The sequence below is a fragment of the Mytilus trossulus genome, chromosome 3, assembly GCF_036588685.1.
Source record: "Mytilus trossulus isolate FHL-02 chromosome 3, PNRI_Mtr1.1.1.hap1, whole genome shotgun sequence".
Lineage (NCBI taxonomy): Eukaryota > Metazoa > Mollusca > Bivalvia > Mytilida > Mytilidae > Mytilus > Mytilus trossulus.
Genome location: NC_086375.1, coordinates 44,586,968 through 44,731,146, shown reverse-complemented (window position 1 = coordinate 44,731,146; position 144,179 = coordinate 44,586,968). Strand labels below are relative to the sequence as shown.

General features: G+C 30.8%; 9 protein-coding genes across 16 annotated transcripts in view; 6 read left to right on the top strand and 3 right to left on the bottom strand.

Annotated features, from left to right (window-relative positions):
- LOC134711588 (eukaryotic translation initiation factor 4E type 2-like) overlaps positions 1-12,494 on the bottom strand; it is a 15,494-nt gene extending 3,000 nt beyond the window's left edge. Inside the window, exons 1-5 of one of the 2 annotated variants that reach the window (XM_063572278.1) lie at positions 12,356-12,494; positions 8,746-8,839; positions 2,977-3,099; positions 1,622-1,726; positions 817-969 (exon numbers count right to left, since the gene is read on the bottom strand). In XM_063572278.1, coding sequence (XP_063428348.1) covers positions 817-969; positions 1,622-1,726; positions 2,977-3,099; positions 8,746-8,839; positions 12,356-12,375 — 495 coding nt within the window. In that variant the 5' untranslated portion in view covers positions 12,376-12,494. Of the gene's footprint in view, positions 1-816; positions 970-1,621; positions 1,727-2,976; positions 3,100-8,745; positions 8,840-12,148 lie in introns of both variants that reach the window. The other variant, XM_063572277.1, reaches the window with a different exon arrangement.
- Positions 12,436-19,230, top strand: LOC134711586 (mediator of RNA polymerase II transcription subunit 4-like). The gene is made up of 6 exons (XM_063572275.1): positions 12,436-12,570; positions 14,935-15,056; positions 15,711-15,826; positions 16,724-16,868; positions 17,507-17,662; positions 18,313-19,230. Exons 1-6 carry the CDS (start codon positions 12,503-12,505, stop codon positions 18,483-18,485), a joined length of 780 nt encoding a protein of 259 aa, XP_063428345.1. The 5' UTR covers positions 12,436-12,502; the 3' UTR covers positions 18,486-19,230.
- A 4,653-nt stretch (positions 19,231-23,883) lies between these two features.
- Positions 23,884-26,344, top strand: LOC134711584 (acanthoscurrin-1-like). Its single transcript, XM_063572272.1, has 4 exons — positions 23,884-24,051; positions 24,291-24,363; positions 25,159-25,659; positions 26,225-26,344. The coding sequence occupies exons 2-4, from the start codon at positions 24,303-24,305 to the stop codon at positions 26,233-26,235; spliced, it is 573 nt and encodes a 190-aa protein (XP_063428342.1). The 5' UTR covers positions 23,884-24,051; positions 24,291-24,302; the 3' UTR covers positions 26,236-26,344.
- Positions 26,345-29,887: 3,543 nt separating this feature from the next.
- Positions 29,888-32,189, top strand: LOC134709465 (uncharacterized). Its single transcript, XM_063569622.1, has 4 exons — positions 29,888-30,021; positions 30,144-30,252; positions 31,359-31,555; positions 32,071-32,189. The coding sequence occupies exons 2-4, from the start codon at positions 30,144-30,146 to the stop codon at positions 32,086-32,088; spliced, it is 324 nt and encodes a 107-aa protein (XP_063425692.1). The 5' UTR covers positions 29,888-30,021; the 3' UTR covers positions 32,089-32,189.
- A 10,736-nt stretch (positions 32,190-42,925) lies between these two features.
- LOC134709463 (eggshell protein-like) lies at positions 42,926-45,886 on the top strand. Its single transcript, XM_063569621.1, has 4 exons — positions 42,926-43,029; positions 43,250-43,322; positions 44,215-44,604; positions 45,683-45,886. The coding sequence occupies exons 2-4, from the start codon at positions 43,262-43,264 to the stop codon at positions 45,691-45,693; spliced, it is 462 nt and encodes a 153-aa protein (XP_063425691.1). The 5' UTR covers positions 42,926-43,029; positions 43,250-43,261; the 3' UTR covers positions 45,694-45,886.
- A 7,399-nt stretch (positions 45,887-53,285) lies between these two features.
- Positions 53,286-65,670, top strand: LOC134711583 (centrosomal protein of 290 kDa-like). Of its 2 annotated transcripts, none has more exons than XM_063572270.1 (4): positions 53,286-53,964; positions 62,032-62,170; positions 62,596-62,705; positions 63,823-65,670. In XM_063572270.1, exons 1-4 carry the CDS (start codon positions 53,830-53,832, stop codon positions 65,167-65,169), a joined length of 1,731 nt encoding a protein of 576 aa, XP_063428340.1. In that variant the 5' UTR covers positions 53,286-53,829; the 3' UTR covers positions 65,170-65,670. The 2 variants fall into 2 exon arrangements, with proteins under 2 accessions (XP_063428340.1, XP_063428341.1); XM_063572271.1 differs by lacking the exon at positions 53,286-53,964 and adding an exon at positions 61,271-61,293.
- Positions 65,671-68,039: 2,369 nt separating this feature from the next.
- LOC134709462 (uncharacterized) lies at positions 68,040-71,248 on the bottom strand. The gene is made up of 4 exons (XM_063569620.1): positions 71,111-71,248; positions 70,354-70,562; positions 69,415-69,526; positions 68,040-68,609 (listed from the first exon to the last, which is right to left on the bottom strand). The coding sequence occupies exons 1-4, from the start codon at positions 71,232-71,234 to the stop codon at positions 68,446-68,448; spliced, it is 609 nt and encodes a 202-aa protein (XP_063425690.1). The 5' UTR covers positions 71,235-71,248; the 3' UTR covers positions 68,040-68,445.
- A 7,333-nt stretch (positions 71,249-78,581) lies between these two features.
- On the bottom strand, positions 78,582-138,943 carry LOC134711581 (guanine nucleotide exchange factor DBS-like). 6 transcript variants are annotated; one of them, XM_063572264.1, is made up of 27 exons: positions 130,431-131,923; positions 122,596-122,679; positions 121,282-121,396; positions 119,615-119,705; positions 118,108-118,221; positions 117,689-117,805; positions 115,699-115,958; positions 115,268-115,382; positions 114,510-114,632; positions 95,748-95,939; positions 93,462-93,653; positions 91,716-91,895; positions 90,636-90,802; positions 89,494-89,560; positions 88,691-88,806; positions 88,148-88,217; positions 87,731-87,826; positions 87,440-87,532; positions 86,788-86,916; positions 86,133-86,342; positions 84,973-85,065; positions 84,328-84,406; positions 83,907-83,979; positions 82,664-82,865; positions 81,483-81,687; positions 81,026-81,063; positions 78,582-79,559 (listed from the first exon to the last, which is right to left on the bottom strand). In XM_063572264.1, exons 1-27 carry the CDS (start codon positions 130,876-130,878, stop codon positions 79,524-79,526), a joined length of 3,705 nt encoding a protein of 1,234 aa, XP_063428334.1. In that variant the 5' UTR covers positions 130,879-131,923; the 3' UTR covers positions 78,582-79,523. The 6 variants fall into 6 exon arrangements, with proteins under 6 accessions (XP_063428334.1, XP_063428337.1, XP_063428338.1 ...); XM_063572265.1 differs by having other exon boundaries at positions 79,440-79,559; positions 80,989-81,063; XM_063572267.1 differs by lacking the exons at positions 81,026-81,063; positions 130,431-131,923 and adding an exon at positions 138,896-138,943.
- A 9-nt stretch (positions 138,944-138,952) lies between these two features.
- On the top strand, positions 138,953-143,041 carry LOC134711582 (dynein light chain Tctex-type protein 2B-like). The gene is made up of 5 exons (XM_063572269.1): positions 138,953-139,140; positions 140,492-140,625; positions 141,274-141,343; positions 141,839-141,902; positions 142,744-143,041. Exons 1-5 carry the CDS (start codon positions 139,061-139,063, stop codon positions 142,789-142,791), a joined length of 396 nt encoding a protein of 131 aa, XP_063428339.1. The 5' UTR covers positions 138,953-139,060; the 3' UTR covers positions 142,792-143,041.
- The last annotated feature ends 1,138 nt before the right edge of the window (positions 143,042-144,179 follow it).

Here is a 144,179-nt window from a genome sequence, read left to right as displayed (position 1 = left end):
CAAAATTTTCATTGACTGACAATTTTCTTTTTCAGCACAGTAGAGTGATATAATAAATTATCACTAGAAACTAAGGGTGCACATGCAGTTGTCAAGGAACTTAACAATGTTGTCATGGGTAAAATGGCGATTTAAAAAAATTATCATTGGTCATCTCAACTAAATGCTTTTCCAACTTTCACCCATCTACGCTAGCCCAGGGTTACCATCCACTCCCGCTCTCTTCACCCTTGGCGGATTGAGATAAAATTTCAGAGACACAAGGTAAGAATTTTTATTGGTTGCAGTCAAAACTCACTGCATCCAATCAAAATGCCCCAATAACATGATCACGTGTAAATGTAGAAAGTGTTTGTAAACAATTGCCACGTGTTTTTTGTGCAACAAGTCTTTACATCCCTAAACATACGACTATATTTAGTGAAAACTTGAATGTTTTTTTCAACAAATAGCAGTTCCTGTGTTTATTTCATGCACAAATGCATGAATGTTGACCTATGTTTTCATTTCCGGCTTTACCAAGTGTGTAGAATCTAGACGCTACTGTGTTTTTACCTCCAAATTGAAGAGTTCAAGTGCTACCATTGATCAAAAATAATTTATTTAGAATTGGTGTGATTTGTATCTTCCGATAGATGGCGCAACACTGTTATCACAAATGTTGACTCAATCCGCCAAGGGTGAAGATAGCGGGAGTGGATCGTAACCCTTGGCTAGCGAAGATGACTTTCACCATACCAGATCACGCAAAAAAATCAATCTCTATAAGATGACCAAAGATATTCTATAATTATCTATATTCCAATTATAATTTACCTGATATCTAATTGAGATCACTGCACCACATATTTCTTCTCCAACCATAAATTGTTCTCCTAACATGGCAAGAATTAAATTCTCCCAACATCGGGATCCTAATCCTTTCTTTAATCGAACAATCCATTTTCCACCTTTATTATTTGCACTATCCTAAAAAATTATGATTTCAAAACATAAGCTATGTAAATGAGAAGGGCTTTTCAGCCTTAAAAAAAACGTTAGTACTACAAAACATGGTGATTTATGAATTTTCATTTTTTTTTTAATTCACCAATATTTTAACTGGTTTTGCTACAAAGTACTACAAAGTGTGGTGATTTATGAATTTTCATTTTTTTTTTTTTTTTTTATTAAATTCACCAATATTTTAACTGGTTTTGCTACAAAACAGGACAAAATCGTGTATTTTGACACAAATTTGTGAGTGGGATAAATGTATAATCAGTATATGCAAGTACCAAAATTTTTTTACATGCAAACAAACATCAAGGTAATTTATTTTGTACTTGCATGTTTTCTCTATTTGCAGGTCCTGAAACTAGTCGAAAATTTACAAAAATCATTTTTTTTTCACTACCGTATTTATCACAGTTTTTATATAAGCACCAAAATCAGCATATAAATTTGAATAATCTAAACAGATCACCTATGATCGATGACAAATTCTAGCTGTATGAGAAAGGTATATGTCTATCAAAAAAAATTAAACTAGTACATGTATATTAAATATTACTAGAATTTTAAAACTGTTTAAAATGTCAGCATACCTTTTTTCAAATTACCAGGTTATATAAATTCTTACCTCCCACATTGGCCTTATTCCTTCTTTAAAAAGATGATAATCACAATGACCTGTGAGATCACTGGGTCTGACAAGATGACTGTAAATACCCCAAAACTGTTCTACCTACAAACAATGACAGAGACAAAAAGGTTAAAACAATATATTTATATGCTCATTTTCTTTAGAGCTTGAAGCTTTAAAACACTGTAGTACTTTAATGAAATCATCATTATTGTATCTGAATCACTTTTCAATTATTGCTTATATGATGCTTTATGATGTACTGTATTAGTCCTATTCAAATCAGATACTCAAAAACTTAAGAATTTGGTTTTCATTAACCTAATTGTTTATGACTATGTACGGTAAACTTAAAAGTAATTCTTGGTGATGACTTTTTAAGAGTGTTTCTATTGTTCATGACCATTGTACATTATATATGCTGATTGTCATGACACAGGTTATGATCTTCTCATATATGTTATGATGGTATGTTACTAAACCCCTAATCATAATGGGAAGGATTGTGCCTGATATTCATATGATGAAATCATAATCTTTCAATCAGTTTAATTGAAGTCTGGAGCTGGCATGTCAGTTAACTGCTAGGAGTCTGTTGTTATTTATGTATAATTGTCATTTTGTTTATTTTCTTTGGTTACATCTTCTGACATCAGACTCGGACTTCTCTTGAATTGAATTTTAAATGTACGTATTGTTATGTGTTTACTTTTCTACATTGGCTAGAGGTATAGGGGAGGATTGAGATCTCATAAACATGTTTAACCCCCCACATTTTAGCGCATGTCCCAAGTCAGGAGCCTCTGGTCTTTGTTAGTCTTGTATTTTTTAATTTTAGTTTCTTGTGTACAATTTGGAAATTAGTTTAGTTTAATTAGTTTAAACATATTTATTTATAGTGGATTGGGAAACAAGTTTTGCGACTTATATTAATCCCTCTCCACTTTGCAGGTGCGAGTGCTGCCTTGTAGCGGCATTAGCCTACTCTTTTTAGAAATCTACAAGGGTGTCTTTAACGTTCAAGAGATATGGCTCTCTCTTAACACGGGTCAGCCATTTATCGTCCCCTTCCGACGGACTATCATCGTTTCCTCAAGACTATACTCGCAAATGGAAATTAGTATAGCGTTCATTATCACTGAACTAGTATACATTTATTAAGGGGCCAGCTGAAGGACGCTTCCAGGTGCGGGAATTTCTTGTTACATTGAAGACCTGTTGGTGACTTTCTGCTGTTTTTTTCTACTGTCGGGTTGTTGTCTCTTTGATACATTCCCCATTTCCATTCTCAATTTTATGATAACTTTATTATTAAATAATAGCGCTACACTGTTGTAAAGTTGTGATCTTACCGATGCAAATGTTCCCACTAATTTTAAATTTTGATCATAACTTGCAGAAGATTTTCCTTGAGATTTCCGTGAAAACCATATTGCGTAGTTGAACTGTAATGGATGTTCTCCAGGCCCTGGTCTCTGAAAGAAAATTGAACATTTATAGATATGGTGCTGTTATTTTATTTAACCAGTCTCCCATTCAAATTTAAATTATAAATGTCCAATCTATTTATCTAACAATATAACTAGAGGCTCTAAAAGAGCCTGTGTCGCTCACCTTGGTATATGTGAATTAAACAAAGGAAGCAGACAGTTCATGACAAAATTGTGTTAAGTGATTGTGATGTGTTTGTACATCTTACTTTACTGAACATTCTTGCTGCTTACAATTATCTCTATCTATAATGAACTTGTCCGTGTAGTTTCAGTGGAAAATGTTTTATGAAAATTGTTAAAAATTGATTATAGAGGACAATTACTTCTTAGGGGGTCAATTGACCATTTTGGTCATTTGACTTATTTTTGAGTCTTAAATTGCTGTACATTATTGCTGTTTACAGTTTATCTCCATCTATAATAATATTCAAGATAATAACCAAAAACAGTAAAATTTTCTTAAAATTCCCAATTTAGGGGCAGCAACCCAACAATGGGTTGTCTGATTCATCTGAAAATTTCAGGGCAGATAGATGTTGACCAGATTAACAATTTTACCCCATGTCAGATTTGCTCTAAATGCTTTGGTTTTTGAGTTATAAGCCAAAAACTGCATTTTACCCCTATGTTCTATTTTGAGCCATGGCGGCCATCTTGGTTGGTTGGCCGGGTAAAAAAACACAAACTTTAAACTAGATACATCAATGATGATTGTGGCCAAGTTTGGATTAATTTGGCCCGGTAGTTTCAGGTAGCAATACACAGTTAGAAGTTTAGTTTCGTATTATGGCCCCTGTGAATTTTTTAAATATGAAAGTTTTTGTACAATAAAATTGATTTTTAGGTAATTGAAGAATAATATAGCCTTCTTAGTGGGTTTATATGAACATTTAGATTGATTTTAACATGTTTTATAGGCCATTTCAATGATTGACAGTCCGTATTTTCCTATCCGTACCGTTCATAGGTCCATAAATTATTGTAGTGGTTATCAACAAAGATTTTGCGCTCGATCTTTTCAATTCAATTTTATGGAAAAACGAGCAGGAAGACATATGATTTTTTTTTGGACCACTTGATAGATATAAACCTATGGATTCAGGAAAGGTATCACTGTAATTCATTGAAATTTTCCTTTAGACCAAATTTTGGAGACTTTTGTGACATGTTCACCCCCCTTTTTTGCTATATTTTGTATCTAAGAAATGCAGATTGTTGCCATGGTTACACCCAAAAGGGATTATATTTCACCCTTATGACCATTAGAAATCAAATCTATGGAAGATTCTCTTTCTACAAGTATATACATGCATAACACACATATAAAGCCTTCTTTGTTAGACAGGAGGGGAAAGGGGGTGTTTAAAAATTATGAGTGTCAATTTTAAGTTTTTTTCCTAACTGTGTATTGCTACCTTATGGCATTTGACAAAGCAAATAATTGCCTTTTTTTCAGACAAACATACCACAAAACTATTGATATTTAGGTTATAGATACAATTCTAAGGAAGAAACAACCTTTAGTATGACAATGTATGTTAGTTTTGTTGTTTATTGTCCTTAGCAACCAATATAGACATTTTGACACATAGACTTGGTTCCGTTATTAATTGATACTTTATTGGCTACCCCTTGGAAAAGAAGATTGCGCGTTATGTAGAAACCTTAGAAGGGAACGCTTTATATTTTTTCATGCGACTAAATCAAATTTATTATTTTAGCAAGTATAAAGTCACAATTTAGCATGAATTAAGCCCAATTTTTTCCCCGCTGTTATAAATAAATTCAGTATTGACTAAATTTTAACCAAGGCCTTGGTATGGTAATACACAACAAAATTGACATTCTAGAGCTTTAAAATAGCTTTAACTTGTAAAAGTTGTCTACTGTAAAGGTTAAGTTAGGTTTTTAAACAAGGAAAGACAGGCTTAGAAGGTATAGTTTTAGAAAATTGACTAAAAAAGGAGAAAATGCACTTTGACATGGCATGTTTCATAAAATCACTTTTTTGTTGCATTTCAGTGTCAACTGCTAACCTTCATAAAATATTTATTTCTGAACCGATTTTCAAAACTAGCAGGCGAAAATGCTCGTTTTAACTAGTAGAAAACAGAAATCTATTTAAAGTGGAATTGGGAAAAAAAATGTTAATCCTTAAGGTAGCAATACACAGTTAGAAGTTTAGTTTCGCATTATGGCCCCTGTGAATTTTTTAAATATGAAAGTTTTTGTACAATTAAATTGATTTTTAGGTAATTGAAGAATAATATAGCCTTCTTAGTGGGTTTAAATGAACATTTAGATTGATTTTAACATGTTTTATAGGCCATTTCAATGATTGACAGTCCGTATTTTCCTATCCGTACCGTTCATAGGTCCATAAATTATTGTAGTGTTTATCAACAAAGATTTTGCGCTCGATCTTTTCAATTCAATTTTATGGAAAAACGAGCAGGAAGACATATGATTTTTTTTGGACCACTTGATAGATATAAACCTATGGATTCAGGAAAGGTATCACTGTAATTCATTGAAATTTTCCTTTAGACCAAATTTTGGAGACTTTTGTGACATGTTCACCCCCCTTTTTTGCTATATTTTGTATCTAAGAAATGCAGATTGTTGCCATGGTTACACCCAAAAGGGATTATATTTCACCCTTATGACCATTAGAAATCAAATCTATGGAAGATTCTCTTTCTACAAGTATATACATGCATAACACACATATAAAGCCTTCTTTGTTAGACAGGAGGGGAAAGGGGGTGTTTAAAAATTATGAGTGTCAATTTTAAGTTTTTTTCCTAACTGTGTATTGCTACCTCAGAGGAGAAAAAGATCATGGATATTTACGAAAAATGGTTAAAAATTGACTATAGAGGGCAAGTACTCCTAAAGGGGTCAACTGACCATTTTGGCCATGTTGACTTATTTGTAAATCTTACTTTGCTGAACATTATTGCTGTTTACAGTTTATCTCCATCTATAATAATATTCAAGATAATAACCAAAAACAGTAAAATTTTCTTAAAATTCCCAATTTAGGGGCAGCAACCCAACAATGGGTTGTCTGATTCATCTGAAAATTTCAGGGCAGATAGATGTTGACCAGATTAACAATTTTACCCCATGTCAGATTTGCTCTAAATGCTTTGGTTTTTGAGTTATAAGCCAAAAACTGCATTTTACCCCTATGTTCTATTTTTAGCCATGGCGGCCATCTTGGATGGTTGGCCATGTCAAACTAGAGGCTCTAAAGAGCCTGTGTCGCTCACCTTGGTCTATGTGCATATTAAACAAAGGACACAAATGGATTCATGACAAAATTGTATTTTGGTGATGGTGATGTGTTTGAAGTTCTTACTTTACTGAACGTTCTTGCTTCTTACAATTATATCTATAATGAACCTTGCCCATTAGTAACAGAGAAAAATATTTGGTAAAAATTTACATAAATTTACCGAATTAATGAAAATTGTTAAAAATTGACTATAAAGGGCAATAACTCCTTAAGGGGTCAATTGACCATTTAGGTCATGTTGACTTATTTGTAGATCTTACTTTGCTGAACATTATTGCTGTTTACAGTTTATCTCTATCTATAATAGTATTCAAGATAATAACCAAAAACGGCAAAATTTCTTTAAAAATTACCAATTGGAGGGCAGCAAGCCAACAACCGATTGTCCAATTGAATTCATCTCAAAATTTCAGGGCAGATAGATATTGACCTGATAAACATTTTTATCCCATGTCAAATTTCCTCAAAATGCTTTGGTTTTTGAGTTATAAGCCAAAAACTGCATTTTACCCCTATGTTCTAATTTTAGCCGTGGCGGCCATCTTGGTTGGTTGACCGGGTCACGCCACACATTTTTTAAACTAGATACCCCAAAGATGATTGTGGCCAAGTTTGGATTAATTTGGCTCAGTAGTTTCAGAGGAGAAGATTTTTGTAAAAGATTACTTAGAGTTATGAAAAATGGTTAAAAATTGACTATAAAGGGCAATAACTCCTAAAGGGGTCAACTGACCATTTCGGTCATGTTGACTTATTTGTAAATCTAACTTTGCTGAACATTATTACTGTTTACAGTTTATCTCTATCTATAATAATATTCAAAATAATAACCAAAAACAGCAAAATTTCCTCAAAATTACCAATTCAGGGGCAGCAACCCAACAACAGGTTAACCGATTCATCTGAAAATTTCAGGGCAGATAGATCTTGACCTGATAAACATTTTAACCCCATGTCAGATTTCCTCTAAATGCTTTGGTTTTTGAGTTATAAGCCAAAAACTGCATTTTACCCCTATGTTCTATTTTTAGCCGTGGCGGCCATCTTGGTTGGATGACCGGGTCACGCCACACATTTTTTAAACTAGATACACCAATGATGATTGTGGCCAAGTTTGGTTTGATTTGGCCCAGTAGTTTCAGAGGAGAAGATTTTTGTAAAAGCTAACGCCGGACGACGACGGACGCCGGACGACGGACGCCGGACGCCAAGTGATGAGAAAAGCTCACTTGGCCCTTTGGGCCAGGTGAGCTAAAAACACAATCTTTAAACTAGATACATCAATGATGATTGTGGCCAAGTTTGGATTAATTTGGCCCGGTAGTTTCAGAGGAGAAGATTTTTGTAAAAGTTAATGACGACGGACGACAGACGACGGACGCAAAGTGATGAGAAAAGCTAACTTGGCCTTTTAGGCCAGGTGAGCTAATATGGGTTCATCGATAATTGTAAACCATTTTTCAAAGTGTACAAAACGTAGACTTGGGGGGAGGGGGTTAAAAAATCAACCTTTTTACCGTACACTTTTTTTTTTAAATAAAAATAAAACAGTCAGATATGTTTTAGTTTATTTTCAATGCAAATTTTTGTATTAAACTTTACTATAATAGACAGGATCTTCTTTTTAATAAGAATGATTGATTCTCTTCCTGAAATCTGAAAATTGTTGATGTACACTTTTTGATGACAAGTGGGTCAGGAAAAGTATGTTTTGTACACTTTTGAAAATGGTTCGCAATCATGGATGACCCCTCAGTAAATTATACTGAAACTTAATCAAATAAAGCAAGATTGAATTGTGAAATGCTTGTTAAATTTTAATTGACTTACTTCATAATTAGAACTCTGAAACAACTTGTAAATACATGTATCACTCACACTATTATTTTCTTTGATAAGTGGACTGCCAAATTGGGGTCAAAACTCTAATTTGGCATTAAAATTAGAAAGAGAACAAATACATGTTTACTAAGTTTTATGTTGATTGGACATTTAAAAACTTCATCACAAAATAAAAATCGCTACCTACCTATAAAACGCTACAATTATATAATGGGTAGACAACACCAATCAAACAATTGTTTAAGGGTATTATCTGAGGAAGATTAACATTGTGCAAAAGTTTCAATTAGATCTGTTTGAAATAACTTCAGTTATGATCAATCCACCATACATTTGTTGCAAAAGCTCAGAAAAATAGATGGACAAGTTTTTTAGAAGAGACCACAATCCAATTTGTCTCTCTTGTTTTAAATACATGTATAAGTTTTATCAAATTTTCAAAATGTAACATTCCAATCTTCATAAACTATCTTTTAAAGACTTACTGGTGAAGGTCGAACTTTGAATGGAGAATCTGTTTCTTCTTGTTCATTTTTCTGTTCTGTTTGATCATCCTCACCACTATCCTCTTGTTTTAATCTACAATAAACAAATTAATTCAAATTGGAAAGCAATCACTCATGTATCATACTTTTACTATGTATTTCAAAATCAGTTTCTAAATACATAACTACAATACATCTCAATAAATGCCCTTGTTACAAAATTGGACATTATGTGCATTCACCTCAATGAATAAACCATTCTCTTGTTGATATATGTCTTCCAGGGATGGGCACGATTACTGACAAATGTAATCAATTACTAATCGAGTACATGAAGGATTTTTGTGCAATCGATTAATAATCGATTACTCAAATTTTGGTATGTAATCGATTACTGTCAATTATATGCTCAACATTTCACCAAAAAAATAGCATGAATAAACACAATTATATTGCTCAACATTTGTATAGTGGAAATTAAGAACTTTACCAAATGCATCATTTAAAGCATTGTTTCTAAATTATAAGTTAATAGCTGTTTTTTTTTAGATCAAATCTCTTGATGAACATTAGAAATATTTAAAAAATCTTGAAATTTATACTTTCAACATAAATGAAAGATGTCATCACATTGCAACAAACACTTATTCATAACTAATTGTTTTTAAAAAAATTTGCTTTCTTACTGACCTCAGTTAGCCTTTTTGTTTTCACTCTTTAAAAAAAAACATATTTTAGCATAGTTAATTATAATGTTTAAGGAAATATAAAAAAAAGTAGAATAATTAATTAGTTCAGCTAATTTTTAAGATCAAAATTTATTTTTATAATGACATGCATAATTTAAACCTTTTGTTTGGATAACCACCCTAATTACAGATTATTTAACTGCCATTTGGGTACAATTTATAACCTGGGACTGAATACTGTAAATTTCCTTCTTAACTAGACATAAGATAATTGAAATAAAAACAACCTATGTTTGTTGTTGATTAGAAGACTTTGATCATCATATTAGGAAAGGCAAGAATATTGTTAAGATTTGTTGACTTCTCCAATCAAATTATATACAAAATATATTTATAGTGTCATAGGGATACATGTATCTATTTCTAAAAAGAATTGCAATGTGTTGCCGTTGGTTCATTAATGTTAAAAGGATTTTTTATTCTTTTTTTAATTCAATTTATATACATGTATATCATAACATTTAAGAAATCAACTGATTATCTATTCTAAGCTTTAATTTCAACTCTGATTGAAAATGGTGTTTTCAGGAAATATAATTCAAATAAACTTACTACTTTTAAAAATGCAGTACAGAACTTAACGAAAGACAGAAACATTTCTTATTTAAGATCTATTTTATTATTTCAAATTTATTTTTATATTAAAGCTCTTGAATAATTGACAAGCTTATACATCCATTTGTTTTAAAAAGCTTGATATAAAGTAAATTTAGGTAGGGGATCTGGTTGCTCATAATGCAGCTTGAGACAATAGATAGAAATAAGGCAGTTGCTTAACTCTGAAGTATTGTTGATGCATAATATTTTATCTGTACTTTAAAGTGATAACATACATATTTTCCTCTGAAATAGGTTGTTTTTCATCAAACTATTTTACTAAAGTAATCGAAATGTAATCGAAAAGTAATCGATGATTACATCCAATTTTTTGCTGTAATCGATTAAATTACGATTACATGTAATCGAAAATGTCTTCGATTACAGATTACTGTCAATTACTTGAAAAAATGTAATCAATTACATTTCAATTACGATTAGAGATTACGATTACCCCATCCCTGATGTCTTCATTCTAGCTACATTAGTATTTGACCAGCTCTTTATAATGATAAATGTAGTTAATCAACAATAAATGCTCGAGCTGAAATTATTATATATATACAATTATGGCCTGTTGAAACAGTGAATATCCAATTTTGGATATTCATCTATTCTAAGGGGCCACAATTGTTTTATTATACCAAACTAACAGTGGAAGGGCATTTCAAACACTTACTATTATAGTGTCTATATTTTCAACATAACACACAGACTGACGTTTGAAAATACATTTGTGTTTGAATTTCTCGAATTTACAACAAATGTAGAATCTTTTTGTTAAATATTGATGGCCCTGTAAAATGGTAAAGGACTGCTTATAAGAGATATTATCGGCTGCTGGCACTCTCAGCTCTATTCATGTCCAATGCCATATTTCCTTGTCTCTCTGTGGGATTCCAGTGTAATGTGAACGTTGCTATTTTGTTTATTTAAGTCTTTGACATCATTTTCATGGGAGGTAACTTAAGTACAAATCAACAAACTCAAAAGGTTATTCACCGGTGAATAATAGGGTTATTCACCGCTGGTGTAATTTTGAGGGTTATTCGTCCTTCCTTGCAATTGAATAAAAATTAACTGAATTATTCCATGTCTCGTGATAACATTTCACCAATAGAATTGTTTGAAATAACAAAAGCATATAGTCATGATAGTTGAGAATGCGACTGTCCCATGTAATTTTTTTTTTCCTTTTATACATATATTTTAGCTATTTGTTTTTGATGGCATGTCTTTGATAGTTTCTTTTTATAAATTGATTCACAGCTTAAAATATAAAAACTTGGCATTTGGCTATTAATGCTATGGTTGATCACTGTACAGTAATTTCTAAGTCTGGATTTTTTTTTGTCGCTAGGTTGCTATTTAATTGCTATTTACTCATCATCTCCTCTCAATTATTAAATAAGTTAAATTTATTTCATTAACACTTTTGCTGCACAATCAATGTATCTTCTTATAGCTGTCCTTTGTCGAAAGACCATTCTAAAGACATATGTATGCATTATTTGTATATGAAAAAGAAAGTTTTCAAGCTAACAAAAGAATTATTTCAAACTTGTACTACTTGAATAATACTTATAGCAAACATATGTATAACTTCATGATAAATTATACATATGACATCCAAATACAAACGATGTGTTGTCATTATCACAGATATAACATCTCAAAAAATTCTTAAATGTTTTCTAAGAAATTTTGCATGAAATGAAACACACAACATTAATTCTGAAATGCACTTTATGGTGACACAGGCATACATGTAATTAATGATGATCAAAGCACTACATTTATCTCAGCTTGAGAGGCTTTTCTACTATTTCATTCATTGTAACAGTAATGTACATGTACAGTGCTAGGAAATCTGTTTTTATCATGATACTGCAAAGTCTAAGGTCTCTGAACAGCTGTTGGCACATATTTTTGATTCAAAGTTGAAATTTTGATACACACGAATAAACAAAAGTACCATGGTCGGATTTTATGATTAAGAAAACATTAAGAAAAATAATATTTGCAGTTTTCATTAGTTTTGCCCTAAAAAATGTAACCTGTTCATCTTGGTGACCGTTCTGCTTTGACTATTCATAAGTTGCACGTGTTTGGGCAAATTGATGACGTCAAAATTATGCCTTTTGCCGAACAAAAATTGACCCTACGGAAAAAATGTGTCAATGGATTTGCTAGGTGTCATGCGATTAACTAAAGGGTCTTTAAATATAATTGGTCAGTTAGGAATTTATGCATGTTTTACGTACGCATCAAATTTGTTGTTCATGATGAGTTTGTTTTGATTTTATTGACATTCACTTCCGGTTTCTTTTTCTTGTATGTGAAAGTGTATTCGATTGGTTCATAAATTTTTCCTTCTCTATCAGCATAATTTATTGGTCAAATAATTCAGCATGGCTTCTTCCATCAGCACCAAACAAAAACTTTTACAACAAATTGATGATGTTGAGCTGATATCTAAGTAATCTCACTGATAGTATTACTGTCGTTTCACATATTTGAAACACAAAATGAAATGCATGGTCTAGACCATATAAAAATGACAGCTTTAGGTTTTTTCCTACCAAATTTCAGAAACCTGGAAAACTGTCATGATTGTCTTTTCTGTCTGCACTGCACTTATTTGATAATTAAAACAATAAAAGTGGAGGGAAAAAGTGAAAGGGTTACCAATTAAAACAATAAAAGTGGAGGGAAAAAGTGAAAGGGTTACCAATTAAAACAATAAAAGTGGAGGGAAAAAGTGAAAGGGTTACCAATTTTAACAAGGATATTGCTGATCTTTATTATATAAATCCTTAATTTTACCATTTAATTATTTTATTTATCAATGATAGACTAAGAGTGGGTCTCAGGGGTCTAAGCGAGACGCGGGATTGCCAATTTTTTGTTAGCGGGACACTTAAAAGTCAAACTATTGTGTCGTGAAAATAGGCAATGAGGTCTAGCGGGACCCGCTAAATGACAAAAAAATGAGAATTGCTTACGTACATAGTGTAAGCAGGATTCAGGAATCTGACAAAACAGTAAGCGGGATCCAGGATCAGAACCCCGCCCAAGGAGACCCCCCTTAGACATGGGTCCTTGTTCTGTTGTTTGGCAAGATACATAAACATATACATATTTATAAATTGACATGATTTGACACTACCTTATTAAAACTGATTATACTGTCTTGTCTTAGTTAACAAATGACGTGTATGGAAATGGATGAAAATGAGTGTGTAGTATACATGTTACAAAAACAATGTACATGTACATACTCACATTCTATCATCTTGATCTTAATAATGTTTGATACTTTAAATAAAATGTCATTAAAACTAAGTATTCAGTGAATACAGTTTATTAAATTTGTGATCTTTCAATTCAAAGGAGTAGGTCCGGTAAAGACCGGTTTGGCCTCAAATTTCAGGTTCATCTTACATGTACGAAAGATTTTGACCACTATTTAAACACTTAAATGTCTATTTCATTTAAATTAGTATATGTAATAGATTTTAACTGATTTAGTTATTAAAAACGACCCGATTCAAGCTCAAATATGAAAAATCTACCAAATATGCCGAAAATTGTCACTTTTCAGATGTTATTTTGTCAAAAATGAAAGTGGCCACATCGGTGTTCATCCTCAACCTTTGTATATGTTATGTATCATCATAAAATACAACTTACATTTCAATATAAAGGATGAACAGGAATGCGGCCACTTTCCTTTCACACGAAAACCGTTTAAATTTTACTAAAATGATAGAATTGTGAAAATTTTAGTAATTTAGCATAACGTAATGGTACTAGTTCCTGATATATGTGCATTGAATTGTCAAAAACAGCCCATATTTATATGACAGAAGCATTCTACTGTCCAATAATAATTAAAAGTTTACATTTTAACAATTTTGTAAAACTGCCATGTTTTGGGGCCAAAAAGGGGTCTTACTGGACCTACTCCTTTGTCATAACTGCATTCATTCCATCACAGAAAGGTTCAAAATGCAAACAGGGTGATACTAAAATGGCGCTGATGCCATTCGAGTTACAATAACTTTCACAAACCATTATTAAATAGTTCACATCATGTAAATCATACTCAATGGCCGTTTTATATGACAAAATATATCTACTTACCACTAGCGCTTCAAATAATGTGCTGAATTTATTGTGCAGTTAACGTTCTGATAATTTTTCATATAGACCCTTCCAATACCTAGAAATTTTGCAGTCTCGTAATGTTCTGGATTATATCAACTTTTTACTTAAAAGTCTATCAGATTAATTTCCCGTTAGATGTACTATTCTTGTATTTTTATTTAAAAACAGCACTTGTTCATGCAATTAGAATATTTGTTAGATTTATATTCTGGCTCTGGAGAAAGGTTTAATTAAAGAATATTTGTTTCTAGATTATGTTGTACATATATGTAGCCCTTTCCAGAATCATTAATTTTATAATTTTATTCCAGACTTTATTTTCAAGAAGGTTTAAAGATAATATTTGCCTTAAGAATAAGAATAAGAATAAGAAATTTATTAGCCTTAAGTTGGTTTGTATAAAAATATATCAATTATCAATGTTTTTTTGTCTTTCAAAATTCTTGAAACTAAATTGTAAAGTTAGATATGTTTGTAAATTGCAAACATATCTAACTTTACAATATATTTAAAACATATCTGACCATCCTGTGTTTGCCATTTGGTGTACTGAGTATTACTTTAAAAAAAAGTATTGTGTTAAAAGTTTCTGGTATAGACAAGTCTTTTTTCCAGATTTGAAACTTCAGCAACTTTCTTTCAAATGTAATGAATGATTTTATTTATTTGACAGGGAATTATTTGAGATAATGAGCACACCTAAAGGACAGCAAAGACCTGATGCCCCAGATACAATGAATCTGATGGACCTGCTAGTCCATAAGGATAAAGAAATTAAAGAATCATTAAAAACAGGTAGGTGATGAGAAATTCTGTTGGTATGTAAAAAGTTATTATATTTATAATATCCATAAAGAGATGATTATTATTTTATAAATTATCAAGGGGTGGTATCATGGTATGCATAATCTCAGTTTGTCAAATTTTCCAAATATCTGATTTTAGCTAATATGACCTCAAGTTGAAAAAGGCAACTATGCCTGATGAGTGATAAGGTCTCACTGAAAAAAATCACCCCTCATTTTTGAAGATCATAGGAACAGAAGAAATGACTTTCTCCTGATATCCTCTAAAATAATAAGGGAAACAGATTCCATCATATTCTGTTGAATTGGATCTTTCTCTTCTTTCAAGAGCTAAATTTGAAATATGTATTCTAATAAAACCTGCAGCAAGACTCCCATTTCAATTTTATTTTAAAGTTGAAGTCTCAGGTGTGAAATATCTTCTCACACTGTATGTATTGGTAGAATCTTTATATATTGGCTGAAAACCACTTGAGTGTTTTCCATTAAAGTAAAAAATCTGTGATATTAAGATTTAAGAATAGCATTTAATTATTTTTTTAACTCACTGAAATTAAAACAAACAATTGAATATATATATATCAACGCAAGTTGATTAAAATAGTAAATACATTTTAGATAGATTGTGATTTTAATATTACAGCGGCAGAACAAGCCGAGATACAGAAAACAATAGATGAATTAAAAACAGAGGTAGATAAAAGAGATGCCAATATAAAACAGTTACAGACCAGTCTAAAGGAAGCTGAAACAATCCTGGTATGACAACAGTTCTTGTGTTTAAAGAAAAAAGCAATTTTTACAGAAATATTGCACATGCACCTGAATATAATATTCAACAAGTAACATGCTTTTTTCAAACCTTAAATAGACTTGGGTTTCATCAAATAAAAAGCAACTGACTTTTTCACAATGCTCTTACTGGATAGTGTGTCTTAAAAGCCCATTTATAAGGAAGGCTGAACTAATACATGTATGAATTAAAATTAAAACAAATGATATTCACCTAACTGGTTGCATGCCTGTCTTACATTGATTATGCTTTTAAGGTTTTAAAAATTGAAATCATCTATCATTGATCTTGAGTAGGATTTTACGATATACCATGCACAAAGGCAAATTAGAGAGAATAGTTTTTATCCTTACAAAATGTTGCATCTTCATAATTAATAGCCAGTAAATGAGTTTTTTGGCTGATAAAATTCTGTGCATGATTGCTAATTTTTTTTTTTTAATGAGAACAGAAATATGCATTTGGTTCGAAAATGCAGTTTATGAAAGCATTAAAACCCAACTTATTACTTGCATAGTACAGTCAGGGTTATACTTATACAAGTAATTTTTATTAACTGAAAGATGCTTATAATTGTAGACTTGTACATGTATATAAAATAAAATTTGTAACATTTATATTTTCTTTTCAAGGTTTGAATTATCTCCCCTTTATCTTTTCCAAAAATGTTCTCATACAATCGATTTGATTTCAACTTCTAAAACTACGAACAGTAAATGAAATACACTTTTATGAGTATTATCCCTGACTGTTGACACATAGTGGTATTGATGAAATAAAACCTTTAATACCTAGCAGTTTGCATAATCATTCAGATGACAAATTTCTAATTTCAAAATATTGAAGACTGATTTTTGTTGTAGTCAACAGCTATATATCAAGCCAAGAAAAAATTGAATGCTATCCAGCAGGCAAACAAGAAAAAGGTGTCATCTGAAGAGCTTATCAAGTTTGCTCATAGGATCAGTGCCAGTAATGCAGTTGCTTCACCTCCTACATGGGCCCCAGGTGAGAAAATAAATCTTCATCATATTGTAATCTGATGATAAAACTATCTAGTTTGTAGTATTAGAAAGTAATTTTTGAGGTGAAATATTGATTTATCACCCCTTTTTGTCCACATGGAAGTGACTTTTAATTTAATTGAAGTTTTAGCCTGTGTAATGTTTTTCACCTGCATTTTGATTTAAAGACTTATCTATACATTTTGTATGTGCATTGATTAGTTTTCAAAACTTTCAACATCCATTTAAACTTCTGGACAAATTGTTTGAAGTCATTAATTTAATATACCCTGGTAGCACTATTCCTTAGATGATTGAAAACCTTTCTTTTAATATCCAAAATAAAACCTTGGTTCCTTCATCTATGTCAATGACTTATTTTCAACCAAATGTTATAGTAAACCTTGTTAGTTTCTTACTTCTACATTGTACCAAAATTGTCAGATACTTGTTCACTTGTGTTAAAGCATATTGGTATAGTTATGTCTCAATATTTGATATACCAATATCCTTCGAAGCCTTTTCTAAAGAAATAATAATTATTCTCAATAAAGGTTGCATTTTAAGGCTCTGTACCTTTTCAGTAAGTGTAGCAAATTGAGCATCACATACATTTACCTTAAAAAATATGTTAATTTGCAGGTGATCCTAGAAGACCATATCCTACAGATTTTGAAATGCGATTAGGATTTTTAGGAAAGGGAAGTGATATCCCCGCTGGAGCCCAGATGTTACAGTCACAGGGTTCATATGGAGAACCAATGTCTAGTAATAGGTCATCAGCTAATACATCAATGGGTAGGTCATATGTTACAGTCATAGGGTTCTACGGAGAACCAATGTCTAGCAATTATATATGTAATAGGTCATCAGCTAATACACCAATGGGTAGGTCATCTTCAAGTCACAAGGGTCATATGGAGGAACATTTGGCAAATCAGTTTTCCACACTTTTTTCTTCATGCTTGAAGATATTTATTATATATTTGGCATATTGTTTTATCATGATAAGTTTCATTCAAATTCAAATGTTGTTCTGGTCTGATAATTTTGTGCAGAGTTATGGTCCATGGACTTAAAAAAATCACTTAGATAATCAGTTTTCAACCTTTTTTTCGTCATGCTTGAAGATATTGACATGAAATTTTTAAAATTGTTTACACCCCGACAAGTTATAGATCTGATAGAATTTTGTTCCAATACAATGAATTTTTAACGGGTAGTAATTCATATAAAATATTTCAAAATGACAGTTTGAATTATTGAGATTATAACCCTATCACATTTTTTGCAATAATTTCTTAATTTACAGTAAAGTATGCACCTGTTGCCATCCATTTTATTTTGACTTCTTTAAAATTAAATCATATCTAGATAGTTAATGATAGGTTTCATCGTTTGATATTTCAACAACTGTCATTTATGTTTTTTTCCCCCATTTCTTACAGATCATGGTCCTGGTTCACAGTCGACAACAACATGGCAGAACACATCAGAATTACATCACTCATTAAGTTCTTCATCAGGAATCTTATCAGAAATCAAGGGACATAACAAAGAAAATGAAGATGTTGGATTTATGTCAAGTGACTCGTCTAGTAGTAGTTCTAGTGATGAATGATATTGGAAGAACTTAAAATGTATTAAATATTAAGCCTTACAATGTGCAGTCAGAGTTCTGTGTAATTGTGCTTACATTGATGTTGTAGAGAGTAATGCCTTTTGAAAGCATTAATTATGCTCACTTTAATGTTGTAGAGAGAACTGCCCTTTAAAAAGCACTTTTATCTTATAAGTATGAGCAAGTCTAGGCTTTGTACTTGAAAAGTTCAGATAAGTGTGTGGAGGAGAATAGTAAATAGAAAGGCATCTGAACTTGATGAGTATGATGAATGAATGTATCAATGTTCCTAAGAGCAGCTTTTTTTGTTTGTGACATTGGATAAAACAGTTAAAGAGCAATGTGCATTATATGGTTTATACCTGTTGTAGTGTGAGAATGAAAGAATCATTATTGTATTACTAAAAAGAAACGGCAATGAATGTAATAATTTTTTCTTGAAAATTTGAAGAAAAATTGCAAAAACAAAAGAGTCAAGAAAAAACATGATTAGTAATTTCAAGTTAAAAAAAAAATATTACAGTAATTAAAGGTATCAACATTTATACTATTTTCGATGTTGACGCCTTATTTTTATAGGTTTACCTTCACAGTGCTTGTTTACATCACTCACTGCCTAAATGTATGCAGTCAATTTTATATAAAAACATCTTTCAGCATTGAACAATTCAAACCATAGAAGATACGTTAAAACAGTGTTTTAGAATATATTTTAGAGATGGTTGTTAAAAAAGAGTAAATATAATTATGTGCTAATACTAAATAATGAATAAATATATTAAAACCTGTTTAAATGTTTTGACATTTCTGTTTGTTGGAAGTTTATAATTTATTGCATTAAGGTATGAATAAATGAGTTTGTTTTCCCCTGAGAAATATAGAAAATTATGAAACACTGAAATGATGAAGATAGCTTAGACTTAAATGTTATCATGAAACAACTACAGAACTGCAGAAAACCTGTATATATTATAATTGTTCATCTTCAATTTTTGTTTAGAAACAAATTTTATGCAGATTTGTTTGTTTTTATAGTGATTAAGATTATAACTCAATGTTGACTGCTGTAAGTGAGTTGTTTAGCTAGCAATAAAACCAGATTTAAACCACCATTTTCTACATAAGGATATGCCTGTACCATGTCAGGAATATGACAGTTGTTTTCCATTTCTTTGATGTATTTGAGCTTTTGATATTGCCATTTGATAAGGGTCCCTTTTGAGTTTTCCCTGAAGTTATGTATTTTTTTATTATTTAAAATCGTCTTGTTTGTCTTAGATTCTTGTACTGAGATGATGGCTGATGTCAAATTCAAGATATAAGTCTAAAAATGAGGCAGAGGAAGCTGGGTCTATTGTTTCTTCAATTTCTAGTTCTGAAGGATATATTAAATTATTAAGTTAACCCAATCAGAAAAGTTTGAATTGTAAATGGATGGACAGCATCAATATATCTTAAAGGGAAATTAGGTGATCTGGCTTCTTTAGTCTTGTATTTGACAAGTGTCTGCACAAACTCTGACTCATAAGAAAAGGAGAAGAGGATGGTAATTAGAGGCACACAAATCATTCCCAAAGGAATGCCAACAATTTGTAGAAAAGTATTAACTTCAGAATTCAACAAATACGTGAAAGAAACTCTAGCAAACTGATTATTTGTTTCTGTGTTGCATGTTGTACCTTTTTTGTTCAATCTTAACAAAATATGCTGTTTGGTACCCCAAGTTGTACATTTATAGCGTATGCTACTATTTTATATTGACAATAAACTTATCATAGAGAAAAGCATTGTGGATAATTTCTTTTTGCTATTTTTTCTATTTCACATGGTGAATGGTAGTATACCGGGTTGAATTTCAGAGAAAGATGAGTTTCAAATTATCCAGAAGTTCTTAAAGAGTTTTTCAGAATGCACATATGGCTCATACGAATACGAGAGTAAACAGTTTCACACTATTTCTGTAGACCCTCTTTCGCAGCAGTCAGACTTTGTGTCAATCCAATTGATAACTATTTCGTAGAATATACTGATGAGCCAGCAATGTGCTGTTGTTTGTTCGGAATTTTGTGAATCTGAGGTTTCAAATACAAAAAAAGGTTTGTCCTCAGAATTGCTGTTCAATGTAATGTTCATTGAAACCATGAAGGACTTGTGTCGCCATTAAAGAGGGACGAAAGATACCAGAGGGACAGCCAAACTCATAAATCGAGAATAAACTGACAACGCCATGACTAAAAATTAATAGTACAAACAGACAAACAATAGTACAAATGACACAAACCATAAAACTAAAGAATAAACAACACGAACCCACCAAAAACAAGGGGTGATCACAGGTGCTCCGGAAGGGTAAGCAGATTCTGCTCCACATATGGCATCCGTCATGAACTTCTCCTCGTCAAATGATATGTTTTTGTGGGATAATCTGAGTGCTCATTCATTACAGATTCTTTTTTACAAGGCACTGCTAATAGCAAGATCAACATACAAAGACGATTTTATTTGAAGCTATGTCCGCATGAACAACAACATTTATCGCAAAGAGATGAGGGACATCTTACAGCTTCCTTGTCTTTTCTCGTTTAGCTCATGCTCCGTAGTAGTTCCCAATGGAATTCTTTTTTTTTTAAAGTTATTGTTCAAATTCATATGTTGGGGTTCTCTAAATTTAGGACCATGATATATCACCTTTCGGAGATGTTTGTGTTGAATTATGTTTAGATCTCCTATTATTACATAGCCAAAGGGGCTGTAATTATAAGGTGATTGGCAACAGTAACATGTTTTTAGGGTTTTTAGGTTTTAGAAATTGATCTAAATCAGGTCCTGCAATGCTTGTTTATACTTTAGGTGTAACGATACAATAGGCATTGCTTTTTTGAATCAAGGTTTTTAGTTGCGCTTCAGTGTTTCTGTTGTTTCGTTGTTTTCCTATTTAAGTTGACGTGTATCCCTCAGTTTTAGTTTCTAACCCGGATTAGTTTTCTCACAATCGATTAATGACTTTCAAACAGCGGTATGCTACTGTTGCCTTTTTTTTTTTAAACAAAATCTGTGGCATGGCCATTTACGGTTCCCTGGCCTTAAATATCATTATTTCATACCTGTCAACCTGTGATGATGGAAATGCAGGTCATGACCTGCATTGAAGAATTAAATCTCAGGTCATAACGCGTACGAACTTTTTCGAACAGAATTTCAGTATTGAGGGTACATTTTCTTAAAATGTAAATCAAAGATACCAAAACATCAATGCATGTTCACTTGGCTAAGTCATTTTAAATTCTATTAATTAATATTTTATTGCACATTTAATGATTTTTTTTTATAAATTTGAGTAACAGTCTTTTAAGTTGTTTGCTTTTTTGAGATTATGAAACATGATAATTTATTATTCAAATGTAATTTTAAAAGTTTTTTTTTTTTTTTTTTTTTTTTTTTTTTTTTTATCTTTATTCAATTCTTCAACATATATATACAACAGATATATTACATATTACACAAAAATATCACAAGGCAATGTTTTTAAGTATAATCACATGTATAATCAGCACAATAATTAGAAATTAAATGTTATGACACCTTCGGTTTCTTGTACCAGAATATTATTCTTTAAAAAGACATTTCTCATACATCTTGCATCACACAAATATTCACACAGGTAAGTTATATTATGTTTTACAGTGTATTTAAATAGTATAACAAGATCAACATTACTGTTACAATTTTTTTGTTAAGTAAATTCCTTCTTCTGCAGATACAATATCTCGCTACAGATAACATGAAATTGACAAAACTTACATTTACGCCTTTGATAGATCCAAATTAACCAAACATAAATACCTCTTCATACACTAAATTATCAATTTTGTCAGAATCAACATTATCAAATAAAACTGACAACTTTTGTTGCATAAACAGATGAAATTCTACTAATTCAGAACGTAATAAAAATAAATGAGTGATATTTTATACTTCCTTTTCACATACATCACAGACATTGTATTTTATAAGTTTCATAATTTTAAAAGGTTTGACATCAGTTGCCAAGAAGCTTTTAAGCAGACAACAAATGGAAGTTTTTAACGACCTTGACTGGCTAAAGCAGACCGAAAGGAAATTAGACTATGATAAAATATAGTAATACAGTTAAAGGACGTGTAAATGTAAAATATAATTTTTAACTATTTTTTTTAAAGTTGTATAAAGGTATAAAAATAATGATAAGTTATTTTTCAATATGTATTTGGATTTTCTAACTTGATTATTAAATCTTTTTCACCCATAAAACGTAAATATAAGGAATAATTTTGAATGGTGACAAATAAGGGGAAGTAAATCTTGGTTGAAATATTTTTGTAAATCAATAGTGCAATTTATTTACGACCTAAAGCTAAGGTAATTGGTGTTAATTAACAGCGTGTTTGACACAAAAGCTGTCAAGTGAAGCCATGCACTTAATAGGTCACTTAATTTGATAGTTTACATAGCTACATGAACTTTCTGTTCATGGAAGAATTACGAATTTGCCGGTATTTCAATTGAATATTACTTATATGAACTCAATCTGAAGGCTAAAAAATACGGGTGAAATCGGGTCATTTTCGGAATTCCCGGGTTATTTCAATGACCCGGTGGGTGATCCGGGTGATCCCTCAGAATTGTGAAAATCTCGGGTCACAAACGCAGAATACGGGTCAGTTGACAACTATGTTATTTCATGATTGAAAAACAAGATTCAGATTAAATTTTTCTATCTCAGAAAATCAGCAATGAGACAATCAAATAATTCACATATCTGGCTATGTCTAATACGGTATGAATATGACGGGATATCAGCACAGGCACTTGTTAGAATGTTTTTCCTATATACCTTTTTTCTGAGACAGGATCATCCTGTTAATATCAATCCAAATAGATGGGACATTTCTGACCAATATATTTTTAATACATTCAAGATTGATTTCGATTTATTACCAATTTATAATACATAGAGAAAAGGATCACATTCAATCAACATAACCATACATAAAACTTAAAATAGCATTTGTTTGATTTTCGTATATTTATGATATCTTGACATGTTGAATTACTGATCCAGTATTTCACAAGAGACATAGTGTATTATATGTATCTGAAGAAAATGTGCATGAATAATTGTGCAAATGTAATTGTTTAAATGAATTATAAAGATATCTCCGTATACATGTAAAAATGTATTTCCATAAATGACCACATTCACCGTTAAGACATTTATTATGTAATGAAACACATTAGTTGTCAATGGGTCAATGTCAACATTTACAATGCAAAGGTTTTATTAGTTGTAGTTTCCGATCGACATATATTTAACCGCAAGTTTTCATAGTGTTTTGGATCGTGAATACTAGAACAAAGGACTAGATTTAAGTACTGCATCCTTATTGCTTTCATACGACTGTTTATAGACAATGGGTGCTAACTCATATCTTTTTCAGCCACGATTAACTTTGTATAAAAGGAACGAGATGCTAATACACAAACCACAAGCTAATCCATACCATCTTGAATTGCCAAAAATCTAGCGGTAATGTATTTATATATATGTTTTCATGATATTGATAAAATATGTTTTCATGATATTGATAAAAAAAAAATGTCACAATTTTTTTTTAGATTGTTTGATAAGACAACTCAATTCTTTTTAAAACATTTGTCCAACTTTATATTAGTCTATACTTATACTAGGTTCTTCAAATATTTCTGAAATTACAAAGTGTAATTAATTCAGGTGATGCTAAATAAGACTGTCTTTTTCGCATTCAGATTCCTACGAAAATGATGAATTTGATTGTTGTCGCTGCCCTCTTGGCCTGTACATCTGCTACATTCTACAAAGGTAAGTTAAACGATTATGCGTTGTCAATATCGTAAGTAATTGATTTCAAGGAAGAAAAATAAATATTGGTGAATTATTTTGTACAAAAACATGCATTAAAGAGTAGAAAATGCCTCTATGCCGATTTGATTTAACTATAATTCTTATTAGTAGAAACAAACAATGCTATGAACACAAAAATTAAGCAATTAAGGTCATATCAAATTTAGTTATTATGTGCACAAGGATGAAAGGTTTTCTTTATTTGTGGTCAATTTGCCATTAATATAAATAATCTAAAAGTATACATTTTAAAATAAAGACAACCGTAGTGTACCGCTAATCGGTACTCATAAATCGATTGAGAGAAAACAAATCCGGATTACTTAACAAAATTCGAGGCAAACGGATCATATACATAAGAGGAAAACAAGGGAACAACAAAAAACAATGGAAAAATTTGAAAATATCTTTACACTTTCCTAGAAAACCAAATGTGATTCTGCAAAACCTTCTGCTGTTTCAGACAACATTTACACTATGTTTATATTGGAAGTTTTACATATTCTGTAAAATTCAGCGTTAAAGGACATCTGAGTTATTTTGAGGTATTCAAAATTTGTTCACATATTTAAGAATAAGCCCCTGTACTTTATTTAAGAACCTCACAGTTCATACAGTAACTATACACGTTCGCCCTTTTTGTTTAAGCTTGTTTCATGTATCATGATACTAGTACCCAAAATTGGTTTATAATTTGTTTCGACATGTGTTGCATTGTAATAATAAATTTATAACGTATACTTCAAATTGTAGGAAATTTTGGACCGCAGTCTAGGTATCAGAGATTCGAAGGGTATGGACCAATGAACTCCAACTTTGGCATGATGGGATATGGAAACCAGTACGACATGTTCAATGGTGGATATCTAAATGGCGGCGTTGGTGGATTTCAGAACCGCGGGTTAAATAGTGGATATCAGAAAGGTGGAATCGGAGGATATTTCAAAGGTGGAATGGGAGGACAATTTAATGGTGGAAATATCGGATATCAAAAAGGTGGAATGGAAGGACAATTTAATGGCGGAAATGTTGGATATCAAAAAGGTGGAATTGGCGGACAAATCAATGGAGGAACTGGTGGATATTTGAAAGACATGATGGATTCTGGGTTATATCCATCGGGATTTGAAGGATGGAACAGTTTTGGTTCTGGTTTAGGAATGGGGATGCAAGGTTTAGGAGGTTATCCACAATTTGGAAACAACGGTTTCGGGAAAATGGGAGGTTCTTTTGGTACCAAAGGATTAAAAAAAGGTTTGTAATTATTCATCATTAATTTTCCATTTATTTCCTTTTATTTCATAATTGAAATAAAACAGGTTTTTTTGTTCTTTATGATTTACATAAGTTGTGACCAGAACGATTATTTAGTCTGTTAATTTCCAAAAATGGTAAGATTCTTCTTCCTGTCAAAATATGTTAGTGCTTTCCTTAAAACATTGAATAATATAATCAAAATATTTAATGAAAGGCCCAATAATTGAAAAGGATTATACTGATGTATACTCAAAATAGTTATCAAATTAAGGTATTAACAACCAGGCTTATAATTTAATACGCCACACGTGCCATTCATCTACATAAGACTCACCAGTGACGCTCCGATCAAAATAGTTTGAAAGCCACATAAGTATAAAGTTGAATAGTATTTATAACCCAAAATTCCCAAAAAGTTTGCAAAAAACGGCTAAGGTTATCGATGGCTGGGATAAAGACAACCCTTAGTATTCCGAATAATTAAAACTTACATTGTTACTTTTGCAGAACAGTTACATAGAGTTCACACGCACACTTAATTATCATTTTTCATATTTTGTAGGAGGCTATTAGACGAAACCAAGAATGCATGAAGACACATCAAAGTTGAAGAAAACCAATTGTACGATACCATACTAATTTATTCGTGTTTATTTTTTTTATAATAAATGTACCAATCTGTTTTTAGACTTTAGAGCTTCACATCGTTATTGTTAGTTCTCATGTTACTATATCTTGTTGCTGAATACCTCACATACAGAAAAAGTGCGAACAAAAACTAAACAAAATTAGCAAAGGATAATTTCAGACTTTGGCATTGTCGTTATTAAAAACAAAAAAAATCTGTTAATTTTTACATGAAAAGAAATGTGATTGTATATGTCAATGAGACAGTGACACAATGACATACAAAAAAAAACATAGATGCGGCCATCATTAATAGAGTCTATATATGTCTAGCTCTAAATCGTTAATCTTGAAAATTGGAAAAATAAATTTCGATAGAAAAATCTGTCATTAACATCGTTGATTCAATAAAAGACCTAATAAATAATAAAATATAACTAAAAAAAATTAACTACTATGTTCACATAAAAGCTGTAGGTTTTGCTAGCCACAAAACCAGGTTCAACCCACCATCTTCTTAAAATGTCCTGTGTCAAGTCATGATAATGACAGTTGTTATCTTATAGTTCGTTTCTGTGTGTGTTGCATTGTCTTTTGTTTTTGTTGCACTTCAGTGTTTCTGTTGTTTTGCTGTTTTCCTCTCATAGTTGATGTGTTTCCCTCGGTTTTAGTTTGTAACACGGATTTATTTTCTCTCAATCTATTTATGTCTTTCGAACAGCGGTATACTACCGTTGCCTTTTTTTATATACTACTGTTGACGATTCTCCCTTTAGAGCGAGTATCATGTGATTGTCTTAAGGTCTCAATTTAAAAGTTTTAAGTGTTGTTTGTTAATCTATGCACATTTACATTGTTCAGAATGGAATGATTTTTACTGTCAATAAGTTATTGCCAACCGATTGTATTGCATTTAAAAATATTTAAGTTTCGGCTTGGACCATAACAAAATTATACTATAGGCATTATTTTGTGAATCTAGTGCCAAAAATATAATATACACATAATTGGTTTACTTACACTTTACATACTTACTTTCGTACTATAAAACAGCAATGTTTAATTGTGTTATTTACGTACAAATGGTGTTTTGCCTACAAATAATTTTGAAAACCAAATGCAATAAGAAATATATGATATAGTTGTTAGGTATAATTACAAAGCTTTTCTTAATCAGAATTTCCCTGAGCATAGGCATGCAACGAAAACTTCTAAATTGAACACTCAATTTAACTCTTTTTAAATGATGCAAAAATGATTAAAACCTTGATGTATAATTCACAAATGTTAAAGGATTGTATCACGTTGTTTATTGAATTTGAAGTATGCTTCATTACATATTATAAAACCCTATCAAATATTAGCTAATTGCTCATATTCATTGGTGAACATCCATTCTACAGCAGTTATAAGGACCCAATTCTCTGGAGAACACGAAGCAAGATTTATATAAAAATTGATAATGTAATGAGACACTACACACTCCCAAAATGTATTGTATAAAATAAAGGTTACTGATGAAAAATTCATAGAAACAATATCATTGGACACATACATGTATATAAAAAAAGTAAAATCACAAAAAAATAACGCCTACGAAAATTCAACACTGAAAGTCCCCAATCAAATGACAAAATCAAAAGCTCAAACATAAAAAAAAGTATTGCATAAAATAAAGGTTACTGATGAAAAATTCATAGAAACAATATCATTTGACACCTACATGTATATAAAAAAAAGTAAAATCACAAAAAAATAACGCCTACGAAAATTCAACACGGAAAGTCCCCAAACAAATGGCAAAAATCAAAAGCTGAAACACATCAAACGAATGGATACCAATTGTCATATTCGAAAATGTATTATTCGATAGTTTCATAATTCATTATTTTGATTTTGCTTTCTTAAGTAAATGATATTTTTATTCCCTTTGTATTCCAGTCACCCCTTGAGTCATTACAAACATTGGTTGAGGCTGGAAATAAGTCAAATAAGATAATCTGTTATTTCTTTCTTGTGGTGAAATTGAAAACACACAATACCTTTTTTTAAGGGTTAAAAGTTCGATAATAGTTGCGAATACATTTTATAGTAACAAGAACAGATCTGCCATTAACAATAAGTGCTAATATCAAAGATCAGACACTATAAGTCTTCTACTAAATCTAATATTTAAAAAATAAAGTAATACCAATAATGTTACCATCATAAATATATATTGAAAATCTGATAAGCTGAATTAACATTGCAAGCCTAAAGAAATGTTGTAAAAATTATGAGATGCACAAGTATCGTTACGATGTTACAATATTGAGCCCGGTGTTTATGTTTAAAGAACATTTATAAATTATTTTAAAATAGTATATAAAACAGAATAATAAAGAAATAAATGTAAGAACAGATTAAGCAATTATTGTCCATTGTAAAGATAATCTGCTAAAGTCCATAATAGATAAAGGAAATAAAGACAGTAGTATACAGCTGTTCAAAACTCATAAATCCATGGACAAAAAACAAAATCGGGGTAACAAACCAAAACCGAGCGAAACGCATTAAATATAAGAGGAGAACAACGACACAACACCGAAACGCAACACACACAGAAACGGACCAAGCATCAGACAAAACACCACGAGATTAACAAATATAACATGAAAACCAAATACATGAATTTGGGATAGACAAGTACCGTGCCACGTCTTATCTCAATATGTCAAAAATAAGAGGAAACACAAACGACTCAACGTTAAAATGCAACACACAGAGAATCGAACAATAATATAACAATGACCATCTTCCTGACTTGGTACAGGACACTTTTAAAGGGGAATAAAAGTGGTGGGTTGAACCTAGTTTCATAGCATGCCAAACCTCGCACTTTAATGGCAAAGTTAAATATAACATTGAAATGACAACATAATATAATATTACAGGACTACAATACAAATAAAAAGGAAAACATACGTTTTCAACGAAAAGATAATTGTGTGGGAATAGTTGAGCTAAGAAAAACAATTAAAACATATAATGATTAAAAAGTCAGAAAAATGAGACAGTAACCCAACGACATAGAAAAAGCACATCTTAAGGGCAATTTACATTATTTACCAATGCAAAGAGTCAACCTCAAAATAGTTTCGAATCGATAAAAGTTGCGAAAACATTTTATAGTAACAAGCACAGTTCTGCCATCAACACTCAGTTTTCTAAATAACCCTAAACATTAAGATATGGTGTTCGTATGTTGAGGTTCCTCACTTGGAACAGGCACTTGACAATGGAGCAGGTTTGAAAACTAATAGTTTTATATCTCATGCTTCCTTTCAGATATATAAAGCTAATCTCTTGTTAGTCGATGAGTACTATGATTCATATTATATAATTTCATGTTTTTTCTGTCTTTCAACATTTACTGAAAATTGTTATTAAAATGTTTTAATAATTCATAAGCCAAGCTTATAAATTATTAAAACATTTTAATAATTACGATATCAGTCGTTGTTAGCTAATTAGAAAAAAAGTAGAATTACAAAAATACTGAACTCCGAGGAAAATTCAAAACGGAAAGTCCCTAATCAAATGGCAAAATCAAAAACTCAAACACATCAAATAGAATGCGCAATTGTTTTGCTGTTTATTGTCTGACTATAAAAAGGATTTATTCTGTAGTTTCCACAAAGTTATTCCTGCACTGTGTACTTCAAGCGTAAAGGTTTGAATCTGTTTATCAAGGTAATGATATTACATTTGTACTTTATTTTGTAGTTGTTTTAGTAACTATTTTTTAATTCATCTTACTGAGTAACTTCTTTTTATTATTATTTTGCAAACAACTGTATCATTTTCGTTTTCAGATGCAATTATTCGGGCGGCAGAAAATAATAGTGTACTTATTGGGACTTATGTGCACATGTGTGTATGGTTTTATAAGTGTAGACTTTTCCAGATTAGGTCGACGTTCAGGTCAGTCGCATACAATTTCTAGACTTATCTTTTAGGCATAATGGGTCGGGTATATTTTGGTGTGGTTTTTTAAACATATTTGTATGACACATTGTTTTTACACAGCTCACTACAATAAAGTAAATTACTTACTTTCTTATACCTACGTGAATCACAGGAACTCGGTTAGCAGATTACAATTTCGTAAATCGATGGTTTTAATTTTATTTTAGTATTTCCTGTCTATTAGTATTACTTTATTCACGTATTTGACGTTTACAACACTATTTCTTTGTTTTCTACTAATGAAAAATCCTTTTTTCAGTATACGGATATGGATAGTGAACTACACATTGGTAGAAAACAAAGACTAAAAATTAAAACCATCGATTTACAAAATTTTAATCTGCCGAGTCCCTGTGGTGTAACCGAACACATCCGATTATTTTGGGAATTAATCTTTTTTTCTTCTGGTTTAAAAAAATCGGATATTCTGTATATTCAATGTATGGACTCATTAATTTTTACTTATTGTACGAAAATCTCTTTTTTCATCAACATATTGTCTCAATAACTTTAATGACTTTTTGACTTTTTTCTTATTCATTTCCCTAGTACATCATTATCATATACTAGTATTTGACACTTTCTTAACAACTTTCATAACATTTTATCAGTAATAAGATTCTCACTGCCTCGAGTAAAATTACCTTTATATTATATTTTTCTTTTTTCCATGACTGTCATCATAAAAGTTTTACTCACCATGCATTGATTTTTCTTTCTTCCCCTTAAGCATTCTCATGTATGTTCCTCAAGAAAACTCCGAAAGAAAGAAGTACATTTGGCATATTTTATTACGTTTTTTTTTACTAATTTAAGTTTGTCCTTAATTAAACCGAGAATTTATTTTTTTTAAATATGGACGAGGTCTTATTCTTCACAAAACACAGATTTATATAGAAATGTTACCAATTGATAGTTAAGTGAAAGCACACATATATGTATATTAGCATGATATAAAGTAATATTACGACAATAAAGCACATTTTAACACAGTATAACATTTTCAATTAGAGATTTCCTAAAAGAATATAAACTTTGATCTATCAGTAATTCTTTCAAAGGTGGAAATGTTGGATATCAGAAAGGTGGAATGGGCGGACAAGTCAATGACGGAAATGCTGAATATCTTAAAGAAATGATGGATTCTGGATTTGATCCATCTGGATTTGAAGGATTGAACAATCATGGCGCTGGTTTTGAAATGAGGGTGCAAGATTTAGGAGGTAATCCAAAATTTGGAAACAACAGATATCAAAAGGTTAGTTATATTTCGCCATTATTCACATGTTGATCATCAACTAAAAAATACTGTTAGTCAAATAGATAGTACATACAATTTATAAGTTATTTTTATCAAGCCTGTATACGGACCCATAGCGCTACTTCAATCCGTCCGCGGCGTTATCATTTAGGGTTAGTCTGTGGTTAATTGGTTTATTTAGAAATCAATACTTTTGTCAACTTGAAACTTGAGCAGATGTGCAGAGCATAATTATTAATTTTTTTGATGAATATCTATGTCATGTTGTTGCAGTTATCATATAGATTCAAGCAAGCTTAGATTACAGTTTACAATTTGTTCAAAACTTTATGGAATTCTATGAATTTTAATAAAACAAAATGTGATTAAGAAATAACATTACATCTGAATAAAATTTTTAAAAGTATATTTTTATTGTTTTGGGGTAATTTTTAAAACAATGGATTATGATAAAATACAAAAGTTTTACCGAGTCTATCTTATTCCTAATTCTTCTTTTTTGTAAATTTTAGAAATTTAAATCTGCTTAATGAAACACGAGAAAGGATGAAGAGAAACCGGGCTGACGACAACAGAGGATTTTAGAAAAACTGTTTATTCTATATAATAAATATTTTGCTCTCATTTAAAACATTAGTTTAAATATTTGTATACAAAGTAAATGATTTCACAATTTTCGCAGATCCACACGAAAGACTAAATGCCAGGACTCCATTAAAAAGTCGAAAACAATGAGCAGAGAATAAAAAAAAATCACATCCAGTTTATAAATAGGGAAAAAGTCAATGTTTTCATGCATTACCACCCACCCCCTTTTCCGTATATTCAAATAAAAAAAAACATTACAATGACATTATATAAATAAAAAGGTCTAAGTAAGTTCCATAGTAAGATAATATTCTAAACGATGTCTTCCCTTTTTATGAGAATAGCAAAGTCTATGTTTTGCAATGAGTAATCGAAAAATTCCTTTTGATCAAAATAGTATTGGAGGTGCAAAATGCCATTCGATAACGCTTATGTTTAAAAGTGTAAAATAAAATCTAGTCTCAGTGTAAGGGAGAGTTGCGAACAAATTTCGACGGACGGTAGATCGAAAGAACAAACACACTGACTATTATATACAACGACCACTGGACACAGTCGCTTCAGAAAGCAGAGTATTATACAAAAGTTGAAAAGGGTGCATATATTTTATCAGTGGCCGCTGTTGATAAACTAGAAATTGAAAGCACACATGCTATGTTTACAAAATTGCATGATAGATATGGCTTTTGTATTTACAGATATTTGATTTGTTGATTAATAATACTGACACATGACATACATTGCCGAACTGTTAATAGTCTCACGGTAAAAAAGGCAACAGTAGTATACCCGCTGTTCGAAAGTCATAAATCGATTGAGAGAAAATAAAATTAGGGTTACAAATTAAAACCTAAGGAAACACATCAACAGCATACTCAAGGATATACCATCTTGGTTCTTATAATTTGATCGTGTGTTAAAGAAAAACCAAAAAAATCAATACATAAAAAGCTGCAAATGATATGTTTTGAACCGATAGAAATTAGTTGAAGGTAGAAACCAGTTTGTGATTTAACATCTTGGACAAGAGGCAAAAATAAAACACTGGGCCATTGATATGAGGTTACTTGAAAAGACAACGTAAACAGAATTATACCTTAAAATCAAATGTCAAGACAAAAAGTTTGTGATAACTACAATTTGTAGAATATAGATATATATTGATGCGGTAATATTTATAAATTCGTTGTTTACAAAACCATTTAATTTTTGAAATACTTAGGTTTTTCTGCCTAAGGAATAGATTACCTTAGCTGTATTTGGCAAAACTTTTAGGAATGTTGGTCCTCAATGGTCTTCAACTTCGTACTTTTTAGGCAGTTAAGCTGCCTTATGCGAGCAACCTAGATTTGTGTTGTACCCAAAAAATGCTGAAATATGTGCCATTGTTATTATCTAGCTGGATATTATGTTATTTATAACTAATTGGACAGTTTTCTCATACTTGTAATTCTGGATTACAAAACATATGACCAGAAAAACCTTAAAAGATCGTCCAATCACCCAAAAGTTTTGAAGTTGCACATAGGAAGTAGAGCACATTAGAAATCCTTATGTAGTTTATTGTCCCCCGATCTTTTGACTAAGCTGTCGCAGAACAAATTTATGAAATATTAAATCGCCGAAAATCTATAAAGACAAGTAGTTAGATTTCCCAAATGGCAAAAGTCGTAGGAATATTGTTTGTCATCAATACGTAGTCAACTACGTCAGTAGTCTATTACTTAATGCTGTTGGCGGCAATTTTGAATTATAGAAGACGAAATTTTCGTATCTTTTTAATTTAGATCCGAGTCCAAGGGTTCAAATTAGCACAGGTCCGACGCCCGACATGCCCGATGGACCTACCACTCAAAAGAAAATTAAATAAAAAATAATTTTGCAAACCTTTTTACCAAAGTCTCCAAATAAACGATCTCTAAACTTATTTTTAATATTATTATTCACGACAGCGATGTTCATTTTGTTCAACCGCTGTCTTTTTACAGAAAATCGCCGACAAATAATGTGAAAATACGAGTCAAATCGATCTGACTGGCAAAAACAACATTGATGCCGTAGACAATTATAATATCGGATCCGATACCGGAAGCGAGTAAGAGTAATTCTGGGTTTTGGCGATCAACTAATAAAAAATCAAGACAGGTGAAAAAATCTATGCATGGTAAACAAGTATAAAATCTAGAATTGAAAACCAAAGATTAATGTAAAAGAAAGAAAAAGCAGAAACTATTTTGTACAGAAACTCAAATTTAAATTTTCTTTATCAGTGATAAATGTTTGTAATGCAAGTAAGATGCTTTTAAAGTGTAAAAATAGATCTGCAATTTCAATGGGTATTTTTTTCTCAATTTTGAGAAGTCAGTTAAAATAGTTGGAAGTTTTTAACATTATTTTCACAAATTCATATGATATATAGGTGACTCCTTTGGGCCACCCTTAACCCCTCCTGTTTGATAACTTTGAAACGGATGAGATCCCAACCCCCAAACCATATACATTCATGTATGGGACTATATAACTAATCAAATGAAATATAGGGGAAGTCAATAGGGTCATCCCACCCCCTCTTGTTTTAGTACTTGGAAACAGTCGAGATTCCCGACCCTAAACCATATTTTTTCATGTATGGGACAATATAACTAATCAAATGAAATATAAGGGGAGTCCATAGGGTCACCCGCCCCTCCTGCTTGGGAAATTTGAAACGGTCGAGATCCCTACCTCTAATTCATATATATTCATGTATGGGACAATGCAATAGATCAAATGAAATATAGGGAGAGTTCCTGGGGGTCAACCCACCCCTCCTGTTTGAGAACTTGGAAACGGTCGAGATCCCCACCCTTAAACCATATATATTCATGTATAGGCCAATATAACAAATCAAATGAATTATAGGGGGGAGTTCCTAGGTTTACTGTACACCCCCCTGTTGGAGAACTTGGAAACAGTCGAGATCCTCATGTATGGGACTATATAACAAATCAAATGAAATACAGCGAGAGTCCCTACGGTTACCTCACTCCTTCTGTTTGAGAACTTTGAAAACAGGTGAGACCCTCACCTCTTAATTAAATGAAATACTGTGGATTCATTTATTTTCGTGGGTACCAATTTTCGTGGATAGAGGAAAACTTGCATATTCGTGGATATTTAAATTCGTGGTTCTGACAAAGTTCACATGCATTCCTTTAGAAAATTTGCACTTCGTTGAACATTTAAATTCGTTGTTTTCCTTTACCCACGAAATCCACGAAAATTGGCATCCAACGAATATTAATCAATCCACAGTATAGGGGAAGTCCCTGCAGTCACCCCACCCCTCCTGTTTGAGAACTTGGAAACAGTCGAGATCCCCACCTTTAAATTAAACCATATATGTTCATGTATTGGACAAAAGAATTATCAAATAAAATATAAAGAGAGTCCTTAGCGTAACCCTACCCCCTCCTGTTTGACAAATTTGAAACAGATGAGATCTCCACCCCTCAACCAAATATATTCATGTATTGGACAATATAACAAATCAAATGAAATATAGGGGAAGTTACTAGGGTCACCCCACCTCCTCCTGTTTGAAAACTTGATAACGGTCGAGATCCTTACCCCTAAACCATATATGAACATGTATGGGACAATATAAAAAATCAAATGAAACATAGGGGTAGTCCCTAGGGTCACCCACCACCTCTTGTGTGTGTTTTGAGAACTTGTAAAAGATTGAGATACCAACTCCTAGAGTTGAATGACATACAAGGTCAATCTCATAGGCATCGCATATGCATATGCATATCATTTCGCTTGACTTAACCAATGTGTACCAGACATTGGCCAATAATTATGGGAGCTTTGTTTGGGAGACTTCGTAACAGCATTATGTTACAATTATTTCTTGTTTATAATGACATTTTATTTATCGAAAAAAATGAGTAGGTTTAAAGAATTTACCTTGATTACTAAGTATATTTTGAATTATTTCTGGTATATGGCTCATTTTAAAGAAACATATCTTTCAAGCCAAAGAATTTTTGACCAACTGTTTGTTAATTACCTGTCATTTCATTCCAAACTTAGACATCATGGACTTGGGGTGAAGGTGGGGGTCATTTACATTGACTATGAGCAGGTCAGTCAGACATCACCTTTGATCGTTGTAGTTGTAAACATTTGTCTGATTTGTGTATCTTAACTTTTGTACTGTAGATCACAAACTCAGTTTGTTTTCTTTCCAGGAAAGCAAGTCCATTCATACTTTTACAAGCTCGTACTGAAGTCAACTCGAACTACTAACAGTCAACTAATACCAACGTTAACTATCAACTAGAAGAACTGCTGCACAATCATTGCGAACTTGTACCACTGCAGACTCATGACCATGAAAAAATTATACTTGATATATGGGTTGTTTTTGAAAAACTTGATAACATATGCCTTCATTAAATGGACATCAATGTACAATATATGAATTTAAATGTTTGTTCTTTTAAATCTTAAAATAAAATTGAAGCAACATTGCCACAGTTTTCATGATTATGTTTGCCTCAATCTAATTAAAATCAAATCCTTTAATTGCTCCTGTTCTGATATGTCGCGCATCAAGGCTTGATGCGCGAAATATCAGAACAGGAGCATTTAAAGGATTTAATTTTAATTAGATTGATGTTTGCCTTGGTTTTTGGCAAACTGCCTACAGCGCTTACAGTGCTTTGATTTTGGTTTCGAGCGTCACTGATGAGTCTTTTGTAGAAAAAATGTGCGTCTGGCGTAAATACAAAATCCAATCCTGGAATATATGATGAGTTTATTTACAACCACTGGGTCGATGCCACTGCTGGTTGAGTTTTACTTCCCCGAAGGTATCACCAGCTCAGAAGTCAGCACTACTGTGCTGACATGAATTATCATTGATATTTGATTTTTTGAAATACTAAGGCTTTTCTACCTCAAGAACAGTTTACCTTAGCTGTATTATAGAAACTTTTAGGAATTTTGGTCCTTAATGATCTTCAACTTTGTACTTTTTTGGCCTTTTTACCTTTTTAGGTTTCGAACGTCTTTTGTAGACGAAACGCGCGTCTGGCGTCAATACAAAATTTAATCCTGGTATCTATGATGGGTTTATATAGGCAATGACTGCATGCGTCCTTTTAGCACCTCATTTGGAAATGCTTTTCAATCAAAATATTATATTTAGGGACATAGGAATCATTTATAAAAGAACAGTAAAGACAACAGTAGTATACCACTGTTTGTAAGTCATTTATTGTATAGAGAAAAAAAATCGGTTACAAACTAAAACTGAGGGAAAGACATAAACTATAAGAGGAAAGTAATGAAACAACAGAAACACTGAAGTGCAACAAAAAACCAAACGACAATACATAAAGGCAACAGTAGTATACCGCTGTTCAAAACTCATAAATCCATGCACAAAAAACAAAATCGGGATAACAAACCAAAACCGAGGGAAACGCATTAAATATAAGAGGAGAACAACGACACAACACCGAAACGCAACACACACAGAAACGGACCAAGCATCAGACAAAACACCGCAAATACACACACAGAAACGAACTATAAAAGAGGGAGGAAAGAGACCAGAGGGACAGTCAATCTCATAAATCGAAAATAAACTGACAACGCCATGCCTAAAATGAAAAAGACAAACAGACAAACAATAGTACACATGACACAACATAAAAAACGAAAGAATAAGCAACACGAACCCCACCAAAAACTAAGGGTGGTCGCAGGTGCTCCGGAAGGGTAAGAAGATCCTGCTCCACATGTGGCACCCGTAGTGTTGCTTATGTGATAACAAATTTGGTAAATAGTCTTATTCGGTTGGTTACATTCATGAAAGGGAAGGGAATTGTAGTAACGACGTAAGGAACATATCCGATATCATTTGTGAATCGGTTATTCCATAACGGTCAACCAACTCGTGATGGCGTCCGTAATATTTACGAAGGGATGATTTCAACTTCACCATTTGGAACTCTTGGTTTAATAGCTTCCTTGTGAACAGCAACCCTCTATCAAGAAAATCATGATAGGAAATGCAAGCACGGGAATATCGTATCCATTGGGACATATAGACGTCGTATGCAGGTTCTGTTGGAATGTTGCTACTTAGAAATTGAAAACTCACAATTCGAAAGATGAACTCATCTTTTTGTCGTAAAGTTTTGTTTTCAACCGGCCTTCATTGTCAATTTCTAGATGTAAGTCAAGATATGAGGCCGAATATATAAGATAACAACATTTTCTTGACTTGGTACAGGACATTTTAAGAAAAATGGTGAGTTGAACCTGGTTTTGTGGCTAGCCAAACATCGAGCTTTTTTGGCAATATTAAATATAACACTAGAATGACAGGACTACATATAAATGGAAGACCATTTAGGACAGAAATACACAAATAAACAATACAATAGATTATTTCGACATTCTAATAGTTATCAAAGGGACCAGGCTTATAATTTAATATGCCAGACGCGTATTTCGTTTACAAAAGATTCATCAATGACGCTCTGGTCAAAATGATGAAGAAAGCCAAACAAAGTTGATGACCAAAGATTCCTCAAAGTTGTGCCAAATAAGGCTTAAGTGAGCTGTCTAATATATGAACATCCTTAGTATTTAGATAAGTTCATACTTTTGCAAACAGTAAATTTATAAAAATGACCATATATAGATATACATGTCAATACCGAAGTAGTGACTAACCACAGAATAAAAACGAACACGAAAAACAACCTAGGTCAACCCTCAAACAGTACAAAGGAACCACGCATTGTCTTTCATTCGTCTTTCTAATGAACACCATACTAAGTATAACACAGCAAAAACAAGGAAATAAGTGTAGTTATTCGAAAAACAAACACAAACATTACGGATTTTAGAATTAAGGGAGGGGACTTCAACATAGAATAACAGAAGAATTTATTCCCTCCCAAATATTCTGTGTACAAAATAAGTGCTCAAAACACAAACTTCTGATTTGTGGTATAAAAATAAAAGCATTAGCTGACTATGCGGTATGGGCTTTGCTCATTGTTGAAGGCCATACGGCGACCTGTAGTTGTTAATGTCTGTTTCATTTTGGTCTCTTGTGGACAGTTGTCTCATTGATAATCATACCACTTTTTTTTTTACATTATAGTACTAAATGCTAGATTTTGTGCACACATTCTATACTCCAAATACTGAATAAAGTTTGATAACCGTAGGCCTAATACATTGCTGATCCTGAGTACGATAAATAGCATACCTGTGTAAGTCTTACACAGAAAAATACGAAAATAAGTGTTATCATAATAAAGCTAAAAAAAAAATATGTTGATTAGAAAAATAGGAGAGGACCCAAAAAAAATGTTTAGTCCGAAATACATGTGGAAATAATTGCATCAGATTACACCAAGATCCATTAACTTTTCAAATCCTGTACATATAATTTGCTTGGCCTGTCAGAATTAATCCTTTTGTTTTGTTTTCTTGTATATTCAACCTACATGTACGTGCATTCAGATAAACCCATGTGAAAGAAACTGATCAATTTATTTGGTTGGTGTAGACAACTAAATACATGGCAGGTCTATTTGTACACTATTTATACACTGACAGGCATCCACTTTTAATTTTTCTTTTCATCAGAAATATTTGTGTACTTTATCTTCTTTTGAAAATTATTCCTAAAAAAATGCTGTATCGGGTTGGTTATGGTTGTCATTAGTTGCTATCTTATTGGAGTATACTCATTTATGTTCGAAAACCAAATCCAATAATTTGCTTGGTTAATTATTGAGTCAAAGAACGATAAATCGTACTCAATATTTTGATGGAAGAACAATTATCTGCCTTATTGAACATGGTTTGTTTTCTACTGTGTCCTAATATTATGATGGGATATGGCCTGGAAGATGTGGACCCAAAGGACTTTTTGGGAATTTATTCGTACAAACTGGCAAATAAAAACGTAAAAACTTTCAAAATAGTTTTAAGTGAAGGCCATAGACCAACTAAGATCTGTAGACGATGATTTCAGATTCTCTATTTGATGTTTCTATGGTTTGTTTTTCTGGATCCAACGCTTCTTAAATTCGTCACTAGAATGAAGTTATAAATTTATTTTCAAATGTTTTCTGCGTATTTACAATTAATTTACTGGAATATGTTGAAAACTTACCATTTGGACTTTTGGAAATTTTCATTTGCCGTGACTGGTGTCAGAACTCCGTTCTTAATTAAATAATGTGTCCACTTATTATAAACACTTCAACGAAACCTCTCGTCTTCCAAATCGGAAGATATTGACATGTCGATTTTTACATATACATGTATACCTATCATGATGATACGATACAGCATAAACATAGGACTTTATTTATTTCAAAAAGCGACGTTTGTAAAGCGTCAGTTGGTGGCCGCAATTTTAATGATGAGTTAAAAAAAATCAACGTTGGAGCTGAGTAACACTTGTAGACATAGTTCAAATCTCTGTTTCGGCCTTTAAGGGCATACGATACAGTTACAGGGGAGGTAATGACGTTGCTAACGTAAAATGTTATTTTCGCGACGTCAAACTATGACATATCGGGAAAAGATGCATTTTTCGACTGATTTTTATCATTCAAACTGATTTAATTTGAAAACGAGTTCATGGACCCCTTTTTTTCAAAACAGCAATTTGTTTCATTTTGCATTCAGCAGTTGATATAGACAAAACCTCAATTGTATTTGATCTGTTAATTCATGTTTTGTATTATATGTCTGTCTCACAAGGCGTCGTCTTACTTAAGTTTCATTTTTGTAACTTATCAACCAGCATTAAGTGCTCAAACTTGTTGCAATAATGCAGATCCTGACACATACAGGTTAACTGTATTTTATCTAGAATTACTATTATTGGTTATCAAAAGAACCAGGATTATATTTTTTTACGCCAGACTTGCGATTCGTTTTCATTAGACTCATCAGTGACTCTCATATCAAAATAGTTATAAAGCTAAATAAGTACAACGTAGAAGTGCATTGAGGACACAACCAACACCCCCACCCACCCCCAAAAAATGTTCCAAATACGGCTAAGGTAAAAAAGGGACGAAAGATATCAAAGGGACAGTCAAACTCATAACTCGAAAATAAACTGATAACGCCATGGCTAAAAAGACAAACAGACAGACAATAGTACACTCGTCACAACATAAATACTAAAGAATAAACAACACGAACCCCACCAAAAACCAGGGGTGATCTCAGGTGCTCCGGAAGGGTAAGCAAATCCTGCTCCACATGTGGCACTCGTCGTGTTGCTTATGTGATAAAAAATCTTGTAAATAGTCTAATTCGGTAGGTCACATTCATGATAGAGAAGGGGATTGTAATTACGACGTTAGGAACATATCCGATATCATTTGTGAATCGGTTATTCCACAACGGTCAAACAACTCGTGATGGCGTACGTAAAATTTACGAAGGGATAATTTCAACTTCACCATTTGGAACTCTTGGTTTAATAGCTTCCTTGTGAGCAGCAACCCTCTATAATCTATGCCTTGGATAAAAAATCCTTAGTTTTTTGAAAAAATCATAGGTTTGTTAACAGGAAATAATGGTCACATATCTGCCTGCCAGAAGTCACTTGACCATAATTCAATTTTATTGTTTATTTAACATTGTTACTTAGTGTAATGCGGGTACCAAGTCAGGAATATGACAGTTCTTGTCCATTCGTTTTTGATGTGTTTTGACATTTGATTTTGCCATGTGATTATAGACTGTCCGATTAGATTTTCCTCTGCGATCAGTATTTTTGTGATTTTACTTTTAGTGTTATTCGGCCAGTTTCCACTCATTTTATAGTATCATCAAGTAACTACTTTTGGTCTACATAATCGTAATATTTAGTACATCGCTGACCAACAAAGAACCATTGACCTATATTCCAATTTCTTGTTTCACTGATTCACATAAAGTTTCGACATTGATTATTTTTTAAGTCCGAATTTATAAGATCAGTTGTTAATTGAAAATCCATTGTTAGTTTGATACATTTAATTTGACTCATATATTTTGTACACATTTGCATTCGCGCAGATCAGGTTTGTTTTTTCAGTTTGTTCAAATTTGTAAATGTATGATACAAATGTGACAATCAAAATTAACATTTTGAAGAAAAACAAAGGAAAAATACGAAAAGGCGGACAATAGTCATAAATAGATAGAAATTTTTTAGTTATTTTTTGCTTAAAACAAAGAAAAATTTGCAGGTTCACATTTTGAGTTTGATGTACATTCAGTACTGGTATATATTAACACAGTGGGAGGGATATATTCACTCAATATAACCAACACAAATGTTAATAGTAACGATAGTGTTGAGAAATATAGTAATTTGTGTATACAACATTTCCGGTTGATATATTTAATAACTACTATCTAATAAAAACAAGAACAAAGATAATTGTCAAAATGCAATTATTCAAATAAAAATGAAGAATTGTCCGTTCTAAAGGTTTCCCTCAATATATGACCAAGTCGTTGTTTTAAATGCTGTGAAGACATTTATGTTGTAATTAAACACATAAGGTGTCAATGTCACAAGAAACAGTTCGTAGGGTTTATTACGTTTTATGTTTCCGACCACCATATACTTAACCACAATTTCCCGTACCTTTATAGTTTTAGACTGCTAGAACAAAAGACCATATTTAATTGCTGCATCCTTATAATTTGTTTCTGACAATCGAATTATAAATAATGGGTTCTAATGCATTAATACATCGGCTGCGATTGAACGTATATAAAAGAAGCAAGATTCTACCGGACAAATCACAAGTGAATCCAGACCCCTCTTAAATTGTCAAATATCTAAGGTAAGTAATTTCCAATGTTTTCAATTTGTATGATAAAACATTTATTGCATCCATTTTTTCTTCTTTTATTGCTTGAAAACATTTTTTAATGTTTTGTCAGGCTATAGATTAATATTCAATAATCTGCATTTTTTTTAAAATTTAGAATTGCATTTTTTTAAAGTTATGCTTAAACCGAATATATGACCATCCTATATAGCTACTCATTTTCGAATTTTAGATACAGACGAAAATGTTGAGTTCGGTTGTAGTCACTACCCTCTTTGCCTGTGTCTCTGCTACATTCTACAAAGGTAAATTAAAAACTAAATGGTTTGTCAAAATCATAATTTCAGCAAAGGTATTGATTTGTGGGTTAAAATATTTCATATTTGAAGTACATACAGTAAATATTCCTCGATTGCAAACGAGAATGATATAACTGTTTGCTTTATATCGAGATGGAGTATTACACTTTATCAGGAGTACAAAATGATCAGAAAATGGCAATCAGTTGTTATATTCTTGTTTTGTTAAAATCTGAGACAATTTAAGCAGTAAAAAGAGGTTGTGCCTATTTCTCCTACCTCTGTGTCAATCACATTTAAATGCAAAAACTTGTCGAAACATAATAAAAATTCAAATATTAAAAAGTTTTTAAAATATACTTACTTTGTTCTAAATCCTTTTATCGCATTCCTTAAAAACAAAATATATTCAGCGCTACATATTGCTGTGTTAAACAATCATGAAACAACTTTGAATATTACAAATACACATGTTTTCTTTATAAGATGTACATATTCATAGTTTTGACAAAAAAATTTTTTTTTTTATAGGTAACAACTACAATGTGCCAATATATACCACAGTTGAAAGTAATAACTTGTGATTGAACTCCTGTAATCAATTGTACTGTGATATTTTTTGGTAGAAAAAGAAAGAATTGTTTTAAATGATGTGGACAAAAATCTAACATACTAACCGTACTTTCCATTGAAAACTTTTCAAGCCTGACTGATTCATGTACACCTGATGTTCGTATGATTAGTGCTTGAGGTTTCGATGCTGTCACCTACCCTCTCCCTTAACGAACGTTTGGTGTGTGGATTTTTTCGTGCATCCTGATTCCCCATAAAATAAAACAAAGTAGTTTTAAAATATGAAATTTTTCAGATAAATACTTTAAAACACTTAAAATTGTAGGAAGTTTTGAACCTCAGTCTGGATACCAGAGATTTGTAGGGTATGGACCAATGAACTCAAACTTTGGCATGATGGGATATGGAAATCAGAACGACATGTTCAATGATGGATATCTCAATGTTGGAGTTGGTGGATTTCAGAACCGCGGATTAATGGGTGGATATCAGAAAGGTGGACTCGGAGGATATTTCAAAGGTGGAATGGGAGGACAATTTAATGGTGGAAATATTGGACATTATAAAGGAATAATGGATTTTGGATTTGAAGGATGGAACAATCATGACGATGGTTTCGGAATGGGGAATCAAGATTTCGGAAGTTACCCGATATTTTTAAACAACGGACTTGGAAATATGGGAGGTGCATATGGTATCAAAGGATTTAAGACAGGTTTGTTATTCCTCATTATTTACTTCTTTTAAATTCTTAAGGGTCTAAATCAGTTTTTTTTCTTAATATAGGATTTCGCTGTATTTTTAATGAATGAACTTATACTTGATAGAAAAATAAAATAAAAAAATGGGGTCACCGTCCATTTACGCTCACAATCTAAATTCGAAAGAAGCATACATTTTTGTAAACGTACTTATTTTCGGTTGAACTGATAAGAGAAATAGAGGTAATATCGAAATAAAAAAAAGAACTAAATTACAGAAATCGTTGAAAAATCACAATAGTCAAGTTTACGTACAGCTTATTTGAAAATAATAATGAAAAAAATATAGGCCACCCTTGATTTAAAAAAAGATATTTCAATTTTAATACCAAAAAAATGGCAATTTTGCACTCAAAGGAGATAATTTGGAGCTTTTTCAATGATACATATATTTCAAAAGTCATCTGGGGCAAAAACAAATTGATTTGTTTGAATGATTTTTGTACTTTAAGATAAAGTAACAACTAATACAGTAATAAATAAAATTGTACTGAAATAAATATGTTTAATTTTTTTCTGAGCCTCCTTAAAAAATCATACACACATAGACATTTTTTTTGTTATTTTGTCTGGCAAGTAGAACGAAACATAGCGATACTCAATTCCGTCGGCATCTTCATCATATAGGGTAAGTCTGGAGTTTAAGTTTTTTTTAAGACATCAATAAATCCTTTTATGAAACTTGAACAGAAGCCTTTTCATCACCAACATACCGTTTTTAGCATAATTATGATATTAGGGATTATTCTTATTTTCTGATGAATATCTAACTAGTTGTTTCAGTTATCATCTAGATACAATATGGAGTTAAAGTTTTTAAAAATTTTAAACTTAATAAAACTCTCTGAAATTTTGAAAGAAAATTTGTGATTTAGAAATAACATTACATGTGAATCAAAATTTTTGATTATATTTTTATCGTTTTTGAGTAATTTTTAAAGTAATAGCCTATGATGAAAACAGTATATAAAATTCTTAAAACAGTTATATAGAATTCATCATATTGTTTATTCTTCTTTTCGTGAATTGTAGGAAGCTATTAGGTGAAACACTAATAAGGATGGCACAACGAGGCTGAAGACAACAGAAGATTTTAGAAAACACTCAATTGTTTATGTTTATTTTTTATAATAAAATTTTTTGATCCCCCAAAAAATAATTGTAAATAAGGTAACTATTTTCACAAATTCTGCAGATCCACGTGAAAGAATAAATGTTACTCTTCCACTATAAATAGACTATGTTCAGAGATTTATATATTCTTTTATAAAATCCCGACGCCAAATATGAGAATATTTATATTTTTACCAAAAGACAAAGGGACACTCGCACTGATTATACCATACAATGATTCCTTGCAACCGTCCAATAAGCATAGTAGTAAAATGTCAAAGAGGGCGAAAGATACCAAAAGGAAGTCAAACTCATCCAAAATGAATTGTCAACGCAATTACTAAAAAATAAAAAGACAAACAGACAAATTACAATATACAAGACACAACATAGAAAACTAAAGACCAAACAGCACGAACCGTACCAAAAACTTGGGTTAATCTCTGCTGCTCTGGAAGGGTAAGCATATCTTACTCCACATGTGACACCCAAATTTTACGAAGGTTGAAAAGGGTTCATATATATTATCAGTGGCCGCTGTTGATAAACAAGCAATCGATAACAAACAAGTAGCACATGTTATTTTAGTATAGTTGGGTAAGACATAGAAAAAAAACCACAAAAATAATTAGAAGAAGAAATTTTATTCTCCCAATTATTTGGAGTTCAACACTTTTGCTCAAAGCACAAAATACTGACTTACGGTCGTGAAGATTTGGAAAACGATAGTCGTACTCCGACTCAAAATTCGGAACAAATCAAAATGCTTGATTTTGTGTTTCGAGCAAACTTTTTTTATTGAGTAAAGTTTTATACCCGTAGTACCTGTAAATTAATTGGTTAATTCCCCAGTCCTAGTACGATAAAAAGTATACGTGTGTAGAAACTTATCTCTGTTTTCAGCGCTAAAACTCTCGAAATTATTACATCGGTTTACACCAAGATCTATCAAATGTTAAAAATCGTTTAAATTTAATTTGCAAGGCATGTCAGAATTAATCCTCTTGTTTTGTTTTCTTTTATATATTCAACCCACATTTACTTGTAATTCAGATAACGACAGAAGAAAGAAACTGATCAATACTTTTGGTTGATATAGACAACAAAATACATTGCAGTCTGATTTTTCATCATACACTTTTTTATCTGGTATGTGTTAATTTGATAGTTGCATGTATATATGCACATGTTTTGGTTGTCTCTTTTTTTATTCAACGTTGTAGTGACGGTGAATAAAAGCTTTTGTTATATTCATTGATAAGATTATCTTCGAATTGCCTTATTTAATTATTACTGACAGAACGTATAGTGTATCATTGTAATGTAGACAGATTCATTGATAAAATATATACCTTTTTCAAAGTTTATCGTAGAGGTGTTTACGATTGCTGTAATAATGGTACTCGAGGACCATTCGACTTTAACTTGCCATACTACAATAAACCCGCAATGCATTGTTGATTTTTTCTTTAATATAAACTTTTCAGCCTTGTGAACTGTTTTAAAGTGCATATCACCAACAAACTTTAAAAAAGCTGAGAGAGAAAAAACAGAATGAAACGTAGATTCAAATTACAGGACAAGTTCAATGGCGTAGGGGCAAAACTAGAACAGAAATCCTATGTTTCAGCAAAAAGTTGATCAAGTGTGAAACTAAACAAAGAATAAACTTCCAATTGAATAGCACAATTGGATTTAAATGGTTTTAACATATCAATATATTTAAACTGTTGCTTAGTTCATTGAACGTGCCCTGACCTAAACTGACTAACCTGACTATTCCTGTGTAGTATTTTGACAATATGTTGTTTTTTCAGTATGCTAATTTTAAAATATACACCATGTGAATGTGTGTTTTAAACCAAATTTTTGAAACCGTCTGTTCTATTTAAATGTTGTGTACACTTAATTGTTACAGAAGATTTCAAACTGTCCTCCATCTAAGTCAAAATTGGTCAGATGAAACACGAAACATCTTGATTTTGGTTGAAACTTACAAATACCCTTTCAATATCTTTTACTTCTAATTGAGATTAATTTGTTATACACCTGACTGTGACACTTAGATAAGAGTTCTTTAGATTAACAAAAATTCTGCCCAAAGTGAAAGCTGTTCTTAAGCTGGATATTGTTAAACTGTTTACTCGCGTAGTGGTAATAACCATATAATGATTCTAAAAACTCTAAATAACTTCTAGATAGTTTTAAATCTTTTTATTTCTCTGAAATAAGTTCTATCAAATGTTTTGATTTTTCAACTCTGTATATCACCATTCCCATGTGAAATCGGAAAGAAATACTAGTAATCCACAATGCTTTTCAACATAAAAATGGTAGCATTTTCTATAAATTCAATTCTTTTGGATACCATACAGAATATTTGGTTAAAAGTGAACAAAAGGATCAAACGAGCACCACGGAGGAACAAGTGATCAGTTTAGTTGAGTTTCCTTTTAACAACATATGTGTTGAACTGAAAGTAGACTTTTTAAAACAAATTGTTGGCATTCCTTTGGAAACGAGCTGAACGCCTCTCATTGTCGACCTCTTCTTATTTTCGTATGAGTTAGAGTTAATTCATTCAAAAAAGAAGATCAAACATGCCAGATAATTTTTTTTCATTCAGATAGTATGATGATGTTCTTTTCACTAACAATCCAAACCGCAGATCCAAACTTTTCATTGATATGTCTTTTAGAGCTAGAAAGTAAAGAAACAACAGACATGGCGTAATCCCCTGTCTCATTTTTAGAATTATACCCCGAATTTGACACAACCAGTCATTTATGTGTCAGAATCTATGACAAACGAAACGATTTTTATTTTTAAATTATCAAATCCCCTACCTTAGTAGCAATACACCAATTTCACCTGCAAATGGGATATACATGTCATACATTCAAAAAAGATTTAAAAAAATACTGGTTGGAATATTAAGAAGCTGAGTGTTTTTTATATGCATAATAATTTTCACACACTTACTCAAACTTTTTATTGTTGATGGTATTACTATAAATATATGTCATATGTGAATTTGTAATTTTTACCTGTTTTGAAAATTGTATACTTCAAGACATTTTTTTATTTCATTATTCATGTATGTGTGTCTGTTTGATATTTTGTAATTGTTTGTTATATTTCATTGTATTTCATGAGGGCCTCAGGGAAGATTAGCTTTATAGCTAACTGTGTAACCCTCTTTAAATAAAGAATTATTATTATTATTATTATTATTATTATTATTATTATTATTATTATTATTATTATTATTATTAACTCATTGAAAAGGTTACTGCTGATACACAGACTGTATAACACATCACCAGTGTCATGACGAACCAAGGTTATGTCAATAAACGTCTCGTCCTTTTTTCTAAAAAAAAAAAGTTCATCGGAAGATACAAAGACATGGTTGAAAAAAAAATTGTATTATCGTAACGAATAGTACATTATTCTTGAAGTATAGATTCTAGGTACTGACGTTGTTTGTCATATCTTAATCACGTGGTATCATTTGTTGTTTTGTCTTTGCTAATCATTAACTGTTGATACGTGGGCTTTTGTTTTTGCCATTTGATAAGGAACATATCGTTTTGAATTTTCATTGGAGTTCGGTATTTTTGTTATTTTACTTTTCACAACTGATACCATTTGTATATCAAATTGTTGTCAACCAGGTACAGAGGTAAATATTTCAATATTTTATAAGGCCTACAAATGTTTTCACTTCTGGAGAAGCTACTCGTAGTATTCCTATAAATTATCTCATTTTCAATTAGCATAAATATTCTCGATCACAGAAAAAACAAGTTGTGAAACAAAAACTTCGCACCATGATGAACTTTAAAACATGCCGATATAGTACCAACCACTTTGCATGTATGCACAATAAAACAAATTCTTATCTTTATATATATTTAATTTATTCAAAATTGAAAATAGGAAACAAAGCACTCATTCGGTGACATACCCAACACTACCCAAGTACACACAAGCATTTAAAAGACCGATAACTTGCAATTTCACAAATGCAGAAGATCTATATAAATCCACTTTAATTGCCCAGACAAAAATCATTAGTAATTCAAATTTCATTATAACTGTACCCAAGACACTATTCTGTCCGACTAAGCATTTATATGTATTTTTTTAATTTTCTTTTAATTTTGTCTTACATATTTGCTTTATGCATTGATATGTATTGCATAAAAGGAAATTCTTCGTTAAATTAAAAATAGAAAAAAAATGTCATGATATGTGAAATAATCTTATCCATTTATTGATATTTTACTACATGATGGTGTATAAAATATACCAATCTCCTCTTTAACCAACACCATAAAACGTCTCTTTAATTCTCTACAATTATACCCATCTGAGAATAACGCAACTCGATGCATACAATTTGCGAGCAAAAAAACAAAGTCGTTTTATGAAGTCAAGCATTTACAATAAATTACTCCTGGTGTATATTAAATGTAATCAATTTCTTTTTTCTTTTTCACAACTGTTTGAAAACTTGCCATTTGGACCTTTTGGAAATTTTCATTTGTCGTAACTGCATGGTGGTCGAACTCTCCTTTAATAATGTGTCATTGTTCATGAACACATCAAGGCTACCAAATCGGATGATACTGACATGACGATTTTACATACATACCAATCACAATGATACGATTCAGCATTGGGTTTCATATATATTATCAATCATTAGTTTGTGGCCGCAATGTTAGGAAGATTTGAAAATTTGACGTTGAGCTTGAGTAACACTTGTAGACATAGATCGAATCTCTGTTTCGGCTTTTCATTTTTCCTAATTATTTTGTGTTATCATTGATATTTCGTCCGTTAGCCTTCGAATGTGACCTGCAGAATGAAAATTATCACTGGGTTTGTACTATCTGGTAAACGGAAAAAAAGTCACAGGAAAAAAAGTCACAGGATAAAAAGTCACAATATCCCTAGGAAAAAAGTCACAGGAAAAAAAGTCACAAGAAAAAAAGTCACAATTTGTTTAAGTCTACTTATGTGTTCGAAATAATGTTGGAATGCATGTGAAAAGGTCACTATGTACATGGCAATAAATAATTAAACTGGAGTTTTTGAATGCATTGAAAAAAAGTCATAATATATTTGTATCAGATTACCTCTTTTAGTTATGTCAGTGGTTAATTTTTAAAAACTATAAAGGAATTATATATATACTAATAAAAGTGTATTGGAATAAATAATGCTCTTTTTTTCAAAATTGACTTTTTAACAAACAGGGAAAACTGGTTGTGTCTTTTTATTTAATATTGAGCATAAGTTGTATTTCATTGATATGGCTTCCTACGAAGACAGGAAATGAAAGGTCTACAAAGGGGGAGGTGCCATAAGAAGCCACACATCAATATCAACAGTCCCTAGATATATATGTATACAAATACTAAGCTATTATTAATGACAATGAGTTGTTTGTTTAACACTAAATTAAGGAATACTTATCTTTATAAAAGTAAAAAAAACATGTGGTCAAGTTATATACTGAACTTCTAACTTGTATTCAAATTGAATGAAATTGTTGCTGTTAAACTCACATCTCTAAGAGATATAAAACAAAAATAATTACAACAAATCCTTGAAAACATGTATCAATCTAGTACACCAGCATGTACATGTTCCATTTAAATGATTTGCAATTTATATCTAAATTTCCAAAGCTAGTCGTATAAAATGAATTAAAAAATGTTTATTTCCAAACAAATATCTATTGGGAATGTTTCCCAATATATTCATATATATGTGCGGCCTTATGACCATTTCCATAAAAAAATACAAATTGGGAATGTTTCTCCTGTTAATATATGCATGTGCAGATCCTATGACTATTTCATGCAAAAAATATATATTGTGACTTTTTTTCCTGTGACTTTTTTTCCTGTGACCTTTTTTCCTGTGACTTTTTTTCCGTGACTTTTTTTCCGTGACTTTTTTTCCTGTGACTTTTTTTCCTACATTCGTACTATCATGAGCAACACAACGGGTGCTACGTGTGGAGCAGGATATACTTACTCCTACGGACTTCTTGAAATCACCCCCAGTTTTGGTGGGGTTCCTGTTGTTCAGTTTTTTTATTTTGTATGCAGTGATTTATGTTATGTTGTTTGTCTGTTGTTAATTTCCTTAGCCATACCGTAGTCATTTATTTTCAACTTCGGAGTTTAAATGTCTTTTTGATATATTTCGCCTCTCTTTTAGCAATTTGACGAAAAGATCACTATCTGGCTTTGTGTTGTTTTTTTTATATATATAGTTGATTACTTTTAACAATTTCATAAAATTTATAAGAATATTACAATTTCGCTAGTTTGATGTGTTTTGACATAGATATAAAAATTGTAACGAGAGAAATGGATTTAAACTATCCTTCTTTCATTATTTAAATTAAGCAGAATATGATTTATTTTGTCAATAATGGACAAATAACTCGATCATATTTCTTAACTGTAAGTTTATGCGAATTTTTATTAATTTCCATTTACTGTTAAAATCGTACAGATATGATTGAATAGTAGTGTATAGAACCAGAGACATATAATACAAAATCTCTGTAAAACTAAGTGGTTATTTAAGTTCACCAATAAATAGGATCGAATTGAAAACAGAATTATAATTGGAAAAAGTCGTCACGGCAATATTTTTGTTACATGACGTATATGGTATTTTTTTTTTTTTTTTTTTAATGGAATTTAAGTTAATAGATTTAAATTCAGTTATCGCCGGGGCCACTCACGGATTGTGTTTCATGTTTTAGATTTACCCGACATGAGTGACGTTATATTCTGTGACGTCATTTATTCCTTTTTAGAATTTCATCGCAGCAAGCAAGATGTTTAAATTTTGTAAGCGGTAAACTTGAAAACCCGCCCTCCCACTCCTTTTTATTGAACAAGATACTGCTCTTTTGTATTTATTTTTCAGGTTTTGTCGGTGATAGTGGTGATAAAGATTTGACTGATGATGTTAACTCGTTTGCTGTTGAGAAAAGTGACTTTTATTATTGAACTTTGAGCATCATAAATATATTCCCGTAAATGGCAGAATTCGCTGCATAGAATCTTAATGTTAACTATGAAATTTTAGGTTTTTGGATAATACAGACTACACTTGTGTATCCCACGGTGTTTTCTAAATTTTAAGCACCAGTGTATCCCACGGTGCATTTCATATATATCTATCTTCACATATATCTATCTATCTACCTGGTTGCCATATTATCTTCGGGTAACCGACCATAGATCTATCTACATATACATGGTCTATGGTCTATCTATCTATCTACAACATATCTTAGTATCTATCTACAACATATCTATCTACATGTATATATATTATATATTATATGAATCTATCATATTATGAATAAAAGCTGTGGCCAGATATCGCCAAACCATATATGTATTTTGTTTTAATGGCACCATCTGAGATAAATAACCACTTATCCATTGAATCTCAAACATATACTAGATTCGTTCGTGATATGATAAGTGGAAGTTCCCTGACTAATACATCAAATATTTTGAATAAGTAAAAATATGTACAGCAATCAATACCCGGATTTTAGAAGGAAAACAGATTCAGTTGATTAAAGACTTTTTGGTTTCACCCTAATATGTAGAATCGATTTGTTTGGTTGTCCCCCTACCTACATACAAGAACTTTAAAGGATTATGTGTATTACTATTGGATAAAAATCACACCTAAGTCCAATATAAGTATTAATATTTTCGGAGGTCATAAACTTAAATAAATCGAGTATTTAATTCTCCTGTTTATTGCCACCGAACAATTCAAACATGGACCGTGAAAGATAAATTCATGCTGACTTCATTTATTTAAACATATTTAAATTTCTGTTCTGATGGTAGATAGTTGTATATTAGAAATTAATGACACGGATAAATAAAGTGCTTCGATCCTGTCAACAATGACAACACATACATTTCATATCAATTTTTCGAATCAATAAAATATTTTCGGGTATTTGAATTCAAAGTGGTTAGTTATCAAGAGAAGCGCTTACCATGAATACCCAACAGCGAGAGGTATTAAGTGTTCATAGAAACTTTTTACTGAAAAATGTTATTTGGACTTCTGAGCTTGCTAATAAATTAACAGCAGAAGGTTTAGTGACTGAATCCGTAATACGAGGAATTCAGGTAAGTTATAATACTTATTTAAACTATTGAAATTTAATGTGAACATGTATTTGTTAAATAAATGATTTTACCTTAATTGATGAGCAAAATTTTATACTAAACCAATATAATATAGAAGAGATAAGTATAATATTCTATCGGCAAACATTACAAGCTTTTCGTGACCATAGGATTATCATGTGAAATGTATATGAATCTATCATTTGTATTGTACCGTTCCATATCACATATTTTTTTAAGTGTTGGGATACAAGAAAGCACTCTGCAAGACGACAAGCAGTCCCACTTATGCAAATTATTCTGACTCCAGTGTACAGTTTTTTTTTTGTTTTTTGTTTTTTTTTGGGGGGGGGGGCAGATGTCGCGTGCTTGTCCGTGCGAAGAAGCAGCAAATATTCAAAACGTTCGGTTTCATCATGGCAGGGCTGGAACCCTAGAAATCGCTTAAACTACGCTACTAAAAGATAACAGAGGTGATGAATAAAACAGAAACGAAATAAATACTCCTAATTTCAGCAATATGATACAATAAAAAGAAACGAAATAAATACTCCTAATTTCAGCAATATGATACAATAAAAAGAAACGAAATAAATACTCCTAATTTCAGCAATATGATACAATAAAAAGAAGACCGAAAACATTGTCGGAAATTAGTTTGAAGTTAATCTCTATAGAAAATAAAAAAGTTTATTTTCCCATTATACCAACATTAAAACCAGTATATAGTTTATTGCATTTTCTATTTGGAATCTACCTCTGTGTAAATTTTATAAGTTTCAATTCCAGTTTCAAAGTTACTCATTTCATATGATAAGGCTGCTTATATGATATAATTGTCAAAGTTCTCACTACAGTAAAGATTTACTGCACATATATATTGAAAATTGAGACTATAAATCATTTTTACTCTCTTATATGAAGTTTAGCCTGTAGTTTGGGTCATGTTTAAAACATAAGCTTCTTTTCAATATTTAAATTTTGAGATTTCTTCTTTGTTCAGTTTACGTAGTTCAATACAAAGACATATATACCTATGTAGATTAGATTTAACCCCGACTTATTAAATATTTTCATCAAATAAATCAAAATTTAAGACTACAACTTTTTGAAATTAGATGTATAAGAGTTTCAATTATTCTTGTGCTAAATTTTACTGGCTGTATCTCCTAGTAATTTGAAAGGGACATATAATCTTAAATGCCAAAGGAAAGTTTGAATTATAATCAGACATTTATATATCTTGAAAGTATGTATTTATCACATAATACATACTCAATAAACACTTATGGTCACTTTTGATATATACCAGGCTGTAAATAAGGATGATAAAGCCATTTTTACAATTATTTTAATGCATGACTAGTATGTCTAAAGCCCTTCTACAGACATTGAAAATTTATATGGTATTGTGAGATTAAAATGAATTTTGATGAATTAATGTCACTCTTAAGTATAAAATAGAATGGGACAATGTTTTCCCCCCTCTGAAGATAAACGAAAATAGAATTAACATTTGTAAAAAAAAAGGTATTTCTTATTCTATTTTTTTTTCTTTGGGTTACGAAAATGAAACCCAAATTTGAAAACGATCAATTGATAATGTGAAAAAGACCAACTTGACCAATTGAATGCAGATACCACTATCAAATGTAATATAAGAAAGTTTCGACTTTCTAATACCACCCCCGCATCATAGACAGACTTTTTCAGCTATTTTAGTTATTGGCAACGCATTGTCGTTAATTTTTTAGCATTTTATTTTAACTATTCTAATTTTCAAAAAAAACTGAAATTTTTGATACCAACTATTTTCAATTTTTCAAGACTGAATAACGTTTGGAAGAAAATTCTTCGTTTTATTCGGTCGGATGCAAAATTTGGTCTCCATCGAAAATACTAAATTTTGATTTAGTTCCAACAACAACTCTATAGGTTAAATACGATAGATATACAAGGCATGCCAGACTACTTTTATATTTAGCTGCCCTCGACGTTTAACTGATATAGATATAGGAAGATGTGGTTTGAGTGCCAATGAGACAACTCTCCATCCAAATAACAATTATAAAAAGGAAACCATTATAGGTCAATGTAGTTAGTTCGTCTGAACCAGTGACAACTCTACGACAGATTTTATATTTTATCAAAGTAAACACACATAAACTCAACTCTATTCAAATAATAAATTATTAAAAGATTTATGAATAATTTAAATTTCTGAAATACAAGTGCATTTGGACACAAAAAGCTAAGAAAGTTACCCATTTTCCGGCATATGGATAACTATTTTAACTTGGGTGGTGATTATCTTTTTGGTTTAATTACAGCATTCTTTATCTCAATACAAATATAATTACAATTTGATTCTTAAGTGGTGTTACTACACCCGTAATATGATAATTTCTTTTGTGAATTTGATACTTAAGTTTATTTTCTTAATTGAGTCTAAGAATGACGTCAAATAGGTATATTTTTTAAATGACCTCATAAAAATTGACAGGTATGAAACATGTGCGAACAACCTACGAAGTACTTTAATTGCAACACTTAAGGTATTTAATTGTATACTTACTTTTTTAACCAAACAAACTGTCACTTTTTGTTTGATATGTCAACGAATTGAGGATTGTAAAATACAAATGACGTGAATTTTGTTTTGTTTCTTTTAAAACTTTAGTCTGAAATTTTTAGTCATGCAGCCATCCTCTATAGTATGACGATTCGCACCCGGCTTTAAATTTGGATCGGTCTTCTCTTTTCAAGTTTGTATGCCCCATTCGTAGGCATTCTGTTTTATGGTATGTGCGTCCGTCCGTCGTACCGTTCGTTCGTCCGTTCGTCCGTTCGTCCCGCTTCCGGTTGATAGTTTTTGATGAAGTTGAAGTCCAATCAACTTGAAACTTAGTAAACATGTTCCCCATGATATAATCTTTTTAATTTTGCCAAATTTTATACAATTTTCACATTCCACTAAACATAGAAAATGATAGTGCGGATGGGGCATCCGTGTACTGGGGACACATTCTTGTTTCATTTAAAACCTTCTGTGGTCTTGGTTGGAAGCTGATCTTTTTACTCATTATATTAAACCATCGTCTTAATTTTTTTAAAGCTTGGCTTCATGCCTATTTAGAAGATCATATGTTGAACTCGTCTTTGTGTTTTTCAGCGGACGTTTCCCTGTGATTTATTTATATCAATCCTTTATTAAAGATTTAGGGAACCTTTAGGGAACAAACTAAATTATAAGAATTAAATATTTAATAAATCAGTTCTATATTTCGTTTTGTGTTGGTGAATAGGTTGATTGATTGTTGGTTGCTTAACGTCCAGTGGCAAATATTTCATGCATATTCAGGACGATCATGGTCTGATTTTGGCACAACTTTTTGGAATTTTGGATCCTCCATGCTTTACAACTTTGTACTTGTTTGTCTTTATAAACATTTTGATATGAGCGTCACTGATGAGTCTTATGTAGACAAAACGCGCGTCTGGCGTACTAAATTATAATTCTGGTACCTTTGATAACTATTTAGATTCAAACTGGATAATCACAAAATTTTAAAGAGGCGTTAAAACATTATAATCAAACACAATTGTCACAATTGCAACACATTCTTATCTAATTAGTAAAGCATATACAATGTATGACTTTCCGTCTCAAGTATAATTCAATTAAAATTATAGCTTATTAATATCAGTTTTAGTGTTTCCAATGACTACGATATTTGCTTTATTTAACACAATGCACTATAAAAAGCTTTTAAAAACGAAATGTTTCTAAATCCATACATGTACAATAAAAACAATTTATATCGGAAGTTGGCAAGTTTTAGAGAAAGTTAGCTTTTAGATGGTCATACGATTTACGACTAATATCGTACTTGATGACTGAAAATCATTAATGAAATAAAAGTTCTTCAAAAGAGCAAATGGTATGTCGATATTTTCTGAATTAAATATCAATTTAAAATTCAAACGACCTTCTTTCATTCTGGTTTGCTCGTCTACGTAAAATCAATTCCTGCGTATTGTAGGATTAATTGTGAATATTAGTTTAATAATTTCTTTTTTATTCAAGTGTTATTGAAATCGTACTTGATGAGTTGTTGTGAATAATCAAACCATTATGTTTTACGACCAGTCTTTTATTTTTCACATAAACTTCAAGCAAGGCACGTATTGGGACAGTGACATGATCTTTGTACTTTATAGAACCAAAACGATATATTATATGACCATTGTGTCAATAACTTAAAGTCTTATGCATATCCCCCTAGACAATCCTTAAGGTCCTTCTTTTGTTAAATCAGAGAGGTACTTTCTGTTTTGAATTTTCCTCGGAGTTCATTATTTTTTTTAAATTTTTGACGACAAAAATTACTGGAAGTTACTATGTACCCAATTTTTTGTAATATGCTTTTCGTTGAATAGAACTACTTCTTTTCAAGATGATACTACTTTGTGGATTTGAGTCAAGAATACCATACTTTCACTCCTGTTTTAAGTGCTGTCTGGTTGTGTTTTAAATATTCAAGTAGATTATGTGATTTATAGAGTATTGTTTATAAATGTCCTGTCAGTCTCTTTCTATTCCGATCACTATTAATTGATTGATTGTGCTGGGTTTTTTTTGTTAAGCAGTGATATCATTAAAGCAATACTTTATAACATTGCCATATAAGCTGGAGGTTTGGTTAGCCATAAAACCAGGACCAACCCTTCTTTTCCGAAAATGTCATGTACAAAGTCAGGAATATTGCAGTTATCTTATATGTTCCACTCGGTTTTAGTTTTTTTCACGCGGACTTGTTTTCTCTTAATCGATTGATAACTTTTGTACAGCGGTATACTACTGTTGCCTTTTTATGGCTTTTTATTATATTAATAAATTCTATACATATTTTGACTCTCTTGCACCGTTTTGCATGCAGTGTTTGGTTGTTAATAGATGATCACTTATTTGACGCACAGCTTAGAACTGTTTAATTCTTGACACCTCTACTGTATCTCCATTCTCACAGTGAATTATATCTAGCGTTACGTAATTGCTGGTTAGTTCAACAAAAAATGTTGAAAACAACGAGAAGGATATACAATTAAAAAGATACTGCCATTTTATTATTTAAAACTTAAATCCAATGCTTCATTTCAACTACTTAAAATTTAAAACTTGAATTTCAAACACAGCACGTGTTCATTTCTGCATGTTTAAAAGTTTGAATTTATAATTCGAAAGGTTTATACCGTGATTTAGACCATATATATCATTTAACAAATTTTAAAAGGAACATAGTTTGGTTTCTGTAGTTTTTGTTTATTACTTGATTATATTACATGGTTCATCAATTTTAAAATGCATAAAATTTATTAAAATTCAAATGGTTTTAAACGATAGAAATTGTTACAAATTTAAATATTGACGGTAAATTGCTTGAGGTAATAATCCCGATAGATATGTTTTACCAAAGAGTTTACTTTCGTTACATTCTTGTTTTGTCAAGATGTTATATAGAATCAATATTTCATATTAAACAAACACTTCCTTAATCCTAGCAGAAGATCCCAAACTACTGAAGTAGTCGAAATGAATTGTAATTTGATTAAGTGCAAACTAGGACTTATTGTAATAGTCCCAGGTGCAAAACAAATGATCCATAATAATGATTTGAAAATGTTAAAGTAACTAACGAAACCAAAATCACTTTACTCATCAAATATAATGTTCTTTCCTCATTAGTTTCTTTCTGAACTTCTTTCCATATGTTTTACAGTGAAAAGTCATTAATATATGCTATTGATAAGTCTCTTCAATATATACATGAGGTCCTGTAACTATTATTTGCCTTATCAGGACAATATACTTCAATTGACCTGGATTATAAATTCCAAATTTAAATATTTAGTTAAGTGATTTAAACGGGTACAGAAAAGTAATTCTTAAGTTGTTAAAACTACAAAAAAAAAACACAAAACGTAATCTTGATATTTTGTGAAAATGAAAATATATTTAACATGGCCAAGAATCAGAGATCTCACCCAAGACATAAGTGGTTGAGAAACTACCAAGTATAGATTTATTATTACTTTAATCTGTTCTTAAAGTATCGGATTTATTTTGAACTGAGTACGTTAGGTACATATATATAAAGTAGTTGAAACTTTTGTTTTCTTGTTAATTGAACACTTCGTAATCTTCAATATTTGGTAGTTAGATTATGATAAGTTGTTATCGTCGATGAACCATTTCTGACTGTTTATTATTGACGGCACACATTTTTACATCAATATTTTAAAACGTTTCAATGTAAGGAAATAATTTTCTCTGGTTTGTTTTGTTTTGTTTGTTTTGTTTGTTTTGATTTGTTTGTTTCCTTTTCGGAGGTTTACAATTTGAATCAAATGAACCAATTTGATAGCACTTCAGTTTTGTTGTTGTTTGAGTATAATCGTTGTAAATCTCCAGTTTCAAACCCTTCAGAGCAAAACCTATATTTTCCACGTTTTTTGTCAAGTCGTTTGCCTTGTTTGAATACCTTTTTAATAATGTTCGTACATTTTTTTGCCTTTTTACCTTATTTAGATTCGAAGGTCACTGATTAGTCTTTTATAGACGAAATGCGCGTCTGGCTAAAATTTAAAAAAAACCAATCCAGGTATCTATCTCATCATTCTATTTAAAAATCTTTAAAGTATACAAATGCAAAAACCTGTTGTCTGATAGTCAGTTTTACGCAAACAATCCCAAATTGGGACTTTAATGGACATTGAAAATCTATCAAATATCACACCATCGAGATATTTTACATTTAATTCTACTTTTCCTTTGTAATATCTTTATTGTAAAAATGTTCTTCTTCCACGTTTAAAATTGTGTTTACGTATATTTTACCAGAACGCTTTGATTGATCGATTCGTATAAAAGATAATTTATAGCTTAAATATGTGAATTTAATATATCGATATAAGATAATGTCTTTAATGCTCGATGTTTTCTGACGTATTAGATATAAGAAACTTTTGATTCATCAGTATATAAAATATTTTAACAAAAAAAAAAGGACATTAACTTGTTTTCGTGTACTTTAAAATGGATTTAATTATCAACAGAGAGAATTTAAAAGATTTAAAGAAATACCCATTTTAAGGCAATTACGTTCAATTTATCATACATATGATTTATAAAAACATGCCCATTCCGAACATATTATTGACAATGAAAAGTATATCGAATTCTATCCATTTAAAATATATTGACAGTTGGCAAGCGGATGTTTTTAAAATGTATCGAAATACGCCAACGTCTGATTAAAAGCAAACTGAGTATTCATATTTCTTTTATACTTTTTAATGATTGACGCCACGAGTAGAGTGTAGCTACTTGGTTAGATTCAGTTGAACAAAAAAAACAATAATTAAACACATAATTTACACAACTATCTTTGGGGATGTTATTTAGGGTCGTTATTTTGTGTTATCAGCAGTTTAATTGGTGTAAAGCTGAATGAATGATCACAAAAAAGTGTCATAACTTAAGTAATGCCATATAATTTGCTTCGTATGATCTTACCCATATGGTTTACGTATATAGTAACCACAACTTATAATTTGTAAAGTGAAAATAGGGGAACTTAAATTAAAACGATGGGCAAGAAGATCCGTTCGTTATTTTGCATACCATGGTATGCAAAATAAATATCATGCAGCGCTGCATGGTATGCAAAATAACGAACGGATCTTCTTTCCCATCTTAGCTACTAGTATTAAGATTTGAAATTATGGCTCTTTTTGATGGACGAAATATTCGTTTGCTACATTAAAGTAATAGATTTCGGAATATAACCCCAATATCTCGTTTATATTTGTTCTTTCTAAGACACTTATGACATTTGATGTCAGGGTTTCAATCTTTAAGTTGCTTTTATGTATTTTTTTTTAACTCGTATAGCTTGATAATGACAATTATGATGTAACGTATGTACTTGGATAGACAGTTGTCTCGATGACACATATACCACATCTTCTATCTGTTGAATAATTCGTTATTTCCTTTTGTTTCAGAATGCCAAAACACAAGAGGAGAAAGTCTCCAAAATACTGGAGTTTGTTATCATGCGAGGACCTGAGGGTTACCGAAAGTTCAGTGATATACTGCATGCAACAGGTCACACATTTCTGGCTGATTTTATGAGAGAAGAAGGTAAATAAATTCATCATAGATACCAGTATTTACAAAATAGTATACATTTATTTTTTCAAATATTTCCTTCGTACATTTAATTTTTAATTTTCATTGGGTTGTTATGTTTCTTAGTGATTTTAATGTTTTGAAATTTGCGAAAACCAGACAAATCAGTCCTTTCAACAAAAAAAAAAACCCGCACAGATTCTTTGAAATAAGGAATACTTGGGTTTTTTTTACCACTAATTTATAATTCCTGTGCTGACATGGAAAAAATACGTACAAAAAGATATCATCAGATTGTTAAAAGTAAATTTGTAAAATAAATCTGTACTATGCTGTTTTAAAGTAAGATTGTTTGTTATGATTAACGTGATTTGTTTTTGTTTTTGTGAATTCACATTCGTCATGTATTCTAAAACACTTTTAATCCATATTTGTAGATATCATTCAGAAGAAATTAAACACTGAAGAAATGTACAAAACAATGCCTTTCCTGAATCGTTTAAAAGATAACGAGAAAACTGAACTGGATACATACTTCATAGATAAGGTGAGGAAGTTCTACAGAACTGAATACAGGTTCAAGAACTGGATACCTACTTCCTCTTTAAAAAAAAATGAAGTTATAACATTCCCCTACCCCAAAATTGAAAAAAAACACTTGACTCAATCGTATCTCGTGTCACTAGAATGACAATCGAATAAAATTCCATTATATTGACAAAAATGTGTGAACAAAAGAAATAAACATAATAGATAAAATCGTCAAAAATAAGGGTACAGCCGTTAAAATAATGAGATACCAATGTACTATCATTCACCTTAAAAACAAACAAATATGTCAGCAATGAAAAACAAAAAGGCATAACGACAAACACATTAGCAAAAACGAAAGACAAGAATACAAAAATTTACCAAGTTTTATCATGTCTGAGTAGCATCTGCAAGCTCTTGAATACCAAATGAATTCTTTCACAAATATTTAAATTCAACAGTGGTCATTGATAATTGAAGTAGTTATCAAAGGTACCAGGATTATCGTTTAGTACGCCAGACGCGCTTTATGTCTACATAAGACTCATTAGTGACGCTCATATCAAAATAGTTATAAAGCCAAACAAGTACAAATTGAAGAGCATTGAGGATCCAAAATTCCAAAAAAGTTGAAAAATAAAATTCAAACACAAGTAGCCAAATTCGACAGTTGTCAACGAATATCGACCTTTTCAATAAAGTTGTCTGAAATAGCAGTACATTTCGATCGCTTAATGCGGATCGCTAATTAGAATCGATAGTTTTCAGAGTATGCCAGCAGTTATGAAATTCGCAGTTGACTATAATGCGAAACTTCAAGTTTACATTAACTATTGAAGCAGATAACTGTTATTTAAACTGATGTGAGGTTGTTTATTTGTGGTTGACGCATTTTTTTCTGCAAGATGTAAATGAATATTCTGATAAAATATTTTTTTACATGTACAGAAATTTAAAATTTGTCCCCATGAATAAATACACAATTGAATCGTCGAGAGTTCACCATATTAACCTTATATTTCTATTTTTACTAACCAACCCTGTATTTGTTCTCTTTTTTCTTGTAAGTTTATTATCTGCAAAGTTCCTTAGTGAACAAATCTTCAATATAATATTATCATTTATATTTTCAGTTTCGAAATGAATCTCTACGGCAGGTATGGAAACATGATTTCAGAGAAAAAGAAAAGGCCATTTTAGCTCGTCAACAACAGATTGAAATGTCAGATGAAATCAAAGATCAAACAAAGAGATGGCAAGTTCTCAAAAAGGAATTAGAAGATAAAATCAAATCGAAGGATGAGGAAATCATGCTATTAAATATTCAAATAAAATCTCTCAATCAAGCAGTTAGAGAAACTGAACAACGACTCAGAGCTGATTTTCAAAAGCAAATGCATTTTAATGAAGCAAATGAAAATCAAATCAAAAGGGTACAAGAAAATGTAGGAGCAGCAGATATGGTTCTAGGCGAAATAAACCAGAAAATGGCACCGTATTTAAAGAAGAAACCTCGAATTTTGACTGACAAAGAGCGGAAGGTTCTCGAACATTATAAATACTCTTTCATGATACCAGATTTTGAAGTTTTCCTAGAGCAGTACCGAGAACTCCTTGACATTAAAATGCTATACGAAGCTCTGAGAGAAGAAAAAGAATATGTATTAACCTTTATAATAGGCTATTGCCCAAAAGACCTAGATGAGAGCAGTTTGAAAGAAGAGTTCAAACAATATCTTATAAAAACTGACGAATCCATCACTGACCTGAAGGACAGATTATCTGAGGCAGAAATGATAATAGAAGGACAAAAGGAACAAGTCGAAAAAATAGGAAAAGATTCAATGGAAAAGAAAAAGTTTCAAATGGGAGCAGGAGTCTGGCAGGGAGCCATCATGAATGTAATGCGAAACCAACTGCAAGATCTAAAACGTGATATACGAATGAAAGAATCGAGAATTCAAATGTGTGAAAAAGATGCGGCGCGGTTGAAGAATATAAATAATGATCTAAAACAGGATCTTCAACGTGTGAAGAGGGAGAAACAATCAGTAACCTCAAGTGAAACACGGCATACACTTAGTATAGACGTAAATGGTCGTTTGTCCATTAATTCTGATAATAGTGCTGGCTTAGAAACCGCTTTAGATAATTACAGCGATTGCAGGACGGACGTTTCTAAGAAGAAACAACCACTTCTTCCACCGATGTACACCAAGGTAATACGGGATGCCATCAGTCCAACGACTCCACGAAACCTTCCCAAACCGAAACCTTTTGCCATGGGCACATCTGAGGCTGCTTCAGGACGACATCCCATGATGAGCAATGGTTTAGTAACAGCACCTGTGAGACTAGAAAAAAGACATTTAGATCGTTACTCACAAATGCCTCATGGATTCGGAGATGTGAAGAAAATGCATTCACATGGAAAATCGAAATTTGAAAAGTCCTTGCCACCACCAAAGGTCCGCTATTGACGTGTCATTTGAGTTGGGCTAATGTTAGTGTCCTGTATGTAAAAATCATTACCAAACATTCACATTCCCTGCATATATTTAAAATGTATATGTATGGATTAAAGTGGTGTTTCTAATCAAAACAATGGAAACAGGGGAAAATAATACAATAAATAATGTCTGAAGTATTTTCCAGGAAAAAAGTGTAGATAACAGTGAATTTCGGAAAACAATAATCGAAGCCTATTCAAATTTGGACTTTAATTTCTCATTTTATAAACTTTATGAACAACTTTGAAAATAATATTATTTCTACTTCATTTAGTGCTTTGATAAGGAGTAATGGAATTGTTTTCATTAAATGCCAGAAAACAGGATTAGTAGTTGAGGACTGATCAATCGTATTAAAAATTGTTGTGCCAAAAGTTTTAACTATGTATTAATATATATTGAAATACAATAAAATGTATCCTGAAACTATTAAAATACTGTCTTATGGACATTAAAACCATTATGTTTGAATTGTTGATCTTGTTCGTGGTATATGTAATGATTAAACACATAATGTTCTGAATGACCGTAGTGGTAAACTTTTCGAATGAGAAATAAGGTCATGGTCTTCCCGTGATTAAACACATATTTAGTCCCTTTAATAAGATCGGATTAGGTTCTGCAAAATAAAGGAAAAATTCACCGCCAATATCATTTAAAACAATAAAGCAGATATATTTTATCCGGATAAACTATACATAAATGCAATAAAATCACCTTTACATATTGACAGCTTTCATAACAGTAATCCTTTTAAGAGGGTGTCCATGGAAAAACCAGGCAGTGGATGGCACATGACATATTTTGTTTTCAATTTTTGTTCATCTATTTCATATCACAAATTCATTCTTTCTCAAAGTTTGATTTTGGTTTTTTTATTAACTGCAACAAATAATAAGAAAAAAGATACATAGAAAGCACTGCAAATTCATTGAAAAGGGGAGATAACTCTTCATTTTGTACAAAATTTTGTTGCATTATTAGTGAACTTTAAAATCATTTTCTGAGCCATCCACTGTTGATTCAAAAGTATCTTTGACAAATATATCCTTTGTATGATATAAACATTGCATTGGAACCAAAAATTCAGTGGGATAAAAATTATGTTGTGCCACCAATATCATAGGATCTGTCTGATATTTACTTGGACAGCCTCTTAATAAGATTTAATTAGAAATTAATCTTTGGCACGAAAAAACCTCTTGACGTTTCAGAGTTACACAATCCATTTCAAAATGAAATGCTCTTTGAATTGAATTGAATTATAATATTTACATGCATGCATCCACGTAACGTATCAATTAAGATATTACGAAGGTCAGACAGTTAGTTAATATTTCGACAGGAAAAGTTGACAATGGGAAAATTGCAATGCTCAATTTTTTTCCTTCATCCTAGTGTAAAGCCGTCAACCAATGTAAATTTCAATAAAATTAACCTAGATATGAATATGAAGTAGACATAGTTACGACGGGTGCCACATGTGGAGCAGGATCTGCTAACCCTCCCGGAGCACCTGAGATCACCCCCTTTTTTTTGGTGGTGTTCGTGTTGCTCAGTCTTTAGTTTTCAATGTTGTTTCTTGTTTACTATCATTTGTCTGTTTGTCTTTTTCATTTTTGGCCATAGCATTGTCAGTTTTTTTTTTTATCGATTTATGAGTTTTACTGTTGCTCTGGTATCTTTCGGCTATCCCCTTACGGCGGAATACTAAATATATCAAGTCCATTTGTTGCATTGAAATGCACTCACTCGCTGACAAAATCTGGGTTAATGAGTAACAGGACAATATCATTTTATCAGAATTTGAAATAAAATAAAATTGAATGTATGAACTGTGCTTAAAATTAAATCTTTTTTACTGGATGTTAAGGATTTAAAAGTGAGCAATATATTAATACGAAAAAACGTCAGGAGATTTCTGACCAAAATAACCCAATACAGAATAGCCAAATTAATCTTAGGTTTCCTGTGTCGTAGGGAGTTCAGAAATCTTAGCTTTTTCGTAAATTTAATTTATCAAAAGTTGAAGGAAATTTGTCATAGAAATGCCATTACCGAATTACTGACTACTGATTTATTATTTACTAACAGTTCACCAACAGTGTTATTGATCAATCGTTTTCATATACAAATATTGCTTTCTAAATTGCCTGCGCTCAAAGCACCCAAGGCGTTATTTAGAATTAACCATCATCATAATACTCAAATTTGAAGCCCAATGATGTATTAATACGTAGAAACGTCTTTCAGCAGAGGTTTCGATGAACACGATTAATAGCAGACAATAATAACAACATAAATAAATGAAACAAACCCAACGAAAGCAGTACTTATGTATGATGAAAAAGGCAATAGTAGTATACCGCTGTTCAAAACTCATAAATCCATGGACAAAAACAAAATCGGGGAAACAAACTAAAACTTAGGGAAACGCATTAAATATAAGAGGAGAACGATGACACAACATTAAAATGTAACACACACAGAAACGGACTAACTTGAAAAAGCAACGTATTCGATCTCAAGAAAAATAAAAAGGAAGATATAAATAACAGAGGTGAGTTATATGTCTGCGATACTAGTACAACAATTAAACGACAAATATAACCAAACTGTAGACATTACATTATCTCAAAATTTACTAAAATCATAGACATTTTCAAAATTTATTATTTTTCTGATTAAATGCTTTCAGATAAAAAAAAAATAAGAAAAATGTCATCACGATAAAATCATTAACGATAATTCATAAAGTATTGTTATAGATTGATCGGCGTGAGTAATTTCCCATTTTGATTTAAAATCTTTAATTCTATTTAAATCCAGAGGAGTTTTCTGTAGCACTTTGAATAAAATAACATAAAATTCTTCAATTTAAATGATTTTTTTCTTATATAAACTTATCATAGTTGTCAGGATTAAAATAGTGTACGTCAAATGAGCGTTTCGTCTACAAAATGACTCATTATAGTGCCGCTGAAATAAAAAGAAGTTTAAGGGCAAAATAAGTAGCGAAGTTTAAGAGCATTGATAACCCCAAATTCTAAAAGGTTTTGCTAAATAAAGCTTAAGTAATCTTTTCCTGGAGTAGAAAATCTTCCGAAGTACTGACTGTTTGGCTTAATAATTAACTTCTGTATCTATTTCTTTGTAAATTAGAATTATTCACGATCTAAGATATCGGGATACTACTAATCTTAATTGAAAAACAAAACACAATCTCTGCATATCATCCAGTTGGTTCTACCACTCACATGTAGATATTTTTCCAAGTAAGTAGTCCCTTTCATAATTAAATAACGAGCTTAGTGTTGTAAATAACATTGAGTCTTTAGTTTTCATGTTCATCCGATTGTCATATTCTGATGAGCATAGCTCTCCACTAGGACTGCATACATTCATTGCACCTAGAAAAAATTGATTTATAAATCAATATGGGAAAAATTATAAAGAGCAAAATTTTCGTTCAATCATTTATGCATCACACAAAAAAAGATACCTATTATTGATGTTGGACCCAGGAGTTACAGAACTGATACTGGTAGTCCTTTAAAGGAAACAGTAGTATACCGCTGTTCGAAATTCATAAATCGATTGAGAAAAAAATCTGTCTTACAAACTAAAACTGCGGGAAACACGTCAAATATAAGAGGAGAACTACGACACAACAGAAACACAACACTCAAATGTAACACACAGAAACGAACTATAATATAACAATTTTCCTGACTTGGTACATGGCCTTTCATTAAAAACAACATTGCCAAATGAATACACGTATGCCATTTAAACCAACTAAGTTGACTGAGCCAACTCAGACATTCTTAATCATATATGAGTTAATATCCGCATGTCATGTGGTTTAGACCAATATTTAAATTCCATGTGAAAGTCTCTGTTCGTGGTTGGTTTCATATTCTTGAATATAATTATTCATGTACAATTTTGCTGCTGGCCGTTAAACGCAGATAATACGTAGAATGAAAAATAAAGAATGTCCATCCAAATGGTCGTACTTGTGTCTTTATTTACCTTTTTGATATCTCCAACTATTTCGTAACAAACTGTAGGAACGCCAAATACAAAGTAAACATACAAGCAACAATATTTTTTCCCCTTAAATTCGTTTTCGATCCAACAATTTTACCTTACTTTTCATTTTATGTCATACTCTTTTGTTATAATAATTCAAATACAATTGTCATGAATTACCTTTTGAACTTCTTGCATTAAACCAAGTTAATACTGCTTCAACCCAGTAATTAACTGCTGTTGGTGGTTCAACATTCCAAACATCTTTCGTTCTGTTTAAATTTTCTTCCAACTGAAAAAGAAAAATAGACGGAAAGGAAAAACTCCATGTGTTGGTTCCAAGTAGAAATAGCTTAGTTTTTATTATTAAAAAGAACCCATGTATTTCCCCTAAAATAACGTAACATGTAAAAAGTAGAATAACAAAAATACCAAACTCAAGGAAAATTCAAAACGGGAAGTAGATAATAAAATGGCAACATCAAATGCTCAAAATACTTAAAACGGATGGATGAATAACAAATGCTAAATTAATGACTGTATGCAGGCATTTTATCGGGAAAAAGAGGTGTGAAAGATACCAGAGGTACAGTCAAACTCATCAATCGAAAATAAACTGACAACACCATGGTTAAATATGATAATGACAAACAGACAAATAATAGTGAAAATGTCACAACATAGAAAACTAAAGACTAAGCAAAACGAACCCCAACATAAACTGTGGGTGAACTCAGATGCTCCAGAAGGATATATATATTAAGGTATATAAGAAATTTTGTTTCTGAGATAAGTGCCTGTGGAAGAAAATGGTTTTATAGCTAGCTTAACCTCTCACTCGTATGGCAGTCACATAATCATGTATAATTACATGTATTTCATGAAGTGTTTTATTTAGCGATTATCAACACAGCAGGAAAAAACATTCAGCGATCTTTATAGTTAGCTATAAAGTAGGTTTATGTGTTTCATGTCGATCTAATTAATTAACAAGCCAATCTAAAAATATTTTTACAGTTTACTCTTGACCAGGATTTGGAGAGGGTTGAGCGCTGACAAACATGTTCAACTCCGCCACGTTCGATATGTTGTTGTCGATGCTTGATTATAACCACTTACTGTTCTGATTATTTGTGTTGGAAATAAATGTGTTAATATAGATTCTGCAAAGGTCTTTACAAGGAGATTAACCATCTGTTTCTCTGGGTCGTCTTCTCTGCATTCGATATTGGCATCGACGACAACGATTCGCCTCCCCGGATAAGCGGAGCTGTTTGCTCTTGGAAGTCCATTGTAGCATGAGGAAAAACATTCGTCATTACAGGAAACTAAATCGATAAAAGCATTATTAATATTGTGTAGTTGATGGCTCAGTGAGTTTCAGAATTAATTGTTGTCGAGATTTGCATAAGTTACTTAGAGAAAAATGAAATTTAAAACTGTTACATCATAACGTGGGACCAGAATTGCCGTTAATGTACTTAAAGTTACACTGTTCAGCTATTGTGAAGTAAGACACGTTATGAAGTAGTTCAGTGTTTCTGTTGTTCCGCAGTTTTCTCTTATAGCTGATGTGGTTTCTCAGTTTTGATTTGTGACCTGGATTGGTTTTCGCTTTATTGATTCATGACTATTGAACAGCAGTATACTACTGTTGCCTTTGTCTATGATGTTTGATTGTTTCGAACTTTAATGTTTTTTTGGGGTCGCGATTAGGTCGTTTTCTATCATCAATTTGTATTTTCGCCTTATTGCTACATTTTGCAACACTCATATGGTGAAATCTTGTATGTTAAACCGAATATTGTTAAATAAGAGTTAGTCTGTCTTTAAAAAAAGGAAGCATTCACCATAACATATGTGTAATACAACTTACATTTACATTCATCCGAAACAGCATAGTCAGGGAAGGCATCCGTTAACAGTTCATCAGAACTAAAGATACCAAAACTGACTTGTGAAACTGGACCTAGTGTGTCAGGTGACATAAATCGTATCATTAGTTGAATAAGTTTGGATGCCTGAAATTATTTCAAATTATATCAATACTGACGTTCTTTTTTCTAATTCTAATGATTCATTAATTCTTCATTATATGTCAAAAGGCTTTATACTTCGAAAATCAAATTAACTGGTTGCGAACGGCCTTCAAAATTATTCACACAAATCTAAATAACGTTTTGCTTAAATATCATAATTTAATTTGAGTAAACCTAAGACTACTTTTACTGTGTAGTGTAATATCAGTTTCAATTGACCGTGATGTACAACTGTAGTTTAATTGGAATGTTGACTATAATAATTCCGTCTTGAAAATATCTGCATCAAGTCAATACTATGACGATATGAGTGTATCGTTGTCTGGATACATTCACAGAAGATGCGCATTGATGACGCACCCGTTCTTGTTAAATTGCTTTGAATAGTCGGCATGAATGTACGAATTTGAAACATTGTTAACCGAACATTACCATATATTGATACATATTTCTCAATAGAGATTTGGATTTGAGCATCACTGATGAGTCTTATGTAGACGAAACGCGCGTCTGGCGTATTAAATTATAATCCTGGTACTATGATTACTAATTAACTAATATTGACTCATCTTTATAGAATTTATATTATCATGAAACATAAAAAAAAATAATATTCATTTTCAGTCAAACACAAATTCGGCTTATTTTTCATAGATTTTTACCATTACGTTTGATATTAGCATTTGCCAAAAAATACTTTTCACAATCCATCCGTAGTACGAACAACAGAAATCAAAGATAAATTGAAAGAATATTCTACAGAGGTAACACTTGTTATACAGTTTGATAGTTTAAGGTTTATGTACCCTTCTGTAACCATTTTTGTACGAATTTTTCAAACCTCAATTATATCAAAACTCCAGATATAATGAATAATAGAGAAAGGTCATTTAGTACCTATTCCAAGGGGAAACTTGATGGAAAGCATTATTTTTTACTGTTTCGTTGCATTTGATAGAAAAAGAGGACTTTGTGGCAAATGATTCAAGATTTTTTTAGAAAATCCACAGCCTTTAATACAGAGATTTTTGTTATAAAATTTGAAACATAAATTACTCACTTGATTTTCTATGATGTGCTAGTGTTCATGTTTTAAAAAAAGTTCTAAGCAACCTGTAAATTCCAAAATACCTCGTGCTGAGTCATTAAAGTCGAGCGTACCCTAAAAGGTGTACTTGATATTGGCCATATCTATATTTGTTTTAACCAAAAACTACATTTTTAAACTTGTTTTAAGGAAATCAATGCTAGCACTGCATGCAATAATCCTATATTTATCAGTCATCTAATTGCCAAATATGAGAGTACAAGGATAAATGCTGTGGATTTTCTATAAAAATCTTGATTTATTTGCCACATAGTCCTCTTTTTCTATTAAATGCAATGGAACAGTAAAAAATAATGCTTTGCATCAAGTTTCCCCTTTGAATATATACAAAATAGCCTATCTCTATTATTCATTATATCTGTAGTTTTGATAGAATTGAAGTTTGAAAAGTTCGTACAAAAATGGCTACAGAAGGGTACATAAACCTTAACAAACCTTGTACAGTGTGGAATCTTGAACTAACTGAGTTGCAGCCAATTCGAATGATATTCCATCAGGTTTTGTCCCATTACTGGAGTATGTGATGGTGCAAGGCCTTATCCACGCTAGTTTATAGTTCACATTGGAGTCTCGTCGGTAACGATTGTTGACAGGTTCCAAATGATAGGACTTAAAGGAAAAACTGGAACCATATATGCCTGACAAACTGCATAGATTGAAAATATAAATTGTCCACATAATACCAGTACCCACCGCCATCTTAAAACGACGCTTTCTTTAATTAACAAATTTTAAAGTTAATTGCTTTGCATAAGTCACAAACTTAAGTTTTTTTTAAATGTTTTGTTCAAAGCAAGGTAAACTCTCATTAAAATGTGAATGTACTGGCGGTCAATTGGAAACATTAATCAAAAGATTAAAAAAATACTATTGTTCTTTTTTTAAAAGGGTATAGGTTTGTAGGTATGATTGAACTATGAAATAATTTAAATAGCACAAAAACAAAACTGCAATGTTTGAATGGGCACCTGACTTTCTTTATTAGCAGAAGACGAGCGTCATATTGGCATATTTAAAAATATATGTTGATCTTTATATTTCTTTTTGATAATTATTTCTTTCGGTTGCAATTTTATTTCGTTAAACCTCATAAATCATTATGACATTGTTTATAACAAAGTTTCCAGTGGAACTTCTGTTAGGTGGAACAAATATACGTTGACAATACTAGCCCCGTTATATATTGATACATATTCTCAAATTTATAAAGATTCATTTTTTTTTTATATAAATGGTGCCATCACTTAACTAAAGTATATTTGAAGGGGAACTAGCTGTCAAATTCATACTCACCGATTTGACTCAAATTCTAATGATTGAACAAAAACATCATACTTTAGATTTGTATACAGCTTGTAGCTAGTTCTCCTTAAAAACTGTTATGTATCTGGGTTCAACATTTGAATGGTTAATGTAGATACGATGGTACATAATAAACTCATCACAGATACCAGAATTGAAATTTTGTATTTGCGCCAGACTCGCGTTTCGTCTACAAAAGACTCATCAGTGACCCTCGAGAATCAAACCATGTTAAAAGGCCAAATAAACGACAAAGCTGTGGAACATTGAGGACCAAAATTGCTAAAAGTTTTGCCAGATACGAATGTATTGCTGACTGCATTTTCTGATGGACTAACGATACAGATGGAAAAAATGTTTAAGCAGTTTTTGTTCGAACAGTAACAGTTCCAAACTTAAACTAACATTCTATTTTATTACAAACTAAAGACAACAGTAATTTATCGATGTACAGGTATCGTTAATCTATATAGAATATACATACTAAGATAAAAAGCAATCTGCGGAAATCACATAGCCTCTAAACGGGGCGCGACTAATGTTAGCATCTCTGGCTATGTTTGTACATTGCATACAAGTCAATAGAAGAAATATAACACAATCAGTAAGTAGGTTAGGAAAGAGTCAATATATAAATATATAAGACTCCAACGAAAACATGTCGCTAGTGAGTTAAGACAAACCTTATCAATGATATCGTTAGCAACTTCATAACAAATACATCTGGTCATATGAACATTAAGAGTCACGTTTTATGAAAGAATTGCATACGAAAAGGCAACAGTAGTTTACCGCTACTCAACGAAGAGAAACCCATTCCGGGTTACAAACCAAAACCAGGGGAACACATCAACTATAAGAGGAAAACAATGGAACATCAAAAACACTGAACTGCTACTAAAAAAAAAGATGACATTTAAACATGAAGCCAGAATGAAAAGGCAACAGTAATTTAACGATGTTCAATTGACCAATTGTTTTGAGAAATGAGGCAAATTAGGTCTATGAATAATTAAAAGAGGGACAAAAGATACCAGAGGGACAGTCAAACTCATAAATCGAGAATAAACTGACAACGCCAAGGCCAACAATGAAAAGGACAAACAGACAAACAATAGTACACACGACACAACCTAGAACACAAACGAATAATTAAGTGGATATTTGAGGCTGGTTTTAAACAGACTGTGAATACACATGATATATCAATCTTGAAAGACCAATGGTGATAATCACTTCCATAACAAACATGTTAAAGATAATAAAGCCCAAAACGCACAACATCGTTTTGTGTGAAAATCATATTACGTTAGCTGTTCGGTACAAGTATAGAAATTATGTTTTGACAACTTACTTGAATCCTCAGCAAATATATCCTCGGAATTTACCAAATAAACAGGCTTAAAATTGTACATGCCAGACGTGCGTTTAATCTACAACAAAACTCGTCAGTGACGCTCAAGTCAAAAAAGTTAATATGCTAAGTAGAGTATGAAGTTGACGTGCATTGTAGAAAATTTATGTCAAATACAGCTTAATTTAGAGGAAATCCTAAAGCAGAGGTCTGATTTATGTTCCTTTTGGAATTTCAGAAAAAGATAAAGAACTGGATCATTGATTACTTCGATGGATACTTAAATAAAACAAATGTCCTTACATACAACATTATATTGCTTGATCTTCAATAAACTAATTTTTTATAACTGTTTACATTAACTTAATAGAAATGAAAGCTGGGCTTTGGTGTTATTATGAGATTTCCTTCTGCTGTGAAATTAAAACATCTTTTCTATCCTGTGAAAAAGTACAAGTATCCCCCATTTCCAAATTTGTTTCATAAGAAGAAATGGCTAACGTAGATACAAATATTAGCAAGAGATATATTATGGTTAGCAAAAATACCACTCAAATTTCAAAAAAAAGTACAGTACTCGGAAAATGAAATTATCAAGAGGTTTGGTCTCTTTATTGACAAAATATTTGAAACATTTGGAGGACGTAATTTTCAACCATCGACATTCCCATGGGAACTAACGGTGTTTCTCTTCTTGTCATATCTTTTATTCACATGAGGTAGACTTCATACGTTCCGCTATATCGATGATGTCATCTTACCAAACATTTGGTGGAGATGTTGAAGGCATCTACCCCATCGAATATGAAATAAAGGGGACATCAGAGTCAGCTTATTCTATCTCATATCATGACTGACACCTAGACAATAATGAAGGACCGAGAACAAACTTTTACGAGGGCATATTTTATTAGTGACATTGGTTTCAGAAAATGCCAAGAAAACGATGTAACCATTGGATACTCAACCATTCAGAAAAAGCGTGGTAAGAGGAACTAGAACTCGTTTAGGAACCTTCCCTGATACGTTAAGGCAAACATGTATGCCACATTCAGGAACCACTATATGTTTCCTTTTTCTGATCATCAATAATTATAAAGATGCTAGTCTAGTTCTTTTTGAAATTCAAAGATGTATATGGAAATCATTGTTTGCGTAATGTCCAGTGACAAATATTCAAGACGATAAAAACACAAAAAGAGGAAAGTATTGCAATAATCCGTATATTATTGTGTCTTTTGAGTGCAATATAAAACTGATTCATTTATGGAGATTTTCTCTCAAATTTGGTTTAATAAGAGATAATCTAAGAAACTTTTAAAAATAACATCCATTGTAAAACTAAGTAATTCAAAATGAATTTCTGTCAATTTAATAATGAATTGTATTCCATCTTATAACTGTTGGAGGAATGTAGTGATCTAAATTTAAATTGCAATATGACTTTATTGGTTTAAATGTGTCCTATGTTTTACAAATACGTTTTAGTGAAATAGTGTCTTTGCTTGTTCCTTGGTTTAGATTGTTATTGTCTTATACTTTAAATATATATATATATATATTCCAAATGATAAAAGCTTTTTCGAATCTTTGGATAAACTGCAACTTGAAAATAAACACATTGAGGTCGTTTGTTGTGTTTATGACAATAAAACAAACATTGTATACTGAAAAAAAATTATTATCCAATAAAATGTTTGTTTTTCATTTTCACTTGCACTATGAAACCATTAAAAGAAAACCCTTTGATCATAATTTGGACAAAATAACAGAATATCTATCAACGAAAATAAAGTACTGTCATTAGTTTTAAAGTCATCATGTAAAAGTGATGAAACTTTGATTGAATGTTTAGCTTATAATATATGATTTGGGTTTTACTCATTGTTGAAAGTTCTACAGTTATATATTTCTTCACATCTCTGTCTTTATGTCTATAGATAGTTGTGTCACTGGCAGTCATACAACCTCACAGTATTTTCAAATTGACATATTTTTGTTAATTATTATTCACTGTTCTTTCCTGTTGATTAAATATAATCAAACAGAAAATTAATGCAAAATAGAGGTGAAAATACTAATTTGATATTAATTAATGACAAACTGCTCGAGTGGGGTGCTCATTTTCGCCATATCTTTCCATGTTTTCATCAGTTTATGTTCAGGTCTGTATGTTTTTGAAGTGTACTGATATTTCTATATGAAGATAACTTCAAATGCAAATATTCTTAGCTTGAAAACGGTTTTCTTTTGAGAAAAATCATCTAAAAAGTGTGATTAAAGGGTGTTTGAAATTTCCTGATTTTTCGTCAACGGGGACACATATTCGCTGTTTTTACATATCTATTCAAATCCAAATAACAGCAGCTTTAAACAATATTTATCAAATAAATTTCTTTATAAATGAATAGCAGACATTTGAAAGGTGTAAAAAACTGAAATTTAGGGCAATCAGTCAAAGAATTACTGAGAAATACTTCTTTGAAATCTTTTTTTTTCATTCATGAAATTGGCTGAAAATCGTTGTCCGTTTTTCTGTCCTTTGCGGTAAGTGCCGAAATTTTTTCTCATTTTCAAAAATAACCATATTTGTTATAAAAATATAATTTACCGGCATATTTCTTCCATTTCAACCATCCTTTGAAGTGTTTACACCTCAAAATCATAAAACAGCGAAATTGTGTCCATGGCGTATATGAGCGCCCCACTCTATGACAAAATACTCAAATGGTATAAAAACACACAACAGTATACAAAACAAAAAACACAAAATAGAATAGACTAACCAACACAAAACTCATCAAAACCAGATGATGATCTCATAAGCTCAAGAAAGGTAAGTAGATCTTGCTCCACATGTGGCGGCACCTGTTGTGCAAAAAGAAAGGCAGAAAATATTCAAACTCCTAATTCCAAAACAAACTGGCAATGACAACTACCAAAAACAAAACAGCATTTCACAAAACACAACATGTAATCTAAAGACTAAGCATCATGAACAATTTTAAACAATGAACAAGTTTTAAATAGCTTAGATACTTTTATTCGCATTTAGTACATATTCAACAGAGACTGTAACATTTCATATTATATATCTATAGTAAACAATAAAAATAAATAACTTACAGTAACAAATATATACTTCACAAAAGAAAATAAAGTATACAAAGAGTCACTTCCCTTCACATTATTACTTTACTTTTCAACAATAAGGTAGACTTAGGTAGAATAAGATCATACAAGACTAATTCATTCATATGTCTTTTATCAACTCGAAATCAGTTCTGGTCAGTTTAAAAGGAGGAAAAAGGAGGGAAATATCAAATGTAGATTTACACAATGTCAGTTTAAACAGTGTAGGTATTAAACATGATTTTATAACTTATAAAAAATAAATGGAAAATAACTAAAGCAAGTTTCACAAAAGAATTCTCTTTCCAGTAAATGAATCTTAAGAAGTTTATCAAAGAGGGGGGGGACATAACTCCGCTTGTTATTTGATTGATGCAATAGATTTAACCATGTTTTTATTACTCCCATGTACATTTAATACGCTTTCACAACCATTGTCATAACATTAACAATTCCACAATATTCAAACAAATTATTTGATTATAATGAACAACTTTAAAGTGTTATGCATTTCATATTATTCATTTGATGCAAATTCAGTCACATTTTTTAGAAACTAATACAGTGCAGATAGGCAACTACCCGGTAGCTTTAAGATTCTTATACCATTACTTTTCACAAATACACTGAATTTATGTCACAAACATTTTTAGGTTGAAATGGTGTTTTTTTGTATGGAAAGAGTCAAGTAACTACAGTATATTTTAAAAATATTTAAATTTTAAATTGCTTATTAAACTATCTGTATCCAAATGATTTTTTAGTGTTTTTGGTAGTTTCTGCTCTGTTTTAGGTAATTAGTATTTTCAATACAGGATTATCACATGACATTGATATAATCACTTAGTTTTTGCTTCACCTATTGGACATTATTCCAATACAAAAGTATTGTATTAGCTCAATATAATATCTCTTTTATAAAAATATCATGCAATTAAACACGATCACAGCCATTCTAAAGTTAAATAAGTTAGATCACATTAGAAACTTACAAATATGCATAGAAATTTTGCAAAAAGTTAATATAAATAGCTATATAAAATAAACTTCAAAAACTCTTTCGTCATACTGAAATAGAAGAAAGTCCACAAAAAAAGTTAACAACTGCATGTAGCACTATGAAGAACTGGTATTCAAAGGTACAATCAGAAGAAAAACAAAATTTCACAATAAGTCATTATTCAATTTTATAAATATCAACAATCAACATTCTTCATAACAATTGCACTTTCTAAACATTAACATATCACAAATATCTGGACTAGAATGTGGAGAAATTCCTTGTTAGGGGAGGTAACTCTTCAAATTGTAGTCTCATAATTTATGGGACTTGCTGTACTGTTCTTCCCACTATTCAAACTAGACTTGCTCGTACTGTAGTCGGGGGATCCTGAAATGAGAAAAAAAATGATGTTGTTTAAAAAAAAAACATTGCTAAATTAAAATAGAAATGTGATCAATATAGTCATTTGTGTCCTATCACAGAAATGTCAATGAATATTTCAGCAAAATAGAATAAGTCTATTTTATCATAATTGGATTGTAATGTGCAAGATAGTGGCTATAAACGTCTTCATCATATCAATGTTTGTTAATTTCATATATGGATAATACCTAGTTGAAGTGAGGGACAACTAAAACACTCCTTGACAACTATAGAATAAAAGTTTGTCATTATACAATATCAAAAATGACACTGTAGGACTTAGACTATAGAGTTGAGTACTCAGCCAGTTTTAAGAAAGACTGAGTTTACACATGACTTGTTAACATATGCTTTACTGCACAGCAAAATTACATGTAAATATATTTCCCACATTATTTGTAAAAAATATATTCTATTTTCTTTATAATGGTATTAACTATGTCAGTGTGGCACTATATTAAAGGCATGCTGGGAATCACCATTAAAAATGTTACATATTTTCATTAGAAAGTACTAATACAAACAACATGCTTCGGTAGTTAGACATATTTTCTATAAGCATTACACTAAGATTTCTAACTAAAAATCAATTGTTCTTTTGTATATTGATTCAATTTGGAGTTCATATTAATGGATTATAGATGTAAGTCCAGTGACAATAAAGACTGATATATTCTATGGAATTAAATAAAAGTGCACTAAATAATACCAAAAAAATATTTGACATCAAAGAGGTTTTAGAACAAATTGACAAAAAAGGTGACAAAGTGTAACTAATAAAAATTTAGTTGAATACTTAGGAAAAGGGTGTTTTAATTTTAAAAAGTATATAATTGATGTATGACATTTATAGATATAAATAATGGCATAAATATTGATGAAATTTTAAAAACTTTGGAAATGAAATTAAAATTTCTATTACAGAAAAAAAGGAAAATCACAAAAATCCTGAACTCCGAGGAAAATTCAAAAAGGAAAGTCCCTTATCAAATGGCAAAATCAAAAGCTCAAACACATCAAATGAAAGGATAACCTGGTTGTATAGTTAGCTAAACCTCTCACTTGTATGACAGAAATAGTTTATCTTAAAATAGATATTGTATACTTTTTTCTAAATGTCAATTACTTTTCGTTGATTTTTTATTGAAATAAATATGGGCAATAATTGATATTTGTATCTTGTTCTTAAGTTCTTGTCTTCTTAAGTTAAAATATTTCTATATTATTGCCTATTTACTGTAGACACTAAAATGTGACAGTGGGTAGAAAAATTTACACTTCATAAGAAAAAAATGTGCCATAAATAATAAATTGATACAGTGTAGTCACAAATGAAATAAAAATTTGAGATTTTAAAATTCACATTTTGCTATAAATTACAAATAATACACACCATGCAATTGAGTGATTACACAAAATATAAGTTATACCTCTGGTGACCACAAAATTTGTTGTCTGAATGGGGTACCTATAGGGAGGATACAACAATAAATAAATTCTGATAATTACATTTACAATAGCAATAATGATGAGAGAACAAAGAACAGCAAAAAGTGAAAAATGTCTTTGAAAAAAAATCTATTGTGAATAATACAACTAATACAAGGAGGGGATAATTTCTTACCAAAGCTACCGCTATAAAGAACAGTAACAACCACATGTTTTTACTATAATTTATAAAAAATCTATGAAAATGATTTGTTTCAATGATAAGCTCCAAAAATTCATAAGCCTTAGATCATTTTTTCTAATAATTAGTGCAATGAAATGAAACGATGAGGTACATAGATATTGCTAGATTATTAAGTAAGGGATGATTACCACTAACCTATACTTGACATAAAGATATATTTTCAGATTATCAAATAAGGGGAGATAATTACTAACCTATACTTGAGACAGAGAACTGTGAATTCGATCTAGGTATTGGTTCTAAGTAGTTAGATGGAGCCCAGCCCTCCTTATGTGTAGTGAGGTGTTTGGCAAACCACCAACCATTAGAGCCTGCCCGTACTACTTCAATGAGATCTCCTTCTCTAAATGATAGTTCTGACTGGTTACTGGTATGGAAATCTCCTAGAGCTTTGTATCTCTGAAAAGTAAAAGTATGTTGCTTGTATTGTTGTTGTTTTACATCTAACATAACATACATTACAACTTTATAAATTTTTATGCCCCACCTACAATAGTAGAGGGGCATTATGTTTTGTGGTCTGTGTGTCCATCTATTCATTCGTTCATTTGTCTGTTCGTCCGTCTGTCCAGTTTCAGGTTAAAGTTTTTTGTCAAGGTAGTTTTTAATGAAGTTAAAGTCCAATCAACTGGAAACTCAGTACACATGCTCCATATGATATGATCAATCTAATTTTATTGCCAAATTGGAGTTTTTACCCCAATTTCATGGTCCACTGAACATAGAAAAGGATAGTGCAAGTTTCAGATTAAAGTTTTTGGCAAAGGTAGTTTTTGATGAAGTTGAAGTCCAATAAACTTGAAACTTTTAGTATACATGTTCCCTATGATATGATCTTTCTAATTTTGATGCCAAATTACAGTTTTTACCCCAATTCCACGGTCCACTTAACATAGAAAACGATAGTGTGAGTGGGGCATCTGTGTACTTTGGACACATTCTTGTTTTAACCAATTTCAAATGTATGAAAACTTACATTACAAAAATTCATAAATTATATTTCATAATTTATCTATCTGTTTTAACAGAAAGGCTTATGTTTAACAGCTTAATGTAAAATATGAAGATGAAGAATAATTGAAACAACCCTCCATCAGAAACCAAATGACATAGAATTCAAGTATAGGTCATAATGCAACTTTCAAAAGTTAGCAAAAACCCATATCATATAGGAAACTAATTAAGACCGTTTAATAAATTTAATTAATACAGACTGACTGTGCGAGACCCTAACATGGTTAGTCAAAGTCGTTAAACACACCCTATTTGCTACAGACCGTTTGAACGAGACCCTTGTGGGTAGTCAAGATCTTTAAACAACCCCTACAGCCCAGAAGTATAAAGGTATGATCCTTATTATCAACATACTACTTACATCATTATGAGAAGAAGGTGAGTGTGGTTCCCCTATACTTTCTTCATCAGGATTACTACTTGTATACTCCTCGTCAGACCACGCCCCGTCATGGTTACCTGGGGTAGGAGATTCTGGAGATCTCATTTCTATCCCTACTGGCAATGTTGATGTGTTGTTATTCAGTAGATGTTGGTTTCTCCAGTTATCTACTAAGTTACTACTAAAATAGAAATAGGAGAAATAAGAATGATTGAAAAGTATAATGTTGAATCCAACCTGGAGATAAAAATACTTTAAGCAGTTGAAATTATGTAAACAGTACCAAAGGAGAAGGTCCGGTAAGGACTCATTTCAGTTTCATCTGACGAAAGATTTTTACCACTTTTTAAACACTTAAGTGTCTATTTCAATTGATTCAATTAGTTATTGTGAAAGATTTTAACTGATTTAGTCATTAAAAACGATCCGATTCCAGCTCAAATATGAAAAATCTACCAAATATGCTGAAAAATGTCACTTTACAGATGGTTTTTGTCAAAAATGAAAGTGGCCGCATCCGTGTTCATCCACAACCTTTATATATGTTATGTATTATCATAAGATACAACTCACATTTCAATATTAAGGATGAACACGAATGCGGCCACTTTCGTTTTACACGGAAACCGTCTAAAATTTAACTAAAATGCTTGAATTTTGAAGATTTCAGTAATTTAGCATGACTTAATGGCGCTACAACCCGATATATGTGCATTGTATTGTCAAAAACAGCCCATATTTATGTGGCAGAAGCATTCAACTGTCCAATAAATAACTAAAAGTTTACATTTTAACAATTTTGTAAAACTGTTATATTTTGGGGCCAAAAAGGGGTCTTACCGGACCTACTCCTTTACAACATAAGATTTTCATTTCTACAATTAAAGTTCCTTCAGGGATGCTTGAAGCCCAAATTTTTGAAAAATCAAAACCAAGAATCAGCTTAAATTAATACAATTAATGATAATGAATCTACAGTATAGTAGATTCTACCGTAATAGAGAATGAAGGATAATTGATCAAGGTCTAAATTGTTGAATGACTTACTTTTGAGATTACAGTTTTCATGCATGTATAAAAACAAAAGTGTAAAATTGAGTAACAAATTCACACTATTCAATTAACTATCCTTTGCACTTTCATGTTACTAGAATTTGAGTTTATTCATATAAATCATTAGAACATTATGGTTTAGGTAGATTATCAGTATATATATACTTACTTTGAGTATTTTGTTTCCTGATCTGTGATAGATACAAGGTTTTCTTGTGACTGTCTCAAGGTCTTTTGTGTGACTACAAAGAAAAAATATGTTGTTAGAAGTCATTTTCTATTTAATAAGTATTTCTTGTCTTTTAAATTTGTACCTGCAATATCATTGTGATTGGATATATTTCTGGAAAAGATATAATTTGTTTCTCAAAATATCTAGAAAAATTCCATTTTTATTATATTTGATAATAATAGAAAATAAGATTGTTTACAGATCAGAAGAGAAAATATGGTTGCTAGAATGTACTTAAGTTTACATGGACATAAAGTAAGCTATGATTTTTAAAAATAAAGATATAATAATTCCTCAATAACTACTTATATGAGATTCCAGCGGGAAAATGTATCTTTGGTATAGTTATACTGCTTACCTTTAAGTTTGTCAAACTGACTCATAAGTACTCTTTTGATTTCTTTCACCCACATGTCCTTACAATTCATATTGGGTGCCTGTAATGAAATATAACATGTTAAATTAACAATTCTGATCATATCATTTATATTTTAAGAAGGGCTTTATTGGTCTATCAATTTTAAAAATCAAAAGCTTGAACAAATTTTTAAAACAGCAATAGAAGGAAACACCAAAAAAACATTAATATAATGTCAGAGAGCACACACAAATTGAGTAGGATAAAATTGAGAATGGAAATGGGGAATGTGTCAAAGAGACAACAACCCCATCATAGAAAAACTAACAGCAGAAGTTCACGAACAGGTCTTCAATGTAACGAGAAATCCCCCCAACCGAAGGCGTCCTTCAGCTGGCCCCTAAACAAATATATACTAGTTCATTGATAATGAACGCCTGTACCTTTTGTAGACTAAAATTTGATCATAATATATACTTTCACTGTTTATAAAAGCATTTTATTGGCTATTGGCTTTGGATGATGCACTACCTTGCGCAAATGAAAACAGAGAAAATTATATCAAGTATTTTATTCAACCTTCCAAAGTATGGTTATTTCAAATGGTTTTCACAATTTTGTCCCATAGATAAAATTAAAACTAACCTGTATTATATAAACTTCTTCTCTTCCTCTCAACCATAACTCAAACCTCTTCTTGTCTCCCTTTACATTCTCTGTTAACCCAACCTGGACCATCTACAAATATAAATCCTTACATTTAAAATCTGTACTTTACAATTGGTAACATTTATTTAAATCTAGAATTAATGTACCTGATACATTTTACTTTGTTAATGAAATTACATGTATATAAAATCCTCAACTGTTTAATCTAAAAATGGGTTTAACCTGTTTTACAATACTGTCTTATACTGTAAATTCAGAAATTATTGTGTGCATTTATTATTGCGATTTTGTCATTTTACACTTGAATGCGATTTTAATTTTTACGATTTTGAGAAAAAGTCATGCTTAATTCAGTTAAAATATTACAAAATGCGAGTTTTAATTATTGCGTTTACAACTCAGTCGCATTATTCGCAATAATAAAAAACTCACAATAATTTCTGAATTTACAGTAATAAAATCATTCAATAATGGTAAGTGCACCTTTAAGGCACATATCTGCTAAGAATTTTTTTTTATAATCTTCATTTTTACAGTAGATTCACATTTTGCATAATATATAATCAGTTGTTTTTTTATTGGTTGAAACATATGCCCTGTGATATTGCAATCTTTCATACCTTATGGGGGTCTCATTAGGGGGGTTCCGATCCTGGATCCCACTTACTGTTTTGTCAGATTCCCGTATCCAACTTACACTATGTACACAAGCGATTCTCCTTTTTTTTGTCATTTCCCAGGTCCCGCAAGACCTCATTTCCCGTTACCACAATAACTTGACTTTCATGTGTCACGCTTACAAAAAACAGCAATCCCCCGTCACGCTTAGACCCCAATGAGACCCACCTTATGGTTCATGGTATTATAGATAAAAGGTAAACATCAATTATTTTCAAATTCAGTTAACACTATCAATCATTTATCATTATCATTCTGTTTCCTCCTTATATCAATATTTACTGTAAATATAAAAATTTATTACAGATTTTTTAAGTTTCAACAGATAAGGAAGCAAGTGACATAGTACATGTTTAATTAAAGCTCTTTTTTAAGACAGATGTTTAAATGTGCAACATGGCTTACATTCAAATTGCTTTAATTGAATAAATCTGCATAAAATTCAGGTAAAATATTACCTGTAAGAGATTCTTAAAAACATAAACTCCTTTATCAACACCCGTAGGAGATTCTTCTTTCTTTTTACACAGTAATATGGATTTTTCATATAGGAACACATGTCTATGCATTGGTTTAAATCTAAGATCCTTTATTCTTCCTCTGTGATGTTCTGTAAACACACAAAAGCTGCCCTGCATGAGTAATCTACCCTGGTCAGAAATATTACCCTGAAAATAGAAAAGATAGATATCGTCATACAAAATTCTATATGTCTTACTAACTTTTGAATAATTATTTTTTTAAATTTGCTAAATACAGAAAAGAGGACAAATGGCTTATTACTTTACAATATGTTTCATTTAGCCCTAATATTCTTTGAGTGTCTTAATATAATAGTACCTTTTAGAAAGATTTCGGATTTATGTAGGGTTAATTTTTTACAGGTATTCCTGTGCTAGGTATTTATATTATCAAGTTTCTTTCACTCTGATTTTGACATATCATAGTTCTTAATTTTACTAAGGAAGTGGTTACCAATAATCACTATTATCAATATGACAGACACAAAACATTCATTTTTTTCCATGTAAATAGATTAAATGGAAGAAAAGTAGACTAAAACAAATTAATATTTTTTCTTAACTTTATATGTGATCCCTAAATAAAACTTACCGGAAAATTAACAATAGAGACTTGATGTAAACTGTCATTAACATATCTGACAACAGCTAACATACAATCTAATGCCTCCTGTAACTGCGTTGCACATGCTTGGTCATGATCAGTGAACCGTAACATTTCCTAAATAAAAAATTCAAGATAGTGGTAATCCTGCACGCATCTTTTAATTCTATTGAAAATTTTTAATATTTTGTCTATTGATTATCAGTTGAAAGTTCACGTAACAGGTTTAGAGATATAAGAAGTTGTAGTATGAGTGCCAATAAGACAACTCTCCATCCAAGTAACAATTTTTAAAAGTAAACTATTCTAGGTCAAGGTACAGTCTTCAACACGAAGTAGAGACTCACACTGAACAGCAAGCCATAAAGGGCTCCAAAAATTACTAGTGTAAAACAATTCAAACAGGAAAACCAATGGTCTAATTATGCTTTGTTTAAGGACTATAGGTTGATCAGAGAATTCCACTCTTCTTATGATATGAATATATTAACTCCTGTCTGACGAAATCATTAGAAACTTTCAAAATAAAATTTAAAATAGATATAGGAAGATGTGGTGTGAGTGGCAATGAGACAAAAGCACACTTGAAAATAATTGAGTAAAATATAAATACATACTGAAAACTATGTGTTTAACTTACCTTAAGTAATAACTGGTATTTTGTGATTCTTTGCACAGGTTTCAGTAAATATGCCCCTAATGGTAACTTATGCCCTAATCTTTTTTGACATTCCTGTAAACAAGCAAAAGATACAAATCAATTTAAAAATATATTTATCAATTTATATATTTTTTTAATAAAAATAAACAAGAGGAATATTTTAAAAGTATTTAAAAATGATGAAAAAATTTCATGAAAAATAAGCGTAATTATCTCCCTTGTCACAATTTACAATATTTTTTCTTAAATTGTCTCCCTTAGACTACTTACCATAAAGAATGGATTCTGATCACCAATTGTATTGCGTAGTTCCTCAGACCTGTGTTTGTTTTGGCAGTAAATACTATATAAGTGAAATTCTTCTTTCTGAAAGATACATTGACATACTATTACTTTTGATGTTCAATGTTAAAAAGAAAAAAAACATTTTAATCATATTAACTGCAGAAAACAGCACCACTCTTAGAAGTATTAATATTGATATATAAAATTCTGTGTTTACCTATGTTGTGTATTGGTATACTGCTTTTAACTACTTTTAAATTGATATAAATTATGTTCAAATAATTTTTTTCAAAGACAGTTTGCGGTTGACACATGATTTGTTTATGGATATTTTTTATTTAAAATATTTTATTACATAGCGTTACTGATCAATTCATTCTTAAATGAATCCTTCTTACTTACCCTGTTAGCAAAGCATTTCCCTACTTTTGCTGGTGCATCTCTGCAGTTTTCCAACTCATGTAAAAACACACTAAAAAAGAATTAAAATAGTTAAATTTGATAATTATATCAGTCATATGGAATTTGCTGGTTTCACTTCCTTTGTTTTAGAGTTTTACAAATGTTTTATTGTTGCTCAGAGTAAAGTGCCATGTCTTTGGCAACATGACATAAAAGTTCATGGTACAATGCCATTCCTTATTTTGCTTTAATCAAAATAATAAAGAAATATTTTTTTATCAATCCAGATGCTTTAACAATGCTTATATCTTAATTTTTAACTTTTAAAGCACTCCAACATTTTGTGTCTGATTCTTTAATGTGCAAGCTTACAAGGGAACAGTTCAAAAGAATACTTGTTACCTTACACACATAATTATTCTAAATCTGAGCAGAATAGTCTTTGCTGTTTCTCCTTAGTTCATCAGCTTTTTGTGAGAGTAGCTAATACTAAAAGCTCTGATTTTCATAGTAAAAATAAGCTAAAACCTTACAATGACTTACTTTCTATGGAAATCAAAAATTTGCTCTAAATTTCCAAACAAGACATCTCTCTTGCCAATTAATTGTTCTGGTATCATATTTCTAAATGCTGGGTTATCCATTTGTTGGAAATATCCCTAAAAGGAAAAAGTGAAATGATCTTGATATCTTATATTAGGTTAATATGTAAATAATGAAACTTTAATAAGAATTTGAGCAAAAGACAGGCCCATTCCTCCAATACATTTAACTCATAGGCATCTTTAAAAAGAAATAAAAAAGAGCAATTAAGATAACCGTTAGATAAGACAGGACAAAAATAACATTAAAAATACCAAATGTCTATAAACTTAATAAAATCGTAGGCATCCGTTTAATTTATCAGGTAGCTTATGTAAATTATAGAATTTCCTGTTAAACTTTGTTATCAGAGGTTACCTGGTTCTCTCACCTGTGCTTATATCTTTTACCTATCACAACAGGTGTATCTTAAGATAGTAAATTATAATATAGATACAGTAATCTAACTTTTCATTTTGAAAACTGTCTTGGTTGTTTACATAAAACCCTCGCAGGATATTTAACTTTCAAAACTTAAAACAGTTCATGTATATTCATACCTTTTAATTACCTTTTCAGAAGATGTATTACCAGGCTATAAAATTTTAAAAGACAAATACCAGTACTTTATTCATAAAGTCCCATAAAAAGATTGTTTATTAAGCTCAACTTTGATTGATATCCTTAAAAAGGAATGCTTATCGATCTTAAATTTTGAATTCAAATTATCATTGGTCTATGGTAGATTGATATTTTTTCCATACCTGCACTATATCTTCTAACTGAGCAACATATGTCTTTTCTGTTTCGATTAGTTCATTCAACACATGTCTGTAAATAAAATAAAATAAAATAAATATTTTATAGTTCATCAGTTTTGAATATGGATTGGGGATTTTTTTGTGTAAATTGAATCTATAATTATACTACAATGTGTAAGTTATTCAAATGTCCTTTATTTATCTAGTAACAGCTGTCTAGTAAGCAATATTCAAAATCTATTTACATAATAAATCTATTTGGTTGTATTTTTTCCTCATTACATAAAATGTTGCAGATTTCATTGATGATGGCTTGAAATGTTTGTAAAACATCCGATAGTTTTAAAATTTTTACCAACCACTAGGTCATATAGGCTTACAAGGCTTATAGTATAAGTTATACAACATTTTATAACAAAGCTTCTAGCTGACATGAATCCTATAAACCATTTGAATTTGCAATATAGCATCAACATTATCTAACTGTTACATTTGTAATCTCAAGATGAAGAACTACAATAATAGAACTGTCTGGTTTTTTTTTTCTTCTGGCTGTGTCAATGCTGCATATTAGGCATTACATTCAATGAAAACAATTACTACATTCACCCCCTACCACCACCCACCATTTACACTTATGATTTACTGTCATGGCAACCTGAGAAAGTACAAATTGTCATGTAGGAAAAGGACAATTAAGGATGGTCATTGTGTACATTTTCTGTTATAACAAAATTATAAATTTCATATTTCAAACAGAGTTTGACAGAAACTAATCTTAGTTTTATCCACATCAAAATGCTAGGAAACAAGTATGTACCATGTTGTGTTACAAACAGTTTAATCCTCGCTTTGGCTTTTTATTTACAGTCAGTTCAAAGAGGCCTAACTCTAAGTACAGAATGCCTGTGTATCCTAGAGAATGACCTCTAATTCTGCCCTCACACAAATTATATGCCACTTTACAAGACAGAATGCAAACACTTATAACTTAATTTTGAGGTAAAGATATATTTTTGCCATCAACATATTCTTTTTGATAAGAATTGGATATGGTTTCCAACCAATATTTACATAAAGATTTCTTTATCTGTTTTTAATAAGTAAGCAAACAACTTAGAGTTAGATTTTTAAGGACGACATACCTTCGTTTGGCTAACAAACAATCATTTTCTGATAATGATGACACGGAAGACACCGTTGTTGACATTGAAGAACAGGAACTTCTAGTTTTCTCACTACTAGTGTCAGAAATATTTCCTACGCTATTTGAAATATATTGTTGGTGTGGAGGATACACGTCTGTCCGTACCTGATAATAAATAAAGAGAAAATTTAATTTTCGAAAGCCATGAAATTATAAATACACCTGACTGTCTCACTTAATAATTGATGTTTTCCAATAAAATTTTGAAAAGTGATTAAAGGAGATATTTTTGATAAATATGGCTGAACTGGACACTGTTTGCAGTACAAATATAGATGTTAATTTTTCTTGTCTTTTCTGTTTGGTAGTAAGCTTCATTTAGGCAATTTCAAAAAATCCTAATGTCAAATTGGAAATGAAGACAAATGGACTAGCAATAGCAACTTGAACTTATAAATTACAGACAAAAGGCCTATATATTTGTTGCTGAATCATTTACTATTTTATATTTTTCTTTTGGGTATATTATTTGTAGTAAGGACAACTCCTGATCCTAAGTCAAAGGTTTACACTTGATGATTAATAATGCCTTAGGTAAAAGTATACAACTAACTACTATAAATTTAATAGTATTACGGTCATTTGTTTTTATTGAAGATTACAGTTTTAGGGCAAAAATAACAAGTTTTCAATTTATTAGTTAATTCAAATCCAAGATATATTCAGTGACATAATTAGATAAATAAACATTAAGGGCAAATAACAGTTTTATCTAAATTGAATATTAAGTCCGTTCTAAAATTACTGGTAGACTTGTAGTGTTGTATATAAAATCACATCAATGACCAGAAAGCTTGTCCTTTATTTGCAGGTGCCCATTATAAAAAAAAATGTCATTTTACAAGCTTTGTCAATGAAAAAGGTATCGTATAGTGCCTTTTACAGGCAGTTATTTGCCATCCAGAGATGCCAACTAAGACAGGTTTGACAGTATTGGAATAAAAATGATTTGATAAAAAAAACAATCAAAACTCTCATTTATGTAAAAACAAACCAACAACTTTAAACGAGAACTCACCCTTGCAGACTTTTCATAAATATTATTAGGTCTACGACTATTCCGTAAAGGATCAGGTTCTGGTGGCGCATGTTTAGGAGCAGGATGAACTTGTCTTACTACTCTTAATAATGCCTCCTTCCTCTTGGCACACATCCCTGTAACATCTTCAATTCTCTTGAGCACTTTCTGTACAGCGACCTAGACCGTACAAATTATGTATTATACATATGGTATATTCAAAAGATGAGTCTTGCATTTATGAAATTGAACAAACAAAATAAAGATCAAAGTTACGATAAAAAAATACTTTTCATTTGACTGATATTTAAAATTATTAGTAAAGTCCTATAAATAAAGTGTAACAAATTGAACCCTTCTTCAATTTAGGTATATTGTTCAATATAGTTTCTACCTTCTAAGTCAAAAAGAAATTAAAAACTTAAAATAATTATACATTCCCTGATAGCTCCACCTCTTATAAGCTTCTTTCAAAACACAAAAGATGCAAGACTGTGAAGCTATTTTAAGATCAGTCGATTCAACTTTAGCATATCTTAAGATTTGCATATTCTGCAATTATTAGTAACCTACTCCTGTGTTTTTACAGTGTTGACATAACACATTAAAGGATTCTGTTGCACATTTAAGCAGCATAAGGACTAAGATTATATTGACATGCCAATGTCATTAATACATGTACTAGTTTAGTCATATTTGGTTGATAGGTGTAGTTCTATTTCAAAATCATCAATTTTTCCAAGATAAAGCACAAAATATAAGATAGTAAGTAGTTTCTCATTTTTTTTGTAGAAAGTCAGTTAGAAAAAATAATTTTTAAGTTTCCATCTTTCATGGCAATAATTTTTAGCATTCAGACAAATGAATTTCACTAGTAACATCTCTTATAATTACACTAGTAACATCTCTTATCCCCGGCTTAGTATATATCTAGGATTTTGATTGGTTAACGCACGTCGTTACAAAACCCATAGCCCCTGGGTGTTGCTAACCCATATCCCCGGACGTTGCTAACCATTATCCCGCGGGAACTTCACGCAAGTTTTCCTTCGTTCCATGGTTGTTCCTTGTGAAATATTGAATTCTGTAGATTATTCCTGATGTTTGTAATCAAATATTTAATTCTTTAACGATTTTGTCCTATTATGCCGATCATTTACACTCATACCATTAAATGCATCACTTGACTGACACATTTTTAAGGAATGGGACTACTGACCTAGCTATGCAAATGACCCACGTTGACGTCAAACCATCTATGACGTAACTCCAACAACATTGAGCGCCAAATTTGACTCAATCCGGTTTCTCTGTCTCCGTATTATAAACGTCTTATATTTGACTACCTGTAGGGTTCTACCAAAGGTAGTACCCTACACCCCGTAAAAAATATGTAAAATTTCCAAATTTCAGTAAAACTATTTTGAATAATGAAAAAAACGTTGTGTTCACGTTAGACTTGGTACCCGAATTTCCATAAAACTCGCCCGATTCGGACTAAGACCGGGGATAAATTTGTTATCTACGTTCATATCCGTAGTTATGGGTATTTTAACACCCTTCAGTACCCTGTACACTCTTCGGCTACGCCTCATGGTGTACTGGGGTACTTCAGGGTGTTAAAATACCCATATCTACGGATATGAACGTAGATAACTTATATTATAATTACACTAGTAACATCTCTTATATCAAAATTTAAGGATTATTTCAAGTTTTTTTCAATTCAACATATAAAATATTTACTCTAGTATCTGGAGTCATCATGCCCTCAAATAACTGTCTGAACTCTTTAGGATTGTTTAATTTCAGCTCCTTAGCACTGGCCATGAAACTCTCAATCTCTTTGAGAGCAGATTCTGCTTGTAGATGTGTCTGACATTGCTCTGGTTGTCGATTGGCTAAGATGTCTACACCTTTAGTACACCATTTGTTTGCCTGGAAATTAAAAATTGACCATCTTATTAAACTGCAAATTGTGTTGAGTACTTCTTTTTAATATAAAAGGGAACTGGTCAAACACTTGGTATTTTTTTTTACATCATTAGAAAAACTGATGGAATTTCAGTTCCCAGTGAAGGTTGATGACTTGTGTAGGATTATATTTTACAAATGTTAAGCTATATTTTGGACCCTTGTGCTGGTATAGTGTGTAATTGTAACAACTTTTCACAACATCTGGTGAAGAATACACCATTAAAAAGAAAGAAGAATTAGAACCTTAAGTTTTTATTCCCGAAACATTTGAAAGTAAAAAGACCTTATTTGAAAGTTAGTGTACTAACTCTGGATTCTGTAATAAAAGGTCGTCACACTTTTCTGCGAACTAAAATGCACTTTGACAAATCCTCTATGATAACAATTTTAAGGAGCAAACCATCAAATTACTTATACATCAAATAATTAAAATAATTAACATCATTATAGAACACCTACAAGGAATAAGTACAACAATTAGTGCCTTCTTAATGAATGAATAAATCTTTATCTAACTGACAAACTAAAATATAATTCCTATCCTAGGTATACCTTAACCAATATAAACTATATTATACATCGTAGCCTTCATTATCGCATTACCTCTCAAATTACAATTCTATTGTTTTAAATCAAGTTTTTGTCTTATTATCTCTAACAAAATCTATGAATTGACATACATAGTATTGAAGGAGAACTTTGGCCAAACTTAAACAGAATTTCTGACCCATTATTATCAGACAATTGTCTCTCAGACATGGATTATGCGTTTTTAGATCAAATTAATTTGATGATCTTGATGTTGTAACTATGTGATATTATGCTAATTATTAAATTATAAGATTATGGTATGGTAATATCTATCAATTATAAATAATAGAAGGTATGTTCCGTGATAAGTTTGATAACATGTGTAGGTGTTTGACTTAACAAATTTACTGTTATATTTTGGACTTTAATTTACAGGTATATGCTGGGGGCAATTATTTCTCAGTGTAATTGTCTATAAAGATAACAATTAATTTCATTATAGTGGTTTAACCTTAGTTTGAAAACATCATAGATAAAACAAACAAAAACAGGACATTCAACTGCGTAATGTTATTTATACTGCGTCTTTGCTTTTTGGGCGGTCAAATTGCATCCATCTCCATCCAATAAAATTTTTGTGATATACAGTCACTGACCGTATAACGCCTTGTTTGTCATGTTAGTTGTGTTATTTTCTGTAGATATTATTTGTGACTTCAATAAAAAATACAGGATCAAAGAATTTTGAGGGAACTTTAAGAGAAGCACGCTGTTTAATTCATGTTGCAATATTGAAACTTCTATTACAATTCAAGCTTCCAACTGCTTTTAAAAAGCAAGCTCAACATTTGTTTGTTTTTCAAGCAAGAGACCCCCTAAGTAAAGATATCTGAACAAAGACAGTTTTTCAAGATACTCTTTCAAACAGTCATATATCAAAATGCTGTTTGGTGTGAGCCAAGGCTCCTTGTTGAAGACTGTACTTTGACCTATAATGGTTTACTTTTATAAATTGTGACTTGGATTGAGAGTTGTCTCATTAGCACACATCTTCTTAAATCTAGCTATGGCATGAATAAAATAATAAAAAAAGGACAGTGAGAAGTTGACTTCATTTACATAGAATTAAAAGCATAAAAATTTATTTTTTTTATGTTTTTTTTTATCATTTTCTGAGAAACATGTTGCATTCATCATAGACCTTTTATTGCAATCAATGCTAAAAAATATCCAAAGTTGACAAATACATTTCAGAAATTCAGTTAGGTTACATAATTTTTTGTAAGAGTACACTGGCTATCTGCCTAGCCAAGGGTTGTATACATTGTCATGCTATGCATACCCATAGTCATAGATGCAGAATTTGGGAGAAAAAAAAATTCTGACAAATTGCTAAACCCATCCACTGCATCACTGTCAAGCTTCAAAATTAAAATTGAGTCTATATAAATTAGAAAGATGGAATATGATTTCTAAAGAGACTATCACAAACTCCAAGTAACCACTATAGTGACTATACCTTACCTTATCAATCCTATCCTGTAAATCATTAGATTTCTGTAAGATTTCTCGTCTTTGTCGGACTAGCTGCTTATACTGGTCACACATTCTCTGTAACTCGATACATTTAGGACGTATAGAATCTACAGCATAGTTATCATCCATAATTAAATTCTCTCCTGTACTTCTCATTCTATCAGCCTGTTCTAAATCCTTCTGGAAAAAAAGAAGACAAATTTTAAAGCTTTTATTGCAATAGTTTGAAAAAAAACCTCTGTATTCCATAAAAAGTATAAAAAAATATACACTAAGGAACTCTAAGGAATATTCCAGTCCGTGTATCAAATGGTAAAATCAAAGCTGGTACACTTCAAATGAATGGAAAACAATACTGACAAATACCTTACATGGTACAGGTATTGACTAATAAAAAACATTGTTGACATAGCCAATAAAGCAAAAAACACGATGCTGAGCAAAACAGAATAAACTGAGGTACTTATATGAGGGGGGATAGGAGGGGTCCTGATCCCGAAATCCTGAGGTCCAGAATTTAAATAAAGTAAATCCTGACGTCCCGAAATACGAAAAAAAGGATTCCCGGATCCCGAAAGGGTCAATCCCGAAATCCCTGAGCTTAAAAACACCCGATCCCAGAGTCCCGATAAAGGTCCTATCCCCACTCTTATATGCTTACAGTCATTGAAGTATGTGAAGACAAAAATAGAAGCATAAGCATAATCAAGGCCTCATACATGTACTTGTATTCAAGAAAGATTCAAAGTATTATAAGTTGTCATATAGAATGTATAGGGTGAGAGGAACTGACTTTATACATTAATCATTCAATATTTTGTCAAACCTGATGCCAAGTAGTCTACTATAAGTTTAAGGTAAAAATATGACATGTCTTTTGAGAATAACATCAATTTAACTTGCACATTCCACTAGCATATGAAAATAAAACAGATACACCTTAAATTTTGTTTACTTAAAATAAAAAGTCTCTCTTTAAGAAATAATGTATAGTTCTTGGTACTAACATTAACATTTTTGTATAGAAACATTGCACATTTAAATTATTTTGATTTTAGTGATACATAAAAAGTCTAGTACCGGTACTTGAATTAAAATGATACCTTTTTACACTGTTATGAAGTACCTCTTGAATCAGATTACCATTGATTGTACTTTGAATCACAAATATCAACATACCACAATAATTTTATCCATACAATGAAATGGAAAAGACATGATTTTAAGTTTGTACTGATTCAGGAATCAAAGACCCTACATATACTTGACAAGACTTGGTGCAAAGAAATAGTGCTTCTATTGCTGTTGTTCATCTACAATAAACAGTGAGGCCTCAAACAAAGAACAAAATTGCAAATCCTCACTACAAGTTAAAGACATCCTCTAGAAATGGCTCAAGTGGAAGCTTTGCTAGATGTCATAGTTTCAACACATATTTGTCAAGATGTTACTATTTTAAGTTGTACTTTCTTTTCTTAAAGCTATCATATAGTCTATTTTTGAACAGATGCCTTTACAAAATGTGTTGATACATGGACAGAAATCCAGACTGAATTACAAATAAAATGAACTATTGGAAGCTTTTATAATTTTGTCTTTCATACAATTTCTGAAAAATATCATTATCACGAATGTGTTCTCTTTTATCAATTCAGAATGATCATATATTGCAAAGAAAAAAGTCTTATACAAGCAAAAAATGAACATTTTCTTAACAACATAAATTGGAAGGTCAGACATTTAATATGCAAGGTCTTTCCAATTGTTTTGGTTTATTTTTATATGTACCAGTTTTTTGTTTCATTTCCCTTGTTATTATTTCACCAAACAATCTAAATCCACCCATTTCTGCATTAAAAATTTATAACAACAAACAAAATAAACATGCAATATGCCACAAGCCTGAATGACCATGAAGAAAACTAATGCAAGTCTTGATAAGTAATAAACCCTATACATTGTGATGTACCTACTAGTTTCTGTAACTATTGACTGCATACAAACATAAAATGTCTTCCTAGTTTACTATATCAACTTACTCTATTATGTTTTTTCCCATTTCATCCAAAACTTTATAATTTCCCACATAAAACATGACTGAATTACTTCAGAGAACAAACATATCAAGATTCTATGAGAAGTAAGAAATTGTGTTGAACGATTTTCCACCTGACATAAAACAGGACATGAAAACAACGTGTACAATTACATTACGTCAATTTCTGTATATGATAAAGATTACTATAATTGAGCAAATCAATTGCTTTAATAATAGATTTTCTATGTTAAAGATGGTAAATAATACTGGTTATTGATATTTGCCACAATCATTATATCATGTTATACAATTTGATTCAAATTTATTTACTTTAAATGGGTTTCTCTGGACTACAGTTCATAGAAAGAAAATGTGACAATTTCTATTGAGAATCAAATGGATCTTTATTGTCCAACTCGATCTTACAAGCATATTCCGGACAAAACATTTAAATATGAAATATGCTTATTTTTTAGTTTTTAAAGGCAAAACTCCATCAGCCCCTCAGCAACCCAGTACTTTCTTTTACTCCTAATGCAGTACAAATAAATAAATGATGCAAACAGGAAAAGCCATAGATAATTTTAAAAACATGTGTTTAGAACAGGACAGGGAATGAATGAACCAAATAACTGTAGAATTCAATATGTGCATTCTACCGAGAGACAAACAGAAGATCTCTCAAATGACAATCCTTTTGAAATTATGTGCAATGTTTACAAGCTAGTCTTTCAACTCTAGCTTAAAGTCCTTAAACAAAAAATAGAGATACAATTTTGGGCTCTATTATTCTAAAAAAGAGATATGTGTATCAATTAATGATAGGAGATCTCTACGTGTACTTGACAAAACTCCCCCAAAAAAAGGTGGGCAGAGGTTTTATTGCTGTTCTTTATCCAGAAGTCACAACAAAAGCAGTAAAATATGGTCAAAAGTCCAAACCTGTTTGCAACTTCTAGATCTAGACAGAATCTTAAACATATTACATTCCAGTTCAAATGAATATTACATCACCTCTAAGTGTGACATGAAGACTTCTATGTCGACATAATGTTCTTCTTCCTCCTCCTCCCATTTCAATAACACATATTCACCTTCCTCATTCATTGTTGGAAAAGAATCTATATCACTCTGACATCCACAAACCACAAAGATATAGAACACATACACAAAGCACAGAAATCAACTGCATAGAAATCCCAATACAAATCTCGTATGATTCAACAAGCTATGTCCCAAAATTGAAAGTTGTATTGAAGCATTTGATTTACATAGTTTAGAGTGATGCATCCATGTACTCAACTGTATATTTCCAAAGTGTCGAGTAAAATGAGCAGCAAGTTTGAGCCTGCATTGGTAAAATAAAAAGTGGGATCTGGTAATATTGTGAAATGGTATTTATTTTTGTTAAAGAATTTTAATTAGCTTAATTAAGTAGGAGTGTTGTGGCAGCTTAATTTTGACTTTTGTCCTTGTAATATTCATATTAATTCTTGTACTTCTTTGTCATAAGAATTTGTTTTACAAAAGGAATTTGTAACAACAAACATGACATTGCTTTTGTTATTGCATTTAAACGGACAAAATATTAATTCATTACAAAAATATTTATTTTTTGTTTAAATTTAATACATGGACATCGACATTTAAAAAATTTAAACCTACTCATAAAATTGCATGACTATAATACAATATCATGGAAGAAAAAGAGAGAAATGAGACAAAAATCAAAGTAAACTTGGTTTATTCTTTATGTTACAAAGTCTTTTGCAAGGTCCCGTACAATTTAATAAAAGTGACCTTGCTTACTAATGCCTCTAATTGAAGGTGTGTTCATAGTTACTCTGCTGCTGTTAGATTAAAAATAGGACCTTCATCATTTCATTGATCAAATTAACATGTTAAATCATGACTTTTTGATGCTGCCTGCTAATTATCTCCCCTTGATCAACAAGATAAAAGATGCTATAGGATAGGACCAAACAGCATTTTCAATAAACTAAAGCCAACATTTTTCACAAATCATTATTGACCTCAAATTATAAAACCACAAGAACTCATTAAATTACCTCTGACTGACATTTCATTTACTTTTTCAATGATGCTGAATGTTAATTATCTCCCCTTGATCAACTAGATCAAGAAATGCTTTGGGACAGTACAAAACACCATTTTCAACAAAATAAAATATTTTTTTGCACAAATCAATTGACCTCGATTAACAAAACCACAAAAACATGTTAAATGACCTCTAACTAACATTTCATTCACTTTTTGCATTTGAGGTTAGTTCTCCAAACTTGTACCTTAAGGGACATTCTTGTCAAATATAATGTCGTCGAAGTCAGTCGTTACAACCTGTCAATACCTTACATATTAATATAGATGTGAAATAATTTATTTACCTTCCTTCCACATACCTGACCCAGTTGTCCTGAGATGTTATTATGTCATATAAATCAATACACAAAACATGTGATCTAATTTTTCCTATAATAGCATCTTACTGCATGCTCAACATGTCCAGTCAACCGAAACCACAAAAAATACAGACACATGTTGGATCGGATCTCAACCTAATTTTTGCTGGGCAAATTTCAATAGTTGCTTCATTTCTAAAATTGCTGAACAACAATTACGCAGTGCAATTATTTAAATAGACTCAATTTCAAAAAGAAATTCAATTTTCTATTCCTATCTGGAAAAATCTATTGATTATTTTATAAAAATGTCAACAGTTACTTTTTAAAACCACTTTAGCATAATGTATCTGCAATTAACATAGGACAGATTACTTCTCAGGGTCACTTCAATATCACGAACATTGGGCCAAAAAAAATACTAAAATAGAGTAAATTCTATACTTAAATAAGAATAAAGAAGGCTAAAAATAAAAGGAAACATCAATATTACTCTTGAATAAAGCCAAAAACATGTTGTTTATTTTCATGAGGACAAAATTAACATATTTAAGAGTTAAATACTATCATTTTTATGACATAAAAGAGTTATTTTATAGGTTGTACTTTGGATAAAGAATATTAAGTATAAAAGACCTAAGTAAACTTGCTTATGTTACTCAGCAAAAAGTTCCAAGTTTCAATCTGTGTTTCTAACTTTAACCAAAATAATGTCTTTTTGCAAAGGCATATCATGAATAAAAGGCGATGTGGGACAAATATGAGTTAAACAGCAACCCAGCATCACAAACAATGTCTCTCAACTAACTGGTTTATGCAGAATTTAGTCCCATAGCATCCTAATGGTTTGTTGTTCAATGATTAAAGACTATATAGCTAGAGTAAATAATTAATTTGTACTGTTAATGATCAAGTTCTGAAAGATGCAAAACAAGATTGTTGCCTCTTCCTTTGAATCTCAAGTCTCACAAACATCTTCCCTCAGATTTACCTTACACTTTAAGTACACAAACAACTTTTTACCACAGATTTTAGCCCATTAGCCTAGCCACTAAACTTTCATTTTACAATTTAATCATGATTATTTCATTTTAAAGGTGCAAATAATTGAATCAGTTAAATATTGAATCTCATTTAAACCCAATAAATAATTGAACAGTATATTTGAATGAAACAATATTTGACTTTGACAAAACAGAGAGGTGTCATTTTAATTTCATTGATTCACGATGCTTATATAGAACCACAAGATCAAAGAAACACAGTTCTTACAATCCATAGTTCAAATAGTATAGACATGTAAAACTATTAAGCCGAAACCCAAATTTAAAAATAAATTCAGAGCTTGAGATGTTAAACACAAAACTTTTAGTGTGCAGTCTACTATATAAGAATGCAAATACTTATATTAAAAACAACACTGATTTTCTTTACTCAAAATTGTACTTTTAGGTTTATATAGAGAACCAGTACTGACACATTTTCATTTTTTACTGTCTCACATTCTTTAACTTGCCAACTTTTGCACCATGCATACACCATGACTAACATCATACAGATTTGTGCAATGTTTATTGACATTCTTTCATTTTTTTATATGCAACAATCAAAATACATCAAAACGAAATAGTCAACGATGCATATTTCCTGAGTTAAGAGAATAACATCCATATAAAGTCAGTGTGCCTTTATCAATATCCATTAAGCTTTTTACAGTGGTGTCGTTAATACAAAATATTATATCTTAAAGGTCTACCGAGAATATTCAACTTTCATAGCTATTTAAAATAAGCAACTGGTTTTTTTTTAAATGATGTTGACTTTGATATTGAATCAAATTAAATCAAGCTTAACAGCTATAAAATCAAAATTAAAGATATGAAATAATTAAGTTTAAGAGAAATTTATAGTATATCTAAATCCTGTTTGTGAAAAAAAAGGAAATATCGGAAATTTATATTACAGTAGGCTTCCTAGAAGGCAACTTGTTTCTTACAGTGGATTAAAAGATAATTTAAGCTTCAAAACTAATACAGAAGACCAAAACTAACTATATAAAGTAAACATTGGTCCTCATTGAAAAAATAAGGTCAAAGTCGCCTACTTATGATATATGTCTTACAATACCTAAAAAAGATACATTTTTTGGCAGTCACATTAAAAAGTTAAATTCAAATGTTCAAATAACTGATTCCAGACACGACCTTAGGCAATCATAAACCTTCAAATTGCTACACAATATTCATTGCATTTTCTGATACAAGAGTCAAAAGCAGACAAGTTTCCAGTGGTTTGATGTAGACATGTTTACATGTATTTCAACTGATCTCTAGTCTAAAACCTGACTAATGACCCTGATGCATGAAATGTAGGTCATAATGACATTCCTTGCTAATTAAGTTACATGAGTACATATGACCTAAATTTTGTAATTAATATAAACTGAATATGAATTATAGTAAGTATAAACCTGCATGTAGATTCTAGAGTACGCCAGTACTTTTTGTTACAAAGGGCAGCATTAAAGCAATAAATCTTTGGGACTTTTTTTGCTTTTTTGCTCTTTTTTTCTTTTGTCTCACATGAGGTACTCCATTAATATTAATAGAGAAACACCTGTTAATGGACAACTGGAGATAAAGATAATGTAGTGACGTGATTTGTTAGGTAATTTGTCATTAATCAACAGGGCCACATTACCACATTTCCATACTTTATATTTCTTGAAGTTATACAAGTTATTGCTGCGGGCTTACCGGTTATTGTTCTGCCTACAACTTTAGGTAATAATAATAATGCACTGATTGTCATGAACTAAGGAAAAATGGGATTAATTTACATTATTATGAGAGATATGGTGTTGTTGAACCAAGCTTGAAAAGTTTGCTGGGAGGCTTCGGTCAACCTCATGAATCAAATGTTTCATTAGACATTTATCGTAAAATCTTGTCTGGAACATATATTTTGGGGATATACTGCATATTCTTAATTCAATTTACATTTTGATGGATTTTTTTCTTTGTAACATGCAAAATTTAATTCTTTAACAGTTTCATAGGTTTCATTTGATAACGAGAAGAAATGAAGAAAGAAAAAAACATTATCAACATCAAGAAAATCAGAAAAAAGATACTTCTTCAAACCTCGAGCTTCAAACCAACCATTAAAATTTTAGAAAATAAGAAGAAACAGTAAATTTCTGTCTCAAAATATTTGAGGAGGTCTGTTACGTTCAAATAAAAAAGAAGATCATAGATATAAGAAGATGTGGTATGAGTGCCAATGAGACAACTCTCCATCTGAGTCACAATTTGTAAAAGAAAAACCATTATAGGTCAATGTAGGTCTTCAACACAAAGCCTTGGCTCACACCAAACGGCCCTAAAAATGACTAGTGTAAAAACCATTCAAATGGGAGAACCAAGGATCAGTTCATTGCTTTTTGAAAAAGAAAGTGAAACTACAAATATGGTTTGGGTTTTACCAATGTTGAATAATTATGAAACAACTTATCCTTTCAAAAAGGAGGTTTGTGTTGAGATTCATTTGACATTCCAAATAATCTCAACTAAAGTTTGATTGCTGACACAAGCAAAGTTATTGAAAAACCTTATATGACCTTCTGAACCAGGTGAGCTGTAAAACAGGTCAAGATTATCAACAAGTTTTAAAGAGGAATTTTTTATAATTTTTGATGGAATTGATATATATATAATTTTCTACTTTATTATCTATTCCAAACACCTGGATTACCTTACTGCGATTTATAAAAACAGCCATTAAAATATCATATTTCAATAATTGTACAATTATCACCATTATTTTAATCAATAAATCACTACACTTTAGTTGATTCTTGACCAAAATAATATCTATTTCTCTAATGTTTAAATCAATTATTTTACAAATCGAGTTGATAATCCTCTAGAAACTTGTTTTTTCGATAATAGACCATCAATAGGAAAATAATTCAGCAGTATAGTGTTGGTCAACCAAATTCAGTCAAAGAAACAAAACAACAATGAAATGAAACAAGAAACCTTAAAATTACTATCAAAACAAACGAAAGAGTAAAAACTTTACCTACCTACTATAACATGATCATTCACTATTTGATTTTTTATATTTGTAAAAAGACAGAAGACAAACCACAACTTCACTCCTATATCCCAGTCAACTAATCAAAGCTTTACAAATCGTTGAACTACAAACTTACTTACGTAAAATTTCACACAAGAACATCGTCTTTTTTATTCAAATAAATGACAAAACAGTATACCTATAAATTTATCTTGTCGACATGGCCTGAAATTTTAATATTTACCTTTTAAGTACAGGTGAATAGGTATTAAACAAATTTCATTTGAAATTGATCACATAGGAAGGAACACTATTTTCCTATTAACTTTTAACAGTAAAGGGTTTTGTATATTTATCTATGGGTACCTATTCATGTTTGTTCATGCTTATAACAACAAATATATACTATAATCCCGTAATCAACAAATACGTAACGCTGTTGGACTACTATACATATAGTACACATAGTAGCACCAATCTAAAACCGATTACATACATGTAAAAATTAGTTCAAAAGCAGGTTGAGATAAGGAATTAGAGGAATTATCAATGTGACAAATTTAATGGGTCATATGCATAGTTAAACATTTGTTTATGTACCAGAAAGACACCGGAATCATTTTTCTTTTAATGTTACAACTTTTTTGTCATTTTTCATAAGTGGATTTTACTTTTCTATGTGTAGCTTGTGTCATGCAGCTTGTTTTAAACTTTTTGATTTTCTGTGTTCTGCTTAATTTTAATAAGTAATATGGCTGGTCTAACACCTTGACAAAAATTTTAGCATTGCCAATTTTCTCTTTGACACCTACAAAAGTTTGGATTAAATTCATATCTCACTGACTCAATTATGATCTACTGAACTGAAAAAGGTACAATGAACAATATTTTAATTGGGAATTGACCAATAAGCCAAAAGATTAAATGTTATTGTGATCATTTGAAATTCCAAAAAGAAAATATTTTAAATTGGGATAAATACAAAATCCTGTTATATAACTGAAAAGTAATTGAATTTTGTTATATAATAGTTTATGGTCAAATAATAACAGTTTAATGATTATATAAGTTTGTCTCTTAATATCATTGATTGTTACCAAGTTTTAAGAAAAGGAAATGTATGTATGTCCCTTATACATGTATCAATGAAAATAAATATTCTAAAGGAATCTAGGCCTTTTTTCTTTTCATTTTAGTATAAGTAAAAGAATGTGGTTGATAAATGCCAATGATGCAGCAACCCAATGACAAGACAAGTAAAACAGAAAGACATCTAAAGTCAAAAAAATATAAGTGTCTTCAATTATGTATTCTAGAAGCATCAAATTCATAAAATATTTAGTAATGAAAATTACATGAAAGCCAAATCATTTTTATGCACATATATTAAAGAAATAATAATTCTAGGGAGATACATCAAGTTTGACAACTGTTAAAAAATATATTACTTCTGATCTTTACATTCCTGCCCTAATTTATTTTTCATTTTCAAAAAACAGTGCATGGTTTTTTTTTATATGCAGACCTTAGGACTTAATCAAAGTGTATAACACCTTATGTATATACTGGTATATGAGCTATGAACCATTTGTTTTTTTCAATACATAAACTTTATTCAATAATGCAACAGAAATCATAAATAATTCAAATATTAGTTCATTGTAATTGATTTTTGCATTAAAAATTCAGAAATTAGATAAAAGCTTTAACTTAACTTTTGTTTCATACTGTTTTCAAGATCAATAGGTTAGTTTTAGAAAGATGCCATATCTGCAATGCATCAATTATTGTTTAACCTAATGCAACAAAACAAAAGAGCCCTACCTGCCACAATGCATGTTACTATAGAAGCGTTAAAATCCTGGTAGGTTACAAAAATACTATCATCCTAAGTATCATTTGAAAAATGCCAATACATCCAACAATCTAAGCTTGGAGATTGTATTTCCTGTCAGAGGCCAAAAAAGGAGCAACTGCCTTAGAAAATCACCATTTAAACTTGGACAAATACATTAAAACCTATACATCAAATGTTTTTCAGAAACCACTCAAATGTATAGAAAAGCCCAAAAGAATGACCTTTGAATGGGAATTTAAACATCTTTTTAACCTTATTTGTACCTCAATTGATTTGTCATAATTCACATCAATGAGGTTTCTTTGTTGACAAATCTGTTCTTACCTGAGAAGGGTACAAGTTTGGCATACAGGAAGTCGACCAACGCCATCTACGATATAACGGCATCTTGATGAATAAAAATTTAAAGGTAGACTAGACAACTCTACTATTCTGGAAAGAGGTTAAAACACTTGATAAACAAAACTGCATTTAAGTCGTTCATTCAAATAAAAACAGGTGTGTTTTCGCCTTCTCCAACGCAAGTTTACTCGAAGACACCACTTCTTTCTTTAATCTTCAAAATTAAACAGGGTATATATGATTCATTGAATTATTAAACCACAACTTCCTCTGTCTCTTTGTAATATTCTATAGCAGATCTTGATCGCAATAAATTGATTATAATATTCACTATTCAATAGACTTCCTAAGAATGATTTTAATATTCAAGCACTGAATTCATCCCATGTTCCTGACTTGTTCTCCTTTAAACTATATCCAACAAATAGCAATTAGCTGAAGCAAATGTGAAACTAAGTCAAGTTATTCTGCAGTGTCATAAAAATTTCCTTGTTTTATCAAAAGTTTAAGTCTTTCCACCTGAACAGCTGTGGTGACGACAGTGATCACAAATATCGTGACAATGTTGATTTTTATCAAATATTAGATATCCAAACTCATATGCAAATGAACTTTTTTCCAACTCATTGATAATGTATATCACAATTCACCTGCAGCTTATGCAAACTATACTCCCTATGTTTTTCAAATGATCTTGAAAATTTATCATTTTTCTTCAGTCTATCCCTGCCAGCAAAGGTGTAAACTTGTCAAATTTGTAAATGTAACAAATCTAACAAGTATTTACCTATGTAAGCCTCTTGGCAAATATCGAAATTCACAAAGTAGGTCTTTCTTCATATAAAATAATCAGTAATGCTTTAATCCTTAGTATTTCACTAGGTTATACCCAAACAACTTTGTTGGTCATGTCTTCAATATAAATAATCACTTTCAACAATCGGTAAAATTAAATCTCAGTAGCTCCTTTATTTGTTTATGTCACTTACTAATTGTTCGTATTTCCATTTAAAAAATTCAATAGAACTCAATTATCAAAATCAGACATCACTAAGCTGTAAATAATACGCTAATTTTCTAGTCAATTATATGGCTAAATCTCTTTCAAGTTCTTTTTCTTTTTAAATGCAGAATTGAACAAAAGAATTCAGCTAATCAGTAACTATTCTTGTCTAAATGTACTTTACAAAAAGTTTAAAATGCAGACACATCCATAAACAACCTTCTATTTCCAAAATTTTCAAAATTTAAAACGTAAAAGTTTCAGGTTTTCTACACCTTACTCATTTAACGATATATATATTTAAGAAAGGAATATATCCAATAGATTTAACTATCCAAATACAGGACAGGACAAGACAAGACTAGTAACCTCTAACTCCACTACAAATCTAAGGTCAGAATTAAATTATTATTCAACAAAAGTAATGTTAGGTAGCTGTGTCCATTAACTCGTTAATCCATAAACACCGAAATGTCACAAAGCTGTCATCAATATCGTAGATCAATCTTAGATAAAAACTTAAGCTTGTCCATTTCATCTTGTTAATGTTGTAATTCACAAGTTTATCCGAACATCTTACATCCCCTTTCACCGATTGGAGGAGAAAATTTTTAACCAATTCTTACTGATCTTCTTTGCTTTAGGGCTATTATATAGTAAATACATGTAATTATTGAAAGTCACATGGAAATCCTATTAGGCTAATCATACAAGCGTTACAATGTTAAATACTGATATATCAGGTATTAGTTTTCAAATTTCATGTCAAATATTTTGTTAAGAAAGGTTACATGAATTATATACCATTTTCTGTCATTCTTCCAAAAGTAAGAACAAGGCCACACTGTTTTGCTTGTAAGATATATCTAATTTTGTCGGTAAGATTCCTAAAGAAAGTTTATTCAGAGCATGCTATAAATCACATAATATAGTATCTGTATCCCAAAACAAAATGCTATTCAAAATACACTATAGATGTACATTATTGTTAACACACATGCAAAATTGCATACAGAAAATATTTTTAGTTTTCTGTAAATAGGTTATTCCAATGAAACAAATTCCATCTAAACTTCTTAATACTCCTTTCAAATGTAAGAAACTTAAATGCAAAAAATCACTATTATCAGCAAAACTATCTTAATACTATCTGCAATCTTTACAAGTCTACTTTTGTTCAAAATTACATCCACAATACAAGACTAACAATACTACTACAAAAAATATATTGATAGTTAAGCACAATGTCCGTATCTATCCATAACAAACTGCAAACTCAAATACAAAAGATAATATATCTTTATCTTTGTTAAAAACTGACGCGTTTTAAAAATTAAATCTTTAAAATCAGTGTTCTTCAATTGTGTAATTAAAATTCTACTAGTATCTGGTATTGTTTGTACAAAATATAATGTATCGTTGAATATCCGTTCCATCAAGTTAGGACGTGCTTCAATGGGTTGTTTTTCCTTACAATGGTTGCAGAACCATTAAAATTTAAAAACACTCTATATATATTGCTCAATGATCTATATATGTTCTTTTTTTAGTTTACATAAGCTTACAAAATGAAAACTAATAAAACTATATCTGGAAGGCATTGCACTTAATACTTGATTCTTCAACATAACACGTAATGTGCAATTATTTTGGCTTTTAATATTGTATTTTGTTATATCCTTAAAAAGTTCTATCAAACAAAATAATCTAAAATCTTAAAAAATCATCATAATGGGAAAAAATTATTTCATTTTAATTTCAGGTAGGGATACTACAGTAATACCACTTGTATGACACAAAATAATCATTTCTGATTCAATATTGTGAACTACTAGTGAAAGGAAATGTACCTTCATAATAGATTTTCTTGATAAACATTATAAAGGGTTAAATTCAATATCATATTCAATTCAATACTTTATATATGAATACAAGGAGATGAAAAGTGAGCATTGATTACAATTAGACAGCAATAATAAATTAAACATTTATTAGCTGGGACAGATCCAGACATTTTTAAAAGGGGGTTCAAACCCAGTCCAAAGGGAGAGTTCCAAATATATGTCCCCATTCAAATGCATTGACCATTACAACAAGGGAGGTTCCAACTGCCCCTCCTCTCCCCTGGAATCTGTCACTTCTTAGTGATATAATAGTTTGCTCTACTAATAGTAATATCATGGAAAAATCAAATAAGCCCTGAGTTTTCAGGCCCGTAGCCAGGAATTTCCAAAGGGGGGTTCGTTGGACTCACAAACTCGACTTTAACAGTCACAATTCGAACAGAACATTGACTTTAACAGTGCTTTTTTGTTTTCAAAGGGGGGTTCGTCCGAACCCCCTCTGGCTACGGGTATGGTTTTGACATGTTGAAGAAAATCAACAGACATGCCAATAGACTCGAAATCAGCACTTGTCAGTTATAAAAAAGAAATGAACAGCAACACCAAAATATTCTAGACATGTCATGAATCTGTAATCCTGTTACAGAACACCACAAACATTTGCTGACATTTTTTGTTTTATGACAACATTATACCAAACAAACAGTAAAGCTTATTACATGCCCAATAAAGACAGGTGACAAAACATTAAAACTTTAATAGGATTTCTACAATTACATTGTTAACTTTATGGCTCTATGTATGACGATCGAATAGGATTTACTCAGTATAAACCTTTATGTTATTCTTACCTCCCAAAACAAGAAGTTCTAAATAAAATTAAAACCTTAAATGGCTATCAATTGCAACAGTCTTACTGGAAGAAGCCATAATTTTTTTACAACACTGATCCTTTTGTTTATAATGGAAAATGATGTTTCAAATTTTTCTTCAGATATACTTTTTCCATCAAGGACCAAATGATAATAGTTGATATTATATTTCTATCTGATTTAGATTGATCATCTCTCTAATTGACTGATTATCTAATTTCTACTGAGGAATAGAGCATATTCAGTGATAAATTGAATTAATCTAAGCTATTAACATACACTTATAATAATTTCTAATTGGTCCTTTACATTAAAGGCAAAAATGTCAATTCTAGTCCAACTTTTCAAATAGGTAAATTGAAAAATTGCAACATATTAAAGTAACACATTTCGACCCCTCCCCCCCCCTTCAGAATGATTCCTAAGATGACTAAAAACGCAATGTTTTTAAACAAAAATATGAGCAGTATTGTTGTCTCACAAGTACATATTTAAATGAGAAATGTTAAGATTGTGACAGAAATCTAATAGATGTTAGGAAAATTAAAACTCAAAACATACCGTGTGTTTCCATGAAGAATCTCCATTTATAAAACCTTAATCAAAGAAAAACAGGATATCCTCTGATCACACCTACTAACTTCAAACTTTTTTTCAAATCTATTTTAGATTTTGTTTGATGAACAGTAATTAAGTTATAATTTATCACAATTAAAAATTCTCAACTGTCAAAATAGAATTGAAGTGACATACAATGAAATGGATGACATGTTTTGACAATCACTTCAAGATTCTCACATAATTAAAGTAAACTTAACATAGACCTAATTTTACTGATAATTAGGAATAATTTTTTTAATAGTTTAGAAAACATCCCATATGTTTCAATGGAACAGTTATTAGTTGGGAGGTAAAATACAAATTCATGACCCTTTGATTTCCACGTAAATTTTTCAATTTCTAGAATGTATATACATAGCAAGTTCAAATTAAGCATCCATCATTTCATGTTTTGACAATACCTTAATTTGCATTTGCTTACATAATCAACATAATTTTTAATTGCACTTATCATGTTTGAAAGAGCATTGATCTCTTGAAGTACAGATTACAAAACAACAGGTGTAGTCTGATCAGAGAAAAGGCAAAACTTCATCAATCTTTACAACTCAAATTTCAAAAATATATAATAAAGTTAAACAGCTATATGGAGGCACCATTTGTACTTTTTTACCAAGTACCAAGATGATCATAAGAGACCCAACATTTAAAACCTGTTAAACTTATAAGGATAAGTCAGAATCACTTTTATTATATACATTCAACTTGTGATTGTATTAGAAAACCTGAATTTACAAAAAAAATAAAGCAATAATTTATAATTTTATTATTAATCAATTATTTTTCTCAACTAATGGGAGATAACTCATATTTTCATACTCACCAAATAATCATTATTTTTAAATATTTTTGCACTGTCCTTGGAATAAAATAAAATCCTGTCTCCTGTACATATTTCATTGAAGTTTTCCATTATACTGAATTTTCTTTTCATATCTTATATATTCCCACGATATATGAGTCAAATCAGTTTCGTCACAGGTCTAACGAATTATACGGTCTAGTTTATAATTAGATAATGAGATTAAGATATTATTTTAAAAAGTTTAATCCAACGGCACTTTACTTTCTGACTTTTGTTCTTGAAGGTCTGAATTAATGGAACAACAAAAGAATTCTACGGATCAATTTGATCAACTCCATGTTGTTTTGTTTCTAACACCTCCCAAACAGTTTGGTTTATTTTGATCACACTCAATACCTGCATATCAAATCCATGTTGTTTGACACCTATATAGACAAGTGTTTGTCAGGACTTGTAGCAAATTATAGACAAAACTATTGATTAACAATCTATAGCAAGCAACTGACAATCATATCCTGTCGAGCCAGATCAATTCAATTATGACTTTTATAATCAAGTTTATAAAAATTCAATAACTGGCTTGCTACTGATCAGTTTCTATTCAATTATCAACAATCGTATTGACCTAATGATTGCGTAATAATGGTTGTTTAACAATCTAGCACAGAATAAAATCAGGATTGATGAACTGCTATAAACAAATATCCTATACACTGGATTTTATATCCTATCCTTATAGAGCTATCACTAGAGTGTCAGAATTTTTTTCCTATATTCTAATATTTGTTTTCATGAAATGGATTCTGCTAAAACTTTTCAAAGGGCAAAGTAACTTTGTCATAAAACACAAAATCAATCAATATCTTCTTTTCTTCAATATTATAATTCTGTAAAATTGATTAAGTCTGAAGCAGGTATTCTTATTTAAATTTCAGTCTGTAGCAGCTAGTTATTCAGGTTCGATCGGTAGGTATATGTTCTTATTCAAATTCAATGCCAGTCTGAAGCAGCTAGTTCTTCTGGTTCAAATGGCAGATATTCATGATTAAATAAATTTAACAATTGTTCAGCCTATTTTATGAAGAGAAGATGCCAATGTTTATCCTCTAATCTCATTGATGTCTTTTAATCGTTTGGAAACAGATCAAAAGGTCATAATAAGTACTCTTCTATCTACTTAATTTCCTACCATTTGATGAAAATCCACCTATTTTTAAATTTCAGGTATAAATCCAATTATGAAAACAATAAAAGAACGATTTATATCCAATTAAACTAATGATAACTCACTGACCCCATTTGAGATAATCTAATTTAGAACAAAGAGTCCTCAGATAAATTATCTTATCAATGATAACGATTAGATTTGGGTCAGAGTGAAAAATATCACAACATTACTCAGATCTGTCTTTATTTATAAACTAACGAAATTTTATTTATTTTGATAGAAATAGTTAAAAACTATTCCACTTTGTAAACCTTAGATAATTTGTCAAATACTTTTAGGTAATGTTTAATGGAACTATCCTTTTTAACATGATTTCTATCTAGATTTAAAAGTATATTGCACAACTTAATAGCAGACAGTTGTGATTTCCCCTTTTCATACATGACCCTGGCCACAAATATTGGTTTTATTGCTGATTCAAGAAAATGGGAAAGTGTTTTTATAAGAAACTATCATTTTTTATTCTTTTTTTTTAAGTTTATTTAATTTTTTGCACTAATTTCATTTCATTTTCGTATTCATTTCAAAACTAATACATTTATTTCTTTTAAAATTTGTAAGCACAGTATTGCTACTCTTTCTTCTCTCAGATATATCTGCAAGAATTGCATCTATTGAACTTTGACATGACAAATAACACACATTTCATTTCAAATGCAATGTAAATCTACAAATTTCATTTTCAATATACAGCTTGTATTTGTATCTAATTCTAATAGACAATTACTTCATTTTAAAAGCCTGTAAGTATTGGTCAATAAAAATTCATTTAAAATATAATAAAACACTACATGTATCCAGACAGGTTATTGATTTCAGTTTTGTAATGTCCAGCTAAAGTGCCAATCAAATAGAACTTAATTATACATTTTAATCTAATTGAATTTATTATGTGGATATTTGAAATGAAACATATTATTAATAGATATAAGAGGATGTGGTATGTGTGCCGAAAAGACAACTCTCTATCCAAGTCACAATAAGTAAAAGTAAACAGTTATAGGTCTCAAAGTACAGTCTTCAACATGAGACTTGGTTCACACCAAACAGCAAGCTATAAAGATCCCCCAAAATGACTAGTGTAAAACCATTTGATTGGGAAAGCCAACCAGCTAATCTATATAAATGAGAAATTAGGAGCACTTAAGAACCACATCAACAAACGACAACCACTGAACATCAGGTTCCTGACTTAAAACAGGTACTAACAAATGCAACAGTTTTTAACAATTTTATAGGTACCAACCTTCACCCTTACCTGAAATATGTCATATGTATATCAATTTCAACAATTATGTAATGTTTCCACTGAATTATTTAAAGAAAACTCAAGCTATTATGGTACAATATAGTAATAATTCACTAGAATATGACAATTACAGTTTCATAACTGTGGAGCAACAGACTAGAAAATTAAAGTATTGAAAGGAAGCTTCCTTTCATAAAATCCCAACCATTATGCAAAGTTTGAAGGATATCAATTCAAAAATACTTGACTTAGTGCATGATCAATGAAAAATTCCCTAACTCAGGAATGACAAATCAAATGTGTTTAAAAAAACCACACAACAGAAACATATAATTTTTTTTACAAGTTCATAGAAACCCTCCTTAAGATATTACTTTTCAGACAACTTACCTCAGCATTGTTTTCAAAATCCTCAAATTCTTTAAACAGAGCTTCTACTTGTGCCACAGATTCTCCAACTTCAGATAACTTCTCCTCCAACCATTTCAATTTTTCTCCTATTGTGTACTGGAACTACAATGAAGATAACAATGAAAATTGTTGTTCATCTATGACTGTGGTATGTTTGTTGTAACTTGAAAATCATATAACATTTTCAAATCAATCTCTTACTACTTTTTAAATTTGTTATTTTTGATTTATTACTTAGAATTTTTACCTTAAGAGCTAGAAAAGGCTAGATTCTTTAAAAACATTCCATCCATATACATCAACTAAAAGTTTATTATTTTCACATAAGGATATCATTTTACGGATAGTGAAAGTATTTTTCCAATTTAATCACATAAAATCACATCCTTGTTTCAAAAAAAAGAAAGGGGAAGTTGAAATAGACATAGAACAGGTAGTTAGAAGTCATTTAAAAGAAACTCATTGAAATGCATGCTTGGATAAGAAATTTAAGCATATAAGGGAGATAATTCAAGCTAAATACAAAGGATGTGGTGTCATTGCAAATGTGAAAACTATTTATCATAGTTAAAATGGATAGGGGGTAAGCAATTATAGGCAAAAATGAGAAAAAATATCACACTGCATAGACTATCAACACTAGTTTCAGCTACATGTTTTATGAAAGTTGTATATAAAATAAGGTGGTGAACAAAACCAATTACACAATTTACATAATTTGCATTTAATTTACAAACCAATTTGAATTCGTCTTCAAACTTCCTCAGTTCCAATGAATATTTTAACCTGCTTTCATGCTTTTCCCAGAAGCCCTCAAAATTTGTTTTTGTCTCAGCTAGTTGTACCAAGAGTCTGAAACAAAAATGCAGTATTTTGAAGAAAATCAAAAGATGTAGGCAAATGTCTTAATGTGTCAGATGCACATATGATTTTTTTTTAATATCTGTTCATCAAATTCTAATTAAAAAACAATCATCAAATTCTGATTAAAAAAAATTTATAAAAAAATTGTCAAATCATACACCATTTGAAATTTAAAGAAAAATTCGAGAAGTATGCGGAGAAGTGACATTGACTTTTTGCATTTACCACTTACAGTGATATCTATTTAAAAGATGCTTCAAAATCTTATAAACAATAGAGTGCACATCAAGGGGAAATAACTAACCTTTGTAAATTGATAACATGAGTTTGATGAATTAGAGGTGTATGCTCATTATCTCCCTTGATACACTGCAGTAGGGTTTGACCATGTGTTACAGAGGAGTCAAGGTCATCCAACATTTCTCTCCTACCCATCTGATGGTCATGAATTAGCTTTTCTACACCTTCCATATTATTTGGGATTTCTGTGTCAGCGTATTTCTTCACAAGGACTGTCATAGCTGTAGCAATTTTCTCAGTATTGGAGCAGAATTTCTCAACAGCCTGCAAAAAAAAAAATCAAATTTGAAAAGAATTATTTGGATGCAATGTAATCTGTCTTTTACAATATTTATGATGATTATAATATTAATGTCTGATAAAATATCATACAGAAAAATATTATGAAAACTGAGTCTACAGCAAAATCAAGAGGTATATATACCATATACTTCCACTACTGCTTTCAGCAGCAAAAATTAGAAATATTAAACAGCAATTTTCCTCTGAAAGCAGTTAAAGATAGTATTCATAAAGGGAAGACAAAAAGTCTACCACTTAATTTTCAAGGTTCTAGTTATAAGGGAAGAGAGATATATATACATCCCCACTGTTTTGTAATTCCATGTTGATTTTAGGGATCTATATAAAAATCTATGAATCAAAAAAAAAAATTTGCAAGGTGAAGGTAATTAAAAGTTGTATTATTTTTTGGAATGAATGTTGAATGAACATTAACAAATTTCCTCTTAAGAGTGAAATAATGTTGCTTGAACATTAACCCGTTTTCTTTGCAAGAGCTTAACATTTTCTGATACAGCTTTTAATGTTACATATAATCTAGATTTATGACAACAAAGATCAATATGCATTATGTTTTAGTTTCTTGACTTCATTATTTATTCATACCTTAAAACTACAATCAATATAATATTCATGGAACAGATTTAGTATGTTATGCATGCAATCATAACAACACATTAAATTCAAATTTGGCTCATCAACATTGATAACAACAGAAATATCTTTCAAAACTGATGGACTTATATCTTAAAACTGTTAAGAGTTTTATATAATACCAGTGTTGGATGTCATATGAAATGGGTTTGTCAAACAGCAAAATACTTATTTTAAATCCAGAGTTATCTCCCATACACTGTGTAAAATTTTAATGTCAGATAATGGTCCCAAGTTGCAATGATAAAAATATTTCTAGATATATATTTTTAAAATATGCACATGTATTACTCTAAATAATTTTCCTTGAGATGGTATAAATAAAATTCCAAGAAAATCCAAGAACTCTTATATCATGTACCTTATCTGTGACTGTGGGCAGACAAAAGCCTTTGCAATGTCCATGCTTTTTTAGCAAAACTATGTCCCTTTATCAGGCTTTACTTTAAGTTGCAATCTGGTATTTTTCTAGATAATCCCCCCCCCCCCCTTTACCCCCTTTGGGCTCTTCCATTAGCCTAAAGGATCATGACATCTGAGAAATTGTATCATGTTTCAAGTACAAGGTGAATATGAAGTAACATAGGCAATGCCTGTAAGCTAATTGGTAAAGGTTACAAACAGATATCTCACATAGTGATTCTCAAAAGTATGTGATCCTATAAAAGGAACATAGCAAATCGGATCCCATGCTTAGATTTGTATTACATGTATATTCGAAAGGAAATCGTTAAACATTCAACTTAAAATTTTAAGTGATTCTGAAATGTATAGGTTCTGTGATAGACTGATAGTCCCAATTTTATTTTCCATTTTAATCAGGAAGCAAATAAAATGATCCTATTAGTATTCAAAACAGTATTTCTCTATTAAATGCTGGTAATGACCCTTCCAGAGTTCTTCAAGAAACTATATAGGGGGCTACTAGGTTAAAAATTGTAATTTAAATTTGGCAGTCAAATATAGGGAATAGAAAATCTGTCCTGCAATTTATGATAAAATTGCATTGAAGTAACAATGCAAATGTTTGCCCCATTCCATATACTAATTTAACCTACAGATCTATGTTGTGTCCATTCATTTGGATCATAAACCAATTCTCCACCCACTTCTTTGGTCAACTGTTGAACGTCTATATGATCATATAACTCAGTTGGTTCATGTAAAAGAACAACCTGAAAAGCAGAAAAATGAAATGAAATAATAGAACATTTTTAATAAGTGGTTTATTCTTTTCCTTTGAGCCTTCAACTCATATTTAAAAAATCATTAGAAACTTTTTGTTATGTTTTAACATACCATATACTCATTTAGAGCTTGAAAACTAAAAACTGCAATCAGATTTTATATGTCAAAAATACAAATTCTGAAGATTTATAGAATTTAGGTCACTGATAAAATTTAGATTTTTTTTTATGCAAATTCTTTTGTCAAGTATCTGTAACATTGATGAAACTATGAAATAACAAATTCTCACCTTATATTCCAGTTCTTCCTTGATAAACTTTGTTTTCATATCAGAAAATGCTCTTTGGAAAAATCCTTTAGGCTGCAGCAGAAACACAACTTGGACATGCTTAGGAAAATATTGCTGTAAATTAGAAAACACAAACTTTATAAAGATAATTCCAATCTCTTACTTTATAATTGTTGTTTCATTGTATTTAATATATCATTTCTTACAAATAAATATATACATTCAGTATAAACCATGACCACATTAGAGATACACTAAACAGAATTATTCTACAAAGTGTTTCAAAACACACTAGACAGAATTATTCTACAAAGTGTTTCAAAACACACTAGACAGAATTATTCTACAAAGTGTTTCAAAACACACTAGACAGAATTATTCTACAAAGTGTTTCAAAACACACTAAACAGAGTTATTCTACAAAGTGTTTCAAAACACACTAAACAGAATTATTCTACAAAGAGTTTCTATTAAAACTCACTAAACAGAATTATTTTACAGAATTATTCTACTAAGAGTTTCAAAACACACTAAACAAAATTATTCTACAAAGAGTTTCAAAAATGATGTGACTCGTATGTTGCACAAATATGACAATAGGCTATCTAATTGAATGTCAATGTGAATGGACAGTAAATAACAATAACATCCCTGATCTAGATGAGCAGCCAAGTTTTGCAACCTATACCTTTGTTTAATACTGTCATTTGTAAAACACAGACACAGTTTTCTTACTTTGTTGCAAAACTATAACTACAATTGATGGACTATTTCATAAAAAGTGCAATGTATACTTGCTGTTATGTTTGTTGGTAATCTCTCATTTCATTTTTTGTTCATGTAAAACGCAATCATTTTTACAAATTACTTTTGGTTTTTGGTTTCATACAATCATCCAAGCTTTTCATTCTCAATGAAATATTATTCCTCAATATTTGTGATGATTACCCTTTTATGGTTTAAAAACATCAAATATTTCAGACAGAACAAAATGTAGATATACATTGATGTTTGCCTCCATTAATCATCAGAATTTTCTGACACTTTATCACATTACAATATACCAGAGACACTTATTCTTTCAAACTGGTTTACATCAATAGCAATAATTCTCTCATTCCCAAATGCTTTTCTATTGTTTACTTACAAATGTTATATTGGTTGTAATGTGCCAGGCCTCCTTAGAGCCTACTTGTATGTTTGTATCTTTTTTTAATGATCAATATTTTCATTGACATTGAAATACTTGCAAAGTAAGTTTTACAGCATTGTTTACATGAAAATACAATTCCTAAATGTTATATTTGCATCTGTATTATGAATTTGTCAAAAATAAGGAGATGTGGCCAAATAGACAACTATCCAGCAAAGTTCAAATGGAGTTGATGTAAGTTGTGATTACATTTATAGGCAACTGTACGGCCTTCAACAATTAGAAAAGCCCATACAGTATTGTCAGCTATTAAAGGCCTTTCAACAGTTACTGGTAAATCTTTATAAAACTTACATTTATTTTGAGAAGTAAATTTTTCACATCACCCCAGCTTTCATTTCTTCTGTCTATAACTATTACAAATCCCAGTTCTGTTTCATGTAACCTGCAATGTTACAAATTAACATCAACTTAAATGTATGTTTTGTATATTAAACAGTTGACACAGATATGTATGCAATTGTGAGACCACCTGTATCAAGCTGATAGAATTATATTAATGTTGGAAAATAAAGTTGTAAAATTTTAACATCTGCCATTCCAATTACTTTAAAAATAAATGTTCCATGTATGAGGGTTTAGGGACACAAAATCTACACGAAAATGAGTTGTCCCTTAAACTAACCTAACACAAACTTTGACATGTAAACTAATCAAAAGTTCAAAAGTTTATAGACCAAGACTGAGAGGACAAGATCAAATAGTCCCCATGGAAATGAGATGTGCCAATGCCAATACAACAGCATACCAAATAGATAACAAACAAACTCACACACAAAAAAGATAAAAAAACAAACTTAAAGTGGTACACCACAAAGATAACAAACAAACTTACATTGGTACACAACAAAGATAACAAACAAACTTACACACACCAAAGATAACAAACAAACTTTAAAGTGGTACACAACAAAGATAACAAACAAACTTACATTGGTACACAACAAAGATAACAAACAAACTTACAGGCACTTGTTTCAGAAAAACTTTTTCGTTTTGTTTATATAGATTAGACCGTTGGTTTTCCCGTTTGAATGGTTTTACACTAGTAATTTGGGGGCCCTTTATAGCTTGTTGTTCGGTGTGAGCCAAGGCTCCGTGTTGAAGGCCATACTTTAACCTATAATGGTTTACTTTTTAAATTGTTATTTGGATGGAGAGTTGTCTCATTGGCACTTACACCACATCTTCCTATATCTATTTACACACACCAAAGCTATCAAACAAACTTACAGTGGTACACCACAAAGATAACACAAACCTACACACAACACAGATAACAAACAAACTTACAGTGGTACACAATGAAGATAACAAACAAACTTACAGTGGTACACAACAAAGATAACACAAACTTACACACAACACAGATAACAAACAAACTTACAGTGGTACACCACAAAGATAACACAAACCTACACACAACACAGATAACAAACAAACTTACAGTGGTACACAATGAAGATAACAAACAAACTTACAGTGGTACACAACAAAGATAACACAAACTTACACACAACACAGATAACAAACAAACTTACAGTGGTACACCACAAAGATAACACAAACCTACACACAACACAGATAACAAACAAACTTACAGTGGTACACAATGAAGATAACAAACAAACTTACAGTGGTACACAACAAAGATAACACAAACTTACACACAACACAGATAACAAACAAACTTACAGTGGTACACAATGAAGATAACAAACAAACTTAAAGTTGGTACACATCAATGAAAACAAACAGACTTAAAGTTGTGCACAACAAAGATAACAACAAACTTATGTTGGTACACAACAAAGATAACAACCAACTAAAATTTGTATATTACAAAGATAACAACAAACTTACAATGGTATATAATAAAAAGAAAGAACGTACAAGGGATTATAATTAAGATAACAAACAAACTTATGGTGGTACACAACAAAGATAACAAACAAACTTACGGTGGTACACAACAAAGATAACACACAATCTTTTTATAATCTTCATCAGATATCTCTTTCTGGTCAGGGTTTTCTGGAATGGTTAAAACTGGGGCTCCATTGATTGCTTTACCCCCTGAAAATATTTTAAAAAAAACTTCAATAAATAAATGTTTTCAAAATAATCATTGAAATATCATTAAGTGATTCATCTTGAGAATAGATAAATGGTTATTTCTACTGTTCTCCTTTAATGGAGGCCTATTTAGCTGTGCAAGATATGTAAATACACAGACATTTCCAGTAAGAAGGGGGATAAATAAACCGAGGTTGTGTTAGGTATATTTGCATGTAAAGAATCTCATGCAACAACTTTTTCAACTTTTTGAGGGGCCTAGTGGCTTGTTGATTGGCAAAATTAAAATTTGTTGTCCCCAACCACATTTCTAATTCCAGGAGAAGTCTAAATTTCAAATCCTTTATCCCTGGAGTCCCATTACTAAAACTCTCTGCATTCTTAGTTCTGTTTGTTCTTATTCCTTGTATGCATGAAATATTTGTCTAGACAGACCAGATAATCCATATACATTTTTGTACCAAATTATAAAATTCACCTATAATACACAGTTACTGAGGAAAATGCCTCATTCTGAAAATGTGTATTTAAGCCTTGATCCCGAAACATCAGGTCGAGGTCAGACGGAAAAAAGTAGCTTATACACCAGGAAACTCCTGTTAAGTAAGTTCTTAATCTGGGTTACAGCTAGACATAAGTATTATGGTTTTGACAAATCTTAAACAGTTCAGAAAAGTAAATCTTATTTCTCCCCATACTGCAACTTTCATCAGGTGAGACAAATATAGATAATGCCAAAAACTATAATATCCCTTCATTGCCTCTAGATTTAGACAATAATGTTTGTGTGTGGTAAATTAAGTCTGGTTTATAATACCTATTTATAAGTATTTTAAGCAGCTTTTAAGAAGATCACCAGATTAATAGCATTTTTAATGCACATATCTATAATTTTTATGTGTTATTTGTTTTTTCTTTCAATAAAAATATCAGTTGTTTTAAGCTAGGCTGGTGATTGCTGTTGACAAGCAGTTTTAACTGTTCAGTCTGCTAAGATCTATAGATATTAAAACACATCTTTCTTATAAAAAGTCTGTTGACCTTTATTTCATAAGTGGTCCTTACCAAAGGTAAATTTTGATTACAGCATTGTTTTTTGTTTTTTGAAAGTTTTTTTGAATAGATATAAGAAGATGTGGTATGAGTGCCTATAAGACTTCTCTAATTCTCACTAAATCTATAACTTTAGTGTTCATTACCTGATACAAAAGCAAATTTTGATTGCAGCAATGGTGCCACATCCAGTACACTGTAGGGACAGAGGGCTTCCCCCATTTCATCTCCTGAAAAATACAATGTTCACATACTTAACTATACCTTTAAAATTTAAGTTAAATGAAAAATTTACCTTGACAGGAACACAAATAACATGGAAGGAAATAGTCAATGAGATGTACTTTTAAGCTACATTTTCACACCTACATCTAAAATTTGAAAAAGGGAAGAACATTTCCTATTTGAAGGTGACATGTAAAAAACAGACAACATCTTACTGTCCTAGTCACACTGAATTTGTACTTTTCTCAATTATCACAGGCACTTGTTTCAGAAAAAAATGTCATATGTACCTTAATATAACATGTGTTATATTTTAATAAGGTATGTATTTCTTTTCTGAAACAGATGCCTTTTTGAAATGTGCATAATTTTAAATAAACAACAAAATTTTGACATAAGTGAAAAATGGTTATTAATAACAGAATTTTCTTGTTTGCATTTGTAGAATACAAATGTAGCAGAATGCCAAAAAAATGTTGTGACAATTTGGTCAAAAAGAACTAGTAATGAGCCGTAGCACATTATTATACACTTATGTATTGACCATTTTTGCTAGCCATGGGTTAAGATCCAGTGCCCTCCTCTTCTGGATGGTTACGCTTGGCTAGCAAAGATGTGTATTGACAGGCATTACAAAAAATCACAAGTACAAAATATGAACAATTTTCAGGAAGTCCACAGGATATACTTTTGCCATAAGTGGGTCAACCTAGAACTGTAAATCTTATATCCAAAAATGTTGGATTGCTGTTTAATTGTGACAGACCCAACATCTCCTTTTATTCATATTATTAAATAAACTTTTCCTGTGTATCATCCAAATTCAATATAAAATTTTAGTATACTAAACAAATTATTACTCCTTGAAATTGTTACTATATTGTACATGTATTTCCCTTTCTCTGCTTTTTCAAAATAAGAAATATATTCCCAAATACTATGTTTTCCTCTTATTATATGAAAAGTCTTAATTCAAGGACTCAAAAGGGTGTTTGAAAATGATGGAAATTTTATCAGCTTATTTTTTTCTTACCTACGTGCTCAGCAGAAAGCATATTGCTAATCTAAAATCCTCAAGTTTCACTACAACAATCCACAAGTATACAAAATCACATCTTTCCTTGTCAATAAATATGTAAATACGTCAATACAAATACTTTTCAGTATTCAGTTTCCTTTCAATGTTTATATTTACAAGTGACGATTCAAACTTCCTAGGTATACGTAATTATGTCACCTGAGAAGAAATATGATACACCTGTAATCCACTTTATCAGTATAGTTTATATAATACTTAAACACCTCAATGATTACGAAGTTTATGCATGTATAAGTACATGCCTATGAATCTACATGTATATTTGATATAGGATGTGACTGCTTCCTAAATATGTCTCCATACATTCTTTAAACAAGGAACAAATCTTAGAAAATTTCAATTAGTAAAACCAGGTGAAAGTTTTATACATGTATAAAGTACTTTAATAGGATATAAATTTTCCTTGTTTGATAAATTTTCACCTTTGCAAAGGTTAAATTTAAGTCACTGTAGTGTACAGTTTACATTTAATGGCAATGTGACAAACTATCTTAAAAAGAATTTCCTGAACATTTTAAGGAACTACTTCATTCATTTCCACTTATGTTTTATTTTTTTGTACTTTTAACTTTTTTTTAGTATATAAATCCTGTATTAAAAAATGATCTAAAAAATTGAGTTAAATCATGTTTTATTAATTAAAAACATTATCAGTAATTTCAAATATATATATATCAATAAATAAAAGATTAGAAAGAAAAGCAGCTGAGCTATCAACAACACAAAAATTTAAATGACATCTAGAGGTCAATATAAGGTCATCAACAATATTATATGTCCTTATTCTAAAAAGTTGTGAATAAATAACAGATTATCAAATATCTGTTTAAAGAGATTTATGTTATACTAGACTCAAAACTTTTGTAAAATTTATCACACGGTAACAGTCTTCAGAACAACATGCTGAGGGTGGATTTTAACAACCTTGACTTCACATGAGGGTCTTACATGGTTGGAAAACATTTCACTCCATCCAGGCACATTATTCTGACAAGGAGTTAACCAATATCACTCTTAATACTGTATGGCACATTGTAAGCAAGAAAAAAAGCAACTTTTAAAGTCTGTTTGTCAGGGCCATGAATTATAAACGTAAATCTCTTGTCCTCAAAAGAAAAATGATACCAAAGACTACCAAAGACCATATAGTGGTACAGTGGTTTTACCAAAATAAGTTAAAGGATTGATATAAAACCGAAAGGACCTATTGACAAACAATTTTCTTCATAAAGCCTCTATAATTGCAAAAATAATAATGCAATTACTAATTCATGATCTATTTTTAGCACAAGTACAGGCACAATTATCTATGTGAGCAATTTTGTTAAATTTGGAATCTAAACACCCAAAATATGACTGTTACAGTAAGTATACAGATAACAAACACAATCATGTGATTGCAATGTATGAGCTAATAAAGTATTATCTGCAAGAAGTTCATAATGTAATCATGTCATCTATTTGACAATATCTTAACATATAGGTAAAAGTACCTCAATGTTTTCAGAAAATTAGATGAGTGGGAAGGACAACAGAATAATTTAGCAATTGAAAACCTTTAAATTCAAAATAAAGTTGCAAATAAAACAGATGAAGCAAAATAAACACAATGCCATCTTTAACAAGATCAGAGTATGGCACTTATGAGTGGCAATGCGACAACTCTCCATCCAAGTCACAAATCTCAATTTGTAAAAGTAAACCATTATAGGTCAAAGTACAGTCTTCAACACGCAGCCAAACACCAAACAGCAAGCTATAAAGGGCCCCAAAAATGACTAGTGTAAAACCATGTCTGTCTAAAGATAGAAATTAATTGTATGGTTATTAAGGAGGCTCGCGGGTATAAGATTTTCAGAAAAAAAATAAACTTTTATTTTACATTACAAATTCTATTAATTACCTTCAGTAGTTGTTACTTTATCATATGGTACAAAAATTATTACAAAAAAAATCAATTCGTGTTGACCCCAGGTGACTTTTAAAATGTCGATATCAATGAAAAAGCTCTAAATTATCTCCCTTTGGTTCAAAAATGCCATTTTTTGGCATCAAAATTGAAATATCTTTTTTTACTCATCGGTGACCTATATTTTTTATTGTTGTTTTCGAATAAGCTGTACATAAACTAAATAATTGTAAAATTTAATCGATTTCTGTAATTTAGTTCTTTTTTTATTTCGATATTACCGCTATTTCTCCTATTAGTTCAACAGAAAAAAATGACATAAACAAAAATGTACGTTTCTTTCGACGGCAGATTGTGAGCGTAAATGAACGGTGACCCCATTTTTTTATTTCATTTTCCTATTAAGGATAAGATAAAGTTCATTTATAGAAAAATATAGAAAAATCTTATATTAAATAAAAAAAAATATTTAGACCCACGAGCCCCCTTAAATATAGATTCACTTCATTTGAACTTTGGTGGATAGATATCACAATGATAATCATACTACATCTCCTTATTCTTATACTGTACCAATTACTAAAAGTCTTAAAACTGATGAAAACAATCCATCTTTCAGTTTGATATACAAATACATAATATCTAACACTGTATCATAAGTCCTGTTTATTCATTGACAGGGGATATATCTATTGATTGTCAATAATATAAGTATAAGTAAAAAACAGCGATTTTTCAGATGAGTCACACTAATTCTGACTAATCGGACAACATGTTCTCTTGTGTTTAGCAGAGGGTGCACAAATAATCGACAGAAATTTGCAACATGTATAAATACAACCCAATTTTAAGGCAAATTGCAGCATAACAATACCAAATATGAAAACAACAATGAAAGCATTTATAACAGATATAAAATGTAGATTGATCTTTACTGTTAAGCATTTTACATTCTTTTTTAAATGCTGTTTTGCATCACACGATCAAGGGGACATTTCTGTTTGAATGGTTTTACACTAGTATTTTTTGGGGGGCCTTTATAGCTTGCTGTTCAGTGTGAGCCAAGGCTCCCTGTTAAAGACGGCACCTTGACCTATATTAAGGCTATAATGGTTTACTTTTATAAATTGTGACTTGGATGGAGAGTTGTCAGATTGGCACTCATACCACATCTTCCTATATCTATAATATTTGTATATAGTTTGCATCTATTCAGATATTTTAACTTATATACAAAAATTTACAGTAGATGTAAAAATTTGGCTTAACAAGTAGTATAGGAACCTAATATTACAAAAGGGATACAAAACAATACTAGTTTTACAGTGATGTTGTTCATATTAAGGCCCATAGATGTAGATACAATCCATTCAGACTTGTTTAACTTTAAAATTTAATTTTCAAGGTTATCAATCCAATACTGTGGTATTTAAGATGTTTGAAAATTGTCTTTATTAGGACATTTGATGAACTATCATTGGTTTTGTCTTCTATAAAATAATACTCAACTTAAAATGTATATCTTTCTTTTGTTTCATCTATTGTTTTTAGGATAAATTTTCTCCATTGAATCATTTTAGGTTTTGTCAAGCTGTTGAATTTTGTAGCTGACTATAGCTATAGGGTAGGAATTTTGTAAATTGTTTAAAGGCTGTATGGTGACCTTTAGTTCATAACATCCACAACCTTTGGCCTTTGTGATCAGGCGCGGATCCAGAGGGGGGGGGGGGTCCAGGGGTTGGAACCCCCCTTTTTTTGGACGGTCAATGCATTTGAATGGGGACATGTAATTGGAACCACCCCACCCACCCCCCTTTTTCCTGGGTTAGGAACCCCCCTTTTTCAAATGGCTGGATCCGCCCCTGGTGATAGTTGTCCCTTTGACCATTATTTTGTATATATTCTCTGTGAATTGCAACACATGTAACAGTATTCATCTGGTCAAATTGAAGATGTAGTTACAAAGCCTAAGCAACAACTGTTTGAGGGGTGACCTGTTTGAAAACAAAATATCTTCCCTTATACCTTCAACTTGTTTTTCCAAATGACAATACCCTAATCTGTGTCAAGAATGATTGTTTTTCTTATTTGTCCCCATCCTTTTGTATGAAATATTTTAAGATGAATACATGTTTTAAGCAATCAACAATCAACAAAATTAATCTTACCTTCAATTCATTATAATTTAAAATAGAAATTAGGACAAATCCATTTTATGCATCCAGGATATCAATTTAATATTGTTTAATTCAAAAGTATTATAGTTTTAATCATTAGAAAATAATTTCATTTAAATCAGGAGTCATTTTACAAATCCAGGATATCACTTATAATTATTGTTTGTATAAAAGTATCAATACTTCAAGGTTACAATAAAAAACTGAAAAATGTAGAGTAGACTCATACAAATACTTTAAAATGTGATTAAACACCCAATATGTCCTGAATAAATAAGTATAGTACTTCACAATAGGAAATATACAATAATTCAAATATATGTTATTTTGAATGAGCACTTTCGACAGTTCATTTTATTCATTATATAAGGGTTGAAAAAAAGCAAGTCTAAACATCTAACCTTTTTTCAGTTTTCTTATTGATCAACCCTACTCCTAACCCCACTACAAGGTTCAATTAGTGTAAAGACACAAATTTATTTTTGTTCAGTCAAATGGTCTCACTTTTTTTATCAATGGCAATTTATCATCAGATACAATGACAATTGTTTAATTTCATGAAAAAAATGCTATTAAAGCAATAGTACTAGATAGACCTTGGAGAATTTCTTTTGGGCCATTGTGATATTTTTCTCTGGATAATCTTCAAGACCTTATAAAAATATCCTGTTCCTTAACATCTTGGTAGCATAATGACTCAATGCTTTTTTAAAAGAAGATTTCTCCTGATATATTTGCTATGTTTAACACTTGTGCAAAAACATATGCTAGACAAACAAAATCCAAACTATCACTCATTCTTCCTAATGAAAAAATGGAAATGAATCTGAATAAGATAATACATTGTACATGTACATTGTATGCATTCTGCATTCAATTGCATCTATTGATAAGAAAAGGATTTATCTTAACATCTGTGCATTATTTGCCCTTTTTACAGGATTCGGAGAGGTCTTTAACATGGAGGCATTGCACATCTCTTTATTTCTATATCAACTGCCCTTTTTTTAAACCAATTTTGTCACATGCATCTGAAATTCTTGTAATTGTGATTTTCAAATCTTATTTTTAGCTACCTTCAAACAGAATGTCTTTTTAATTACATGTTTCTAGTTTGAGTAAATATGTACAAAATGTAGGAGTAAATCAAATCTTCTATCAGCTGCTAATTTTTGATTGTTTAACTTTAAGCCCTAAAAATCCTTCATTTTCTTCAAATGATAGAACTCATGTTAATAAAATTGTGCTTTTTAAAAGATTTTTTGGTATAATTACTATCAATACCAGTACAATGTACTGTATAAACTTAACAAGCATGCTCTAACCTTGAATTTCCTTTTTGTATTCAGGCTCAAGTAACTAGTGGTGACCGAGATCCCAACAATATTGTGGAAGGTTTTAATGAAGGACCAGCAATAATTTAGTTCAGATTAGTCATGCAATATTAAGTATACAAAATATAAGGCAACAAGAGCTCATTTCTATGAATGTCAATAATCAGGCACTAAAATCAACACTACACTTGCCAAATTAAGTTAATGCAAGATATTTACAAACCCGACATGAAAAAGTTGGTGTCACGATCAAAGATAACCCTACTATATGCAATCTTTATAACTAATTGATAGTAAAAACAGTTAAATGCATGATATATGTTCAATGTTTGTACACCTTTCTATTTGAATGCAACCCAAAAATTATAAACATTTTTTATTTTTTATGTTTTTCAAAGATATTTTTTGCATGCACAAACTGATGTGTCAATAGTACTCTGTACATCATTTGTTGTGTTTGGGTTTTTAAAAAGACAATTTTTTGGGGGGCATATTTCAAAAATAACAAGACAAAGCAATTTGTTCTTCTATGTTCACAACACTTCACAACACATTTCAAGCCATTGACTGGTTGAATATAAAGATCTATCATTCAAAAACCACAAATTTTATATAAACAACTGTTTGAAAAATCAAGGGCCATAACTCTGGAAAATTAAAATGGATAGTGATATTCTAACGTAATCTGAATTTTCTTGTGAGAATTACAGTTGATTCTTTGAATCTCAGAGAAATTTCTTGGTTTAGAAGTTTGCTATAACGAATATTCTTTTCACTTTAAAGTCACAACAGTATTAACAAATCAGAGTAAGGGGATCATTATTTATCATTCTTAAACATATGGGACCACAGGGAGGATCAAGAGGCTTAACTCTTGTATAGTAACAATGGAAATCAACAAAACAATAAAACTCAAATTATGCTATTTTCATAAGAATTTATAAATGTTTTGGTTTGCAGTGTGCTCAATTTATTGCTTGAAATTCTAAATCTTTTTGAAAATGAAGGGTTTAAACCTTTTGTAAAAGTAAAGTGGATGAAAATCAGAATCTCTCTCAAGGTAGTTGTGTACTTTTCAACAAAAATTCAATCATTCTTGTCTCAAAATTAATCTCATATCCTCCAGACTACCCGTTACAAACAGACATGGCAATCAAAAGAAAAACAACTATCTAGGATGTAGAAGACACATGCAACTTATAATGTATAATCAGACATATATATACTAAGTCCTTACCAGTTGGCTTAATGTCAGATTCAGCATTAGGTAAAGGAGCATTGTCTGATGCAGGAGACACAATAAATTTATCCTTTAATACACTATCCTCTTCATAATCAGGACCCCATTCAGAGTCACTAGTCCCTGTTGTAGTTGTGGTCGTATTACTGAACTGACGTTTGTGGGAACGGTGAAATGTTAGGCTATTTCCCAAGTAATAAGACTTGTCTGTGCTAGGACTATAATCGTCTGTAAAATCTTCTGTGGAACCCTGGGAAGAACTGTAACCAGGATGAAGAGAAGGTACCCCTAAATATTCCCTGTACTCTTCACTAGTCTGACGATCAAGAATCGAACTTTTCCGTTTAAAGTTTTCCAAAAAATCGTCAATTTGCTTTTCAATTTTAGCGACCTGATTTCCAGGTATTCCTGGCAGTTTAGACGATGTTATTCGAGGTTCTGTCATACTGAAAAGTCACTATTATCCAATTATAATGGATGCATCCTTATATCGCATGAAGTCTAATATGGTTGCATAACAGAGTCAAAACAAATCAATATTTTTTTCTTTCAACATGATCTTTCAGATAAAATCATTCTTTTTGAAAATCCTGTTCGAGGATTGTCACATGGTTGTCTGACTCATCATGCACACCTGTTTACATGGCAATAATTGTTTTAATCCATACATAAAAATTTGCTGTCATGTCAATTCTTAAATATTGACAGTTAGGTATTTTTATATAAATCTCTATTTTCTATCTTTAGAAATAAATCTGGTTAAAACCAAAACTAATAACACAACTTCCTGATAACAGTTTTCTATGCCAATTTGATCATATCTAACTTTTAATAGAGTTATCTCCCCTCATTAAATCAATAATTACCATCAAGTATTAATTTTCCTCACTTGATTTCACTGCAAGTGTCAAATATAATTCCTGTTATTATCCTAAGCTAATGATGTGATATAATAATCAGACAAGTCCAAGGTTTCATAAACAAAATCCTGTAAACTTTGGAAAATTATGTCAACAAAATAAATAGCCATTTCCAGAAAATCTACTAGTAAAGTTTCTCCCAAAAACCAAATATCAAACATTGATACGAAATAATAAAACACATCCACTTCCATAACAAATTAAAAGTCTATTGTTACATACAACGGAATGTTAACGCCAAAAATCAATCCAAACCTATTTCCATGTTACAGTGAACAGACTTAATTTCTAAATTTGCACACACAGTATCTACTATCTGCATCATAGCTGCATGTAGGATAAAACGAAAAACGTAACTGTCCAATCAATATCTGGCAAATTACAAAATCCATTTCATAGGAGTACTGTCCGACAATTGTAATTATTCAGTTTTATCATTAATGAAAAATGACAGAATATATCACTAGTTATTGATTTGATCAAAATTCCCCCAAAAATTATAAATCTCCGCTTGTCCCGATGAAAGAATTGGCTGACACGGCCATGTTTTATGAAGTCATGAAAACATGTTGCAGAGAGACAAGGTTAAACTTAAACCTGTCCAATCAATGAATTTGTTTAAATCAATAACAACAGATTTGATGGGTTTTCTAGTAAAATTTACACAGGTAGTGCAAATAAACACATTAATTATTTAATTTAAATAAGTATCTATTGCTAATGGGATTGTCTTCATTTGCATCAGGTACAAATATGACAGTCAAAGGTATTAACTTAAAAAATACTTTAAAAAAAACTCACGAAAATAGAAAAAAGTAATTTGTGCAAGATACAATAAGATAGCATAATTTAAAAAAAAACAGTACATGAACTTACAGCTTTTAATCATGTTTTATATCAACTTCTGCAATGAAATAAATATTTGAAATTTCAATCTACCCCATGGAAATTCAATCAGCCTAAAAAAAACAATGAGTTCCCAAGAGAGGTCTCAACTCAATTTTGAAATTCTTCATTTTATAACTTGAACACCTCAAAATAGGAATTGAAATGAGTGAGAGGGGTATTTAAACATAAACATACTCATTCAAACAATTGAATATTATAGTAGATTTAAACTACTTGTGAAATTACCGAGGAGCATAAGTTCTCCTTTGGCTTCAAATCCCCCCTGGAAATTTTGAAAAGATGGCAGGACAATTATTCAGTTTTATCATTAATGAATAATAACAGAATATATCTCTAGTTATTGATTTGATCAAAATTCACCCAAAAATGATAAATCTCTGTTTGTCCGACTCTTAAACTGAATATATTTTAATAAAAAAAAGAACTTTGATAAAATTCCAGAAATGTATATATATGCACAATTCTAAATGCATTTGTTATGATGTTCAATTACCAGTTGGTATATATGTTTATTGCAGCTACCATAATCAAAGACATAATTATTCCACATATCTATATCAATTTCAAAGTCAATAATCAAGTTAAACACTAGATGATGAATAAGATAGTGGAAAATTATAATGCTCATTTTACGTAATAGGACTTTGTATTATATCTACATAATTTGGGAAAACTAACCATTTGAAGTTTACATTCAATAAATTAATTATACATTGCTTTGAATATCTCGAGGGTCTGATTTTCTTTCAAAAATATTATAAATTTTTCATTTAATTTCCTTTTGAGAGAGGCAAAAGATGGAAATGTAATTTCAATAATCAAAGCCTTAGACAGTACATTAACAGTGGTTGATCTAGGGGAGGGTTTGGGGGGTTGGAAGCTCCCCTTTTTTTGGACGATCAATGCATTTGAATGAGGACATATAGTTGGAACCCCACCACCCCCACCCCCATTTGTCCTGTGTTGGGAACCCCCCTTTTTTCAAATGGCAGGATCCGCCACTGATTTATAATATATATTTGTTTACAGATCAACATGTGTTGTAGGATTCTTTTTTTTTTGCTACTTGTTCCTAAAGTGGGTGTAGAAACTTCCTACATACAGACAACTGTTATATTTGTTTGTAAGATTCACTAACATTATATATTTAATTTAGAAAATTGCATTAAAAAAAATTTCTTCCAAGATTGTAAAATTTTTAACATATAGAATATGAATATTTAAAACATGTAACTATTGAGAATGGATCAATATCATATATAATCAATGGGGTGAATATTGGTAGAATCTGTTTTACTTATGTACCATGTGCCAAAATTTAAGTTGCTTGATGACCTAAACAGACTAATTTTAATAACCGGAATACTGATACATATATCTGTCAGAAAGACTAAAAAATATAAACTTATATGACACTTTCAGACTTTTAAAATGAGATGAGTAAAAAATAATGGCATTTATCATTCCTTCATTCCTTCAGCTTTATATTTTTATGAACATAACTCTTCAAAATCATACTCAAATTTTGTTTTCTTATACATGTATACTTCAACTCTCTTCTCCTTCCCTTCTATCCTACTTCAAGACTTGTATAAAATGATCCGATAAATACATGTAGTTATTAATCTATCAGAATTTAAATCAAACAATTTATTTTACAAAATTCATTTTAAAATAAAACAGGAGATATAACTTTTGATAGACAGAAGATCTGACAAGTCTTTAAAATATACTTTTTAAATCACATTTAAAATCAACTACTCACTTGTAACCGTTTCATTAATTCAAGTGCAGTCTTTTAAACAAAATTATTTCAAGTGGCAAAATATTTACCTTTAGATTGCAAACTTACTTTAAATGCAGCACCACTTACATGTTAATTTTATCAAACAGGTGTCTACTTTGTATATACAATGTTAAGTCCTTTTTTAAATTTAAGACGTATAACTTTTCCACATGGTTTTTCTACTAGTAAAATACATGCCAATAAGCATATTTAATATGGTGTTTTTTTCTATTTTATACAACATTTTTTACCATCTCAGGGTACATGTATTTTTTGACAACACCTTTCAAGATATCTTTACTGATATCAATAAAACTGTAATTTGATTTAATACAAGTACATAAAAATCTATTGTCCATATTGTGTACCCTGAGGTACACAGTAATATGTTCATATGCAAATAAAGTATGAACCTAGAGCTAAGTATTTATCAAATAAAGCAGAAAATATTAAACTGTAAATAATAAAAAAATTTACATAAAAAATATGCAGTTTATTTTTTCTACATGGTCTAGCTGACCTGGTTGATTTTAGTTAAAAATCGCTGCATTTTTTTTTGTGTCCATCAAAGATTTAGCTGTTGACGAAAGGGTTGTTTTATATAAAAAGATATGTAAGATTAACATGTTGATGATAAACCCTAAACACTATGATACCATCACAAAAGTTAACAAGAGGACAAAACATTGTCCTCAAACAATAAACTAATGTCTATACCATATGTCTAACCTTAAATCAGCCTGAGCTTTGACAAGAAGTTTAGAATAAATTAAATAGATGTGTTTATACTCCATAGCTGGTATGATGTCCAGTTGAAATGGGAGGAGGGTTGTGCAAACATAACCTGAAATAAAACAAACCCATAGGGAAACCTAGACAGCAAACCAAGATATTTAGTAAAAGATTTACCATTGGGGATACCTGTTTGCATCTTTAAAGGACTAAAATATATTCTTAAAGTTAAACTCCAGTAACATGTCACATGAAATAAAACAAATAGCTAGGGCAACCTACATGTATACATCAAATCAAGATAGCTTATCAAGGATGTACATGTACATGTACCATCGACGATACAGTATACATGTACATCTTCAAAGGTTTTTTTACTATTTTTAAAGTTGACCTCCAATATCTTTTGGAATTTTGTTTCATGACATGTAGGTTGCTTTCTGAGAGACGGACAGAATGGATCAAGGATTTTTCAGAATGGTGTGATTCCCCAAAAATGTAACATATACAAAATATTTTGGCTGATGTTCATGTTATGCTAAACAAAATTATAATGTGTGAGTAACAAGATTTTTCTTGGGGTATCAAAGGATATCATAGGCTTCCCGGATGTACAACTGTCATGATACATCTCCTTTTATTAATGAAAATCCCTGAGGATGAACAATTTAATCTCAGTTGGCATCAAGTTATATTGTATGACTTAATGCCACTAAATTGGAGACTTATTCATGTCTGTGATAAAACAGCAAAATAAAATATTAGATTTTTCACATTTTTCTTTTCTATAGTGTTACAAGGATTTGTATAGTAATACTTGTACAAATCCTTGATAGTTGCAATCCCATTTGATAAATAGATGTATATAATTTCAACAGGACAATTTTTCTTCAGTACAAAAAGCTGTGACAGAGTTTATTTTACAGAGATTTCAAAAGAACATAGTCGTACATGCAGCTATTTAAAATCCATAAGATCAGAAAAGTTTTCAAAACAATTGTTTACACTTTCAACTGCTGATGCATTCACTGATTATAAAAATAATTGAAACACATTAACTGAGTAGAAATCCATCCAACCATATTAAGATTTCAGTCTAATATAAAAAAAAATAATAGGGAAAGTTCAATTATCTCCCCTTCTATATGCAGGAACATGCAATTACTTTAAATCAGGTGTATCTTGAAGTGCATCGTTTTGTTTGTGCAAAGAAAGTTAAACTTTGAATTCAATGACAGGGAAACAAATATTTTGTAGGTGTCCATTAAATGAATGGAAAAAGAATTATTCTATGACATTTTTTATTCTTTTACATGTTCGTGTAAATCTGAATTTGTTAATTAGTATTCATTCTTACATTCAAGTATACATGTACATTGTAGATTCCAAATTCATTTTATTTGTGTTATTGTGAGAACATTGTAGATTCCAAATTCATTTTATTTGTGTTATTGTGAGAACTATATACATGTATCAAGAGTCTAGCTACAACAAGACAACAACCTAGTATTTTTCAAGTTTAAAGCTTCATATGTAAATTTTATTCAAATTCCAAGTCATGATAGTATTTAAATCCCACATTTAAATATTTCAAATAAAACAAAATTTCAAGGTACATATTTTAAGCCAGATATTTACTTTAAATAATGAAAATTCCATGATTTTAACAACGCCACGTTTGAGAACTAAAACATATGGGGAAAGAAGATTCGACAAAGCAGCAGCCGTTCTGTGGAATGATTTACCAAGTGATCTATTAAACATCCATTGTGTGAACGTTTTTAAGAAAAATTTGAAATTCATTTATTCAGTCATGCTTTAAATAGTTCTTAACATATTTCTACATAATTGTAATTTTCAAGATATTACTTTTTTTGAATTTTTAACTTAGATATAGGAAGATTTGGTGTGAGTGCCAATGAGACAACTCTCCATCCAAATAACAATTTAAAAATTGAACCACGGCCTTCAACACGGAGCCTTGGCTCACACCGAACAACAAGCTATAAAGGGCCCCAAAATTACTTGTGTAAAACCATTCAAACGGGAAAACCAACGGTCTAATCTATATAACCAAAACGAGAAACGAGAAACACGTATATATTACATAAACAAACGACAACTACTGTACATCAGATTCCTGACTTGACAGGTGCAAACATTTGCAGCGGGATTAAACGTTTTAATGGGCCCAAACCTTCTCCCTTTTTCTGAAACAATAGCATAACATCACAACATAGAAAAACATATGATAAAATATCAATTGGCAGACTTAACTCAATCAAAAAACGTATGATTACACAATGAACGAATAAATTTGATCAGCGATATCTGAATACAAATGCACAGTTAATTAAATATTAGAGACAAACATTCATGACCAAAAGGCTAACAAACAAATTCAAACACACTGAGAAATATTTAACCAATCAATGTTCACTTTAGAAAAAAAAAACGTTTTTTTATAATCTTGAAGTTTATACAAATGTTGTAAGAATAAGTGAAAAATTGAAGATATTACAAATAATCAAAGCTGGTATACAGACAAGATCCATATAAATAAAAAATGACAAAAAAAGCATTATAAACAGTATCAACAGGTAGAATTAACAAGAAAATACGATTTGAGAGTACTCGCAGTTACTGACAGCTAGTTAAAAGCCAAAACCAATTAATAGTAAAAAATCATGCATCGGAGACTAAAATCGACTAAAACACATCACAGGGATTTAGTATTTTAACGTCATTAATAGTCAAAGAAGACATGACTTGTGCAATGCCAAAAATAAATGTATTGACAGGTAGTAGTATAGTGAAGAGCGACTTCTATAGAAATAAAAGTTAACGTGGCTGTGTCCCCTATACATCTCGCCTCAAAAGATAATGAAATTTAGTTATGTTTTAATTTGCTAATGACAAAATCAATATTAGTGCCAATGTGAACTATATTCAGAGATCTTATTACAATATTGGTACAATAACCCTTACTTATAAGTTTGTTTAAAGGTTCGATGAGTTTACAAGGATCACATAGTGATTTCCTCGCTTTTAAGTACAATATTACCATAAAATTTAGGATGAGAAATACTTTTATTGGTTATTTTAGATTTTTTTAAGCAAATATTTTGAAGTTTTAACTTACTTTTATTGGTACCGATTCAATATCTCTTTAATTTTATCATGCCCATTTTATATAAATTTTATTGTTTTATCAATACTAATTTTTCAAATCTTTTTGTTTTAAAAGGTTTAAACATGGGCTTTTATATCTTATTGTTAATACTTATATATGTATATGGAAATATATTGTAAAGCGCTTAGGGTAATTTTAATATTATATAATGCACTGTTATAAATACTGTATAATAATAATAATAAAATGTCATTATGAGAACTAAAACTAAATTTGCAGTGAGATGTTTATATCACCAAATGTATCACAGATGTTGATTTACATATATAAATAATAAGATCAAACCACCCGCTTAGCTGAGACAATACACAATTTTCATCCTTTCTGCAAAGAACACAGTGCTTCAATGCAAATGTAGGAGGGAGAGAATAGAAGGTTTTTTTAAAATGTGTTTAAATTTGGTAACTAATCATCCTGCTGCCTGTCAGCTACCACTCTGCATGTTGGATTCATGGATGGTGATATTAATATAAAATAGAATTATCTTGAATTATGATGCTGGAAACTGACCATTCATAAATTTCATCAATCAATTACTGTAATTACTGATTGGGAGGAGTGGTATGATTGATGACTAAACTACCTTCATTTCTGTTACGTGTAAAGATTTCATCAATAATGTTTTAAAACTCACCTGTTTAGTATTATTATAGAATTAATCTTATAGATCATTATATTTTGGGGTGTATTTGTTTTTCTCTATCGAAAATTCATCTTAGGAATCCCAGATTCCACTTCCGGTTGCATATGTCACGGTTGAAAAAGTATTCACCTGACTAATGACCGGCTACCTGTCATTACAGGTAAAATCAATTAAATAGATATTTTCAAATGAATATTTGTTGGTAATATCTCTAAAATGAAAGAAAATAAGCTGTTTCATTAATGAAACTATAAATAATGCCATATATTGTTGTATTACCTATATTTTCCATTTTTAAATACCTGTCATCACCAAAGTTCAAAGTTGAAGTTGCATTATCACCGATAGACGGCACTGCAATGTTGTTAAGGCCGCCATATTTGATGTTTTGATGCCTTCGAAAAAGTCTACCTTTTGAAATCTGCAGTTATTTGAATTATAACAATGTCTGAAACGGCAGTTGAAGAAACACCAGTATCAACAGCAAGCAATACATATATAATTCGTCCTAATTTTCAAAATAAGTAAGTGCAGTTTATGAAATAAAAGAAAACGTGCACTGGCATAGATTGAGACATTCCAATGACAGGGGAGATAATTTCCCAATCTGAATCATGGATTGATATTAAAACAAGTTTTTTTATTTGGTCGGGTTGTTGTCTCTTTGACACATTCCCCATTTCCATTCTCAATTTTATTGTCTGTGCATTAAAAGGGTATGCACTTGTTAAGAATACACCTTCTCGCTATTTGTTCGCCATTACTGCACAGGCTACTGTAAAATTTTGACATCATAATACAAAATATCTGATGCCACAATGGAAATTTGATTGTTGTATGCGTTTAAAGGGGGTCTCATTGGAGGGGTTCTGATCCTAGATCCCGCTTACTGTTTTGTCAGATTCCAATATCCCGCTTACACTATGTACGTAAGCAATTCTATGTTTTTGGTCATCTCCCAGATCCCGCTAGACCTCATTACCTGTTTTCACAACACAATAATGTGACTTTCACGGGTCACGCTTACAAAAAAATCAGCAATCCCGCGTCACGCTTAGACCCCAATGAGACCCACTCTAAAGTTCAAGCAGCCGGGATTAGCAATAAGGTGTATGGGTTTGAGGAACAGCAGTATAAATATAACTTGCCACTGTTCATAGTTTGGCTTTCTTCTCTTTGATGTTCTGGCCTTCGTTTTTTGCTAACATGTATGGTAGCTAAAGTTCAGGTTTCTGATCTGAAGCTCTTGATAACGTAGCTGTGACTTAGTATGCTGTTTCGCTGTACCATTTTTTGTGACTTAGTGTTTTGTCTGTTGTTCCTCCTTGATTTCCATTTATGTTAATTATAAGTCATGTTCCAGAAAGGGGGTTTCTGGGTTTCTATTTATAAATATATTGATACTTAAATTAACTTTTACAAAAGACATCTTAGAATCCGTTGTTAAGATATACATTTTGTACATGTATTAATGAATAAAGTGAGGATAGTTAGTTTGGAACAGGAAAAATACTCTATCTGGCCTTGCCATAAATATGCCACATTTTTTTATATATAAAGTGACATAGCTAACCTAAAATATAAGAGCTTAGCTTGTCTGACCTCTATGTGGTGACATAAATGTATGGTCAACAAATGGAAGTTTTTAAAACGACCGTGACTGGCTATACAGCCCTTGCATGGTCGGTTAATGGTCCATTTATATATATGCACATTCTGCCTTAAATGTACTCTACTTCTGTCAGAGTTTTTGCTTGAACGAAAAGAAATACCTTGATGCAATACTGTATTTTATACATTTATATAATTATAATAGATTTAGACCAGTTAAGACCATTTAAAAAACTAAGATTCATTGATATATTTATCTTACAGATTTAGACCAATAATAGTAAAAGAAACAATTCACACAGTATTGAATGATAGATTGTCTGGTAAAGTTTATGATGTAGATGAAACAACAGACTTATGTAGAATTATATCAGATGAAATCAAAATAAAATTAAAAGGTATTTATATTTTAATTAAGATAACAAAATACAAATTATTCAAATACATTATATAAATTATTATGAACATGTATCTCTAAACTGAAACATAAAAATATTGCCATATACTATTAAATAGTGATATACTTTATATATAAATTCAACAATATTAATCTACAGTTGATTTTTTGCATTTCTGTTGAAATGCACAAAAATGAATAAACATTCAAATCTATTCACATTGGACAGATCTACACCAGGAACACCCAGTAACAAATAAAAACATTAGAATCCACTAATACATTGGAATCTGCTTAGACTTAAAATACCAAATAAGAATTATGGAAGGGTTAAAGGTCAGATTTAAATGAAAGAACTATTGATATTTCAGAAAAATTTCAAAATGAATTGATATAAAAAAGAAGATGTAGTATGATTGCCAATGTCAGAGACAACTCTCCTCAAGAGGCCAAAATGACACCACTTGGGGAAAAACTATTGCTCAAGTTTAAATACTTAGCATGATAGACCAACTTGTGGTCAAATGAATATGAATTCATGCCCATTTGAAATATTTCAGTATCGTTATTCCTGTGTATGAAGTGACTTGATTCAATAATGAAATGCTTTTTTCTAAATATTAAGAATTTTGTACGTTTACATTTCCAGATTTAGGTTATGACAGATATAAATTTGTAGTTCAAGTAGTCATTGGGGAACAAAAAGGAGAAGGTGTCAAGTAAGTATTACCTACCTTTATTTACACAATTTATGCTTAAACAACTACAACCAAGCCATGTGCCTCCTCCTCAGACAAATAGTATTAAAGCTAGCTGTTCTCAATATTTTTGCAAACCAGCTATTGTTCAAAGAAAATAAGAACCTAATTACTGTATATCCATTTAGCTGCTTGTTTGCAGATAAAACAATAATTTTGGTGAGATCTTTCTATTTTTTTTGGATTCATCAAGATGCATACATAATTATATGTTGAACTTGAAGTGCATATAATTATTGGTTAAATGAACATATTTTATCAATGGAATAACAAAACCTGTTCTGTCCAAGTATAGAACATTGAGTTGTAAATGAACATACAACGAAAAGATTTGGAAAAGATCACAGCAAACACCCATTTATTTTACAAAAGAAAACAATCAAAAGAAAGGTATGTATACATTTGAAATCTTGACAAAATTATCATATAACTTACTACAAATTTCTTCCTTTTTAGAATGGGATGTCGATGTTTCTGGGATTCTGATACTGATAACTATGCACAAGATATATTTATGAATGTAAGTAACTTATTATAAAACTAAAGTGTAGCAATGCCAATGAAGAAACTTATCTATCAATGTTAGACTGATCTGATAGTTATAATTAAGAATGATGAAGTAGATTACTTTATTTCCATCATTTACTCATATCTCCAGAATTACAATTAGAAAAATATAAAAGAATTGAAAGGGAGATTACTCTGGTAGTTTTGAGAGATTGTTATAAAATGTCATGGGGACATTGCACAAAAATGCATTGAAAATTGTTATTATATATTTCGTCTTTGTGTTAACATGCTCCCTGTTGGGGTTAATCAAAGGACTGTAGGATCAGTATTTGCTGATACTCCCCTTACTTAGATGCTCAATATTTAGGAGTAAGAGCAAACATTTAATTGACTAGAAGTCATAATTATGTGTTTGGGTAGGGTGACATATCTTCCTGCACACTTCTACCATGACAAAATGAACTACAACCCTAAGCTTAGTCTATCTACTATAAAAAAAAAGCTTCTAATTTATATGACATCCTGGTATACTTGAAATGTTTACCAATACGAACTCACACATCTATAGTTCGACAGATTAGCTCAATATAATTTGTAACTCAATCTTAAAAGCAAAAGGGAATTTATAGATATAGGAAGATGTGTATGAGTGCCAATGAGACAACTCTCCATCCAAGTAACAATTTATAAATTACATGTATTAGCCTATTTTATAATGGGGATTAATTATAGAAGGACTCTTATCTGATTGTACATATATGTAAAATGTGATTTGATATGTTGTTGATGTTTTTATTTAAGCTATTTCTTTGAATTAACTTTGATGATTTTCTATTTCTTTATCATTCCAGGATTCTTTATTCTGTGTGGCAGCAGCATTTGGATGTTTTTATTATTGACAGTGTATCATTATTTTGTTGGGGTCATTAACATTAAAATCATCTTCACCAACGATACTACACCTATGAATAGTGACTGAGACCACCTGTTAAAGAATTATGTTGTTAAGAGAAAGTTTACATTGTAATTTACTTACTAAGTTGAAAGGATAGCTTCATGAACATACTCAAACTGTGATATAAATTATAATGAACTTGAATGTACTTTGTTGACATGGAATGGAAATATCTATTAAAATATATTATTGATTCCCCACTATTGGTTAATTCTTGTCTGAATGTCCAACAAAGTTTTTGTCACACTTTTATCCAATACTATTGTTGAGAAAAACTTCATACTAAGTCAGCAGCATGACAGTGATAAGTTCAAATGGAAGGCGCTTATTGGACCTGTTAGATACCTACTTTCTGTTTGTTTTAACTTTGAACTTTCAAAAATGTTAAATATCTATACAAAAAATTGTCAAAAAATTTAAAACAATATTGCTGTACAGAACTACTTCATATTTGGTCAGCAACGAAGTTTCAAAATTGATTAGTTGTAAAGTATAAAAATGCTTTATAAATCTGTAGAACATCAACTTCATTTTTCTGCCCCATGGGCATGATGTTTTCTGGTCTGTCCGTCCGTTTGTCCATCCGTTCCTCCCGCTTCAGGTTATAGTTTTTGGTCAAGGTAGTTTTTGATGAAGTTTAAGTCCAATCAACTTGAAACTTAGTTAACATGTTATGTTGTTTTTGTCATTTTGGTCTTTTGTGGATAGTTGTCTCATTGGTAATCATACCACATCTTCTTTTATATATGTTCCCTATGATATGATCTTTCTAATTTAATGCTGAATAAGAGATTTTATCCCATTTTCATGGTCCACTGAACATAGAAAATGATAGTGTGGATGGGACATCCATGTACTTGGGACACATTCTTGTTTCAAATACTTTCAATTGTGAATGTTGGAATGCTTTCACCATAGGATATGCATTTTTGTTTGGTTTCTCTTTATTTAGTTTCAATTAGGTGAACACAAACTTACATGACAACCTGTTTGATAAAAGTTTGGTGGTTGTCTCCTGTAAAAGTTCCTGTTTATAGACTACATTATCATTTTAGATCAAATAGTGTAGCCTATTATCATTTGAATTTAGCTTTTATGAAATTATATTTGCCAACATCAAACATGACCACTTCGTCATTTTATGAGTTTTGCTGACCTTACCTTTAGTTTATTCTGGAATGAAAAAAGTTCCTGGAAAATTGTAATATGGTTTTCCTCTGTCAGGACACACAATCTTGGTAGTCTATTGCAATGTAATTGAGTTGAGTCTGGACTCTGGAAGTTTTTTGTTTAATCTCCAGCTTAGTAAAAAAAGTATACTACTATAACCAA

Bases quoted from the DNA above. Each gene is read 5' to 3' on its own strand.
- LOC134709465 (XM_063569622.1), top strand. From the start codon at position 30,144: ATGCAATTATTCGGGCGGCAGAAAATAATAGTGTACTTATTGGGACTT. The intron at 30,253-31,358 runs GTCAGTCGCATA...ATTCTTTCAAAG, and splicing joins CAGATTAGGTCGACGTTCAG to GTGGAAATGTTGGATATCAG.
- LOC134711586 (XM_063572275.1), top strand. From the start codon at position 12,503: ATGGCTTCTTCCATCAGCACCAAACAAAAACTTTTACAACAAATTGAT. The intron at 12,571-14,934 runs GTAATCTCACTG...TTTATTTGACAG, and splicing joins GATGTTGAGCTGATATCTAA to GGAATTATTTGAGATAATGA. The intron at 16,869-17,506 runs GTGAGAAAATAA...GTTAATTTGCAG, and splicing joins ACCTCCTACATGGGCCCCAG to GTGATCCTAGAAGACCATAT.
- LOC134711582 (XM_063572269.1), top strand. From the start codon at position 139,061: ATGTCTGAAACGGCAGTTGAAGAAACACCAGTATCAACAGCAAGCAAT. The intron at 141,344-141,838 runs GTAAGTATTACC...CTTCCTTTTTAG, and splicing joins CAAAAAGGAGAAGGTGTCAA to AATGGGATGTCGATGTTTCT. The intron at 141,903-142,743 runs GTAAGTAACTTA...TTATCATTCCAG, and splicing joins CACAAGATATATTTATGAAT to GATTCTTTATTCTGTGTGGC.
- LOC134709462 (XM_063569620.1), bottom strand. From the start codon at position 71,234: ATGATACGATTTATGTCACCTGACACACTAGGTCCAGTTTCACAAGTC. The intron at 70,563-71,110 runs GTAAGTTGTATT...TTATCGATTTAG, and splicing joins TGTTTCGGATGAATGTAAAT to TTTCCTGTAATGACGAATGT. The intron at 69,527-70,353 runs GTAAGTGGTTAT...TTTCTTTTTCAG, and splicing joins CAACACAAATAATCAGAACA to TTGGAAGAAAATTTAAACAG.
- LOC134711581 (XM_063572263.1), bottom strand. From the start codon at position 130,878: ATGACAGAACCTCGAATAACATCGTCTAAACTGCCAGGAATACCTGGA. The intron at 88,807-89,493 runs GTATGGAAAAAA...TTTTCCTTTTAG, and splicing joins AGTTAGAAGATATAGTGCAG to GGATATTTCCAACAAATGGA. The intron at 86,917-87,439 runs GTAAGTTAAACA...TTTTTTATTTAG, and splicing joins AATACCAGTTATTACTTAAG to GAAATGTTACGGTTCACTGA.
- LOC134709463 (XM_063569621.1), top strand. From the start codon at position 43,262: ATGTTGAGTTCGGTTGTAGTCACTACCCTCTTTGCCTGTGTCTCTGCT. The intron at 43,323-44,214 runs GTAAATTAAAAA...TTAAAATTGTAG, and splicing joins CTCTGCTACATTCTACAAAG to GAAGTTTTGAACCTCAGTCT.
- LOC134711583 (XM_063572270.1), top strand. From the start codon at position 53,830: ATGAATACCCAACAGCGAGAGGTATTAAGTGTTCATAGAAACTTTTTA. The intron at 62,171-62,595 runs GTAAATAAATTC...CCATATTTGTAG, and splicing joins TGATTTTATGAGAGAAGAAG to ATATCATTCAGAAGAAATTA. The intron at 62,706-63,822 runs GTGAGGAAGTTC...TTATATTTTCAG, and splicing joins ATACATACTTCATAGATAAG to TTTCGAAATGAATCTCTACG.
- LOC134711584 (XM_063572272.1), top strand. From the start codon at position 24,303: ATGATGAATTTGATTGTTGTCGCTGCCCTCTTGGCCTGTACATCTGCT. The intron at 24,364-25,158 runs GTAAGTTAAACG...TTCAAATTGTAG, and splicing joins ATCTGCTACATTCTACAAAG to GAAATTTTGGACCGCAGTCT.